A 133613-nucleotide genomic window follows, 5' to 3' on the forward strand; every position below is an offset into this window, starting at 1 on the left:
TTCCACCATTAGTGAGCATCACAAGTGAAATCATCACTCAAAGGTGAAGTAGAAATGGAAGTGCTACAAGAAGGGTTAGTGGGAGCAATAATAATGGGATTATAAAATGATTCATCAAGAATATCACATGTTAGTCTCACATCACAAGAAATAACCACTTGCTCCTTCTTGGCTTCCTCCTTCTTGACTTGCTCAAGGAGAGAGGAGTGAGCCTTTTCAAGGTTAGAGTGAGCTTTGCCAAGCTTCTCATGGTCTTCCCTTAGACTCTCATGAGAAACATTAAGCTCATCAAAGGATTGCTCAAGAGATTTGATCTTCTTGCGAAATTCTTTGCACCCCTTTCTCTTCATCTCAAAGCAAGTCTGCACTTGCTCACACATGTCCAAGAGCTCCTCCTTGGTGTACTCCTCCTCCTCCTCATCACTCCTCACTCATATCATATTTTACCTTGGTGGGCTTTGCCATGAGGCATGTCGATGGAGTGTCAAAGATGGAAGGCTTGTTGTTGATGGCGATGCTTGCTAGTGCTTTCTTTAGAGATTTCTTGCCATCATCACTAGAACCTTCACTATCTAAAGAGCCATCACTATCCCAAGTGACCACATAGCCTCCACCCTTCTTCTTTTGGAAGGTCATCTTCTTCTCCTTCTTCTCCTTCTTTTTCTTCTTCTCCTTCTTATGCTTCTTCTTTTCATCCTCATCATTATTGATGGTCCCTAACATCAATTATAAACTATCAACATAACTTGTATTTATACTTAATTTCATTACCAAACATATGTATAGGGGTTTAAACTAATAAATTCCATGAGTTTTGGTGAATCTTTGTTTTCAGCAGGGTTTATCCGGAAAATCGTCAAGGGGGACCTATTCGTCAAAGGAAATTATGGAAGCAGACCCCGAGGGGTTACCATGTGGGGCCAACTAGCCCCACCTATAGGTCGCCTGGCCCATGGGCCCACCTATTAGCCTCCATGTCGTAATGTCGATTCTCCATCGCCTCCTAGGTTGCATCTACGTCGTCCTTTATGTCAGTTTGATCCAAGGACACATGTTGGATGCTAAAAGGTCCTTGTGTGGTTTTGGTAATTGAGTGACAACCCTAGGTGGACTAATTGTATTTATGTGAGATACATAGGTGATTAGTCCACAAGTACATGTGTGTGAACAATATATGCCATGAAGGTGAAAATGGTTTGGAGATGTTGCAAAGCTCACACATGTGATGATGAAGGAGCTTATTGCACATGAGACATGACATTGAATCATGTGATCAAGGTGGAGAAGATCAAGACAAGACTTGGCTTGATGGACTGGTTGCAAGCGTGAAGGGCAAGTCAGAGGCTTTGGAGTGATGGACCGCGTGGCGGTGAAGCTTAAGCAAGACTTGGCGCCAATGGACAAAGGCAACGGTGAAAAGCAAGTGAAGTCAAGATCGATGAACCAATATGATCACATGATGATATGAAGTGGATCATATCATTGTTGATCATGTTAGTGCATATGTTGCATCGACATTGGAGGAGATGGAATGGAATGCGCAAGGCAAAGGTATAACCTAGGGTATTTTATTTCACTGGTCATAGGTGTGTAGAGAAGTTGATGACCGGGTTTAGGATAGATGTTCATACTATCAAGAGGGGCAAACTTATTTGCATATTGGACATCTAGTGCCACTCGGGTGATCTAACCTTGCATCATCGCTAGGATCGAGTGGCGTGACAAGTTGAGTGACTAATCCTTTGAAAAATGTTTGTGAAAAGCTAACACACATACACATGGTGGTGCACACTTGGTGGTGTTGGCACATTTGCAAAGGAGAAGAAGTTAGAGTTGTTGTGAATCAACTTAGAGAAGAGAAAAATGTTTTCGGTGTACTCCGAACTATAGGATGGCCCTTGGATTGGAATACTACTTTGATCCATTGTGATTTGGATCAAGTATGCATCTGGGATGTGTAGCCCTCTGAGTAAGCTTTCCAAAATATCCAAGACCATTAAAATCAGAGTTCAGAGCTAAGAGTTATAGTTGTTTTAGTGTTGAAAGGTCTGTGACCGGACGCTGGCACGAAAAACGACCGGACGCTCAGGGTCTACGTCCGGTCAGCACCTGCAAGTCCGGTCACAGCGTCCGGTCAATGTTTTTAGCATGTCCAGAAGCAACTGAACACTGGGAGAGTCAGACGTGTCTGATCGCTGAAAACGTCTCTAGAACCTCTCTGTAAGTGACCGGGCGCTGGGTTCCAGCGTCTGGTTGTTATGACCTGCGTGTCCGGTCAGCATGCGCTTTGTCCAGTGAAGGGGTAACAGCTATTTTAGCCCTTGGGGCTATAAAAGGAGTGTGTGGCCGGCCTTGGGCTGGTTGCAGAGCACCCTCACACCTATGTGGCTTGTGTAGGAGTGCTTGGATGCCCTCTAACTCACTTGTGCTTGCAAGAGTGCGAATCAATTGCGAGTGAGTGTGATTCTAGTTGTTGCATTGTGAGATTGCATCGAGTGGCACTAGGTGATCGAGTTGCAAGCCGGTGGTGCTTGTTACTCTTGGAGGTTGCCACCTCCTAGACGGCTTGGTGCTGGTCTTCGTTGAAGCCCGCAGGAAGCTTGTGCGGTGCTCCGAAGAACAGCTTAGTGAGGGCATTGTGCTCGCCCCATGGGAGCCGCGAAGAGCAACTCTAGTTGAGCGTGGCATTAAGCTACCCTCACTTTCGGGGTAGGTTCTTGCGGTGCCTGATGTGTGGGCTTGGCGGGTGATGCCAATTAGCCGTCGAACCACCAAGTGAGCGGTCGACACAACAGGGACGTAGCGTGTTGGCAAGCACATGAACCTCAGGAGAAAATCATCATGTCAACCTTATTCTTCTTGTTGGTTTGCAATCCCCTTACACAAGCTTGTGATTACTTTTATATACATTGTGCTTGTGTAGTTGCTCTTGTAATTAGTTAGCTTGTGTAGCTCACTGGTTATCTTCTTGCTTGTGTAGCATAGAAGTAGCTCCCTTGCGTGGCTAATTTGGTTTGTGTAACCTTGTTAGTCACTTTGCTTAGTTTGTGTAGCTAAGTATTTGCGCTCTCTAATTTAGCATTGGTTGCCTTGTTATTGAGCATTGCTAGTGAGCTTAGTTGGCTTTGTGCCTTTGCTTATTAGCATGTGTAGGAGCTCCCTCATTGCTTGAAATACTAGTGGCATAGGTTTGTGTGACCTTGCTCCTAGAATTGGTTAGGTGAGCTCTAGGTAGCCCAGCACCTTTGTTGCTTAATTAGGATCTTTGCAAGGTGCTAGAAAATATAGATAGAGGGGTGTAGTCTTGGCTAGACCGATAGTTTTAATTCCGCACTTATTTTGATTAGCCGACGCAATTAAGTTTTAGAAATGACTATTCACCCCCCCTCTGCCAGTGTTAGGAAAGCATCCTCTGCTGGTGTCTTTCTCTAGTAATGTCCCCAGTTGAATAGTAGAAGACATAGCTTACTAAAGTTAGAACTAGAGAACCTTAGTTTTCCTCTCTACTCTCCTATTTATCTCAACCTTATTGCTACCCTTAGATCGTAGTTAGTCTCACACGTTTCCTATGGATACGATACTTGGAATACTTCCGGGTGAAAGCTACAGCGATATCCGTGCGCTTACAGATTTATTTGTGTGCGTTAAATATACCAACAAGCTTTCTAACGCCGTTGCTAGTGAAACAATTGCTGAATTAACTTCGAGCCTAGCTTAATATTTTATCTTTTATTCTTTCTTTTATTTTACTTTTCCTTTTAGCATGGATTCCATTCCTATCTATTAATATGCTAAACCTATGAGCGCAAGTCTAGAGCCACCAAAATCTTCAGAGCCTATCCTAACACTGGCTATGAGTTGCGCCCGTGTTTTATAAAACTAATTCGGGATCAATCCTTCTCAAGAGAAGGCAACGAAAATCCATACTCACACCTATAAGAGTTTGAACAGACTTGTGCATGCTTGTGTATTGCTGGCATGTCTGACAAAACCGTAAGATGGAAGTTGTTTCTATTCTCTTTGACAGAAAGAGCTAAATATTGGTATTGTCAAACAATAGAAAATATGTAAGGAGATTGAGAAACTTTATGCTCTAAATTTTATTTATGTTTCTTTCACATCTCTAAAGTGGTTAAGCTTCGAAAAGAGGTTCTAAATTTTAGACAACTAGAAGAAGAATTTCTTGGTACATCGTGGAATCATTTTATGAACTCATCATTACTGGCCCAGACCTTGCCATTCAAGACCCTGTACTTCTTCAACATTTTTATATGGGTCTTAGCAAGGATTCCATAGAATCCCTTAATGTAGCCTCTAGAGGAGCTTTCCTTCATTTGTCTACTAGTGGAGCAAGGGCTATACTTGATAGAATTAGTGAAAAGACTCTCTGCACTAGCATTCATAATGAACTCCCCGAGAAAGAGAAGAAATCACCTCCCGATCAAGAAGAGGAAGTTTTGATAGCCAAATCACAACCACTCTAATTACAAGATTTAGCTATCATTCCCAAACTATCAACTCCCCAAAATCCTATAAAGGAAGAAGAATGTCGGGTACCATAAAATGGGGTACCCCGAGCGTACACCAAAAGAGGCACTAAAATTCCATCAACGACAAAGTTAGAGGGTAAGCCATGGGCTCATAACCAGCCCTGTCCGAGCCCACCTGGCTCTTCGCATCGCCTCAGGCCTCTCACGGGAGGTCTCGGCGTCATGACGCAATTTCCGCCTCGCGCGAGGCCTCTCACGGAAGGCCTCGGCAAGGAGCCCAATCTCTGTCTCATGCGAGGCCTCATTCTTCGTATCGCTCGAGGCCGGCTTGTCCATAGCCTGTCGCCCCCACCTCGATCGATCTTCCCGACAGCACGTCATGTCCTATTAATGCGTCAACCACTCCCGCAATCTTAGCTGGATGATGGCTCGACACTGTGGAATGGCCAACGGGACATGAGGTCGCATCAGCATCATACCAGCTGAGATAGGGCATGGCGGGGATTACCGGCCACTGTATTCTGACGCTGTGCCCACGATCAGCGCCCGCACTACCCTGTGCCCCGCGATCCCCGCCTCGAAAACAATACGACATGGGTAGCCTGGCCTGGACCATCACCGCCTCTGAACCAGCATGCCAGATCAACCGCTCTCTCCGGGCCTCGGCACTATGCACCAGGGTCTTAACTATCTTGGGATTCGTGTCTACCGAGACCCCCCCACTACGGTGCAGCCTCGGCACCGACTGAGCCTCGGCCTTGCGCATAGTCAGTCCACAACGACTCGCACGCTGACCGCCACACCCGCTCTGAGGTAGCCTTGGAGCTCCCATGACGCACAGGATCGGATGTGACCAGCACGCCGCCCTAGTGCTCCAAGGACGGACCACTCCGATGACTATGCCGCCACAGGAACAGGACATAGGGCTTGGACACGCCGCCTCTATTCACACGACACTATATAGTAAGGCATATGTACTACCCTTGTCCTCCCTTCAAACTATAAAAGGAAAGGACTTGGGCTATTTCTAGGGGGGACTCACAAAGAACAACGCCCAGTAACACACACTTCCCAGCCGCCTGAGAGCAACGTCTCAAGCAACCCACACCACACCTCGTCGAGACCTAGGACTAACTCCCTCTCTCACCTAGCTTGTAACCCCCTGCAACAAGCATTTCGGTGCAAGGAATACAAGATCGATCTCCCAGACTGGATGTAGGGCTCGAATTGCCCGAACCAGTATAAACCTTGTGTCTCTTTGCATCACCATCTAGAATCAGGAACACGTAGGATAAATTCACTAGTTGGTTGAGGACCCCTCGGTCCGAAACACCGATAGTTGGCGCGCCAGGTAGGGGAATCTGCGTGTCAGCTTCATCATCCCAATAGGTTTCGGATGGCAGACCCTGTACGACCGCTGCATCTCGGCACGGTGGTGTGGTTTGGGAGCCTAGAGTTCATGTCTCTAGGGCACGAGTACGGCATGGTACTTCTCACACCCTAAACCCTGCCTGCCGATGACGACGTCACGCATCGGCAGCCTAGGCGTAGGTGGCGCCCGGGCGGCCGTTCTTGATGCGCTCGCTAGGCACGACGTGAGTAAGATCATCCCAATGCCATGCAAACCTAGGGCGACTTGCTGCTCTCTACCGGCACCCCACGACCAGTTGTTGGCGTAGGGTCCCTAGTGGGGGATCTGTCTAGCTTGAGCATGGACAAGGGAAAAACGCCAGTGGCACCTAGCGATGCCCCGACATCAAGCTTCGCTCCACCAATCCTTGAGGGGCTAACTCTGGCAGAACAGAGCCCGGCGACGGCACTATCTCCATACCCCTTTGGGTTGAGAAATGCCGCCGCATCTTATGCTTACACCTATGCTTTCGCTCACGTGGATCTCTCGGAGCGCCGCCAGCGCTTCGCTCTCAACTTCGATACCACCACATCGACCCACACCCACGCTGACTCCTCAGAGGAGGATGAGGCATGGGCTAGAGTGGATTTCTCTGACCTCCATGACCATGAGACCATGTGCTGCTTCCTGGCCGCTAGCGACTATTGCTTTGGCTACTCCGATTCCGATGGTGAAAGTACTTACGATCCCACTCATGAGTGCTTCCACGTCAGGCTTGGGATGCCAAGCACGAGCGATGAGGACGAGGGGGCAGATAATCGCACTCCACTTCATCAGGGAATGGGCAATGCTATGCCTTCACGTATTGTCCCACCGGCGGCACGGAACGAGAGCCTTGCCCTCAAACAATTTCAGCACCTGGACCTAGAACAACTCTGCGAGCTTCAAGCTAAGGTCGAGCAAGATCGACTCCTTCTGCAACAGCTCCAAAGCACTCTCGAGCAGGAGCAGCAAGGCCATGGTGACGGCGGAGGAGCCTGGCGACGGGCTCATGACGTGCACCATCGCATCAACGACGACGAAGGGGACGATCGTCCCCCAATCTTTAATCATGCTAGCCAGAATGTCATGGCTGTGGCAATGCTAGTGCGTGCAATGCCTGAGCCCTCCACCATGGAAGGACAGTGGGTTCGCGGTGAGCTCCGGGACCTCCTTGAGACCGCCATGGTGCAGCAGGCCGAGAGTTCCGCCTCCTGGTGGCACGATGCCATCTCGGACCTCCCCTCAGCACCGCATCAGCAAGATATGGAGGCCTCAGTTCGTCCTAAACCTGTTCAGGTGCCGGCAATCAGTAGGGTCCCCTCGGTCCACGAACGCCTTGATAATCGACATGAGGCATAGGGTGACCATGAGGTGGTCGACCGACGACGATGCCATGACAATGAGGGGCCCGCCCAAGGCTACCATCCACATCGGGGTGGCCGCTACGATAGTGGAGAGGACCACAGTCCTTCTCCTGAACCACCTGGCCCGCGAGTCTTCGGTGGAGCCATCCGCAATGCTTAGTTTCTAGCTAGTTTCACCAGCCGGCCAACCTCACCAAGTATAGCGGTGAGACCAACCCCGAGATCTGGCTCGCTGATTATCGTCTGGCTTGTCAGCTAGGCGGCGCCGATAATGACTGGCTCATCATCTGCAACCTTCCATTGCTCTTATCAGACTTAGCGCGAGCCTAGCTCGAGCACCTTCCTCCCTCTCAGATCCACGATTGGTGCGACTTGGTTTGGATCTTCGTCGGGAATTTCTAGGGCACATACGTGTGCCCTGGAAACTCCTAGGACCTTAAGAGTTGTCGCTAGAAACTAGATGAGTCTCTCCGAGACTTCATCCAGCGCTTCTCGAAACAATGCACCGAGTTCCCTAGCGTTGGTGACTCAGAGATTGTCCAGGCTTTTCTCTCTGGCACCACCTGCCGAGACTTGGTCTGAGAATTAGGCCAGAACATGCCGCGTTCGGCCGCCGCACTCCTCGACATCGCCACCAACTTTGCCTCAGGCGAGGAGGCTGTAGGGGCCATCTTCCCCACGGATGACGCCAAGGGGAAGCGGAGGGATGAGGCCCCCGAGGCCTCAGTTCCCCGCCTCCCCAAAAGGAAGAAGAAGGATCGCCAGGGGAAGCGGGCCGTCCTCGAGACCGATATGGTTGTGGCTGCAGAACGCAAGAATCTCCAAGGCCCTAGGGGCCCCAGACCCTCCAATGACATGCTTAAGAAACCCTGCCCTTACCACCAAGGCCCAGTCAAGCACGCCCTCGAGGATTGCTCCATGCTGTGGTGTTACTACGCCAGGCTCGGGCTCCCCGATGACGACGCCAAGCAGAAGGGCACCGGCAACCAGGACGATGACAAGGGGTTCCCCAAGGTACACAATGCCTTCATGATCTTTGGCGGACCCTCGACGTGCCTTACGGTGTGGTAGCAAAAGAGGGAATGCTGAGAGGTCTTCTCGATCAAGGTGGCCACTCCCCGGTACCTCGACTGGTCTCGGGAGGTGATCACCTTTGATTGAGACGACCACCCCAACCATGTTCTGAATCCCGGGCAGTACCCACTTGTTGTCGAACCGATCAACGGCAACACCCGACTCTCCAAGGTGTTGATGGACAGAGGCAGCGGCCTCAATATCCTATACGCCAACACCCTGGAGCTCTTGGAGATCGATCGATCGAGGCTCTGAGGCGACGCCGCACCCTTCCACGGCATCGTGCCAGGGAAACGCACGCGACCCCTTGGGTGCATCGATCTTCCCGTCTGCTTCGGCACCCCCTCCAACTACTGCAAGGAAGTCCTTACCTTCGAGGTGGTCGGGTTCGAAGGAACCTACCATGCCACCCTAGGGTGGCCGTGCTATGCCAAGTTCATGGTAGTTCCCAACTATACCTACCTCAAGCTCAAGATGCCAGGCCCCAGCGGTATCATCATGATTGAGTCCACGTACGAACATGCATACGACTATGACGTCGAGTGCATCGAGTACGCCGAGGCTCTCGCCGAGGCCAAGACCCTCATCGCCAACCTCGACCAATTCAATGGTGAGGCGCCTGACTCCAAGCATCATGCAGGGACATTCGAGCCCACGAAGGCCATCAAGCTCATCCCGGTCGACCCCGCCTGCCCCGACGACCGGGCGCTGAGGATCAGCACCACCCTCGACATCAAATAGGAAGGCGTGCTCGTCGACTTCCTTCGTGCGAATGCTGACATATTCACATGGAGTCCCTCGGACATGCTGGGCATACCGAGGGAGGTCGCCGAGCATGCCTTAGACATCCGAGCTGGCGCTAAACCGGTGAAGCAACGCCTGTGCTGCTTCGACAAGGAAAAGCATAGGGTCATCGGTGAGGAGGTGCAGAAACTCTTGGTGGCCAGGTTCATCAAGGAAGTGTCCCACCCAAAGTGGTTGGCTAACCCCATGTTAGTTAGGAAGAAAAATGGGAAATGGAGGATGTGTGTAGACTACACCAGTTTGAACAAAGCCTATCCAAAAGTCCCCTTCCCATTACCCTGAATCGATCAGATTATTGACTCCACTACGGGGTGCGAGACCCTGTCTTTCCTTGATGCATATTCTAGTTACCATCAAATCAAGATGAAAGAGTCCGACCAGCTTGCGACTTCTTTCATCACCCCATTTGACATGTACTGCTACGTGACTATGCCTTTCGGCCTCAGAAACGCAGGGGCCGCATACCAGCGGTGCATGACCCAGGTCTTTGGCGACCACATTGGGCAGACCATCGAGGCCTATGTGGATGACATCATGGTCAAGACCAGAAAGGCCGAGGATCTCGTCGACGACTTAAGGATAGCCTTCAAATGCCTTAGAGGGAAGGGCATCAAGCTCAATCCCGAGAAGAGTGTGTTCGGGGTCCCCCATGGCATGCTCTTGGGATTCATAGTCTTAGAACACGGCATCGAAGCCAACCCAGAGAAGGTCTTAGCCATAACTAGCATAGGACCAATCAAAGACCTCAAGGGAGTACAGAGGGTCATGGGATGCCTTGCGGCCCTGAGCCGCTTCATCTCACGCCTCGGCGAAAAAGGCTTGCCTCTGTACCAACTCTTGAGAAAATCCAAGCGTTTTTCTTGGACCCCCGAGGCTGAAGAAGCCCTCGACAGACTCAAAGCGCTGCTCACCAATCCTCCCATCCTAGTACCCCCAGCCTGGGACGAGGCCCTCTTACTCTACATCACCGCAACGACCCAAGTGATCAGCGCTGCCGTAGTAGTAGAAAGGCAGGAAGAGGGGCATGCTCTACCCACCCAACAACCTATTTACTTCATCAGTGAAGTGCTCTCCAAGACCAAAACATGTTACCCCCACATCCAGAAGCTGGTCTACGCCATAGTCCTAGCCCGGCGCAAGCTGCGTCACTACTTCGAGTCTCACCCAGTGACCATGGTATCGTCTTTCCCCTTGGGAGAGATAGTCCATAACCAGGAGGCCTCAAGCAGGATAGCCAAGTGGGTCATCGAGCTTATGGGGGAAACCTTGACTTTTTCGCCTCAAAAAGCGATTAAGTCTTAGGTCTTGGCCAATTTTGTGGCTAAGTGGACCGACACCCAATTACCACCTGCCCAAGTCCAGACAGAATGCTGGACCATGTACTTCGACGGGTCTCTGATGAAGATCGGGGCAGGCATGGGACTCCTCTTCGTCTCACCCCTCGGAGTACACATGCGCTACATGGTGCGGCTCCACTTCACCGCCTCCAACAACATGGCCAAGTACGAGGCCCTCATCAATGGCTTGCAAGTTGCCATTGAACTTGGGGTAGAGTGTCTCGACGTCCAGGGCGACTCACAGCTCATCGTCGATCAAGTCATGAAGGAGTCTAATTGCCTCAACCCCAAAATGGAGGCTTACTGCAAGTTGGTACGTCGCCTAGAAGACAAGTTCGATGGTCTCAAACTAAACCACATCGTGCGGAAGTACAACGAGGCCACCGACAAACTAGCAAAGATGGCATCGACATGGGCTCCGGCCCCCCCGAACGTATTTGCCAGGGACCTTCACAAACCTTCCATTAACTACACCTTGGTAACGGAGGAGGGCCCACCTGTGGAAACCACGGCGGGGCTCGACGCCCCCTCTACTGCCGAGACCCCCTCGACCAAGCCTGAGGTCATGGAAGTCAACACCGAGCCTTCGTAGACCGACTAGGACGTGGATTGGTGAATCCCATTCCTCGATTGGCTTGATCGGGGGGCGCTTCCTAGCGACAGGACCAAAGCCCGATGGCTTGCATGCCGAGCCAAGACTTACATCCTCTGCAATGATGAATTATACAGGCAAAGTCCCTCCGGTGTCCTCCAACGATGTATCACTGCCGAGGCGGGCTGAGCCCTACTTTGGGACTTGCACGTAGGTGCCTGCGGGCACCATGCGGCGCCTCGGACGCTCGTAGGAAATGCTTTCCGCCAAGGGTTTTACTGGCCAATGGTGGTCGCCGATAACACCAAGATAGTACGCTCCTACGAAGGATGTCAGTACTATGCTCAACAAACACATCTCCTGGCCCTGGCCCTCCAAACCATCCCCATCATGTGGCTGTTTGCTGTATGGGGGCTCGACATGGTCGGGCCTCTACAAAAGGCCCCCGGAGGCTACACCCATCTACTGGTATCAATCAACAAGTTCTCCAAATGGATCGAGGCTTGTCCGATCAATCGAATCAAATCTAAGCAGGCAGTGTTGTTCTTCACTGACATTATCCATAGGTTTGGGGCTCCTAACACCATCATCACCGACAACGGGACACAGTTCACCGGCAAAAAGTTCCTAACATTTTGCAACGACCACCACATCCGTGTGGCCTGGTCGGTAGTAGGACACCCAAGGACCAACGACCAAGTAGAACGTGCCAACGGCATGATCCTACAAGGCCTCAAGCCAAGAATTTACAACCGGTTGAAAAAGTTTGGCAAGAAATGGCTCGCCGAACTTCCATCGGTCATCTGGAGCCTGAGGAACACTCCAAGCTGAGCCACAAGGTTCACGCCTTTCTTCCTAGTCTATGGGGCCGAGGCCATCCTCCCCACTGACTTGGAATATGGTTCCCCAAGGCTACAAGCCTATAACGAACAAAGTAACCACACCACCCGAGAGGACGCCCTCGATCAACTAGAGGAAGCCCGAGACGTCGTGCTACTACACTCGGCTAAATACCAGCAGACCCTATGGCGCTATCAGGCCTGGCGCGTCCGAGGCCAAGACTTGAAGGTAGGTGACCTGGTGTTGAGGCTAGCACAGAGCAACAAGGGCCGCCACAAGCTGACCCCGCCATGGGAAGGACCGTACATCATCGCCCAAGTACTGAAGCCTGGGACCTACAAGCTAGCCAACGAGAAGAGCAAAATCTTCACCAATGCTTGGAACATAAAATAGCTACGTCGCTTTTATCCTTAAATTTCCAAGCATTGTATATATTGTTTCTCGGAATACAATTAAAAAGCGTTCTTTAGTTGGTCCAATTTTTTCGGCAATACAATAACACGATAAGGGAGACTCGGCTCTGCCTCTATAGAACCAAGCCTCCCTCAGGGGCTAGATGGGGGACTCCCCCTAAAGTCCCACACACCATTCTTTAGTCGTTTTTCGAAAAAATTCCTACGCCAAGTCTCTAGCACGCTCTGACGAATCGGTTGTAAAAAGCCCTCGGACCAAAGTTTGTGTCCTAAGCAAGAGGCCGGTAGAGTCGTGAGACGGCCCACGCCTCCGGGCTACGGCACTCCCTCATTGCCTCTCACCCAAGGGACGGCTTAAGCTCCAAGGAGGTATTTTGCAAAAGAAATCTGATCAGAAGCAACAGAGGGCATAGGCTCAAAAACACGAGAAAAACAACTAAGAAACACAAATACTTCAAAAAGAAAGGCCTCGATGGCCACAAGCGTCATGATACAAAGATAATCCCTACTCTATTTTTACATGGCCCCTTGGGCCCAGGTTAAGGCTCAGGGCCTCCAGCATTGGCAGACGGTAGGGGAGGGACCACCTCCTCTTTGAAGAGCATTGCCAGCGCCGTGCCAGGGCCTTCCGCCACCTCCATCAGCTTCGTGACTGCCACGTCGGCCTCCTCGTCATCATCAGGCAGGACATAGCCATCACTGATGATCGGGAGGTCGACGCTAATGTAGTGAGAGGAGATGACGGCCAACGTGCGCTTGACACCCGTGTGCAGCGCTCCTCGGAGCCGCTCGCGCATCTGGCTGCTCAGCGCGATCAAACGGCTCCCAAGGGAGCTGCTTGACTGAACCCCTTCGACCTCCAAGGCCTCGCATGTGGAAAGGGCGGTACGTTTCAGCGCCTTGTGCTCCTCGATCTCGGTCTCGAGCACTGTCTGCACCGCGCTGGAAGCCTCGGCTGCCCGAGTAACCTCCGCCTCTGACTCTGCACCATGGAAAATGGAATGAGGTTGAGCGAGGGAAAAAACAACCTAAATTAGGGGCAGAAGCCCACGGAACTCACCCTTGGCCTTCTGCTCCCAGCGTCGGGTCTCGACCTGATAGGCCTCGGCTTTCTCCTTCCAGCTTAGGGCCTCAGCCTGGGAAGCCTCGGCCTTCTCCTTCAAGCACTGGGCCTCGACCCAAGAAGCCTCAGCCGCCCTAGAAGCTTCACTCCCCAGCTCTGAGTCACACAAGGAAGTTAGGGGGCGAACATAAGGAAAATAAAACAAAATGAGGGGACTAGGACTTACCCTCGACCGTCCCCCTCCAAACCACAGCCTTGGTTTGCGAGGCCTCAGCTGCAGCAAGGGCCTCATCCAAGGCACCTTTCGTCAGCTAGTGCACATTTTGTTCCACCCCTAGCTGCCCTATAAGAGCGGTGGCCGAGGTCGTAGCTTCAACGGCTTGAGCCCTGAAGGCATCCCGATCACTGGCCGTGCGGGCGAGCTCCTCCTCCAACTCCTTAACCCGTGCCGCCAGAGGGGCGAGCTGCTATTGGGCCGTGGCCGCCTCGACCTTCGCGTCGGCACAACGAAGGCGGAGGTCCTCCACCTCCGCGCTCCACGCCGCCAGAAGCTCGTTGGCACCCGCACGCAGGCCCTTTTGCCGCTGGAGCTAGTCCCAGACGTCCCTCTCCCACCGGAGAAAGTCCGACTTCCCAAGGGACCGGTTCTCAAGCTCCTGGGGAAGCCGAACAGGGGTCATTGATTGCAACAAAACTCAGAAAAAGACAACATCACGCGAGAAAAGAAAACGCGAACCTGGGTGACTCTGGGCAGTTCGTCGGCCACCACGGACAGCGCCGTCCGTAGCGACTGCTCCGCTAGCTGGCGGTATAGCTCGAAGGTGCCCCAGCGCCCGCCCTCAGCTTCGTCCTCGAGGGCGAACAGAGGCTCCCCTTCAAGGTCGTCCCGGCTCCGCCACAATACCCGTGGGTGATCCCACCCACGAGGCTCGGGTCACACCCGCATGAGGGCCGAGCTTCCCTCGCCCAAGATCGGAGCCGGCTATTCCACGGTGCCGGTCTCCTCATCGTCGACCACCTCCCGCGCCCGGGAAGTATCGTCGGAGGAGATCGGATAGACCTCCGCCTCCTTGGCGCTCTCTAGTAACAACGGTAGGCCCTGAACCAGGGGTGCCACCAAGGCCTCCGCCGCCTTCATCTCCGCCTCCTAGGCAGACGGCCTCGCCGCCATCACATTAGCCTTGGTGATCTCGGGGGCTCCGACCTCCGCAATTATGGCCTTGATGGTCTTGGGGGCTCCGGCCTCCGCCATCATGGCCTCGGTGGTCGCAGAAACACCGACCGCCGCCGCTGCGGCCTCAGCGGTCATGGGCGCCTCAGCCTCCATTGCCTCAGCCTCGGAGACCCTGGGGGCCTCGGCAGCCAAGGGCACCCTGGCCCCAGCCAACTCACGAGCCTCACCCTCATGGGGCAGAAGCACTCCCTCGCCCGTCTATGTCGGGGTTGCCTCAGCAACCCCTCCTTGAGTGGCCGGCTCCTTCAAGTCGGCCCTCGCTGATGCCACACCGCATTGAATAGCGGCTTGCGCCTCCGTCACCTAGTGGGCAAAGGAGTCGGGGATCACCTTGAGCGCCTTAAGGGGCGCCAAGGGAAGCTCGTCTGCAGGTCGCTTCTGACTAAGGAAAAATCACCTATAGGGTCAGCACGAGACCAAAGAGCGAACAGAAAGCACTGCAACCCCACCAAAAATACACCTACCTCAAGCGGGGCGGCAACCGCTTTGCCATGGCAACCCTCGTCCACAAAGGCGGCGGCGGCGGCAGAGGCGTCGCCTCCATGTCCATCGGTGCCGGTTGGTCCTCAACGGACCCCGGTGCCCCCTCGGTCCTCTACGGGGGCGGTGGCATCGCCTCCACCACCACTTGTTCCACCACAGCCGCCGAGCCCACTAGGATGACGACACGTTTGCCCAATGCCCGCACCTTGGGCATGTTAGCCTCAGCCCCGGAGTGGGAAATTGCTGGTCCCGGGTGAGCTCCTCCTCCTCCTAGGAGTGCCGAGCTGCTTGCCAACGCCCCGGGCACCACCTCCACTACGTCAGGGAGATGGTCCAGGGGTCCTCGCCCCACCTCGCCCTCGTCATCCCCGTCCGAGGCCTCCATCGACACCGACGGCGATGGGGATTCCTCCAATGGGAGACCATCCTTCCTTTGTTGACGGCGGTGCTTATCCAGCTCCTCGCGTGTGAGGATTTTCTTTGTGCGCTTCGCCACCTTGGCGTCTTTCTGTTTTTTCTGTGCGTCGGTGTGCACCCAGTTGATTGCCCGCCGCCTCGCGTCCTTAGGAATGGGCGGTGGAGAGGCGCGCACGTCCCTCATCCCCTGCAGGAACGATGAACACGCATAAGGGAACGAGGGGTAAGGGGAAACTGAGGAGGCTCGGGGGCTATAGCGGCACACGACTTACTAGCGAGAGGAACCCCCGCGATGGTCACATCGCGATGGGGGTCAAGTTGCCACCCCTCAGCTTCACCTCTACCGTCTCCCCCACCCGACGAACAATTTCCTCATCAGAAAGGGCGGAGGAGGACATCCGGATGCCCTCAATGGGCTCACCCGGCTTCATCTCGAACAGCCACCACTGCTGAGCCATCAGCGGCAGCACCCTCCAGTGGTGGAAGGCAGCCACGACCATAGCCATGGTAAGGCCATGGCCCCGTAGCCTCTCCAGCCCCTCCAGAAGTGGTTGCAGCTTAGGCTGGTCGTCCTTCGGGACGCCGTACTTCCATCTCTCCGGGCAGCTCCCCACAATCCACCCAGTGTAGGGGGGAAGTCCTCCGTCGTCATTACAAAGGTAGAACCAGCTCGTGTACCACCGACGATTGGATGACGCGAGCTGGGTCGGGATCTAGAGGTGCTGGCGGTCCTAGCGCACTTGGAGAGTGCAGCCGCCGGCCCTCATCGCTTTCCTTATGCCTGATGTGCCCGTCAGCTTAGTGGTGTGCCCCGCCCGGAAGAGATGGAGCCAAACTCCCAATGGGGAGCAATCCCCAAGTACCCCTCGCAGACAACAACGAAGATGGCCACCTATGCGATGGAGTTGAGGTTGAAGTTGTGGAGCTCCACGCCGTAGTAGTGCAGGAGCGCCCGCATGAACCAATCCACCGGGATGCTGAGGCCACGCTCGTGAAAGGAGACAAAGCTCACGACGTAGCCATCATGCGGCCTCAGCTCTAGCTCGCCGTACGGAGCGATCCACTCTGGCCGATTGGGGTCCGTCACTGGACGAAGGAGCCCGCCGTCGATGAGCGACTGGAGTGTCTCCACGGTAACATCAGAAGGATCCTAGGGGTCTGCCTCGACAACAACGATGTCGCCGGCCATGAGTTCGGTGGAGGGATCGGGTGCGGCGGTGAGTTTTTCTCTCTCTCTCTCTCTCACTCTCTCACTTTTTCTCGCTTTCTCCCTGGCTCGCTCTTCTCCTTCTTCTTCCTAGCACCCGCTGCTCTAGCGATGGCTCGATGAGGGCAGAGCTAACGCAGGCAAGCTAAGGTGAGGAGGGGCGAGACACTTTGAGTATTTATGTAGGGGGAAGGCGAAATGAATGGGCGATGAAATTGGGGAAGTTTCCCCCCGATCCGACGTAGTTAACCACGAGCCGATATTGCCACCCATGCGCCCACTTCTTTCTCATTAATTGCGGGAACAGTTACGTCCCATCCACCACGTCATGCTAGCCACTATGGCAGCAGGCGCCATTTTGCCTCCCTAGGAAACCGCCTCAAAAGGCACGCCACCCGTTGCCGAGCCAATGGGGAAGATATTCCCCCTGGCCTATTCCTTTCAGATGAAGGAACCAGGCACTGAGCCTATTATGGTCTAGGGGTTTGAAGGCTGGGCCTCAAGGGGTTTCGACAGTCGCCCCAGGACAATAGAGTCAGGGACGACCATGGGCAAGCCTATACGGGGCTAAGGCCCAAGCAAGCGAAACGCTTGGGATGCCCTAAGTCATGTCTGAGACCGGTAGGAAGGTCTCTTAATGGGATCCCACCATAGGGAGGCACCGAGCCACCGAGGCCTAGCAAACAGCCTTGGCACCCACTAGAGAAACCCTCTAGTATTCTTGGAGTGTGTCTTTGGACCGCTAGCCATCCCCTAGCGAATGGGGCACGGGCCTCCACTCGGACTTACCCGATAATAGCTCACCGGAAGTGCCAACGCTCGTGCCCACCGAGGGTAGCCTGGCACATTCCACCCCTCCTTCCGAGCGAAAAGGAAGCATGAGGGTCATACAAAAAAGTCAAGGGAACCCCCGACGGACCTCTCGCCCCGTGCAGAGGCTAGGGGGCTCTTCCTGCAATCTTGCCGAGACCTAGCGACCCCGGTTCACACTCGAGGGGGCTCGGCAAAACAACCCCTCCTTCCGAGCGAAAAGGAAGCGCGAGGGTCGTACAAAAAGCCAGGGGAGCTCCTGATGGCCCTCTGCTCCATGCGGAGGCTAGGGAGCCCTTCCTACAACCTCGCTGAGACCCTACGACCAAGGCTCGCGCCCAAAGGGGCCTCGGCAAACAAACCCTCAAGCGCGAGGGGCGTATAAAAAGCTAGGGGAGCTCCCGATGGCCCTCTCTCCCCGTGCAGAGGCTAGGAGGCTCTTCCTACAACCCTGTCGAGACCCAGTGGCTCCGGCTTGCACTCGAATGGGCTCGGCAAACAAACCCTCCGTCTAAATGAAAATGATATGGGAGAGTCAAATAAAAAAGCCAGGGGACCCCTGACCGCCCTCTTGCTCTAGACGGAGGCACGGGGGCTCCTCCTGCACCCTAGACAAAGACAAATGATCTAAGTCCACGCTAGAAGTTTCGTTACAAATACGATAAAGGGCACCGAGCCCGTTATGGTCCAGGGGTTCGAAGGCTAGGCCCCCAAAGGTTTCGACAGCCGCCCCAGGGCAACAGAGTCAGGGATGACTTTGGGGCAAGCCTATGAATGGCCAAGGCCTAAGCAAACAATCACTCGGGGCGTCCTAAGTCATGTCCAAGACCGGCAGGGAAGTCTTCGAATGGGATCCCACCGTAGGGAGGCACCGAGCCACCGAGGCCCAGCGAACGGCCTTGGCACCCACTAGAGAAACCCTCTGGTACTCTTGGAGTGTGTCTCTAGACTGCTAGCCATCCCCTAGCGAACGGGGCACGGGCCTCCACTTGGACTCACCCGATAACAGCTCACCGGAAGTGCCAACGCTCGTGTCCATCGAGGGTAGCCTGGCACATTCCACCCCTCCTTCCGAGCAAAAAGGAAGCGTGAGGGTCATACCAAAAGCCAGGGGAACCCCTGATGGACCTCTTGCTCTGTGCGGAGGCTAGAGGGCTCTTCCTGCAACCTCACCGAGACCCCCGTGACCCGAACTCGCACTTATGGGCTTGGCAAATACGATAAAAACTCCTCACTCAAACACAAAAACGAAAAAAGCCCCTGGAGGAGTAACTCCACTCCTCTAGGGCCTTGGGGGCTACACCCAGTGGGTGCGCTCACGCGCACCCACCGAAACCTCAAGAAACAAAACACGATCCCTCTAATTACAAGATTTAGCTATCATTCCCAAACTATCAACTCCCCAAAATCCTATAAAGGAAGAAGAATGTCGGGTACCATAAAATGGGGTTCCCCGAGCGTACACCAAAAGAGGCACTAAAATCCCATCAACGGCAAAGTTAGAGGGTAAGCCATGGGCTCATAACCAGCCCCATCTGAGCCCACCCGGCTCTCCGCATCACCTCAGGCCTCTCACGGGAGGTCTCGGCGTCCTGACGCAATTTCTGCCTCGCGCGAGGCCTCTCACGGAAGGCCTCGGCAAGGAACCCAATCTCTGTCTCGCATGAGGCCTCATTCTCCGTATCGCTCGAGGCCGGCTTGTCCATAGCCTATTGCCCCCGCCTCGACCGATCTTCCCAACAGCATGTCATGTCCCATTAATGCGTCAACCACTCCCGCAATCTCTGCTGGACGACGGCTCGACACCGAGGAATGGCCAATGGGATGTGAGGTCGCATCAGCGCCATACCAGCTGAGACAGGGCACGGCGGGGATTATCGGCCACTATATTCTGACGCTGTGCCCATGATCAGCGCCTGTACTGCACTGTGCCTCGCGATCCCCGCCTCAAAAACAACACGACATGGGCAGCCTGGCCTGGGCCATCACCGCCTCTGAACCAGCACACCAAATCAACTGCTCTCTCTGGTCCTCGGCACTATGCACTAGGGTCTCGGCTATCTTGGGATTCGTGTCTGCCGAGACCCCCACTATGGTGCAGCCTCGGCACTGACCGAGCCTCGGCCACACGCATAGTCAATCCACAACGACTTGCACGCTGACCACCACACCCACTCCAAGGTAGCCCTAGAGCTCCCATGACGCATAGAATCAGATGTGACCAGCACGCCGCCCCAGTGCTCCAAGGACGGACCACTCCGACAACTACGTCGCCACAGGAACAGGCCATAGGGCTCAGACACGTCGCCTTTGTTCGCACAACACCGTATAGTAAGGCATATGTACTACCCTTGTCCTCCCTTCAAACTATAAAAGGAAAGGACTTGAGCTATTTCTAGGGGGGACTCACGAAGAACAACGCCCGGTAACACACACTTCCCAGCCGCCTGAGAGCAATGTCTCAAGCAGCCCACACCACACCTCGCTGAGACCTAGGACTAACTCCCTCTCTCACCTAGCTTGTAACCCCCTGCAACAAGCATTTCGGTGCAAGGAATACAAGATCGATCTCCTAGACTGGACGTAGGGCTTGAATTGCCCGAACCAGTATAAACCTTGTGTCTCTTTGCATCACCATCTGGAATCGGGAACACGTAGAATAAATTCACTAGTTGGTTGAGGACCCCCCCGGTCCGAAACACCGACAAAGAAATTCAACCTTTGGAAATCCCATTTAAGGATGATCTTTTTTATGCTGATTTTGAAAAAAAAACTTATTGCTACATAAGAGGCCTTTGAGCGAATATAATTCAAATCCTCTCAAGAAAAGATCGCTTAGGAAGTGTCCTTATTCCCATGTAGGATATTAGAAAGAACTCAAGGGTGAGAAGTGTCCTTATTCCCATGTAGGATATTAGAAAGAACTCAAGGGTGACATGTCAAGTGATGCTATAGAAGGAGAGATGAGTCATTTAGCCAATCCTATCTTCTCTCCTTCTATGCCCACATTAGATGTCTCATCTGAACCCATCTTTAAACCTATCCTTGATCCCGATGAGTCCCCTTATGATCTTTCTCCTATGTCTTATGATGATCCTAGAAATCCATTAAGATAACTAAAGTATAGGAGTCATGAAGACCACAAGGATGATCAAGAAGAGCAACGACAATGGCTGGAATATATTAAGAACTCATATGCCGTTGTTGAAGAATGGATGGACAAGAACAAAGCCTTATGGGTAAAATCCAAACTTGGCTTAGATCCACACAGTGAGCTTAAATCAATCTTTTTAATAAACATGACTCATCCAAGTTTGGAGGAGGCCTTAGACGAGATCAACCCAAGAGCCACCAATCCATGGGAAATCTTAGACAATAAAACATCCAATGAATGTCATAGGCATGGAATGATGGAGACAATGTTTTTGCCTATAGACATTCATGAAGAAACACCCTTAGAGCTTGAAAAGGAAGATAACATCAAAGAGCATGGAAGTTATTTCATGAACACATCATCAAATCTATGCTCGCATGAGAAATCTTCTGAATTAATTGGTCTCTCCAATATTGCCACACACGAGATCTTCAACCCCCTCATTCTCCTTGTTTATAAAGACTTTGAAAGGGTGGTTGTAGATGCATGTGTTTATCATAAATATTGCAGATCTCGTTGTGTGAATCTTGAGATAGGTACACAAATATTGATATTGGAGGGGAAACCACTTCACCAACTTGAGTGCAATTAGAAGGTTTCCTAAGGATGAGCTTTTTCCCTAAAACAAGCACTTTCAAGAGATAACATGAGCCTTCACCTTTTGCTATAATGCCCTTGTGAAATGAGCATAGAAATATAATCATGAAAATATTCCTTCGGGTATTTTTATACCTAACCATTCCAGGTTTGAAGCAAAAGGGATGAAGGATGACGACGCAAGGTATGCCCAACCAATTATCATGCAACATTGAATCACATTCACACATGAGAGTTCTATCATCCAAACTTGATTTTGCTACAAAATTCAAGTGCGGGGGATGAACTAAAAAATCTTATGCCATGTTGTAATTTTTTGTTGTCTCTACCTTTAAGTCATGCTCAATTTGCTAAATAACAATCATGCTCTTTCATCTCCAATTGAATAAACCTCTATAATGCTTTCATGCTACCTTTTATTTACTATAATATGTTCAAGGTTTGGAGTTTGTTCATACATCTCATAAATCAAGCATGGTGCTTAGTTTAGTAGTGTTGATCTTACTTTCAAAGGCTTTTTAAATTAAGCGTGGTGCTTATGTTAAAATGTTTTCCTAGATTAAATTAGACATGGTGTCTAGTTTGATCTTTGAACCAAGAATATGCTATAGTAGATACTGATCATTTTGTTAGACTAACCCCATGTAGGAAACTCTTAATTCAATATTGATAAGTCACGAGATGAATTCAAATCAGAGATGAAGTCAGGCACATAACGAACTCTAATAACATTGCGCAAAGAATACACAACTCATTCATCATGATGGAAGAACTATAAGTATCAAAGTTCATTCACTTTGTCTTCTACTAGAAGTTACCTTGGCCTTAAGCCATGCTTGTATAAAACATGATAAACAAAATCTATGCTAAAGCAATCCTAAAATCATCTTTTCATTAGCAAAGATGTAATTCATAAAATTTATGGACAACAATCCATAGTTCAAATTTGTTGTATTCCCTCGGGTATGTCTCCACTAACATTTTGTAGGGATGAATGAATACAAGCTATGCTTGTCCATGGTTTGGCATGAATTTGCAAACCCAACCACCACTACAGCTATGAAACAAAGAGGATGAGTGCCATAAAACACGATTAGTAATCAAAGCACTCACTCATAGGAAGTGGACGAGCAAATCAATAGATCTGAGGCATACAACAATGAATAAGTGGAGCAAAAGGTCCAACAAGATGTCAAGATCAAAGAGCAGAAAGATAGCATGACAAAAGGATGAGAAAGAAAAGGTGTGAACTAGGAAACAAGAAGCTCATGAATAGCTCAAGCTACGAGACTAGCCGAATAAGAAAAACTTCAAGCAAAAGGGAAGGACCATCACGAGTCATCTACCCTTCATCATATAGTGACATTACGCTCCAATGACAAAGGTAACATCCTAAGATAAATGGTCATTATTTAAAAAGCTTTTCCTTGATTCTAGTAGGCATATAAATAAGAAACAAAATATCTTTGAGTTACAATTTACCTGATCAAACCTGATTAGCTCAACAAGCTTGTTCCTAGCACCACTTTCTTGATCCCATAGTCTTAACCAAATAAGCTAAATAGTGTACATCCTAATTCTGAAAGATGATAGCCATAATCATGTAAAGATTAATACCTTATGGACAATCCTTCCATAGGTTAAGCAGCTAAATCTTTTGATCTTATCACCCATGACATAAGTGAACAAAACACACAACATCAACTTCATCTTGTTCAATGTGCCTAAGGTTAGAACAGAGCCTATGCACTTTCTCTACCTTGTCTTATGAGCAGGACACACTTCAAGTAAAGTGTGGGGGAAGATAGTTGACTCCCAAATTTCTACAAGTAAAGGTTCTGAACCTGTTAAACCAAAATAAAAAATCAAAACTAAGACGAGTTTGGTAGAAAAAGGTGACATCACCATTAGAGGCACCACCACAAGAATCCTCATCTTCAGAGCGAACCGAGTTACTTGATCAATGGACTTCATATGGAGGAGCCTAGTTCGAAGGACTTAAAATACCAAACCCTCACCAAAAGAGCTAGCTTAGGGGAGAAGCACTCCCATGTATCCAGGTAAGTATGCTTTCCCTTTGTTCTATCTTTAGTTTCTTTTAAATAGTTAAGAAAATGGTGAATTGAAAAAAATAGGTGTGTCTAGTTTTCTTTAATTTATTTTTAAAAGTTGAATAAAATAAAGAGGACTCAAAATATTCTCTTAAATAAAAATGATGAATTATTTCTCTGTTGTAATTCCTTTCAAGTACCTAGTTTTTAGCCTCGAATTCTCCCAAGTTTTGGATACGACTGATTTGATATAAAGATTTACTCTGAACTTGAAACTCGTGGGTAGCGAATGCTTGATCTAAGTCTAGGTAATTTATGGATATGATATGAGAAGGTCTGAGCTGTTGTTTATCTTATTCCAAGTAACGCTAAAGTTCTGGAGATCTATCTTTTAAAAAACACAAAAATGTTACATGATGAGTTCCTATATGACAAAGCTTAAATTCTCACTAGAGCCATACATGTTATTTAGGCTAGAAAAACCTCCACATATATGTTGCTTGCTTTTACATTGAGTTTTGTCAAGCTTTGTTGATCCTTATGAGAGGTTTGTCATGCTCTTAAAATTAGGATCATGTACACACCACCCACATATGCACTACTCCTACACTGGAGGTAGGTGCAAAAATATGCCTTCCATCTAGATCCATCCAAAAATATTTTACTCCTACACTGGGAGTGAACACAAAACATGCTTGATAGGTTTTTCATCCACCAAATAAATACTCTAAGTTCTTGTTGCTATCTCTCAAAGTTTTGTTGCAGAAAAGAGACATGGGGCTATGCAAAAGCTATACATAAAAAAAAGGAGATGAGAAAAAATAGACAAGTGTCTGAGATATTTAAAACAATGGGTACTTAGATGCCCGCCTGAAAAAAAAGAGAAGAGAAAGAGAGATGAATAAGATAGCCCCTGCTCTCTAGCAAATGTTTCCAAGTTTCAAAGGAGAGAGATGTTTTCAAGGAGCATAGTAGAATTAGGTTATCCACCATATATATCCACACACATGCTCATCTTGATTTGATTGTATAATTGAAAGGTCCTAATGGCTAGAGAGGGGGTGAATAGCCTAATAAAAATTTCTACAATAACACTTAACAAAATGGTTAGACAATTATGAGACGAAGCAAATGTTGCACTAGCCTACTTAAAATGCAAGCCACCTACCACAATTCTAGTTTAGATAGTGTCTATTCACACAATAGCTATGACACTACCCTATGTTAGTGTGCTCTCAAAGGCTAACTAAAGAGCCACACCAACCAAGCAAGCAAGCTCTCACAACTAGCTACACTAAAGAGCTTGTCAACTAGTTTGCAGTAAAGTAATGAGAGTGATCAAGAGAGTTATACCGCCGTGTAGATGAAGAAACCAATCAATCACAAGAATGAATAACAATGAAGACCAATCACCTCGGGATCAATGATGAACACAATGATTTTTTACCGAGGTTCACTTGCTTGCCGGCAAGCTACTCCTCGTTGTGGCGATTCACTCACTTGGAGGTTCATGCGCTAATTGACTCCACATGCCAAACCCTCAATAGGGTGCCACACAATCAACACAAGATGAGGATCACACAAGCCATGAGCAATCCACTAGAGTACCTTTTGGCTCTCCACCGGGGAAAGGTCAAGAGCCCCTCACAATCACCACGATCGAAGCCAGAGACAATCACCACCTCCACTCAACGATCCTCGCTGCTCCAAGCCGTCTAGGTGGCAGTAACCACCAAGAGTAATAAGCGAAATCCACAGTGAAACACAAACACCAAGTGCCTCTAGATGCAATCACTCAAGCAATGCACTTGGATCACTCCCAATCTCACTATGATGATGAATCAATGATGGAGATGAGTGGGAGGACTTTGGCTAAGCTCACAAGGTTGCTATGTCAATGAAAATGGCCAAAGATATGAGCCATAGCCGGCCATGGGGCTTAAATAGAAGCCCCATAAAATAGAGCCGTTGTACCCCTTCACTGGGCACACTGCGCTCTGACCGAACGCTCCAGTCCAACTGATCGGACGCTAGCCCTTAGCGTCCGGTCACCCGATGGATGCCACGCGTCACCAGCTTCAAACGCTGTTCGTCAGATTTCAATGGCTATGAAGCTGACCGGACGATCTGGCAAAACTGTCCGAACGTTGAAGCCCCAGCGTCCAGTCGAGTACAGTAAGGGTCCAAATCTGTTTTTCCTCGACCGGACACGTCTGGTCCACCTCGACCGGACACAGCCCAGCGTCTAGTGGTAAACCCTAGCCACTGTACCGCCAAGTCAGCGCGATCGGAAGCAGGCAGTCAGCGTTCGGTGCATTCAGATTCAGCGTCTGATCACTTGACCGACGCTGGCATCTCCTCTATCTTCTTCACCCTTGCTCAAATGTGCCAACCACCAAGTGTATCACCTTGTGCACATGTGTTAGCATATTTTCACAAACATTTTCAAGGGTGTTAGCACTCCACTAGATCCTAAATGCATATGCAATGAGTTAGAGCATCTAGTGGCACTTTGATAACCGCATTCCGATACGAGTTTCACCCCTCTTAATAGTACGGCTATCAAACCTAAATGTGATCACACTCTCTAAGTGTCTTGATCACCAAAACAAAATAGCTCCTACAAATTATACCTTTGCCTTGAGCTTTTTGTTTTTCTCTTTCTTCTTTTCAAGTTTAAGCCCTTGATCATCGCCATGCCATCACCATTGTCATGTTATGATTTTTATTAGCTTCTCCACTTGAAGTGTGCTACCTATCTCATGATCACTTGATAAACTAGGTTAGCACTTAGGGTTTCATCAATTCACCAAAACCAAACTAGAGCTTTCAATCTCCCCCTTTTTGGTAATTGATGACAACCCTTATACAAAGATATGAATTGAAATTCAATTGAATCCATGTTGCTTGCCCAAGCATATTTACCATGTAAAAGGATATGGATAAGTTTCATGAACCCTAAATGGTAGCAATTGCTCCCCCTACATTTGTGCTAAGAGTTTGGATTGAAGCTTGCACATATGCTTAGATAGGAAATATAGGAGTCAATGTCTACCAAATGATACTAAGGTATAAGAGATGGACATTTGAAGCGTGATACCAATTGGAGTGCACCAATATACCATCCTTAGCACCATGGTTAGTTCTATATCACTTGAAAACATACTTTGAAAAGATATCACTTGTAAAGACTTTCTTGAAAATGAAAGTTATCTAGTGATTTCATTTTATCATTCAATCTTACAACTAACATACATCACACAAGCATGGATATTTTGAATTTAAAACTTATGCCATGCAAGCAAACATATGAAATGCACATACAAATGCACCATACAAGTTCATGAGCTTGCTCCCCCTACTTGTGTGCTCAAAATTTTAATTGATCCCTTTCCTTTGTCATATCTCTCCCCCTATGTCGTATATCAAGATAGCATATGTTTCTTTCCCTTTATGATATTTCTTCCCCATTTTCACTATATTTGCTACTATCTTTGTTTCTCTCCCCCTTTGTCATCAATGACCACAAAGGTTCTAAATATAGATAGTATTACTTGTAGGGTTGAGATTATCAATGTCAATCAATGGGGTGAGGATTATTTTCCCAAATTTGGTCTAGTCTAGATCATTTACCAAAGATATTTAACTCGGTTTGATCCAAGGACAAGCTTATTCACACCTCCAAATAAGGGTTATCTTGTACCATGTTGAGTTAAACACTTATAGTTTATCTTCTAGATTAAACACTAGGTTTACAAGCCCATAAACATGTCATATGCTATCACTAGATCAAGTTAAGCATAGAAGCAATAGTGATACCATATAGGCATCAAGATTATTTGATTTTCATGAATGAGCCTAATAAAATAGAACCATTTGAAAGGTCCTAATAAGATTGAAAATATGACTAGATGCACTAAACATGTCCTTAGCAAGGATGTATGTCATGCCAATCAACTTTTACATTGGATTGCTCGAAGGAGAGGCATGTTATGTAAGTGTGGGGTTGCATCAACACATATTTGAGAAATCCAATATGTTTAACTCATTCCTTAGCTTGCAAAACCTTTTCTCATCCAATGACTTGGTGAATATATCGGCAAGTTGATCCTCGGTGTCTACACTCTCAATGCAAATGTCCCTTTTTTATTGGTGATCTCTTATGAAATGGTGGTGGACATCTATGTGCTTTGTTTTTGCATGTTGAATCAGATTGTTGGTCAACTTGATTGCACTCTCATTGTTACATAGCAATGGCACTTTCTTGAACTTGATTCCAAAGTCACTCAAAGTGGCCTTCATCCAAAGTATTTGTGCACAACAACTACCGGTGGATATGTATTCGGCTTCGGCGGTTGATAATGCAATACTATTTTGCTTCTTTGATGACCATGAAACAAGTGATCTTCCCAACAATTGACATGTGCCTGATGTGCTCTTTCTTTCAACCTTGCATCCCGCATAATCCAAGTCAGAGTAACCAACTAGCTCAAACTTTGCTCCTTTGGGATACCACAAACCAACATTTGGTGTATGCTTCAAGTACCTCAATATCCTCTTTATAGCCTTTAAATGACTTTCTCTTGGTGAGGCCTAAAATCTTGCACACATGCATACACTAAACATGACATCCGACCTTGATGCGGTCACATAGAGTAGGCTTCCAATCATAGACCGATATAATTTTTGATCCACCATATTTCCACTTGCATCACTATCCAAGTTGCCATTGGTTCCCATTGGTGTGCTAATGACTTTGCTATCAATCATGCCAAACTTCTTGATCATGTCCTTGATGTACTTGCCTTGACTCACAAATGTACCATTCTTTAATTGCTTGATTTGAAGACCAAGGAAGTAACTTAATTCTCCAATCATGGACATTTCAAACTCATTAGCCATCATCTTTCCAAACTCATCACAAAATTCTTGATTTGTTGATCCAAATATGATATCATCAACATAGATTTGCAATACAAATAGATCTTTTCCAATCTTCTTGATAAAAAGAGTGGTGTCAACCTTACCCATTGTGAACCCTTTAGAGAGGAGGAAGTCCCTCAATCTCTCATACCATGCTCTAGGTGCTTGCTTCAAGCCATACAATGCCTTCTTCAACTTGTATACATGGTTGGGCTTCTTATCATCTTCAAAACCGGGAGATTGTTCTATATATACTTCTTCATTGATGTAGCCATTGAGAAATGCACTCTTAACATCCATTTGATAGAGCTTGATGTTGTGGGCACAAGCATAGGCTAGCAAGATTCTAATTGCTTCCAATCTAGCAACCAGGGCATATGTTTCTCCAAAGTCAAGACCTTCAATTTGTGTATAGCCTTGTGCTACTAATCTTGCTTTGTTCCTTACTACTATCCCATCTTGATCTTGCTTGTTTCTAAAGACCCATTTGGTTCCAATCACATTGTGTCCCTTTGGTCTCTCTACTAATTTACATACTTGATTTCTTGTGAAGTTGTTCAATTCTTCATGCATAGCATTCACCCAATCAACATCCTTCAAAGCTTCATCTATCTTCTTTGGTTCAATGGATGACATAAATGAGAAGTGTTCACAAAATGATGCCAATCTTGATCTTATTTGTACACCTCTTAAAATATCACCAATGATTGTATCCAAAGGATGATCTCTTGCAATACTTGTTGGTTGGAGTAATGGAACTTGATTGCTTGCACTTGCTAGATCATTGGGTTAAGATGATGTACTAGCCACTTGATCTTGATCAATGTCATGAGAGTCACTTGCACTAGCTTGATTTGTATCATCTTGCACATTTGAGTTGGAGAGCACTTGCACTTGATCATCTTCATCATCATTCACTTGCCTAGGCCTCAATTCACCAATATCCATGTTCTTCATGGCATTTAAAAGTTGAATGCCTCTAACATCTTCTAAGTTCTCATTCTCTACTTGTGAACCCTTGGTTTCATCAAATTCAACATCATGAACCTCCTCAAGAGTACCACTATCCAAATTTTAAACTCTATGCTTTGCTTGTAGTGGAGTAACCAAGTAGGAATACTTCATCACATTTCTTGTCAAACTTGCCTAATCTTGTGCCTTTCTTCAAGATATAGCATTTGCAACCAAAGACCCAAAAATATACAATGTTGAGCTTTATACCATTCAAGAGCTCATAGGGTGTCTTCTCTTTCAATCAGTGACAATAGAGGCGGTTGCTACAATAGCAAGCCGTGTTGATAGCTTCGACCCAAAAAGATTGACTCACATTGTACTCACTAAGCATAGACCTTGCCATATCAATAAGTGTTCTATTCTTTCTCTCAATAAGGCCATTTGATTGTGGAGTGTATTTGGTCGAGAATTGATGTCTAATTCCAAATTCATCACATAACTCATCAATTCTAGTATTCTTGATCTCACTACCATTATCACTTCTAACTCTCTAGATGGTTGTTTCAAACTCATTGTGAATGCCCTTGATAAATGATTTGAATGTTGCAAACACATCCTTTTGTCCACTAGAAAGAATACCCATGTGTATCTAGTGTAGTCATCCACTATCACAAATCCATATTTGTTTCCACCGATACTAGTGTATTGTGTTGGCCCAAACAAATCTATGTGCAATATCTCAAATGCTTTACTAGTGTTCATCATGCTTTTCTTAGGATGGGTGTTTCCAACTTGTTTGCCGACTTGACAAGAGCTACAAAGCTTATCCTTTTCAAACACAACATCTTTCAAGCCTTTAACTAAGTCAAGCTTAACTAATCTAGTCAATTATTTCATTTCAACATGACCAAGCCTTCTATGCCATAACCAACCCATGCTAGATTTAGTGAACAAGCATGTAGATAATCTAGCTTCATTAGCATTGAAATCAACCAAATATAGATTCTCATATCTAAAGCCTTTGAAGATCAAGTTAGAGCCATCTACACTTATGATTTCTACATCATCTACCCCAAATATGCATTTGAATCCAAGATCACACAATTGAGCCATGGATAGCAAATTGAAGTTCAAGCTTTCTACTAGCAACACATTAGAAATGCTCATGTCATTGGATATTGCAATCTTACCAAGCCCCTTGACCTTGCATTTGCCATTGTCACCAAATGTGATACTATCATAGCCATCATTGCCATTGGTGTTGATTGAGTTGAACATTCTTGCATCACTGGTCATGTGTTGAGTGCACCCACTATCAAGAACCCAATGCCTTCCTCCGGCTTTGTAATTCACCTACAAAAGAAGATTAATTCTTTTTAGGTACCCAAACTTGCTTGGGTCCTTGAAGATTAGTCACTAAGCTCTTTGGTACCCAAATGGCTTTCTTCTTTGATCCCATCCATGGTTTACCAATGAACTTAGCATTCACACCATTTGTACCCTTAGTAAGCATATAGCATGAATCAAGCTTAATGGAGGATACATTAGCATTTTTGCTCTTGTTTTTGCATTCTTGCTCTTTGTGACCAACTTGCTTGCAACTAGTGCAAAACCGACCATTGTTCTTCACAAAACTAGTCTTGTGAGGAGCAAAGGCCGCCTTGCCTTTCTTGGGGTATAGCCCAATCCCTCTTTGTAGAGATAAGCTCTTTGGCTACCCAAGCACATAAGCAAGCGGTCCTCACCATCATAAGCCTTAGCTAAGGTGTGAGTGAGCTTAGTGACCTCCTTCTTGAGGTTCTCATTCTCAACCACTAGTGAGGTATCACAAGTGAGACCATCACTACTAGATGAGGTAGAAGTGGAAGTGCTACAAGAAGGGTTAGTAGTAGCAACAATGAAAGGCATAGATAGTGATGTATCAATTAAATCACAAGTTACACCCACATCATAAGTTTCAACATACTTCTTTTTATCTTGTTCATTAAGCAAAGTGAAATGAGCTTTTTCAAGCTTTTTGTGAGCCTTGCCAAGCTTCTCATGGGCTTCCTCTAGCTTCTCATGAGTTGCTTTGAGCTCATCAAGGGCTTGCTTAAGGGCTTTTACCTCCTTATTCAAGCTCTTGCATTCCCTTCTCTTAATGTCAAAGTATTCTTTAGCATCTTCTAGCATGTCAAATAATTCATCCTTAGTAGGTTCATTATCATCACTATCACTATCATTTTCATTTTCATGTTCATTATCATTAACATGTTCTTCATCACTTTTATCATCACAAGATTGTACCTTAGTGGCCTTAGCCATGAAGCATGATGAAGATTCGAAGAGAGAAGGCTTCTCATTGATAGCAATGCTTGCAAGAACCTTCTTCTTGGTGGTCTTGTTATCATCACTATCATCATCATCATCACTTGAGGAAGCATCGCTATCCCAAGTGACCACATATGATCCACCCTTCTTCTTGAAGGCCATCTTGTACTTCTTCTCTTTCTTTTCCTTCTTGTCCTTCTTCTTATTCTTCTTGTTGTCATCATCATTGTCACTATTGTATGGGCATTGAGCAATAAGATGATCTTTGCTTCCACACTTGAAGCACCTTCTTGACTCTTCTTTGTTCTTGGATGAAGACTTCTTTCTTCTAGCACGGTAGCCCTTCTTCACCATGAACTTGCCAAATCTCTTGACAAATAGAGCCATCTTCTCATCATCATCATCATCCCATGAATCATCATCCTCACTTGATGTTTCTTGCTTTGCTTTGCCCTTGGATGTTGTGGCTTTGAATGCCACACTCTTCTTCTTCTCATCCTTCTTCTTATCTTTCTTCTCCTTTTCTTCCTTCTCATCATCATCTCTATATGTATCATCGATCATGATGTCTCCCAACACTTGGTTTGGTGTCATGGTGTCCAAACCACTCCTTACTAGAATAGTGACCAATGTACCAAATCTTGAAGGCAAGCATCTCAAGAACTTGTGGGAGAAGTCCTTGTCCTTCACCTCTTCTCCAAGTGCTTTGAGATCATTGACAAGCACTTGAAGTCTATGAAACATCTCCGGCACACTCTTATCCTCCTTCGTCTTGAAGCTTACAAACTTCTCTTTGAGAATGTATGCCTTTGCACTCTTCACGGCTTGAGTGCCCTCAAATGATTCTTCCAACTTTTTCCAAGCCTCATGAGCCATCTTAATATTCTTGATTTTCTCAAATGTTCTCTCATCAATTGCATCATGAATAGTACTTAGAGCAATGTCATTGTTTTGGAGAAGCACTTCTTCGGCCACGGTGAGATTCTCCGGATCACCAATCTCAATTTTGGTTTCTACCACCTTCCACACATTTCTATTGATTGACTTGATGTGTGTGGTCATCTTTGACTTCCAATAAGGATAATTTGAGCCATCAAATTAGGGTGGCTTCTTGGTGTTGTTGATTTGAGCCATTTTAACACTGAAGGTTGTTAAGCCTCAATTAACGGTGATCTCGGCTCCGATACCACTTGAAAGGTCCTAATGGCTAGAGAGGGGTGAATAGCCTAATAAAAATTCCTACAACAATACTTAACAAAATGGTTAGATAATTATGAGGTGAAGCAAATATTGCGCTAGCCTACTTAAAATGCAAGCCACCTACCACAATTCTAGTTTAGATAGTGTCTATTCACACAATAGCTATGACACTACCCTATGTTAGTGTGCTCTTAAAGGCTAACTAAAGAGCCACACCAACCAAGCAAGCAAGCTCTCACAACTAGCTACACTAAAGAGCTTGTCAACTAGTTTGCAGTAAAGTAATGAGAGTGATCAAGAGGGTTATACCGGCGTGTAGATGAAGAAACCAATCAATCACAAGAATGAATAACAATGAAGACCAATCACCTCAGGATCAATGATGAACACAATGATTTTTTACCAAGGTTCACTTGCTTGCTGGCAAGCTACTCCTCATTGTGGTGATTCACTCACTTGGAGGTTCACGCGCTAATTGGCTTCACACGCCAAACCCTCAATAGGGTGCCACACAACCAACACAAGATGAGGATCACACAAGCCACAAGCAATCCACTAGAGTACCTTTTGGCTCTCCACCAGGGAAAGGTCAAGAACACCTCACAATCACCACGATTGGAGCTGGAGATAATCACCACCTCCGCTCAATGATCCTCGCTGCTCCAAGCCATCTAGGTGGCGGCAACCACCAAGAGTAACAAGCAAAATCCACAGCGAAACACGAACACCAAATGCCTCTAGATGCAATCACTCAAGAAATGCACTTGGATCACTCCCAATCTCACTATGATGATGAATCAATGATGGGGATGAGTGGGAGGACTTTGGCTAAGCTCACAAAGTTGCTATGTCAATGAAAATGGCCAAAGATATGAGCCATAGCCGGCCATGGGGCTTAAATAGAAGCCCCACAAAATAGAGCCATTGTACTCTTTCACTGGGCCCACTGCGCTCTGACCGGACGCTCCGGTCCAACTGACCGAATGCTAGCCCTCAGCGTCCGGTCCCCCGATGGACGCCACGCGTCACTAGCTTCAAATGTTGTTCGTCAGATTTCAATGGCTACAAAGCTAACCGAATGATCCGACAAAATTGTCTGGATGCTGAAGTCCTAGCGTCCGGTCGAGTACAGTAAGGGTCCAAATCCATTTGTCCTCGATCAGACGCATCTGGTCCACCTCGACCGGACACAGCCCAGCGTCCGGTGGTAAACCCTAGCCACTGTACTGCCAAGTCAGCGCGACCGGACGCAGGTAGTTAGCGTCCGGTGCATTCAGATCCAGCGTCCGGTCACTTGACCGATGCTGGCATCTCCTCTGTCTTCTTCACCCTTGCTCAAATGTGCCAACCACCAAGTGTATCACCATTTTCACAAACATTTTCAAGGGTATTAACACTCCACTAGATCCTAAATGCATATGCAATAAGTTAGAGCATCTAGTGGCACTTTGATAACCGCATTCTGATACAAGTTTCACCCCTCTTAATAGTATGGCTATCAAACCTAAATGTGATCACACTCTCTAAGTGTCTTGATCACCAAAACAAAATAGCTCCTATAAATTATACCTTTGCCTTGAGCTTTTTGTTTTTCTCTTTCTTCTTTTCAAGTTTAAGCCCTTGATCATCGCCATGCCATCACCATTATCATGTTATGATCTTTATTAGCTTCTCCACTTGGATTGTGCTACCTATCTCATGATCACTTGATAAACTAGGTTAGCACTTATGGTTTCATCAATTCACCAAAACCAAACTAGAGCTTTCAATAATTCAACTCTCTTTGAATCAATTGTTTGACTTTACAATGTATGCATTGCAAGTATGCTCTAGCTTTCTCCCTACCTATGAACTTCACATAAGCTTTAGTTGTAGGAAGAGAAAGAAAAGGGGCATAACATCTTTACTGCCTTTGGTGAGGATCCACAAATACCATATATATTAAGAGACTTAAGAGTGTCACACAAAAGAATCTAAATTTTATTTTCAAAACTTATAAAAACTCCAAAACAATGGTGGAACAAAGAACTTGAGACATAGCGCTTGACTTGATCTACGTCATCCTTTAAGTTGGTTTGATCCAAGGACTCACATTGCACACTCTAGCCTATATATACCAGCCCCTGCCACCCTCCCTAGAGCCATCCTGAAACCCTAATTCATATCATGAGGATCAGAGCCGGTTATCAAAAGAAGATTAGTCCTCTATAGGATCTAGTCTTATAAATAATAGTGAGATAGAGAGTAGGGAAGAGTTTGGAGGAGGTGTCGGCCTATTGGTGCTCTCTCTATGGCTTGTACCTTGGCGGATCCAAGTTCTACTTAAGCTTGCCTTCGAGATTTCTCTGGTAATCAACTTCTGATTCAAGTAAGTAATTGTTTATATTGTTCATCAGGATCATGACTCTCTTTTGAGTGCTTTAATCTATATACGCTCTAGGTTAAAGTATTAATTGTAAGTGTAAGCATGGTGCTTAGACTTAGGTTAATCATGGATGCACCCTGTATTTCAAATGGTGGTAGATCACGTGTGTGACATCAGTTCTATATAGCCTGTACTATATAGCTTCGTTGATCCTTTATAGTCCACCTCCTGTCTGTAGGCGCAAGTAGGATGTGGTTATAAAGGAAAGCATTCTCTACTGGTGTCTTTCTCTAGTAATGCCCCCAGTTAAATAGTAGAAGACATAGCTTACTCAAGTCAGAACTAGAGAACCTTAGTTTTCCTCTCTACGCTCCTATTTATCTCAACTTTCTTGCTACCCCTAGTTAAGTTAGATTGTAGTTAGTCTCACATGTTTCCCTATGGATATGATACTTGGAATACTTCTGGGTGAAAGCTACAACGGTATCCATGCGCTTACAAATTTATCTGTGTGCGTTAAATATACCAGCAATCATTGTCACTATTGTAGAGACAATCAGCTACAACGTGATCTAGGCTCTTGCACTTGTAGCATCTCCTCACATACTCCTTGTTGTGATCTCTTCTCTTTCTTGCACCATAGCCTTTTTTCTTTATGAATTTCCACATCTTGCGCACAAAGAGAGCCATAGCCTCATAATCAATGTCACTAGTATCTTCATCATCACTTGATTCTTTCTTGGATTTGCCCTTATTCTTGGATGATGAGCTAGCCTTGAATGCTACACTCTTCTTCTTGTCTTCATCTTCCTTCTTGTCATCCTTGTCGACCCCCTCCCTTTCCACATGGTATGTCTCTTGTGTCATGACATGGCCTAGTACTTGGTTAGGGGTAATCTCCTTCAATCCTCCTCTTATGATAAGCAATCTCAACATCTTAAATCTTGGAGGTGAGCACATCAAGAACCGATGAGATACATCATCATCATTGATCTCCTCTCTCAATGCCTTCAAGTCATTGACAATCACTTGCAATCAATAGAACATCTACAGAATGCTCTCATCATATTTCATCTTGAAACTTGTCAACTTGTCCTTGATAATGTACAACTTGACACTCTTCACCGCTGGTGTACCCTCATAGGTCTCCTCCAATCTCTTCCATACTTCACTAGCTTTCTCACAATCCTTGATTTGCTCTAACACCTTGGAATCAATGGCATTATAGATGGTGTTAAGAGCTATTATATTGCATTGCTTGTAAGCCTTGTCGGTGTTGGTGAGATTGTCCGGATCAAGAATCATATAGTCACTCTCAGTCACATCACACACTTGGTCATTGATTGAACCAAGATACATCTTCACATTTCTCTTTCAATAATCATAGCATGTGCCATCAAAGAATGATGGTTTGCCCCCCCCCCCCACATGGTTGAACACAACTTGAGCCATCTTTTGACACCGAGGTTGTTAAGACTTCAATCAAATGGTGACCATGGCTTTGATACCACTTGAAAAGTCCTAATATGGCTAGAGGGGGTGAATAGCCTATTTAAAAATTTACAAGATTACTAGAGCAATTTGATTAGTATGACAAACGGCAAAATGCAAACTTGCTCTAGCTCTACAAGGGTTGCAAGCCACCTACCCAATAATTCTAGTTGCTATGATCACTAGGCACACAAGAGGCTAAGTTGCTACTCACTAAGAGCTCTCAAACTTGCTACACTAAAGAGCTCCACTAGGTGGACTTAACTAGCAAGCAAAACAAGCTCTCAAAACTAATTATACTAAAGAGCTTGTTACAACTAGTTTGCAAGTAAGTAAAGGAGTGAGTGAAAAGCTTATACCGCCATGTAGAGGGATGAACCAATCACAATATGAATGCCAATACAATCATCGGGAGAATACCAATAGGCAAGAGACAAACAATTTTTCTCCTGAGGTTCACGTGCTTGCCGGCATGCAAGTCCCTGTTGTGTCGACCAACACTTGGTGGTTCGGTGGCTAAGAGGTGTTGCACAAACCTCGTCCATATATTTGGACACCGCAAGAACCTATCCACAAGTGAGGTAACTCAATGACATGAGCAATTTACTAGAGCTACCTTGCGGCTCTTCACCGGGGAAGGTGAAAGACCCCTCACAATCAATGGAGCCGGCCATGAACTATCACCAACACATGCTGAAGCTCCTCCGCTGCTCCAAGCAATCTAGGTGGCGACAACCACCAAGAGCAACAAAAAATCCACAGCCATAATGATCCCCAAGTGCCACTAGATGCAATCACTCAAGCAAATGCACTTAGAATCACTCCTAATCTCACTATAATGATGAATCAATGATGGAGATGAGTAGAAGGTGTTTGCTTAAGCTCACAAGGATGTTAGGAATGTCAAAGTACCAAGAGAATGAGCCCAAGTCGGTACCTTCCTATTTGTAGAGCCCTAAGACTCAAAGAGCCGTTGGGCACTCTCGGGCTGACCAGACTCGCCTGACCGGACACACCCTAGCGTCCGGTCACCTGTGTTCGGTCACCCACAGCCATCCACGTGGTCGAGCTTTAAACCTCGAGTGTTGGATCTCAACGGTCAAGTCTCGATCGCTCTCGTGTTAATGATCGACCGGACACGCCGCTTGCACCACCTGACGTAGAAGCCCTCGGCGTCTGATCGTTTCTAGAGACATTCCAGAGCGCGAAAACACTGACCGTACATGTTAGGTCAACGTCGACCTGACGCGTATCGGTGTCTGGTCAGCACTTAGCTACTACATGCGCGCCTACTGAGCTAACGTCACCATACATCACGGCCCACCTGACGCTACCCCTACGCGTCCGATCGTGTGAACTCGCCACCTTTCAACAAGTGACCGGACGCGCCAATCGAGCCAGGGCCAGCATCCGGTCATTCTTCTCCACTCTCGGCCAGTCAGCGCTTACTCACTATAAATGACCGGACTCAGCTGCCAGCGTCCTGTTAGGACGTGGCCAGTGTTCGGTCACTACAGTCTCCTCCTTTTTCTTCTTCTAAGTCCGCAACCACTTCGTCCTTACTTTCAACTTGCTAACCACAAAGTGTAGAACTTGTGTGCACATGTGTTAGCATTTTTCAAAGCATTTTACAAGGGTCAAAGTTAGCACACTAGGTTTCTAAATGCATATGTAAAAATAATGTCACCTAGTGGCACTCGATAACCGATTAGCCAAAGATTTCCCCTCTTTATAGTACGGCTATTGATCCTAAACATGATTACAGTCTCTATAGTGTCTTGATCACCAAGAACAAAACATATCTTATACCTTTGCCTTTATCTCTTTGGTTTTGTTTTTCTCTTTCTTCTTTTCTAGGTTGAGCTTGATCACCATCATCTCATGTCCATCTTCAACTCCATGGACCTCATCTTGCTCAAACACTTGGATTGGACCATCTTGTCTAATTCACACACTTAGAACAAAGATTAGTCCTAGATTTCATCAATTATCCAAAACCAAACTAGGGCTTTCAGTTGGGCCGGTCGATTCCGGTCGTCGGGGTCGGAGACGGCAACGAGTGGTTGTGCGCGAGCACCACCGCCACTAGCGCCACCAGTACTGGGCTTGGCTCAACGACGAAGGTGGGGGATGAGGGGCAAGGAGTGCTATGGGCGCTAGGATGGGGGAGCTTGGTCGTCGGGTGAGAGAGGGCGTCACCGGGGGTGGGGAGGGCGCTGCGCTGGGGTGGGAGAGAGCCGCCCACTCCCCTGCAACTATCGCCGCACCACCTCCATGGATCTCGCTCGTGCTCCTTGGATCTCACCGGGGTGGGGGAGAGGGGCATCGGATTTACGACATTGGGGGCTCCCATGGGTGGGAACGCTAGGGTGGGGGGCGCCGGGGTGGTGGATGGAGCCGTGGGGGCAGGGGAGGAGGACGCCGAGGTGGGAGAGGGCGCGCGCCGGGGTGGGCAAGCGAGACAGAGAGCGGAGCAGGAGGGAAGCACAAGAGAGAGGAGCTCGTTGGGCAGGCGGCGCGTGCGAAGCGTGGCTAGGCGGCCACTAGTTGATTTTGTTTATTTATTTATTATAGGTGAGCAACGCATGTGGCAATGAGTAGAGCGAGGCATCCGACATCTTAACTGCGCATTAGATTAGCTGTTTGCACTATTGGTACGGGTCACCTTGTTAGTTGTTTTTAGTTCGCAGTATCTGCCCAATTCCTGACAACACGTTAAAAAAAAGCCCAATTCCTGACAAAAAAAAATCTCCAAAAACAATGGGCTGAAAGAGAGCTGACGATGCGGCGCAATATTTTGTGTACATTCGGTCCAGTATCAGCCCATCCATGGTGGTCTGGTGGACGAAGCGCCTGGAATTGGAGAAGGGGGGCCAGAACAGAAAAGAGCTGGAGGCCGGAACCGGAAAGAACCACTGAAGCTGGGAGAGACAGCGCCGGCAAGGAGCCATGGAGCCAGAGAATGCCGAGGCAGCGAAGCAGCTGATGGAAGAGGAGGCTGGAGACTCCGTGGATCCCCGCGAACTAGGTGACTGCAATCCCCTTGACTCCCTCTCTCTCTCTCTCTCTCTCTCTCTCTCTCTCTCTCTCTCTCTCTCTCCAAGAAACAGCGGATTTCCTGCTCTGTTCTAGTGTGACTGAACCATTGTCTCTGATTCGCCTTCTCTTTGTGTTATTTCCGTCTCTGATTTGCAGTGTCCAGCGACGACGAGATCGACTACTCCGTCGAGCCCGAGTTCTACGACCCCGACCTAGATGACGTCGATGAGCGGTGGGTGAACAGGCAGAGGAAAGGCCGCACATCTGACGCCGTGCTCAACTGCCCCGCCTGTTTCACTACCCTGTGCTTGGATTGTCAGAGGTAATCTATTTACTGGTTGATATATGCCGACTCAAGGAAGGGAATCGTAGATTGTAATCCTATCGATTATTTAACAATGTCTGCCCTCTGCAGTTTCAGATTTTTCTTATGGTAGATAATCTACCGTACATCAGGACCCTGTTACTGCCTTTGTGAAATAGGAGTGCTTATAATGTAATCAATTAATAAATCCACTGATAAATGTATTGGAAATTTCACATTTAGTCATGTTTAGAAGACCTTTTTCCTATTAGACTATATTACTGCATATTTCTGAAAGATACTTATCTTATAATATGGAATAAAAACCACTGGAAGTGAAATCACCATGCTGTCAACTTACTAGGAGCATCTAAGCGCTTATTATCATGATAATAATAATAAAACTTGTGGACTGTTGGCTGCAGGGATGCATCAATAATTCTAGCATTCATGGCACCTTCTCATGTATTCCTTGATATGGAATCATAGGGCTTGTTCATGCTATAAATTTGCTTGGACAAGAATGAGAATCCCAGCAGGCATGACATGAATCTTTTTTTTTTTGATAGGGCAGGTATGACATGAATCAGTAGATATAGTTTAGGTCTTTTTGTCTGTGTTTATTTGAACAATGTCCTTTGTGTTTGTTAGAAGCAGGATTTTGCCGTTATGCTATTTTCATGTTTCGCTTAAGTATTGTTCTGAAAAACCTTTGTTTTAACTTTGATGTTTTGCATTGCTACTATGTTTTCTCTGATTATCAAACACTATACTATACTGGTACTGCTAATTTGTAGAATAAATATCCATTGGTCAGTTGTGGGTAGCTTTGTTGATGCTTGGACATAAGATCTAGCATAGTTCAGAGTAAGGCAACATGAAGATATGACTTATAACTATGAACATGTGCTTGAACAGGAACGGGAAAGTCATATATGAAAAGAATCAGGGCATCTTGTTAGTACAGTTTGTTTGCGAGATCAATGTGGAAGCACTAATATATCTTGCATCACTATACTGTTGTTTTTCGCACTGCTCAGAGATAACTTACTTTGTAGTTTGTAATCTACTTGCACAGTTCTACTGTTTGGCTCTCTGCTATTGATCCTTGAGCATTAAGCATTTACGATGATATGGTTGATTTTTAAAACCTCAAATGGTTAATTGTACACGGATTTTGTTAATGTTCAGGCATGCGAAGTATGTAAACCAGTACCACGCAATGTTTGTTCGCAACTGCAAGGTCAAGACTGATCAGATCCTGCGAGAGGGCAAGAGCAAAAGGAAGAACCGCAAAGGGCGGGCTGCTGATCCAACTACTGCATCAGAAGGTGAAAGCAAGGGGCAATCCTACCACCCTGTTTGCTGCGAGGTCTGCTCAACTGAGGTCGGGGTGTTTGACGAGGATGAAGTCTACCACTTCTTTAACGTGATCCCTAGCAACTCCTGAATATCGTGATGTTCCGTGACCTGTTACTGTAGAATAGTTCGTAGACCCATATACGCTTCTGCAGTACGCTGTTGTACCGTATCACAAGTAAATCAGGTTGTGTGGATAATTTGCATCTGTAGGGTTTTGAAAGGGGATCTCCACTCTAACTGTGATGGCTCTTTCGTGACACGCCTCTTTGTTCTGATTGAATGTGTTCATGCTTGTTATAGCAGCAATTGATGACTAGTTCGTACAAGTTGATGAGGTGTCAGGTCACTCAAGTGTGTATGTCTATGATGCTAGGATGATCCCACATGGGAACAAAGCTAGCCTGGCCCTGGCCATGCCTCCAGATCCGTGGACGAGACAATGGCGCGTGCCCTCTGATTATGTGGATTGATTTGCCTGCCAATACCTTGGCGTGTGCCGTGTGGTTGTCTGAATGAACGCAAGTCATGGAGGCGGCCGGCTTGCAGTATGGAATTGTACATGCATCTGCGAGGAATTTGGAGCATCTACTTGGAAGGCTGAAATTGAACTGAAATGTAGCAGCAAATTAATTGGGAATCAGTTGAATCCCACCGTTATCAGAGAAAATTTGTCTGTGTTTGAAATGGGGCCGGGCCTCAGAATCCCACATCTGCGTCTGCTAGTCTGCGACCTGCTTATTCACCGTCGTCCATTGATGTGGAGTGCGGTAAACATGTTTGGAGCATGGCGTGGATCGCTGACATGCCCTTGATGGCCACCGAGGCCATGCAGGCGTTGCCGGGTGGCGGGTGGGGTTCCCTGCAACTGCAATGCAATGCAATTATAGGCGGGCGAGGCGCGCGGAGACATGAGAGACATGCAGATCATATCCAAAACTAGGAAGGCTGGTGGTCCGTCCATTCGCCTTCGCTTTCAGTACAGGTCATCGTCATCATCATGTTACCGGACTTGGGGCTTGCATGCTCCTCCTCAACCCTACGTATACGTCGTCGACGATCTCGATCCATCTGCCCCAGTCCCAACCAGTCACGCTTTGCCGCGGAAAAACGCTCCCGCGGCCCTAGCACAAGTCAACCAATCAATTGCAGAGAACCTCTCACAAAGTCGTGCCAGGCGCCACATTGCCACCACCTCCATATCCGGTTTTGGCATCCTCGCTTGCCAAAGCTAGCTGCCTCCATACTGGTTTTGGTGCCTTCGCCATATATGTATACATCACCTCCATACTGGTTTTGGTACCTTCGCTATATACAATCACGTACAGTGGCTGCCCGGGCAGCATGCACTTGGTCCGGCGGCTGAAGCCGCGAACATGCCTGCACGGTTCAGGTAAGAGCATCTCCAACAGTTTGGTAAAAATCACTTGCCAAATGTTGTGTTTTGGCAAGTTGCTATAATAATATACCAAGTGAAAAATAAGCTTTCTCCAACAATTCCCTATTTTTAACTTGCCAAAACAAAAAAAGGAGGGCCCACCAGTTGAGGTTGTTGACTGGTACACCCGACGGCTTCCCTTCGTTGCATCGGTATTCCTCGTACGCGCCCGTCGCAGGATCGCCGTGCCCCTTGTACTCCTCCCGTCGCAGGATCGCCGTGCCCCTTGTACTCGTCCCGTCGCAGGTCAGGAACTCCACCAAGGCTCCCATCTCCTTGTCCCATCAGGTCCGGTAGACCTCCTATAGGACTCCAAGTGATCTAGGTTTTGTTCTTGATCCTCTCTGCTCGTGGTCAGGAATCATGCCTAGGAAGAGATCCCGAGCGAGAAGACAATTGGAAGATTCATCATCCGATGATGATGACTCTCTGATATTATTAGCAGCTCAAATTGTGCAAACCTATTCCAATGCCAAAGGAAGGCACGGTGGCTCTGTCGAAGGTCATAAAGTTCTTAACCGTGATAGAGAAGGCGGCCATGACAGGATGTTTCAAGATTATTTGGCGGACAATCCAACATACGGCCCCGAAATATTCCGTCGCAGGTTCTTGTTCTTTAACTTCGGATTAATTTGTTTCATGTGCTCAAATATTATTAGAGTTGTGAAACTTTAGTTTTGTTTTCTTCAGGTACAGGATGTCTAGAGAACTTTTCTTACGCATAATGAATGCTGTTGAAGCACACGATGAGTACTTTGTGCAGAAAAGGAATGCGGCCAACGTTCTTGGATTGACTTGCTTCCAAAAAGTCACTGCCGCAATGCGTATGCTCACTTATGGGGTTCCAGCTGATGTGACAGATGAGTACGTACGCATTGGCGAAAGTACTGCACTTGAGAGCCTACGTAGGTTTGTTGCTGCAGTTGTTGAAATTTTTGGCGATGAATACCTCAGATATCCCAATGAGGCGGACACAGCACGCTTACTTGCAATGGGTGAGCAACAAGGATTTCCAGGAATGTTAGGGTCCATCGATTGTATGCATTGGGCGTGGAAGAACTGTCCATATGATAAACAGGGTCAGTACAAGGGGCATGTGAACAAGCCCACTATAATTTTGGAGGTTGTTGCTTCGAACGACCTTTGGATATGGCATGCCTTCTTTGGAATGCCCAGGTCTCATAATGACATCAATGTTCTTCATAGATCTCCTTTGTTTGATAACCTGGCAGTAGAGCTCCAGAAGTGAACTATTCTGTTAATGACCATGACTATAATATGGGTTATTATCTTGCAGATGGTATATATCCGTCATGGGCTACTTTAGTCAAGTCCATTACTCTTCCTATGGGGAACAAGAGGCAATATTTTGCTAAAGCGCAAGAAGCAGCAAGGAAGATGGTCGAGAGAGCTTTTGGGGGTTCTTCAATCTAGGTTTGCCATTGTTCGAGGACCAGCTCGCTTTTGGGACATTGAGACTGTAGCATTGATCATGAGGGCTTGTGTGATCATGCACAACATGATTGTGGAAGACGAAGGATTCGTGGTCGACCCTAACGAGCGTTTTGATTATGGTGGTGAGAATGTCGAACTTGCTCATGGCCAGCCTACTCGTACACTTGATGGATATATTGAGGCGCAAAGAATGATCAGGAACAAGGAAACACACGTGCAATTGAAAGAAGACCTCATCGAACACCTATAGAACCATCATCCAGATTTATATTAGCTACATAATAATTTTATGTGATTTATATTTTATAGTGATAGACAAAACAATATTACCTAATGATTTATATTTTATATTACCTATCTCGTGAGAAACATATATTAATATATATCTCGGTTTGTCGGCGTAGTAGTATACCATTCAGCACAACTAGGAATCAGTAGCACAGGATGGACAGCAGTACCTGAGCAACAACAGAACAGAACACATGTGTTTCCTCAGCCTGCCAACCTGAATGTTTCCGGTCACTTTCAGGAACAGTGCCATGCACACAGTAGCATGCACACCATGAGCAGCAGTAGCATTCACGTAGACATTTTAAACTCAAATGAAGAAAGTACTGATGCATACAATAACTTGTAATTCAAAGCAAATTAATCCGATACATGGCATTGTACTTCGACAATGGTTCTGAAGATGAATGAAACATAGGTTCAAATAAAAACAAACTAAAGGCTTGATAATTCCACAACTCAAATGAGAATATCTAAAACTAATTTGGTGAAAGCCTTGACATGATCTTCTTCTGCATCATCTCACACCACTGCAGTTGAAGTGGGTCGAGAGACCTCTTGTCCACTAGCATTATTTCTTTCTCTTCTTTCATCAACTCTGCTTCGGCCCTTTTTTCATCATTTGCCACACGCTTCTTCTCAAGTTCTAGCGTTGCCTTGTCTAGCTCAAGAGAAGCAAGAAACCTCTCCTCCTTTGCCTTCTCTTTTTCCATGTCGAAAGCTTCCTTCTTTGCCCACATCTTGTCCAAAGCCTCCATGCAAGCTTCGCCACCACCTCGCCTAAGGGCTTCTTTTGCTTTCTTTACCCCATCTGGCCTTTTCCTTGCTTCTTTTGCTTGGGTTTCTTGATCAGCACCCACCATAGCTTCATCATTGTTGGTAGCTTCTTCTTCTTCCCTTGGCCTGGACGCCTTCTTGGTGTTCTTGTTTATTTTCTGCTTCGCTAGTTTCTCCAACTCAGCAAGCTCTATTCTCTTTGCTGCCCACTTGTCTTCCCCCTTGAGTATCTTCCAGCAAGGCATAAGCGTAAATCCTTTTTTGTCCTCTATTTCCGTATACATCTTCAATGCATCTGAAACCTGCATAGGAAATTTAATTGTTCAACCAATATACATATATATATTTGAAAACCAAATAATTGAAGTAAAATAGAAAGGAAATACATGCAACCAATATACAACATACCATGTCTTGGACATTGCATCCACTTTGATTCCTACGCTCAATGGCGTCATAGCAAGCATGAAACTTGTTTACTTGATATTGAATTGTCAGCCACCTGTGCATGATGGAGCTCTCTGTCCTAACAGAGCCAGTTTTGTTGTTCTTCTCAAAGAACAAATGAACTCTACCCCAAAAAGTGGATCGAGTTTGGTTAGCACCATGAATTGGATCTTTGCTAACATTTAACCAACCTGAGCATACTACTTCATCTTCCTTCCAGTGAAAATTCTTTTGCCTCTTTGTTCCCTTTGTACTGCGACTAGCATGTACATCCACATCAATTGGTGGTTCAAGTTCAGAAGGAATACCATGAGTACTCTGGGAGTTCTGTGTCATCGGAAAGGTGATGTCATCTAGACCAGCAACATGCCCATAATGTCCATTGAGAAGAATGTTCGACAAGAATGCTTCTCCTGCCATCTTGTTGAGTCTACACACAAAATTTATAAAACAAAAAGAGATAATATCAGGGAGCAATATAATTGTCCAATGGACCATGCTGCAATGACAAACTATACCAACAAGGCAAGGAATTCATGGTGGCGCGGCTCCTACTGTTGAGTGTACACATCATAAAAAAATATGACTACACATGATGCGGTAAAGAAATAAAGGGGAACAGTACCATCGTAGACCACATGACATATATATCTACTTGGGCATGAAAACAGAAACCATGGACATTGTCACCACATCAGATCAACGGCAGCAAACCATGAGAACCATCAGATCAACTACAAGTACTGACTACCTACACAACATACACGCAAGAACATGAAGGAGCGATCTAGTGGATGACATTCAACAATCCATACACAACCCTATACAGAGAGCAGCAACAGACAACCCTAAACGACGGCTACAGCTGAACAAGAGGTGGAACTCGGGCTACGAGATCGAGCAGACATGGAGATCGATGGGGAAAAGATGAAGCAGGATACCTGATTGCGGAGGCGGCCGGGACCTGATCGGGGTTCTTGGCGACGACGGGTGCTGGGGGATCTCCAAGGACCGATCGGGGTTCTTGGCGGCGGCCGATATCTCCACGCGCGGCGACGACGGGGTGCTGGGCGCGGCGGCGGCCCGGTTCTTTGGCGCCGTCGCAAGCCACCGATCGCGACGAGGAAGTGGATGCGGTCAACACGGATGGATCGAAATATATGGACACCGGCCGGCCTTGCGGCGCGCGGGAAGAGGCCGCGGAATTGTCCGCGCGCGGGGGGAAGGAAGTCGGAGATGCGCGGGATCAAGATGGCAACACCGATGCGCACGCGTAAATATACACGCGCGGCGACGACAGATAGCAAGTTGGGAAAATTGGCAAGCAACTTTGGCAAACTGTTGGAGAACGATTTTTGCATGTTTTGCCAAATTTTGAAGGATGGCAAGTGATTTACCAAACCGTTGGAGATGCTCTAAGCATCCATCCCTATTCCCTGACGCGATCGCCAATTTCCTCCAGGCCGGACGCCGGCGCACATCACACGGGACCGGCGGCCTCCGGAGTGCCGAGGGCGAGACGAAGAATCCTCATGAGTTGGCGTTGGGTCGGCAAAGTCGCGCGTCGAGCCGTCCCGTCCCGCTCTCGCGGTGCCGGTTCCGGCCCGTCCTCCTCTCTCGCCCCGTCTCCCGCGCGCCCCCAGCCCCCTAACCCCAAGCCGGGGGCGGAGCACAGGCACCGGCATCGGAACCGGCACTAGCACCAGCATCGCACCGCGCGCGCAGGCACAGTGCCACTATGGGATACAGTAGTTTTGCCGGCACTTGGCAACTGCTTTGCCGAGTATAACACTCGGCATAGAACACATGACAAAAAACTTGATTGTCGAATGTCCGAGAGAAAATACTTAATAAACATAAAAACACTCGATAAATTTAACGTTTCCGGTAGTGTGCCGCCCGTCGACGTCGCGCTTGCCCATTCAAGCGCAACTTGGGGGTGCATGTACGCACGCACGGCCATGATAACGATTTTTTAGTAGGGCGACTTGGGCGATTTGTCCACAGACCACAGTCGCCCAGCAGTGTGCCCCATCGTCCCATGTCCACGAGTCAATCGCTCGCTGCCGATGAGCTTTTCGCGTGAAAACGATCGATCTTGAGCCCCAGTCTCTACTCTCGAGTCTTTGCTTCCTGCATGAGCTAGCCTTCTTTGTTGCCGCTTGCCAAACCAGAGAGCACGGATGAAAACGGTACGGATATTTTCTGATCGTATTTGAAACTGAATTTGTTTAGAGGTGTTTAGATCTGTCCATATCTGAGTCTAGGTATTCAATATCCGATACCGTATTCGTATCTAAATACTCAAATTATATATTTATGATGTCGATATCAATATTCTGTCCGACATGGTTTACACTATCCGTATTCGAATCTAAATCTGAACAAAAATATAAAAACAATTGTAATATCATTTCATCCCTACCCGTGAGCGCTGGAAAGAGAGAGAGAGGAGGATCTCATCTCGCCCAGCTCAAGGCTTCTGTGCGTGCACAGTTGATTTGTTTCACCACACATTACTGTACAAGATAAGCTTTGTTATATGAGCGCCCGCGGCTCATGCCGATGTGATACGATGGTAGCCTAGGACCAGCTAGGCTTGCCGCTGCTACACTATTTCTAAAAGACCTGCAGATTCCAGCAAAGTGAGAGCCGCTGGACCCAGATTCCCACGTGGCCTGCCCCCTCCCCCTCCCCCCCCCCCCCCCCCCCCCTACGGGTACTGTGCCTACTGCACCCCGGTCCTCTTCCTCCCCTCTGCCTTGCACTTTCCTGCCATCCATTCCATGCTCACCTTTTTTCTCGCTCTAGCTTAGAGCTTGTTTACACCATCTAGATTACTAGCTATTAGTTCAACTCAAATTTAGGTGACAAAAATGTAGTTCTGTTTTGAGAGGCACGAACAACTAGATGGTTTACCGTTCGCGTGCCCTTAAATCTGGCTTGATCCGCTTATTTTTTTCATCTGGAACAGTGCTTTTCTCTCACAAATTCCTCCAGCATTCCTCCAAACCATCCAGATTCCTTCAGAATTCAAACAAGCGAACAGGCCCTTGGTTGGTCCAAAATTAACACAGATGGCTAAAATTTAGTGCGGTGATCTAAATAGACCTTACTAGCATTTTTTTACATCACTGGTAAACTAGTAATGAATGATACACGTAGACAAGCAATACATACATATACCCTGATGAACACAGAGTGTGTGTTTGTAGCTAATGAAACTCAAATGCTACATGTTTGATCTGAAAAGACAGGCTACAAAGTATCGTTGACTGATTTGTTATAAGAAAAAAACACTATACCATGACTGGTAAGCCAGGTTAACAAGTTCAAGCGAACAGGGGCAATTGTTCACCGGACTGGTGTGTTTTTGGTGCACGCATGAAACATGTGAACCGGCTACAAAATTACTGTACTAGCAAATTCAGCTGAACGTATGCGTAGGCAGTGAAATTCCACTGCAAATGGTAAAACACGCGGAATAAAACTTTCCAAATCTACCGGGTGCGTCCCTCTCCCCCATCACCTCAAAAACCTCTCCAACCCCACCGGTCCACCACCGCCAGCCACCTCTCTCTCTCTCCCTCAGTCTCCAGTCCCGCAACACGACGAGGCAGAAGGAAGGCGCCATGGCCACCACCCGCGACGTCTCCACCGCCGCCGCCGCCATGTTCCACGTCTACCAGCCGATGCCGATGCCATCCACGGCGGCGGCGGGCGACGCCGGCGCCATGCTGGCGGCCCCCGCGACGAAGCCGGTCAAGAAGGACGGTGGCGGCGGCAGCGGCAAGGACCGGCACAGCAAGGTGAACGGGCGCGGGCGGCGCGTGCGCATGCCGATCGTGTGCGCGGCGCGCGTGTTCCAGCTCACCCGCGAGCTGGGGCTCAAGTCGGACGGCCAGACCATCGAGTGGCTGCTCCGCCAGGCCGAGCCCTCCATCATGGCCGCCACGGGCTCCGGCACCACTCCGGCCGTCTTCGTCTCCTCCTCCGCGCCGTCCACCTCCTCTTCCTCCTCCCACTACCACCAGCAGCAGCAGCAGGCCACCACCGTCCTAGGCAAGCGCCCGCGCGAGGAAGGCGACGCCGCCATAGGCACCGCGTCCGCGTTCTGGGCGGCGCTGCCGGCGGCCGCTCCGCGGACGACGGCGGAGGCCTGGGGCTTCTCGCCGCTGGAGGCGCAGGCGGCGGCGGCCGCGGCGGCGGCGGCGTACGTCCCCATGGCGCAGGCGCAGCAGCACCACCACCTCAACCTGCTAGCCGCGCTCTCCGGCGCCGCGAGGCGCGCCGAGGAGGAGACCCGGTGACTCCGCCACGGCTTCTGACACGTACTACCACATCCGTCGCTCGCGCATTGATCGTTTGTCCGTCCGTGTGTTCTTGGCAGGCGTTACGTTCTTCTTGCTTTTGTGTGTGCTCTTGTGCTTCCCTCTACCAGTCCTCTTGTGGCCGAGATTTGATGAAAGATTGCTGTGGTGCTTAGTGCTGAATGTAAATACGAGTCCTCTTGCTTAGATCTTAATCTTACTGCATTTGGGTTAAATCGAGTAGCCCGCGTTGGGGGGGTTTGCCGTCTGTGTTAGGTTTTGTGCGCCTTTTGGATTCCATGCAACTTGTTTCAGTTAGCATCTTGTCTGTATCAGCCTGAGAAGTCATTTAGTAGTACAAGCATATATAATCATAAAGCTCATATTCTTTTGCGGTCAGGTCATTTCTTATTGTCATAGTCAGCTAGCGATGAAATTCTCTATTCGACAGCAAGCAATGATAATCATAAGACTCCGACCAAAAAGCTCATTAGAGTGAGTAATTTAGACTTCTTTTGACACGCTGATGATACTGCACGAGAATCGATGGCATCTGAAAAACGTTCAGATGTCCAATGCCCATCAATCCAGGAGGACAGGCTAGGCTAGCCGCAGATGAGCAGATTACAGCAATGATAACCGGCCTGCGGAGAGGTGAGAAAGAAAGAATCAAAGAATTCCCTTTCGCCGGGCGGCCCGTCGGTCGCTTTTCGTCGTGAGACCTCGGTCGCTTTCTTTCCCTCTGCGTCTCTGCGTCTGCGGAGAGGGGGAAAGCGATGGGCCGGCAAAAGGCTGCGGGCGCCTGCGCGACGCACAGTCGCGCTGCTGCGCTCTGAAAGGTTGAGGCCGTTGTGTGCCTGCCTGTGCTGCTCTGCACTTTCGTTTCCCCGAACCGATGTCCCGATGCGTGTCAAAGCTCAAAGCTGGACGCGACTTCTCTCGGGGCTCCAAACTGTAAACATGCCCTGCCCTTGTCGACCCCTCATCTCGTGCAGCGTAGCACGCATGTGTACACGTACCAGATGTGAGATGCCATGCCGTGCCGTGCTCGCGGCAGAAGTCTGGTTGACTTGGCGTGGCCTAGAGTGTGTAAACCGTACCTAGGGTAACATGCCTCGGCGTCGTCATGTGAACCGACTGGACTGGTCGCTACTACTCCTTGCTTCGCAGGAAGACGACGAGCAACGGAACCAAGGAAGGTCTCGAAGCGAAAAATGGGTCAAATGGCGAGAGGATGGACGACGCCAATAAGTGCGAAGCGTGCTACATGGCTGTTGCTGGCCATACCTGCCAGGCCAGTCGCCGACGTACATGACACGCAGCAGCTAGTCACGCACACCTGCCGGCCCGTACACAGCTAGCTACGGTGGCGCTGGCCACGCCTGGCTCCGGCTTTGTGTGCACTCCCATCTACTCGGCGCTTCGGTCATCGGCGCAGGCTAGGCTACTAGTAGCTTTGAGTGGGAGTGCACGCGCGGTTTTACAGGTCCGGACGCTAGGATACGAGCAATCATATGGCGCGGTTTTACAGTGCAGCTCCTGTTCACCGGTCGCCTGCCTGCTCCATGCCCAGGCGGAGCCAGCCAGCCGACGGATTTTTTTTAATTATTTTTAATCTCTTTTTATTCAATATTTTAATAATAATCGCTCAAAAAAAATTATGGGTCTAACCATTTTGGTCGCGCCAGCCCCGCATGCAATGGCACGGCAACATAGATGGCGTTTTCGATGTGGGAAACGATGTCACGCCACTCCCGCTGGCGTGATAGTATTGTTCGGTCCGCCACCGGGAGTGGTGTAACAAGACAAAATATTAAAAAATTATAACTCTTTGATACGACGTTGGATGAAAATAAAATTTATATAAAAATTGTAGCTCTCAATGAGATCTACAACTTTATAGTTTTGAGTTTTTTTATTGGAGGACGTTAAAATGCTCAAAAAAATAATATAAAATTTCATAGGCATAACAACTGTGTACTAGTACTTGTCGCATTTTTGGTATGTTGTCAAATGAAGATACTTTTTACATGAAAGTTGTACCTCTCAGTGAGATCTACAACTTTGTAGTTTTGAGTTTTAACATTTAGAGTCGTTAAGATTCTTCAAAAAATAATATAAAATTTCAGGAGCATAATTACCACGTACTAGTACTTGTCATATTAGAAAAATAATATCTTTTTTTGTATGTTGTTAAAATGAAGATACTTTTACATAAAAGTTGTATTTCTCAATGATATCTATAACTTTGTAGTTTTGTGTTTTAACATTTAGAATCGATAAGATGCTCAAAAAATAATATAAAATTTTAGTAGCACAATAATCGCGTACTAGCGCTTGTCAAAAACAATATCGTTTTTATATCGTGTTAAATGAAGGTACTTTTATATTAAAATTGGAGCTTTCAATGAGATCTATATCTTTCATTTAAAAAGTATTTTTATGTGATATCAAATAAGAAATATACGATTTTTCTAAAAAATAAGCTTTGATACACGATTAATACGCTGGTAAAACTTTATATTAGTTATTAGAGTATGTTAACGACCTCAAATATTAAAACTCAAAACTATAAACTTGTAGATCTCACTAAGGGCTACAACTTTGATATAAAATATATCTTCATTTGAGACCATATAAAAAAGATATTATTTTTAAATGCAGCAAGCGCTGGTACGCGATTATTATGGTGCTGAAATTTTATATTATTTTTTTGATCATCTTAACGTCCTTAAATGAAAAACCTCAAAACTTGAAAGTTCTGAATCTTGTCGAGATCTACAATTTTCATATAAAAATCATCTTCATCCGACGTCGTATTGAAGAATTATGATTTTTTTCCAAAATTCAGCCTGGTCACGTCACTTCCTGTGACGCAACAAAACAATACTGTCACGTCACCTAAAGTGGCACGACACGACAAGCTTTTCCACTTGGAAAACGCGGTCCAACATGACAGATGTTGCCGCGCCATGCGTTGGCGCGACAGCGTTGTTTGGTCTCGCCAGCGGGACTGGCGCGAGGCGACAAAAAGGGTCCGATGTGATTTTTTTTTTGAAGCGGCTATTATTAAAATATTGAATAAAAATAATTAAAAAAATAAAAATTCTCCCCGGGCGACGCGGTGGTGCCGGTGCGCAGCATGAGCATGTAACCAAGCGAAAGCGTAGGAGCGCCGAGCGCGCGTGACTCGAGTCTGAGCCCCCGGCCGGCCAGTGCGGTCCTTGACATGCCAGAGACCCAGAGCACGATGCCAAGTCTCGTCGGGTTCGCGCTGGCGCGCGCGCGGGCGCGGCGGGCCACACCTGCTGCCGCTCTGCGTTATTGTCCTTTTGCCAATTGGGATGCACGATGCCCTCTGGCGAAAAGCGTGGCCACTAGGCCAGTACGCTCCGTCCTTTGCCACACCCTCGATCGGGTTATACTCCTGACTCCTGAACCCATTGAGTGTCTTGTGTTTGTGCATTGATCGGTGCGGCGGGGCGGGGGCGGGTCGCGCGGTTCGTTTCGTTCGACGAGCTGGAGCTGCCCGCGCGGTTTCCTGCCTTCCTGGGCGCATGCAATTGCTGTTGGAGACTTGGAGCGCCGTGCCCCTGCGTCTCAGCGTCTGTGCTGTGCCGTGCCTTTACGAACTGCACCTGTGCCTGCGCGCGGCAGTGGTGAGTGGATAAGCAACTGGCTCGTGCTGATCTTGGTCAGCTAGATAACAGTTAAAAGTTCGACTAGGCTAGGTTCGGTTGTGAAAACCATCAAGCGGGGATAGCTCAGTTGGGAGAGCGTCAGACTGAAGATCTGAAGGTCGCGTGTTCGATCCACGCTCACCGCAAAAGGTTATTTTATTTATATTTATTTTTTTGCCCGGTCCCAGCGTTCAGAATTCAGATTCCTTTTTCTATCCAGGGTTTCTGCAGCCCAGCCGCCGCCGCCGCCGTTACGGAGCTCAGATCGCCGCAACACACCACGGTTTCGGGTTTCAACGTAAGCCCTAACTATTCCCTCTTATGATTCGTTCTGTTCCACCCTGATTCAATATTATTACAATATATGGATGGATTTGATATGTTCTTCATTAGCAAGGATGAGGAACAATTAGGATTCTTGGTCAGGAACGTCGAAGCACTGTTTCTATTCGGAACTTTGGATCCCGTTCGTTTGATTTTGCAAGTGAGGGTTTAATTTAGCTGCTAGCTCGATAAAAACTGTCTGATTCGGAAGACTAGATTCTTTTCCTGCTTATGAAGAAGGGGTAATAACCGAATTGAACCTTCCAGTAGAACAGGCCCACCGAGTTGGACGTTTCAGGAACGAACTCAGGCTGTTCACAGATCTGCACTGGAATATGGGTGGGTAGTGGGTACTGTATAGGCCAGGACAAGATGCAGTGTTTGTTTTCTTTGATTTAGCTCATCAATGAATCTATCTTTGTTGCTTGGGGATCATAAGGCCATGTACAATGAAGTAGAAACATTTTTTTTCTTGAATACGCGGGAGAGCAGTGTATCATTAATTCATTATATTAACTATTAAGAACGTGGGTTCAAACATACATACGGTAGGGAACAGTGCTTAGCTTAATTATTTAAATATCATTATATTGATGCAGAACTGTTTAGTTCGCACTGGAGGATGAGGCTCCTTATATGAATTTTCCATGATTCTCCGTGTCTAAGGGACTCTCTAAGAGCCTTTGCATTTCACGTGCCCCAATATGTGGAATTTGCATCACGCTTATTAACGGCTTATGAATAAATGAGGCAACAGGCATTTGAAATTAGTTTAGGCTGAAAGCGTTGTTCTCGTTTAGATGATTATTATTATGGCCTTGATGCTTTCTTTTGATCCACAACTTCGTTTAGGGTGAATTCTGAGATAAGTTTAGCACTTATTTCTCTCTTCACTTTATACTGATTATGTCTACCTTCTTGTTATTGTCATTATCTTGCATGACCTGTAAATGCTACTACCAGGTATAGTGTTTGGGCTGCGAGACTGACTATACGGATGATGGCTTCACGAGGTACCAGCGCCGTGCTTTCAAGAGCTGCTCGGATGAGGCAAAAACTGCAGTCTGCCTTGGAGGCCAGTGCCCTAGATGTTGAAGATGTTTCTTACCAGCATGCCGGGCATGCAGCTGTCAAGGACAATGCAAACGAGACGCACTTCAACATCAAGGTAGTTTCACCAAAATTTGAGGGGCAGAACCTTGTGAAGCGTCACAGGATGGTGTATGATCTTCTGAGTGATGAGCTTAGCTCAGGTCTCCATGCTGTCTCCATTGTTGCAAAAACCCCGAAAGAGTTAGGATCTTGATTGTATAATAATGTCGAATAAGCACTGTCCTATGTTTCGAAATAAGTCTGTTGTATAGCAGTATCATGTAACCATGAACTGATCGCCAAAACAATGACATTGGCATGCTGCTCTTATGAAGATCTGGTATTCGGAATAGACTGGAGTTGAGAATTTATTTCAACTTTTTTTTGATGACTAATGGGCATGTCAATCATGTCAGATGCGAGGCTTATTTTTTTTTCTTTGTGGTTATGGGAATTCGTTGTTTCTTTATTGGTCATGTGATCATCTGAAAAGATTTGTGTGTTTCTGGCAGCATTTGTCGAGCTAGCTGAATATTTTGTGGTGGTGAAGCCCTGTTTAGTTCCTTCCTCTAAAGTTTACTTCTTATTCCATCGAATGTTTGAACATATTCATGGAGTATTAAATATAGATTAAAAAAATAACTAATTGCATAGTTTGTGGCTAATTTGCGAGACGAATCTTTTAAGTCTAATTAGTTCATGATTTAACAATGTTGTGCTAGTGCTAGTTGATGAAAGTCAAACAGGAGTGAATCAGAAACTGGAGTTATGACGGGAGACTTTGGAATCCAAAGGTTTTAGACTTAGTAGAACTAAAACTGAGTATATGAGATATGACTTCGGCACTACTATTCGGGAGGAGAAAGATATTAGTTTGGAAGGTCAAGTAGTGCATAGGAAGGATACCTTTCGATATTTAGGATCAATGCTACAGAGAGACGGGGATATTGATGAAGATGTTAGCCATAGAATCAAAGCAGGGTGGATGAAGTTGCGTCAAGCATCTGGTGTCCTATGTGACAAAAGGGTACCACAGAAGCTAAAAGGCAAGTTTTATAGGACGGTGATTAGACCTGCTATGTTGTATGGTGCAGAATGTTGGCCTACGAAAAGACGACATATTCAACAGATAAGTGTCGCGGAAATGCGTATGCTGCGTTGGATTTGCGGTCATACAAGAAGGGATCGAGTTCGGAACGATGATATACGTGATAGATTAGGGGTAGCACCAATTGAAGAGAAGCTTATCCAACACCGGTTGAGATGGTTTGGACATGTCCAACGGAGACCTCCAGAGGCACCGGTGCGTAGTGGAATCCTAGGCCAGGATAGTAACGTGAAGAGAGGCAGAGGAAGACCGAAGTTGACTTGGGTAGAGACAATAAAAGGAGACTTGAAAGGATGGAATATACTCAAAGACTTAGCCTTAGATAGGAGTGCTTGGAAGACAGCTATTCACGTGCCTGAACCTTGATTGCTTCTGCTGGGTTTCAACTCTAGCCTACCCCCAACTTGTTTGGGACTCAAAGGCTTTGTTGTTGTTGTTGTTGTGCTATAGTAACACATGTGCTAATGACGGATTAATTAGACTTAATAAATTTGTCTCGCGGATTACTGACGGATTATGTAATTTATTTTTTTATTAGTATCGAAACACCTCATGCGACACCCAAAATTTTACCCTGGATTTAAACAAGGATCCTGTTCATGATTAGATGTATACCCATCCCCCGGCATTTTGATTCTGACAATCAATAAGGATCCTGTTTCGGATAGTTTTTATCACATCTTAGTCTACAGTGGAAAACCAGTACAGCTGAACCCCAAAAAAAAAAGAAAGGAAAGGAAAAACATATTGTTGATAAAACAATTTAAGCATGGATTATTGGTGGATGGAAAGGATTTAAGTTCAACTGTACTTTCTCTGCAGAAACTGCGAATATACTAGTACGGATTCTTCTCATGGAATCTCCTAATGTTGATAACGGTGTTTCTGCATCACCAATCCTGTCACCATGCTCATGATTTCCAGATGACAACTGCTGTTGTTTGGTCCACTGGGGCGCCTTTTTCTCAGCGGAAATGCATCACTTGAGAGCGCATGAGTGCAGGCTTTTCTCAAGGCTGCAAGACTGATGGAAACAGTGCTTTCGATTGCTACTGCTGCTAGAGAAACCATGAGCATGAGCAGGATTGCAGATTTGCAGTATGATGATGCAGCCACAGCTGCCCTTGGGTACGAACAGCTATCGCCTTATCGAGCAAGCCTTTCAGTCTGTCTAAGCTCTGATTTTTTTTTCCCGAAGAAAAAAATGGCTTGAACTCTGCCTTTGCAAGATGTTTTCAGTTTGGCACCGGGAAACCTCTCCTCCTTTATTCTAAATCAGTTTGGAAGCTACTGGGAGCACAAGGATTAATGATAAATTCTTTGGCTGGACCTGGATTTGCTGGATTACAAGTTGAGACCGGGTTCCTGACGTCTTGCGCAAAGAGGCAGTGCAGGGCTGCTGCAGGCAAAAAAAAGTCGCAAAGATGCAGCCTGTTCGGGAGGCCGTATCATATCGTGGATTATTTACTGCTGGCTGGTTTGGTGTGAGAGAAAAACACTGTTCCCGGCTGAAAATTTACGATCGTTTACGAGCAAGCGAACAGGATCATGGAGGCCGGTCACCAAGGTCCATTGCACGATTTGCGTTTCGACCGGTCATTGGCACGTTCGTTTAGGTTTGTTTGGCTTATAAGTCATGGCTGAAAATACTATTTGGCTGGTTTGAGTTCGTTGACTTATAAGTTATGGCTTATAAGCCAAATACGACCAACAGCATGTTCGTTTCGGCCGAAACGATCGTGGATTATAAGTTAAAAGTACTGCTGGCTGATTTGGTGTGGAAAAAAAAATACTGTTACAGCTTATAATCTACGATCATATAAGCCGAAACGAACAAGCTGCATGCCGCTTGTCACGTAACGGTGGCTACTGTTGCACACTTGCACTAAAATAGGGTTTCATCCGGCGTTGGCACGGAGAGGGCCAATTCCAAACATGTATTTTTTTTAAAAAAAAAACTTACCAGGCGGCTACTGTTGCACACTTGCACTAAAATCGGGATTCATCAGGCGTTGGCATGCAGAGGGCCAATTCCAAACATGTATTTAAAAAAAAAAACTTACCAAAACATTTGAAATTTCGAAAAAAAGAAAAAACTTTGCCCCCATGCAGGATCGAACTACAGGCCTTCAGTTTACAAGACTGACGCTCTACCACTGAGCTATAGGGGCATCCCTTGGTTTAAGTTAACAGAGGTTTAATTCGACATGTAAAGGTTGGAAGATCACAAACAACACAGTAACGAAATATTGAAGTCTACATGCCATAATCAAATGAAATGCTTTGGGAATACATAACGACAACAATTTCATGATGCGGGAATTAACAAGACATGACCAGCAGTTCCAGGAGCTGGTCAACTGATGATAGTTTTCAGTAGATATAAACTCAGAGACCTGAAATTGTACGGTCGGTTCAAATCTTCAAAATAGAAACCAGTAAACCACAAGACATGTGTTGCCACGAATCCCTCGGAAAGGGTGAGCCTAGGACTTGGTTGCACCTGGTGTTTCAAATACTTTAACCCAGGCAATGTGAAAACTCAGCAGGACAAGCAAAGCATTTTAAAGTGCGATACTATTACAAAACACTACAGGTAAACAGAAGTAGTCATGTGCACTATGAGGATTTTATTCCACATCTTCCTCCTTGTGAACAACAAGCTCGCCTTCAGTGAACTCGCATGGCTTGATGGCCACAGCTAACTGCTTGCGCATTTTTCTTACAACAAATCCCTCGTTTTCTTCGCATATTGTAACCACAATCCCTTTCCTCCCAAGACGTCCAGTTCTCCCAGCTCTGTGGGCATAATGTGTGGAGTCAGTTGGAAGGTCCAGATTAACCACAAGGTCACATTCTGGCACGTCCAGTCCTCTGGCAGACAGCTCATTTGTAACGAGAACTCTGAATTCACCATCCTTGAACTTTTTCAAAACTGTAGACCTTGCAAGCTTTCCAAGATCTCCATGTAGCTCAGTGGCTTTGATACCGCGGGCCTCCAACTTAAATACAACATCCTTCAGTGGCTTGGTGTTGTTCATAAATGCAATCACTGTCTGCGCTTCCAAGGCATGGATGCATCTCCGTAATGTGTCAACCTTGTGTTGCGCCTTGGCCGTACAATAGTAGTGTTCCAAAGATGGTGGCAAACTGCCAACAGCAGCTTGGTTCACTGACTGTGATGGAGAGGTGGGGTTAACATCACTTTGGGATAACGCAGGTCTTGGGACAGTGATTGAATCAAGTGGAACTACACTCTTAGCTCTAATGAGAACTGGATCATGACCCCAACTCCTTGCTGCTCGTATAACTGAAAATGGTATTGTTGCAGAAACCAAGATAGTCTGACGCTCAGATCGCCTAGCAAGTGGGCCAAGAACATCCCTAGATGTGGCACCAGATCTCCTTCCAACGTGCTCCAAAATTCTATGCATATCTTCACGGTAATTAAAAGACAAAAGCTGGTCGACTTCATCCAGTACAAGAAAACGGCAGCCATGGGTGTGTAGCTTACCTGCTGCTGAAATTTCAGAAATACGACCAGGTGTTCCAACAACAATGATTGGCTTGTTCTTCTTCAATGCTTCTTCTTGCCTGGAACGATTAGCTCCGCCAACAAGTTGCTGGACCAGTCTTTTATCACTAGGACCCAAAATCTTCTCCACTTCTCGCACAATCTGCATTCCTAATTCTCTGGAAGGAGCAACAATAACTGCTTCTACACCTGATCTTTTCTCAGAATTATCTTGTTCCATAGTCCTCTTCAGGGGGCCTATCTCAGAAAGAATTGGAAAAAGATAAGCAAGAGTTTTCCCTGAGCCAGTATATGATTGGATCACCACATCATGCTTTTGTGCTATTATAGGAATAGCAGCGGATTGGACCTCAGTTGGGGCAGTCAGACCTTCCTTGTTCAACTGGTCAACAAGCAAAGGTGGCAAACCAAGCTCTTCAAATGACTTGGCCGAAAACAGAGCCTCATCTACCTTCAGTGTCTTCTTTATCCCAGCTGACTTCATCAAGGCACTCTTTGCTGGTTTGACATTCGAAGAAACCTTTGGTTTCACATTGAGGGAAGAAGCTCTTGAACTTGGCTTTGGACCTCCAGTTCGTGCCATTTTTTCCTTCTTCCCATATCCAACCCTGCTTTGCACTTCTAGGCTAGCAAGAGTTAATGGTCCTCCCCTGTTATCTTCTAAAATTTGACTACCACGCCAAGCAGTCTGATGAAATCCAGCTACCCGTGGTTGTGACAACATCCTGAACGAAAGACGGTCTCCCAGAACAAAACATGACCGGGAAGATGCCAGCGCAAGAACATTTCGATGGACTTGCCCAATACTTAGCCTCATTTCACTCCTCACAGTGAAATCAATCACAGCACCAAAATTATTCTTTCCTTCAGACCTGTTATAAGTTTACAGCAAAGGTGCTCTTGTGCCTGCTAAAATAATAACATAAACATATTGGCTAAGTTGGGATCGAAAGAAGACTTAGAAGTTAGACAAAACAGAGTGAATACCTAGACGGAAAATATTATACATGTACCACTGCTGGTTTAATGGTCTTGATATCCATGACTAGTAGATATCAAGATGTTAATAATGTGAATTTGACAAATATGGTATATTTGGAATTAGATAACATAATTACAGTACAAAATTTAAGCTCAGTATCGCTAAATAGCACAGAGTAACACTGAACATCGTATTAACCAAATAATCTGAATCTGTGGAAGATAAGATTATGCAAGAGCTAAGCAAACTCTAAACAAAAGGAAGAAATAAGTATACAATTGCATTTCTTTCTTAATCTAAAAAAATAACTGCATTTCCTTGGTAACATCTTTCTATCATTACATAAGAAATATATGCAGAATTCAAGCTAATGCAGACTTCACTACCAGCTCTTTCTGCTTATCACTTATCAGGCTCTATTTGCTTCCAGGAACTGAAAGACATTTTGTTCTTCCCACACAAAATCATAGTAGAGAGAAAAAAAAAATCAGAAATAGACAGCATTTTGGTACACTTACTAAAATTAAAACAGAAGGGCGGGCCTGGTGCAAGCGGTAGAGTCTTACCGCCTGTGACCGGAAGGTCCCGGGTTCGATTCACGGTCTCCTCGGATTGCACAAACGAGGGTAAGGCTTGCCACTGGCACCCTTCCCCAGACACCGCATAGAGCGGGAGCTCTGAGTACGCCCTTTATTACTAAAACTAAATCAAATTACAGATTTCCTCGATTGCGCCCAAATTAAACAAGAATGATCGACCCGAGTCCAATGGCCTACCGAAGGTAAACAACTAAAGGAATATAACACCCGCCGGTAGCTATTAGACGGGCAACCAAAGTTCTGACTGTCCGACGCGGTACCTGTGTAGTGTGTACTTGCATGGAGACGGCATAGACACTTGTCATACCGAAATCGACAACACAATAATTCCTTTTTGAAAAAAAATACAACACAACAATTTCATGTTGGAAACCCCGAATCTCTAACACAGAATATCACCTAGGAACCTGAGCAGAGAAGGCATACCGTGTGCAGACCTTGGAGAGGCCGGCGGCCGTGGGGGTAGAGGGAAGGCGGCGGCGTCGCGGTGGCGGCCGCGGGATGCAGAGCGAGGCTGGCCGCGTCCAATGGAGAGGGAGGAGCTTCCGCGGTTGTGAAGAGGAGGCGCTCGGCGGAGGGGGGCGCGAGGCCGCGACTCGCGAGGGGGGAGAGGTCCGGAGGTGTGATTGGAAGGGGAAAACCTTGGGGATGGGGATGAGGTTACCGGGACAGTGTTGACAGTTGAGGCTCGAGGGTTTTGGACTCGGGCCTACGTACATGTCAGCAAGAAGAAGCCCATAATAAAAAGGGTTAATTGAATTAGTGCCATTATAACTTTGCTGTTTTGGAGGCACACCATTACAACTCGCGAAACTGGGCAGGTGCCATTACGATTCTGGTGGAAGCTGAAATACACCACTATCTACGTCTGAGAGCTACTTAGGCCCACATGCAGATGATAGTATTTTCGTATAGACCAAAATGCCCCCACTACTCTCCCTCCTCTGCACTGACTGACATATGGACCCCGCTTGTCATCTTCTCCCTCCATCCTGGTGGCGCGTCCAGCTGAGGGGCGGGCCTCCCTGGCGGTGCAGCTATCCAGCGGCGCGGCCCCCGACGTCATGGACAGACAAGGGCACGGCTCCTAGGAGGCGCGGTGGGCCCAAGGGCACGGCTCCCCGACGCAGCTGTCCAGGGCGGCCCAGGGGCGTGGCTCCGCCGTGAGACGAGGGCGCTGCCGCCAGCCCCATATGCGTCCCTTGTGCTGTTGCCGGTGGAGGAGAAGAGTGCGCTCGCTGATGTAGGCACAGCAGCCCCAGCGCGGCACAGTGCGGCTAGACTCGGTTGTCGGTCGCCTGCTCCCCCGCCGGCGGCGTGGTGCGGCGCGGCAGCTCGCCCGATGGCAGCCGGAGCGGCGGTAGCGAAGGGAGCACGTCAGGACCTTGGAGTCGTGGAGCTGCGCGAGCGCGTCCGGGCGGAGGAAGTGGTGCTGACTGGCGCTGGCCACGGTGCGCCAGCGAGCGTGGCCAGCGGCGTCCGCGAGCAGTGGGAGGCATGGCCGCATGGGTGCTGCGGCGTTGGAGCTCGGCCTCGGTTGCCATGCTAGCCCCGACCACCTGCGAATCTGGCCACCACCGTCCATGCTCGCCGCAGATGGAGAGATGGCGAGAGGAAGCTGAGTTGGAAGGAAGAGATGACGACGGTGAGTGCAGGCGTGCTGACCCAGGTGGCTCACTGGCTTGGACACAGAGCGCTCCGGAATGGGAGATTTAGGGTGGGAGGCAGGAGCTCGCGTGGACCTGTGTGGGCGGCGCGCGAGGCCGAGTTTCCTGCCCCCGGCCACCACATCCGCCGCCGTCCTCAGCTCCGGCCACCCTGTTAGCCCTCGGTGGGGCCGAGCTCGCTTGCCCGCGCACCGGGGCGGAGGTCCTGTGGCTGCAGCTGGGCCGAGATTGCCCGTCTGCACGCCGGGGTAGAGCTCGCCCGCCCGCGTGCAACCCGTCCGTTGGCCTGTGGAGGTAAGCTGCAGGAGATGGAGGAAGGAGATGACGTGTGGACCCCGCATATCATTGTGCTGGAGACAGGGGCAGCAGCGGGGCCTTTTGGGCCACACGAAAATACATATGCTTGTGTGTGGACCCAATGGTGATCAGAGTGTATAAAGTGGCGTATTTTTAATGAACTATGAATAGTAATGGCATCGTTCCAATATGACGAATAGTAATGGTGTCTTTTCAATCCGTGAAAGTTATAATGGTATGGTTCCAATTAACCCTAATAAAAATGAGGCGAAGAGGCCGCTGGCCTCGTTCGGCTGACAGATTTTTAGCTGAAATTGGCTGAAAAATACTGTTCTAACTACATTATTGTGAGAGAAAAACAATGTTCTTGATATGAGGTAAGCTGAACGGGACCTATCGCTTCTTCTTTGATCGATAAGAATGGAAAAACACTGAAACAATATTGATATGGTTAATTAGGACAACTAAAATGTAAGAATCCTATCGCTTCTTCTTTGATCGATAAGCACCGGACTTTCAGCCTTGATCTTTGATGGTAGTAGTATGCTCAACTACTCAAGATAAATGCACTGTTTAGCTATGGTTAGATTTTGGTAGACTAACTTGGACATGGGATTATAAAATTTTACCCTTTTCCACTGGCTCCGGGACAAGGGGGTATGTACAAGTATCAATGACCCTGCATGAGAATAGAAACAATAGTTCTGCTTATTTTAATTCTTCCATTATCTATCAAAGTAGGAAATCAAAATAGATACACGAAGTTACAGACAAAATCCATACAGACAAATCCATAGAAACAATAGTTCTGCTTATTTTAATTCTTCCATTATCTCTTGCTTCTGAACTCAAATCCATACAGACAAAACTTTTTTATTATAAATATAAAGTTGTTGAGTATATAAGCAAGAGATGTAATTATTGCATTGGACCTGATCAAATCTAGGAAAGCTAACGAAAGAATCCAATAAAAAGGCTAACAGAATATTATATCGAATTATAGAAGGATTAGATGGCCAAACAAATAGGACGATGTGAAATGACTTGCGTGTTGATAGAATGAGAATAGCAATCCCACTTAGTAATGTGCATAACTTTTGTACTTAGTTGGGATGGTATTGTCAATTTTAGCATTTAATGGAGGAGCGACATAGATAACTTGCATGGAGAGATTGAAAGTTATTGGAGTTTGCTTTTATAAGATACTAGAAGGATGTTACGTGCATTGTCGCGAGGCAGATAATTTGGAATGAAAATCAGACGACCTAAAATTATTGGCTCGTGGTCCATTGATATGGATACAAGGGTTTAAAATCTTGAGAAAATTAAGAAAAATAAGAAAATCTTTCATATTATCTCTTATCACTTGCACATCGAACAAATCCAATCCAATAGAATAATATTTTTTTGAAATTCGTAAATCATAAATTAAATAATAAAACATAGAGAAATAATTAAAGAATACAATCCTTATCCACATTATTGGCTCGTGGTCCATTGATATGGATACCTTGTATGAAAGGTTAGTGAATAATGTGGACACTAAATGCATGTTAGTCGCTAATGATACAGCTCGCTAATACAGATAACCTGCGTGAAGAGATAGCTATCATGACTGCATGCTAATGCGCTAAAGCGGATAGCTTGCATATCTATGATAGGGGTATTGCTTTTATAAAATATATGGTGTATATCAGACATGTTTTTTTAAGTATTATACATGTTTATTTCTTGAATTACAAATGAGAGAGGGGCTTAAGACTGTAAAATATGCCGCTTACATCCCACCAATTCTTCTAGGTGGGAGCAGTGTTTGAGCACACAAGACAACAGACCGAACACTATTTCCCTGTTTGGCATAGCGCCAAAACAAAGATCTATACAAGCGATGCAGATAAAAACAGAACTACGTACAATCCACTGAAACCAGTCTATTAAATGTACATTTTGAATACACCCGCTGTATTGGCACAATACATAATGCATATACGTTCTTTGATCAGACAACTTATTTCATGGTCTTTGGCGCTACTTTCTACAGATTAAATCACATGAATATTGAATTGGGTACTGAATATGATCATGGTTTGCATCCGTTGTGGTCTCCATTTCTTGCATAGGTTTTGACGTTGAAAGATAAACAGCAATGTCAACCACTCACCTACATGACCGAGCTCTTCAAATCTTAATTTTGCAGTTCACATTAAGTTTGATTTCAACCGAGATCAGAGTTTATTCTAGAAGAACCTCTCAGCAGATGGATCAGATTCCAGCAAATTGCCATCGAAATTCACCTTACAGCCAGCAGGAAACTGCACTCCAGCTTGCTCGCAGCTGTCCTTTGTAACCTGCGGACATGACCGAACATCCAAGTACTCGAGAGCCTTGAAGGATTCAATCACTCTGCTGACCCCTGCAACTGTGAGCCGAACACAGCTGCTGATCTTCAAAACTCTCAGTTCAGACTGAAACCCATATCCTTCTCCGTCCAGGAATGCATCGTCGGTTATCTGGTCACAACATCCGACATCAATAGCCACAAGAAGTTTACAGTTAGACAGCAGGCTCTGCAATGATGTGTCTGTTATTTTCAAGCACCAATCCATTCTCAGGCTCCGTAAGCTGCTGGAGCAGGCAAGAGCAAGTGCTTGTATGGAAGCATCGCTAATGTTCCGACATCCACCAATGACAAGAGTCTCTAGGCTACGGCAGAACTTAGCTAACGAATAGATGGACTTATCTCCCACATTGCTGCAGTCCAATAGCTTTATTGACACCAAGCATGATGAAGAAACCACAGCGATCTTACAGACTCCAGGATCACTAACTTTATTGCATTTGCTTATGTCTAGTGATTTTATGTGATGACAGCCATCAGCTAGAGCAGATATACCAGCATCTGTTATTCTGTTACATCCCGCAGCTCCAAGTTCTATCAATTGTAGGCAGCTCTTTGATAGAGCAGTCAATAAATTATCTGTTATTAATCTGCAACCCGTGATTTGCAGCTGACTCAATTTTTTGCACCCTAGTGCAACCGCCTTCAAACCTTTGTCACTCAGCTTTATGCAGCGAGAAACATCAAGGGACTGCAGAGATGGCAGTCCATTTCCCAATCTGGCAACTCCGACATCAGAGATACCTGCGAGACACGTGAACCAGGGCAAGTCTAATAATCGACAGAATTTATTCAAGGACATTATCACCAAAATCAGTGCATTAAAACAAAGACCCACAATGTCCCCAACAATAATAACTCTAAAGGATAGCAAATTAGTAATATCAGCCACCGTAAGAAAAAACCCATGACCCCCACGAAAGATCTGTTTACAGGAATTGTTCAGGAGACCATATCACCATAACTTGGGTAACTAAAACTGCTACACAAATAATATCAAAGCTGTAAAAAATAGGGTATCTGAAATAAATTGAAAGATGAGGCAAATATCTTTGAAAACGGTACATATGGAATACGGAACTGTTCCAGATGCAAAAAAAAAAAAAGGTTTGCACATAACTTTTTTTCCATTTTTCTTATAATTATCTTTATTTTAACAGTAATGAGAAAACTCACACTCTAATTTCAGAAAATGAACACAGCTTCACATTATCCGAAGGATGAAATAAACCGTCACAGGCCAGTGCAAATTCATCATCAAAGATGTGTGGTTCATTTTTTTTCTCGAAAAAAGCTTGATAAACTGGTTTATAACATATAAGGTTATAAACTTACCCCTAAGCTTTAAAAGTAGTACAAACAGGATTCACCTTCACAAAGACAAGAAAGTTCACTCACAAACTGAAGGACCTCACAAAGAAACTCCAACATCTCCCAGATTAGAATATGGACTTGAAATAGATATAATCAAGACTGCAAAATAGAGTACAAGTATTTATCCAATGGTACGTGAGGCTAACATTCTTAGAGTAGGATTGAATCAGTCTCTGACGGAATACTAAAAAATGCAGTACAATTGTCATGTCCACCAGGAAGATAAAGATAGTAATGCCATCCACCAAATTGACAAGCAGCACATGTGGGTAGCGCGAGAAGAAGAGACGGCCCTACCTTTGCAATTCTGCAGCGCGAGGACGCGCAGGTTGCGGAAGCTGCCGGCGATGACGCTGAGGTCGTCGTCGATGACCCCGGGGTAGAAGGAGCGGGAGGGCGACTGGGAGAGGTCGAGCTCCAGGGCCCCAGGGAACCGCGCGGCGAGGCGGCGCAGCATGTCCGGGCCGGCGCGCGCGCGCAGGCGCCGGCGCTCAGAGCTCTGGATCCGGAGCCAGCGGCGGCACACGAGCCCGAACGCGTCCCGCTCCGCCTCGGGGCCCAGCCGCGTGAGCACCGCGCGCAGCTCGTCGTCGGTGAGGACCTCGTTGATGAGGGCGCCGCCGCCGCCGGCCGGCGGTGGCGCTGACATCACTGGAGGTAGGAGGAGCACTTTTTGTTCCCCTTTTGTCTCGTCAAGCTGAACTGTCACGAACCCGGAGAGTGGAGGATGGGGAAACCTTCCTATCATATCTCGTACGGATGAGTACATATTTGTTTGGGTCTTATTTGACGGGCTTAACCGCTTAAGCCCATTTGGCAATTTGTATGGGCCGAGTTAGAGAAATCTCAGGGCTCGTCCGTAACTCTAGTGAAACACTCCACAATGAGTTGACGTAAAGCATTCATGAGATCTTATTGTTGAGTTTGAGTCTTGAGTCTCTTGACAGTATTTTTTTTTTAAGGATGACTCTAGGGTCTGCTTGAATTCTTCGGTCTAAAATTTAGTCGGTTAAAATTGAGGACTAAAACTTGACCACTTTGGCCCCGTTCGGCTGGCTAAAACTTGGCTGGAAAACACTGTTCCGGCTGGTTTGTTGTGAGAGAAAAACATTGTTTGGCTGGTTTGATGAACAGTAAATTAAGATGGGGGATCAGCCAGCTGGCTGGTCTGATAAGACCAGCGAACGCAGCCTTTAGCTTACTTGTGTTGTCTAAAGTTTTTGTGAGTAAAACTTTAGACTATCTGTTTGGAGCCTCGAGAGTTAAAGTGGTATATGCCTCTTTTTTTGGTTCATAGGAAAAATAGAGGATCGGAAATTGTATAGGAATTGCTACTGTTCATGCCTTTGGTACATAGGAATGAGTATAGGAATAGTGCATGAAATTTTCCTTTGACCGTTGTTTTAGAGGAAAACTAATAACATCCACTCAAACCTCTTGGTAAAAATCCTACAATTTTCCTACGGCCTGTCCAAATAACCACTCCTTCAAAATTCCTATATTTTCTAATCCTCTATTTTGCAACTGCATTTTATGATATTCCTATGTTTTTTCTATTCCTACGATTTTGCTTTTCTATATTACAAAGGAGGCACTATAGTTTAGTGGCTAAAGTTCAGATCACAGGATCGAAACAGAGCCTTGGCATTATTATAAGTGCGTATACACGCGCTTATGTGCCATAAGCTCACTGCCTGTCATAAGTAAGTTTGCATGAAGAACATGACCGAAGAGTTGGGTATGTGTTCGTGAACCATCAGTCATCGGTTTTTGCAAGAATAGCTCCGAGACGTTGCCGCGAATCATCAGTTTTTACCCGTCAGCCCGAGTATCGGATAAATTACAAACATGTTGCTAACGAAACACATGCAACGTCCAACACATACCATGTCCATGTGATAGGCTACGAGAGCAAAGAAGCGTTGCCAGACACCATCCACTCATTCAGTTCTGGTATGTACAGTACAAAGCATTCACGCATCATGCGCCTCAAAACATATTTCAATTTGTAGAGCAGAATTAAGCAAGTAGCTTGTACACTGATAATTCACGAACAACGATCAGAAACTTACAGATCCAATACTAGCACTAATACAGATTTAGTGTGTAACACACTAACACAGTAACAAACATATTAATAATAAGAACTCTAGCATCTGCCATTTCATCTTATTGCTCACTACCAGGTTCCCAGCAGGCCGACGACACTATTTTCTCACTTGGTCTTGATCAGTTTCTTCACAATGCTCTGAAGAGCTGGAGCACTGGCACTACATCTCTGATCAGCAAAGCATGACCTCCCTTCCTCGGCCGCCTTGCACAGCTTACCAAGGAAAGGAACCCCCATTTCATGGCACATCTTCTCGGCTCCTCCCTTGCTGCTATCAAACACCTCACTGCATGCCATGACTGACAGAAGCTCAGGGGCTTTCTCCTTGATATAGTTTAGGGCCCACTCTGTCACATCTGTCTCGCCTGCCTCACCTGGCTTGACGAATCTGAGATCTGAAAGCGGCTGCCTCAGGCCACTCATGTTCTCCACAACACCTAGGACAGGGACACCAACCTTCTTGCAGAAGTTTATCTCCTTCCTCACATCAATCAGAGAGACCTGTTGTGGAGTCGTGACAATTATCGTACCATTGATTCCTGTGGCTTGCAGGTATTGCACGATCGAGATGTGCTCATCAGATGTTCCTGGAGGAGCATCCACTCCGAGATAGTCAATCCCACCCCCCCCCCCCCCCCCCCCCCCCCCCCCACCCCCCACCCCCACACCCAGTCGACATCCTTTAAGAACTGCTTGATCAGTCCATTCTTGCGAGGACCCCTCCATATGACAGCATCATCTGGATTACGCAGCATGAAACCAATCGACATCACACCAAGGTTGGACTCAACATACACAGGCAACCAACCAAGGTTGCTTTGATGAATATCTTGTCCCTCAAGGCCTAACATTTTTGGGATGCTAGGGCCACATATATCTATGTCCAGAAGGCCAACCTGATGGTCCATTTCAGCCAGGGCAAACGAGAGTTGGGCTGAGAATGTGCTCTTTCCAACACCTCCCTTTCCAGACAAAACTAATAATTTGTGTTTCACAGTAGCCAACCTCTCAACAATAGCAACCACATCTGCAAAATACAGTCAGTCAATAATCAGCTCATTTTCACCTATACAAGCAGCATGTAAATAGTGTCCATGCATATATAAAATTGATCCATTCACCTATGGTTAACGTAATCACACCGAACTGCATGAAAAAAAAACACTAGCCCAAGATAAATGGCCACCAACTAAAAAAAAAAAAAAACTGGACCTGCGAGGGTATGACCACCCCCAGGCATTGCATTAAGACCTTCTCACGCAGGCCCAGAAAACCCCCGAACCCCTGCCCCACTCTTACATAGCGGCACCGTCGCCTTGTGAGACCGGACCGGTCCTTAGACCTGTGCTTTGGCGTGGGACAGACGAGGGAATATTTTTAACCCCAGCCTAAAATTCGCTCCCATGGGGAGTCGAACCTAGGACCTGAGGAGTGCCGCCGGGACGCTCTAACCAGTTGGACTAGAGGCCCTTTGGCCCACCAACTACAAAAGGTAAGGCAATCACACATTTGGCACTTCAAACATGATGCTTTGCTCCAGTGAAATGCATCAAAAATAATTTACCATGATTATCATATTTAGAGTTAACTCCGCCTATGTTGTCTCAACATAGCATATCCTAAACCCTGGTAAAGGAGGAGGGTTGTGATAGGCGTGGTGAGCCAACGTTAAATCTAGCCATTCTAACGGAGATGGAACCCGAAAGAAAATTGTTGAGGCGTAACCCTCTTAGCGACGCGCCATATCGGAACCCGGGTATGGTGTTAAATGGGCAAGGGCTGGGTCGTCACCCCCGTGGTGATGCGCCGTGTCATGATTTGGGCATGGTGTCAAGCGAGTAAGGATCGGGTCGTCGCTTCCTTAGTGGCGCGCTACATCGGCGCCCGGGTGTAGTGAAAAATGAGCAAGGATCTTCACATTTGAGTCGACAGGTGCGAAGGGTAAGAAAACTAGTCGAACCAATTAGGATTCGTTTAGATAGTTGAAATGTAGGGTCACTTACAGGTAAGTTAAGAGAATTAGTTGATACCGCGACTAGGAGACGTGTAAATATGTTATGCGTTCAAGAGACTAAATGGAAGGGTCAGAAGACGAAGGAGGTGGACAATATAGGTTTCAAACTTTGGTACACAGGGACAGTCATGAATAGAAATGGAGTAGGAGTTTTGATTGATAAGAGCCTCAAGAATGGTGTGGTGGGAGTGAGAAGGCAAGGAGATAGGATTATCTTAGTCAAGCTTGTCGTTGGTGATATGGTCTTAAACGTAATTAGTGCGTATGCCCCCCAAGTAGGCCTCGACGAGAGTGCGAAGAGATAGTTCTGGGAAGACTTAGATGGCCTGATTAGAGCTGTACCTAGTAGTGAGAAGCTTTTTATAGAAGGAGATCTTAATGGGCATGTAGATACTACAAGCGCATGTTTCAACACAGTTCATGGAGGTTTTGGGTATGGTAGTAAGGATCAGGAGGGGGAGGAAGTTTTGAACTTCGCAGTAGCTTTTGACCTAATGATAGCCAACACTTTCTTTAGAAAGAATCTCATCTAGTGACCATCATTAGCGGACAACATTCTAGCCAGATTGACTTTGTCCTCGCAAGAAGAAAGGACAAACGAGCATGCTTGGGTTGCAAGGAGATACCAGGGGAGTGTGTTGCTTCTCAACATAAGTTTTTTGTGGCAGACTTTCGTTTCCAGGTGCGTGCCCGTAGTGATAAACAAGCTAAAATTGAAAGAACAAAGTGGTAGAAACTGAAAAGGGAGACGTCAGAGGTATTCAAGGAAAGGGTTATCAAAGAAGGCTCTTAGAAGGAAGAAGTGGACATAAACAACATGTGAGAGAAGATGGCAACCAACATTCGAAAGGTGGCCTCAGAGGTGTGTGGAGTAACCAAAGGAAGTGGAGGCGAGGCTAAAGATACTTGGTGGTGGAACGAGGAAGTCCAAAGGGCTATTAAGGAGAAGAAAGAATGCTATAGACGCTTGTACCATAACAGGAGTGTGGACAACATAGAGAAGTATAAAGTGACAAAGAAGACTGCAAAGCGAGCTGTAAGTGTGACAAAGAGTAGAGCGTACGAGGATCTTTACCAACATTTGAGTACGAAGGAAGGAGAGAAGGACATTTATAGGATGGCTAGGGTTCGTAAGAGAAAGACAAGGGATTTCAACCAAATTAAGTGCATTAAGGATAAAAGAGAGCATCTCTTGGTGAAGGAGGATGAGATCCGACATCGATGGCAAGAGTATTTTGATAAATTGTTCAATGATGAAAATACGAACACAACCTTTCAGTTGGATGACTCTTTTGATGACACCAATAGGCGCTTTGTGCAGAGAATCCAAGAATCTAAGGTCAGAGAGGCGTTGAAAATGATAAAAGGAGGTAAGGCGATGAGACCAGATGATATTCCAATCGAGGTATGGAGATGCCTCGGGGACATAGCTATAATATGGCTAACCAAGCTGTTCAACCATATTTTTCGATCGAACAAGATGCCAGACGAGTGAAGGAGAAGTATATTGGTACCGATCTATAAGAATAAAGGGGATATTCAAAGTTGTACTAATTACCGGAGAATTAAGTTGATGAGCCATACAATGAACCTATGGGAGAGAGTTATCGAGCATCGCTTGAGAGCAATAACGCGGGTCTCTATGGACCAATTTGGTTTCATGCCCGGAAGGTCAACCATGGAAGCCATTTTCTTAATGAGACAAGTTATGGAGTGGTATAGGGAGAAGAAAAAGGACCTACACATGGTTTTTATTGACTTGGAAAAGGCTTATGATAAAATACCAAGGAATATTATGTGGTGGGCTCTGAACAAACATAAAGTCCCAACGAAGTACGTCGGGCTCATTAAGGACATATACAACAATGCTGTGACTAGTGTTCAAACAAGTGATGGAGACACGGATGACTTTCCGATTAGGATAGGACTACATCAAGGGTCAGCTTTGAGCCCTTATCTGTTTGCCTTAGTGATGGATGAGGTCACAAGGGGCATACAAGGAGACATTCCTTGGTGTATGCTTTTTGCGGACGATGTAGTGCTAGTTGATGAAAGCCGAACATGAGTGAATCAGAAACTGGAGTAATGGCGGGAGACTTTGAAGTCCAAAGGTTTTAGACTCGGTAGAACTAAAACTGAGTATATGAGATATGACTTCGGCACTACTACTCGGGAGGAGGAAGGTATTAGTTTGGAAGGTCAAGTAGTGCCTAGAAAGGATACCTTTCGATATTTAGGATCAATGTTACAGAGAGACCGGGATATTGATGAAGATGTTAGCCATAGAATCAAAGCAGGGAGAATGAAGTGGCGTCAAGCATCTGGTGTCCTATGTGACAAAAGGGTACCACAGAAGCTAAAAGGCAAGTTTTATAGGACGACGATTAGACCTGCTATGTTGTATGGTGAAGAATGTTGGTCTACGAAAAGACGACATGTTCTACAGATAAGTGTCGCGGAAATGCGTATGTTGCGTTAGATTTGCGGTCATACAAGAAGGGATCGAATTCGGAACGATGATATACGTGATAGATTAGGGGTAGCACCAATTGAAGAAAAGCTTGTTCAACACCGGTTGAGATGGTTTGGACATGTCCAACGGAGACCTCCAGAGGCACCGGTGCGTAGTGGAATCCTAAGCCAGGATAGTAACGTGAAGAGAGGCAGAGGAAGACTGAAGTGGACTTGTGTAGAGACAATAAAAGGAGACTTGAAAGGATGGAATATACCCAAAGACTTAGCCTTAGATAGGAGTGCTTGGAAAACAACTATTCACGTGCCTGAACCTTGATTGCTTCTGCTGAGTTTCAACTCTAGCCTACCCCAACTTGTTTGGGACTTAAAGGCTTTGTTGTTGTTGTTGATTATCATATTTAGAGTTGTTGATGATTGCATTTAGGCCAAACATTTATTTATAGCACTGAACTGATTGATGGAAGTCACTGAAAACTTGATGGTGTAGTCTTTAACATTCAGTAAGTATAGTGCAGGAATAGAGGATAATCACATTGAGTGTCTTTCCTGCTCAATCTAAAATTCTTCAAGCCTCAACACTTACTACAAGCAGATGGATTGTGTACAATGTTCGTAAAGCTGCTCATTACTGAAAATGGAGGCAATTCATTGAAGCAGCTTTAGCAAATAGCTCAATGTACTAACACTCTAGTACCACAAATTGTAAAATCTTGCATATTCATACTCCATAGACAACCTCTCAAAGATCATGGAGATCCCAAGGTAGCTAAGAAGTTATCAGAAGTAACAGAAAATGACTGTTGATATTTTTTCAAAGAATATTCTTTTTCTGCGGTATGATCTGCAATCCTTGTAGGGCAAGGAAAAGGCAGGTTTGAATCAACAGAGCCTACAACCTAGCATAACCCCCCCCCCCCCCCCCCCTCAAACGCTTGGAACAAGATCCAAATATAAAAAACATGCACTCTTTTAATCTCACCAAATTCAAGATTCATCAAAGTTAGAACCTTCAATAGCATTAGTTGCAGTGGACTCTTCCTATCCTTTTGGAATTTGGATTAAAGGGATGTGGCATCTGGATACCACAATAGGTCATAATGAATTCTTTATTTCTTTTACAGGAATGAACATGTCGTAATGAATTGCTTATAAGGAATTCAACGGGTAATAGGTGAATTGCTTTACAGGAATCGCAATTTCCCAAGTCCCCACCACTTCGGTCACAATGTTTTTACACTAATCAGACAAAACTTTGAAGAAGTCACAAATTTAATTGCTTCATCAATATTTAACTAATCAATTGGATTATACTAGACGCAGGATGGGCACTGGTCTGGTGAAAATTTTTATTAGGCAGCTGAAAACTTCAGATTCAACCCCCTTAGTTTTTGGACCTTCACTGCTCAAAAGGATATGATTAACAGTACGAATTGACAATAAAGAGCATGCTAAAAAGCCTAATCACTAGCAAGAGTTCACCAACTAACGGTTACCACAATCACACATTATAACCATTTATTCATGAGGCTTTCCTTGTGATGTGTCACTCCCTATAGCACATGGGTGCACACAGGTTTGAAGCAACAGAACCTACTATCTAGCAAACCAGCCAAATACTTGGAGCAAGATTCATATATGAAATCTGGACACTAAAGATCCATCCATGATTGAACCTTCTTTAGCAGCACAGATAACAGGATGTGGCATCAGGATATCAGGTGACCCCTGGATACTACTACACGTTTGCATCACCATGAATTGCTTTACAGGAGCCACATTGTTTCAATACTATACTCAGACAAAGTTAACTTACTTTGAACAATTCTTAAATTTGATTGCTTCAACATTCAATCATATAATTGGATCAAGCAAGTACATGTCTAGTGCAAATTTGGACTCTTTTAGTGGTGCTACAATTTCTGATTGAATCTATATAAGAACTTTAAATTTGAGGCCTTTCACATCATCGTGCACGGCTGGTTTCACAGACGCATAATCCTGTAGATCAACAGTACCGGGGCGTTACTGTTCATCCAGTGTTTTCAACAATACCATGCATCGGATGAACAGTAGCGGTGTCAACTCGATAAAAAAAAATTCCATTTTTTTTCCCCACCTCTTCCCAGGCGAAGCGTGGGCACCCACGCTAGTTCCCTTTGTTTTTGGACCTCAGCTGCTCAAAACTACAGGCTAGTCCCTACCAGCACTTGGCCTTTACTTATAAGCACTTGCAGCTGTTGTAAATCCTTAAATCTAAAATGCTTCAGGGGAGATTCTGTACTAAATAAAAACAGAAAAAGTACCAAATCTACGGGCACTGTAATAAAATGTAAATAAACTAAGCGCTAAGCTTACTGATCAAATAAAATGATATGACGATTGATGGAGATAACAGTAAACCAGTCCCAGAGCAAGTCACAGAATCGAATAGAATTCAACAATAAGAAAATGCATGATCCAATTACCGGGATCGGGGCCCTTGGGGGCGGTGGAGCAAATCTGCTGGTTGGGGCATCCGGCGCAGGCATCCGCCTTCCCCGCCGTCTCCGACTGAGTTCCAGGGCAATCTGAGCAACACCAAACAAAGCATATCTATCAGAAACACAAATACCCTTGAACCAAGCTTGGGTAAAGCAACCCAGCGATGGAAATAACTGCACGATGCCCTGAAATTTTTCATCTATATCAGATGAAACAATGAAAATTTCGCCTCTTGTGGGATGAGGCGATCAAACTCCAGAAAACATGGCTGCAGAAAGCCGGCCCTAATCGCAAAGAAGAGACGACGAAGAAGGAGGCCACCGGAGGGCACAGGGGAATGGTTCCTTACACTCATTCGCGTCGTCGGGGACGTCACCCTTGCCTTTGCCGCCGCCGCCGTTCTCCATCTCTCTCTTCTCCTGCTGTTCCGGCACTGGGGTTTGAGTCGTCTCGCGGTCTCGGCTTATGGCTGCGTACGAGGAGCCGCCTCGGCTCGAGCTCGTTAACCTAAAGACCCAGCTCGCCTCGGCTCGTTAGCCAGTAAAACTTTAGATCGGCTCGGCTCGGCTCAACTCATTAGCACCTTGATGAGACAGTTCGTTGACTAGCGAGCCTGCGTCTAACTGATAAAAAGAGGCTGGAGAAACTTTGCACGTAGACGATAGATCCAAACCATCAGCAAAAGGCATTTGGTTCAATTTCTCGTAGTAATCTTTGACCAATAAGGTTTTATAAAACCACAATTGATGACCCATACAAAGTTTTACCACATACTCCCTCCATTCCAAATTATAAATCATTTTAACTTTTTAAAAAGTCAAATCATCTCAAGTTTAACCAAATTTATACAATAAGCTAATAACATTTATGATATCAAATAAGTATTATTAGATTTTCATTAATCTTTATAATTTTCTCTATAATTTGGGTCGAAGTTGAGATGCTTTGACTCTCCAATAAAGTTAGAATGACTTATAATTTAGAACGGATGGAATATATTCCAATATTAACAACTACTTCATCCATATTGATAATTCAAGTCGTTTTGGACAGCGACATGCTCTCCTAAGCATAATTTTGACTTTCTTATTTTTATAAAAATATTTATTAAAAAGTGATATATGTATATTTTCATGAAAATACTTTTTAAGACAAAACTATTCATATTTTTTTCACATTTCTAAAAACTTAACAACTTAAAAGTTATTCATAATTTATATTTTCAATATTTGACCCAAGCCTTGTCCAAAACAACTTGAATTACTAGTACGGAGGGAGTACACGGGCAATTCTAGTAAAGTAAAACAAGGCAATAAGATGTAAGAAGATGATACGAAATGTAAAGAGTATGGTAGAGAACACAAATTCCTGTGTGGTGACGTTTTATCGAGGTATAAAAAAGTTGCACTTTCCACTGGTCTTGGTTGGGGTCTCTTGCAAGGCCCAAGCTGTCAAAGCATCTAACTGGATAACTCTATGGAAAGCCGATAAGCCTTCCCTATATACAAATGGGTCTTTGTCTTACCTCTTTCCAAAAACAGTCCCACTCCTTGCCATTTTCACTAGAACTTATTTTATCAAACTGCTAAGAGTCTCTCCTCCCTGGCATAACACATGCACACATTTGCCTAATGACATAGTGTTGGTGTGTTCTCTGACAGCTGAAATATAAGTGCCTTTGTAGGGGGGAGAGGGCAATGTCTGTTCTCTCCTCAACTGGAACCAACACATCATATCTGAGGTTGAATCTATAGGCCTTTCATATTCACTTTAGTAAATGTTGTAATACATATTTGAGATCCTAAATGAAATTAAATGCAAAAAATTTGAACTAAAAACTTCTAGATCTCTTTGAGCACTACAATTTGGTTTAGGTCATTTCCCATCAAGGTCTCAAAAAATCATAAAATATTAATTTCAAATTGTTAATCTTAAAACCGAATTTCCAGACCCCAAATGATTTCAAATGAAAAAAGTAGTGAATATGAAGTTGGAGATCTTTTCAAGTACTACAACCCTTGTTTAGATTATTTCTCCATTCAATATCATTTTAAAATTATATAAAAAAGTAATGTTAAATTATTTGTATTCGCGGCGGGTTAAGAAAACCGCCAAGTATAAACATATCTATAGTGAAGGTTTTATTAGCGTTACCTCCAATAGAAATCCTAGATTATATAGGCGGTAAATGTAAGACAACCACCAATATAAATTCAATTTACAATGACGGCTCTCTTAAGCCTACCGCTAGTGTAAATAAATGATTTGTACTAGGGTAACCTTATTAAGAATTTCATCAGTAGAGATGTGTCTCTACTAGCGGTTTATAGTCATGGGCTCATAGTTCTATTTCCACTAGCCTTTGTTTTTTATAAACCGTTGATGGGAAAAATCTCTAATGTTGAAAAAAAACTGTTTCTGTACTAGGCAGGGTGTCACTGCAAATTTCGTCCACCATCCTTGTCAACCTCTCGTCGAATATATGGAACGGGATGAATGCTAAGACCTTCATGAAAGCAGTTTTATTTTGCTCCTAAGGGCATGTGCCCCCTCATGTGCACCACTAGAAGTGCATCAAGAGGCGTGCAAGCTACCTGACTTTGAACATCAGGCTTCTCACGATGGGCTTCAGGCTTCTCAGGGTGAGCTTCGGTTGTTCGCAACATGAAGCTCTGACCATCTTCTAGCAGCATCGTCCCATCGTGGAATGTTTCGTTGAATCTTTGAAAATGCTGGTCCGAGTTCACCAAAAGCAGATCTGTGATCATCTAAACATTTGACGTTGGCCCTGTAATAACTTAAAACAGGCTAATTAAGTTCGTTGATGAAAATTTTGATGTTGTGATGTATGGTGTGTGTGTTGGGCGTGAGCATAACGATCTCCCCTTGCCACTGTGCTTTAGCTGTTTTTCGGTATACACGGTCCTTTTAGAATCGTGTGGGTGCGTATGTTCAGTATTCAATGTTACGGGAATATCTCTACTGATGTGCACGCATCGATGCACATTAGGATGGCACATGCCCTTAGGGGCAAAGTTTGCTTTCCCAAACCATCAACGATCAGGAAATGTCCACCCAAATCCTACGAAATGCGGCATCTGACTGACCTATGTCTATGGGCATGCTAAACTAGCGATCCAAACAATCTCTTCTCCATCTCTATCTATATCTAGCTATATCTATATATCTATATACAACTAAAAAAGCGTCAAATGATTCTATCCACCCACTTCGTGCCCTCAGGGTGATAGTCTGCCTGGAGCCGTAAAAACTTATCTCCAAATACCACTCTTCGTAGGGCCCATAAACAATTATTCATCAATGCCACCCCCAACTAAAAAATGCCCGGTTGAAATCCCTAACGTTGCACATCCATCCGCTAACCAAACCAGTCATCCCACCAAACCACGTTTGAGGAAAATGGGGAGCTTTCCATTTACCTTCCAAACTATTAACCCTTCCTTCTACATTATATCCATCGCCTCCTTTCATTTTGTTATTTGTTTCCTAAACTAAATAAACTGCTAAGAGTGTTTTTAAAACTCACTCTCTCAATCAACATTTAGAGGCATAAAAATCTCTTTCTATATCTTTTCATTTTACAATAGTTTTTCTATATCTTGTTTGCACCCTAGAGAGCCATTCTTGTTTTTTAGTTTTGGCTAGTCAAAATTTGGAATAGAAGATGGCTATATTTGGATAATCAGATAAAGAAGTCGTTGGATGGTATTTTCACTAAAATCTCTATTCCTAATAATTAGAAAGGATATAGAGAGTCTCTTAGAGTTGCTCATGACTTCTCTCCCTATGTTGTAGCAAAGCAGATCGATTGGGTCCTTAGGGGTGAATCCAGCGCTACCGCTACCAGACACTTGGAGTCCCCATGAATTTTTAGGCATAGTTGTATGGTGTTGGAGGGGTTGCGGTCGAACTAGAGGTAGGAGACAACCTCCCTCGCGAGTTGGGCCAGCAATTCATCTGGCCCAAAGAGAAACCCTATCCATCCGTTGCCAATTCCCCATCGTGACTCCTGCCTCTTGGCCCCGGCAGCGGGGAAAGAAGCTCGACTCGCGAGCAGCACAGCGGGCGGACGCGACTCATGACTACACGACAGCCGCGACCGACTAGCACATGGGACCGGCGAGATGGCGAGTGGTAAGCGGCCAAGTGCGGCCACGCGTCCGTGTAAGCAGGTCGTAGGCAGGCAGCGGCCAGGGCGCCGGGGCGGCCAGGGGTCGAGTGGGGTCAGGCGCCGAGAAGGGCCGCGGGAGGCACCGGCGCGACCGCACAGGGCGGGGCAGCAAGCCACCATCCACCGAGCACGGGAGCAGGAGTAGGAAGCCGAGCAACAAGTAGAGCAGGGTGATTGGGTGAACGAAACTTAAATACTTATTTGTCTGTGATTGAATGTTTGGATTGAATATGTGATTGAAATGTCAGATTTCAAAATGTCAAAAAGGACTCTGCACAGTTGCTTTTCAAGTTCTAGTTGTAGTGGTTCAACTTCACATGCTAATGGGAGTACAAGTCAACCAAAGAAACTTAGAGCAGAGTTTAGTCAATCGAACGTGATTGGGGACCCTGGAAAACGCAAACCAATTGATGATTATGAACTTAAAATTAGAGACCAAGTAAAGAGAGCATATGCTTTGAGTGGTCCAACACAACCTCGTTATTTTCTATTTCCTGGTAAATGGATTGTTGGTGAATGGAGATCATTTCAAAAGACTTGGTTTGATGAATTTGATTGGCTAGAGTATAGTGAGTCCACTTATTGCTTATATTGCTATCTCTTCTTTAATTCGGCAAAGCCTAAAAAATTTTGGAGTCCTATCTTTGCATATCAAGGTTATGTGAATTGGAGGAAAGCTAAGGATATTTTTAATAATCATGGTGTTTGCAAGACTCATATAGAGGCTAGGCTAAAGTGTGATGACTTTATGAACCAAAGGACAAATGTGGGTAGAAAATTAGTTGAAGTAAGCAAGGAGGAAGAAAAAGTATACGCGATTCGTTTTACATCTTATTTAGATGTTGCAAAATTTCTCATATCGCAAGGGGATACTTTCCATAGACATGATGAGACTTCTTATTCCCATAACAAGGGTACATACAAAGAGAAGGTTGAATGGTATAAAGATAAGGTTGAGATAGTGAAGAAGGCATATGAAAAAGGTTTTAAAAATTACCAGATGTTATCCCATCATATACAAAAGGACCTTACAAAAGCTTTTGCGGAGGAAGTCACGACTGCCATTATGGATGAGATTCGAGGTAGAAAATTCTCGGTGTTTATTGATGAGTCTCGAGATGTATCAATAAAGGAGCAAATGGCGGTGATTCTAAGGTTAGTAGTTGATTCTAAGGATAGACGTAATGAACTAGGTTCTTATGGTATGAACTTGATTGTTTTAGTTTCGTATCAAAATTTGAGTTATATTTAATTGTCTATCCTTTATAATGACATAAAGTTCTAAACATCATCATGCTCGCAATATCGTTTTTAATAACAATACAACACACGTTCATACTATGTTACCCTGACATTATTTTTTCCCTGTTGCGACGCACGTGCATTTTACCTAGGCCCCGTTTGATAGAGCTTCTCCACCGGCTTTAGGAGCCGTTTGGAGCCGTTTTCTACCAAACGGGGTAAAGTAAAATAGCTTCACTTGTGAAGCCCCTAAAAACATGCTCTCACAGTGATTTGGGGTGGGATGGAGCCAAAAAAGTGGCTTCTCCCGGCTCCTCCTCCAGGCCCCTAAAAACATGCTCTCACAGGGAAGCCATTTTGCCAAACGGTTTACCAAAACCGCTTCAGCTCCACCAGTGGAACTGTTCGTGGAGCTGAAGCCAAAAAAAAAAATGACTTCACTAGTGAAGTGAAACCCTGCCAAACGGGGCCCTAGTAAGCTATCATTTGTAATAGGGCTCAAAGATGTTTGAGGATGTAAACCTATACGTGGACTTTCCCTTCTATCCCTCGTTCACAAATCTTGTATGCATTCTACATTGCATCTTTATGAAAAGTTTTGGCCGACAATTCGCTTCCTCTAAAAAAATCCAAAAAAAGTATGGTTGGAACGGGAAGGATTCGGATTTAAGATTCATTCGTAATTTGGAAATGGTCGACATGGTTGTGATTGTGAGTGAGGGATAACAGGGATCATATTTACCTTTGTCTATGAGTCCCATCCCAAAAGTCCTCTCCAACAAAAGAAAATACCGAGGGTGAGAACGAACTTGATCCTCCTCGTCCTGAGAACAATTGTAATATTTTCATTTAGCAAAACCAAGTTCCTTGGTCCATCCATCAATCCTACTAACAACATAATTAGCAGAACTTGGAAGACCATACAATTGTCAGCCAATCCAAATGGTACGTGGAAGGAACGTGCGCCCCCATGGAAACACGGTGGAGCATGCAGTTGGTGACTACAAACGACGTTCCAGCGAGACATTGCTGCGCACAGTAGCCCACAAACTTCACTTCGACCGCCACCGCCAGACATCAGATGGGACGCTGACGCACGCTCGTCCACGCCGGTAATGGAGCCATGATCGAGCTACGACAGCTCGGAGATCACCTGCTGCATGTACTTGCAGCACCGCTGGTAGCTGACGAACCCCATGAAACAGAACTCGAAGCCGTCGACGGTGGCCACCTGAATGTACTTCTGCTCCGGTTTGTCGGCGTTCTCGCTCGGCCTCACCCTCTTGATCCGCCTCAGGGGCACCGCTACCTTGTACGGCACCCGCGCGACGACGGGGTCGCCTCCCGCCGGGGAGGTGACGGCGAGGGAGCGGTCGCTGCGGAAGGCCATCCGGTGGGTGGAGACGAAGAGCATCCCGGCTATGGGCCCGCCCGTGGTGTAGAGGTAGCACTGCAGGGCCTTCACCAGCCGCTCGCCTTTCTCGGCTGAGGAGGAGAAGGCGTGCCGGAACGCGCGCTCCACGCCGCCGGCCTGCAGGATCCACGCGCCCAGGCTCAGCTTCCCCTTCACCGTCTCCGACAGCTTCGGACCCAGTGTCACTGCACCGAGAAGGGGACAATATATCAGTTCAAGTGCACGTATCTCTCCCATCATTCACTGCCACTGAGCTGGTGAAGCTACATGCATGTATAAATATATATAAAAGCTGTTGACTGGTGCTCACCATGGTCCCTGAAGCTCTGAGCTCGTCTTCCCAGCTTGCTCACCCAGTGGATCACCTGACCCTTGCTGCCTGGAAAACATAACGTGTGAGCTTCTTATTAGCATCAATCAAGTGCAAAATGTTTATCAGCAAAGCGACAACAAGCTTGAGGGCCGGTCAGCCGGGTGCAGGACGTACTGTGCTTGTAGCCGAAGGAAGTGTAGGGGCTCGGGTGCGTCAACGAGACCGCGAGGCGATCGTCTCCGTCCTGGTTAGCCGCCGGCCGGTCCCTCGTCGTCGTCGTGTCCTCGATGGCGTACGCCGTGGAGGTGACGGGAACTCCGATCACATGGCTGCTGCCGCTCGACTTCTTCATGGCCCTCGATCGATCTCCTTCTCGCGCTACCCAAGTGCCGTGCGGGAGACGGGAGAGAGAGGAGCGTGCGATTGTTGTGCAAGGTTAGGTGGCTCGGGACGGCAGAGCAGGGGAGCCGGTTTTATAAGCCGCGGCCGGCGGGCCGCAGGGGTGATGAAATCTTGGGCTGGAAGGGAGTGGATTCGCGCAGAGTCAGCAACTCCTCATCGGCGCAAGGAAAAGGAGCGGGTTTACGTGGGGCTGTGTCATCCGCCCGCCGCTCTAGTGAGCTTTCGATCGTGCGCGCGGCCGGCCGGAGTCATCAGTTAGTCAGGCAAGAGGCTATGGCGATCGAGCGGCCCGGCCAACCGTAGGATATTATTGCTTCTTTCCGCCGCGCGAGGGCGTGGAGGGCTTGCCCCATTTGTCCACGGCCGCTGCGTCGCGGGGACAGGTGGCTCGGCGCGGCGGATGGTTGGCCGCTTTCGAAGAAGCAGCCCATGTGCTCGCACAATCGTTCGTGCGCCGGGTTACGGGAAAAAGCGAGGCTGGGGACGTGGGGGGTGCCCTGCCATCATGCCCAGGGGGACTCGGGGAGAGGGAGGCCTGAGGATCTAGTTCTAATATATGGATTTTCTTTGTGCGTGTTTAGCGTCCGGACGTATGCGCAGCCTATCCCGTTTGCCTCACGATGCCCCGCACGTGCACCCCGCCCTTGTCGCTGTGTCCCGGCTCCCTCCCAGCGACACCGCTCCCCTCTCTCCACGCGGGCGGGACCTAGGAGCCGGAATGAGGATGGGCACGTCGCCGTCCGCAGGACCCCAAGCCTGTCACCTGCCTCGACCGCTGGCCCCAGCACGCCCTATCCGTGGGCACTCGGCTCACCGCGTCCCATCCCCCGACGCCCGGACAGTGCCCCCACTTGCATCAAGAAACACTTGAATGCAACACACGTCTGAAGCGGATGAAACATTTGAAACATACACTTGAAACATATGTGTGAAATATATGTAATATTCAGATAAAACACTTGCAACATGAAAACACTTACTGCAACATAAGACTAAAACAACTGAAATCATTGGAACATACTCTTGTAACATGTGTGAAACATATACAACATCCAAATAAAAAACACTTGCAAACATACGTCTGAAAAACAGATAAAACATTTTCAACAAAGGCTTGTAATATGCCTCTGAAAACACTTGCAACATCTACAACATCCTGATCTACTTTTGCAACATCCACATGAAACACTTGCAACATGCCTATAAAACATCTGAAAACTTAAAACATATGCTTGCAACATGCGTGTTTCACCCTTCTTCCGTACGACACAGCGCAGAGAGGGAGGGGCCAGCTCTGGCCAACCGGTGGTCAGAATGGTGGCGCGGCTTGGCAGCGGCCAACAATGGAGGCATCTCGGGGGATGGGTACGCCGTGGGGTATGGCGGCGGCACGGCAGAGTGGGGCGGGTGGCCATGCCGTGCGGCACGGAGTGGGGAGGGGAGCATGGAGCAGCGCAGGATGGGAGCCGATGCGGCGCCGCCGCGCTACAGAAGGCCACGACGATCGGCCTCGCGCTGCCTGTGGCGAGGAGCCTCGCGCTGTAGAAGGGAGCAACGCTGCCTCTTTTTTTTAGAAGTGGATTGATGAAAGTGCAATCAAGCCCTAATTGTGGGTTTTGGTGATAATGACCACACAATTAGAGAACTAATGAGATTTATCGATATGACAAGCAGGGAATTCATGTTCGAGGATGCAACACGAAACGGCGGAGCCTCCAATTACAAATGTAGATGGCTTCAAACTCAAAGGAGGTTTAAATTATTTTATATTTTAAATTTGGGTATAGGAAAATCCATACTATAAAGGGGGACACAATGCTTAAGCTAATATCTGCTACCAAGTGCTCAAACATACACAAGCATGATCAGATTCACAGCCAAGACAGTCTACACTTCACTCTTACCCTTGCTGTCTCGCGTGGTGCGGCACTACCGCACTTGAAGAGAGGCACTGCCGCAGTGTGGCACTGCCGCGACTTAAGTAACCGTTGGGGCTGAGGGGGTATTTATACCCATCATCTTCCTCCCCAACGTCTCTTCTTCCTCCTCCTGCTGATTCCAGCACGCTCAAACAGAAAATAAGCTCTCTCTCTCTCCCCCTCTATTGTTGACCTCAAGCCCCCAAGCAAATCCATTAATTTTCCCATCAATACTTGAGGAAAAAGGGTCCAAACTCGATTAGAGAGCAGCTCCATTGATTCTCCAACTCGAAAGAGCACTTGGTTCATGTTTTGGCCTGCGGTTGTGTTTGTTACTCTTAGAGCTTGGCTCCTATCTGGCTAGAGCATCGTCCGTGGAGCTTGCCAACTTATGTGACAGCCCCAGAAGGTTTGTAACCATCTCTTGAAGCTAGTATACTCACCCCTCATCTCAAGAGTTAAGTCTCTTGACTTGAGAACGAGGAAGGGTTGGAAAGCCCTAAGCCTTAGTGGCTAACCTCAATAACATGGAGGTAGGCAAGCCTTGGTGGCGAGCTGAACCACGGGATAAACCAATGTGTCACTTGTGCTTGATTTACATTACTTGCATTTCATATTGTTGGTTGAGGTGATTTCTAGGATTTCTAGTCGATCTACTTGTGTGTGGTATTCCTACTCATTCTAGCTCTTGATCTGTGACTATAATACCTGTAGTAAACTGAGAAATTTCTCTAATCTAAGTTTTCATTCACTGATTTTGAACTGTGACTCGAAGTTGTCTGCAGGTGCGGCAGTGCCACTGTTCTGGTCTAGTAGTGCCGCAGTCCGGCAGTGCCGCCCACAAGAGCGGCAGTGTCATATGGTGAATTTGATAAAAGTTTAAGTGTTTATTTTGACAGGCCTATTCACCCCCCTCTAGGTCAACCAGAGATCCTAAAGTGGTATCGGAGCAGGTTACCTCATATACGCTTTACCGCATGAGGTATGGAGACCGGAGGAGGAACTAGTAGCGTGAAGCGGGTGGATGTCAACACGGACAACAATGAGCTGAGCGTGTCAACAGCGAGCAACACCACACTACCACATCTTGAGGCTACCGATGCCGAAAGAGCTCTCAATGATAATGAGTGAAGAAGAAGGAAGGAGGCAAGAAAGCTAAAAAGAGAAGCAAGAGAGAAGAAGGTGGAGGAGGAGCGGTTAGAGGAGAAGAAGAAAAGGAAAGAAGAAAGAAGGCTTAAGAGAGAAGCAAGAAGAAAAAGAAGAGAAGTTAGGAAGAAGATGGAAGAAGAAGAGAAGGCAACAAGTGCATCATCAAGCATATCAAGTAGTTCCGAAGATGGAGATGATGATGAGTCATGCCAAGTATTGAAGGGGAACAAGAAGGAGAAGAAAGAAAAGAGCAAGGCCGACAACAACAAATATGTCGCCGTATCTTTTAACTATTCTTCTATTCCTATGACTAACCATGATCGGAGGTCTTTCATCAATGTGCCCGCGGGCAAGTTACCTTATTTCAATGGGACTAACTTTGCCAAGTGGAAGTACTTGATGAGAGCTTATCTTATAGGTCTTCACCCCGGCATTTGGGAGATTGTTTACAATGGATTTAAGCCACCGGTTGATCCCAAGAACCCAACACTAGAAGAGATGAGAATCATTCACCTTAATGGTCAAGCCACAAGTGTGTTGCTTAGTGCCTTGGATGGTGATGAGTACAATAGAGTGACGGAAGTTGATGTTGCTAAGCAAATATGGGACACTTTACACCTAGCACATGAAGGGGTTGACAAAGTGAGAAAGATAAGAATTGACTTGTTGATGTCAAAGCTCAACCGGTTTGTAATCTTGGATGGAGAGGGGCCACAAGAAATGTTTGATAGGTTGATGACGACGGTGGGCAAGAATAGAGGCTATGGTTGTGATGAGCTAGATGATCACAAAGTTGTCAAGATTATGTTGGAAGCTTATTCACCTAAAAATGAGACCGTAGTCACTCTAATTAGAGACAAGAAAAAATTTGAGTACTTCACACCAAATGATGTACTTGGGAGGATCTTGACCTTTGACATGCAAAGAGAAGAAGCAAATGAGAGAAAGAAACTTGGAGAATTGCAAGCAAAGTTAGATGGCATCAAGATCAAAGATGTAGCTCTCAAGGCCAACAAATCAAGCAAGCAAGGCTCTACAAGCAAGTCCAAGATCAACCAACAAGCTTCAACTAGCAAGCCCAAAGCAAGCAAACAAGTTCAAGAAAGAGTAGAGACCATATCATCTTCAAGTGAAAGTGAAAATGATGATGATCAATATGAGAAAGTTGATGATATTGCTCTCTTTATGAAGAGGTATCACAAGGGGCTAAAGAAGCAAGGCTACAAGGCAGTGAAGAGAAGCTTTCCAAACAAGAAAAAGAGGACATGCTACAATTGTGAAAGCACCGATCACTTCATTGCCAAGTGTCCATATGAGATCAAGGACAACAAATACAAGAAGGACAAGAAAGAGGAGAAGGCTGACCATAAAAAGAGTAAGAAGTACATTGGAGAGGCTCACATTAACCATGAATGAGACTCAACTAAAGAGAGCACAAGTGAAGAGGATGATAAGGTTGCAACTATTGCTATTCACAAGTCATCCCCTACACCAAGGCTCTTCAACGACATGTCCGATGATGACTACTACTCCCCTCACATTTGTCTCATGGCAAAGGGTGAGAAGGTAAAATCCAAACGAAGGCCAAATCTCCTCCACCTCCTAGTGATATCTCTAGTAGTGATATTAGTGATAGCTTTAGTGATGATGAATCTAGTGATGAAGAAATAAACATGATAACTAAAAATTTGGATGGAAAGACCAAATTATTCATCACTAAGCTAATGGAGGATTTAGAGAATGTCCAAGCCAAGCTAGAATCTAGATAAGAGACTCTTATCCAATAAGAGAATCTCTACATTGCTAGCAAAGAAGCTCTTGCATTAGAGTGAAGTGAGATAGAATCCTTGCGCAAAGCTTTGGCCAAAGAGCAAGAGGACCATGCTTTTACAAAGAAAGCAAATAAAGCTCTCAAGAAAAAGTATCGTGACTTGCATGAAAAGCACAAAGAACTTGAGATGCAATATGGCATTATTTGAGATAGCAACTCACGTCTCCCTAAGACAAATGAAACCTCTACTCCCTCCACTAGTCAAGGTTGTGGAAAATGTTTTAATCTTGATTTTAATGCCCATTCCACTAACCTTGCAAACATGGAGGCTATGAGAAAGGAAATTGCTAGGCTCAATGAAGTCATTGGAAAAGGGTGGATAGGTAAGACTCAATCCAATGATAAGAAGAATGATGAATCAAAAGGGACATAATTCAAGCAAGAAAGGCATCCTTCAATCAAGCATGGGCTTGGACACACAAAAGGAGCCAAAACAAATGAAAGAAGGATAGTGAATGGCTATGAGTGTATGCAGTTTGAAAGGAAGGGCAATATTAGTACAGATCAACCTGCTGAAAGGTCCTAATGGCTAGAGGGGGGGTGAATAGCCTAATAAAAATTTCTACAACAACACTTAACAAACCGGTTAGATAATTATGAGGCGAAGCAAGTGTTGCGCTAGCCTACTAAAAATGCAAGCCACCTACCACAATTCTAGTTTATATAGTTTCTATCCACACAAAAGTTATGTCACTACACTAAGTTAGTGTGCTCTCAAAAGCTAACTAAAGAGTCACACTAACCAAACTAACTAGCTACACTAAAGAGCTTGACAACTAGTTTGCGGTAATGTAAAGAGAGAGAGCAAGATGGTTATACCACCGTGTCAAGGTGTGAACCAATCAATCACAAGAATCAATATTAATGAAGACCAATCACCTCGGAATCAAATGATGAACACAATGATTTTTACCGAGGTTCACTTGTTTGCCGGCAAACTACTCCTCATTGTGGCGATTCACTCACTTGGAGGTTCACGCGCTAATTAGCATCACACGCCAGACCCTCAATAGGGTGCCGCACAGCCAACACAAGATGAGGATCACACAAGCCACAAGCAATTCACTAAAGTACATTTTGGCTCCCGCCGGGGTAAGGTCAAGAACCCCTAACAATCACCACGATCGGAGCCAAAGACAATCACCAACCTCCACTCGATGATCCTCGCTGCTCCAAGCCATCTAGGTGGTTGCAACCACCAAGAGTAACAAGCGAACCCCGCAGTGAAATATGAACACCAAGTGCCTCTAAATGCAAACACTCAAGCAATGCACTTGGATTCTCTCCCAATCTCACAAAGATGATGAATCAATGATGGAGATGAGTGGGAGGGCTTTGGCTAAGCTCACAAGGTTGCTATGTCAATGCAAAATGGTCAAGAGAGTGAGCTTCAGCCATCCATGGGGCTTAAATAGAAGCCCCCATAAAATAGAGCCATTGTACCACTTCACTGGGCACAACACGGGGTGACCGGACGCTCCGGTCATATTGACCAGACGTTGGACCTTAGTCTCTGGTCACGCGATGCGTGCCACGTGTCCCCTCTCTTCAAATGTTGATCACCCGATCTCAATGGTCAAGTGAAGACCAGACGCAGCAGCTCAAAGTGACCGGACGCTGAACCCCAGCGTCCGGTCGTTTCCAGTAAGCATCCAGAGACGACTTTTCACGACCGGACGTGTCCAGTCATGCTTGACCGGACACACCTAGCGTCCAATCACTCGGCATTCCTCTGTCCACTACCACATCAGCAGGACCAGACGCACCCTGTCAACGTCCGGTCACTGAGTGACCCAGCATCCGGTTAGAGACCGACGCTGCGCGCCCTCTGCTGCCACTAACCGGACGTGCCGGTCCAACCAAGACCAACATCTGGTCACTTACAGTGACCTCCGTCTTTTCTGTCTAGGGCGCCGGTGGCACCATTGGACTGTCCACACTCTACGGGTGAATACTTCGCTGGTGAAGTTCCTAACCCTTGCTTAAATGTGCCAACCACCAAGTGTATCACCTTGTGCACATGTGTTAGCATATGTTCACAAACATTTTTAAGGGTGTTAGCACTCCACTATATCCTAAATGCATATGCAATGAGTTAGAGCATCTAGTGGCACTTTGATAACCATATTTCGATACGAGTTTCACCCCTCTTAATAGTATGGCTATCGAACCTAAATGTGATCACACTCTCTAAGTGTCTTGATTACCAAAACAAAATAGCTCCTACCATTTATACCTCAGCCTTGAGCCTTTTGTTTTTCTCTTTCTTCTTTTCAAGTACAAGCACTTGATCATCACCATAGCATCAACATCATCATGTCATGATCTTCATTTGCTTCACTACTTGGAATGTGCTACCTATCTTATGATCACTTGATAAACTAGGTTAGCACTTAGGGTTTCATCAATTCACCAAAACTAAACTAGAGCTTTCACCTGCACAGACCATGGCAGTGCAGCGTCCCCGAGCAACAGTGCCGCGGTGAAGGGCGGCAGTGCCGTGCCTCGCAAAAATGGAAAGGCTACCAATTCTGCTCCTAATCAAACTAAGCCCAAGATGAAGGTGTACTAGGAGAAACAAGTTTTCCAAAAGCCTAAGGAATCAGTATGGGCCACCAAAAATAAGTATGTCTATCAACAGAAGACTTATGCACCTCGACAAAGCTTGGCATCATGCTTTATTTTGAGGAACAACAGCAGTGGGAAAGTGGTTGCAAAATATATTGGAAAGGAAACCAACATATATAGGAATACTTCTATTTGGGTTCCTAAGATTATTGTGACTAACATGCAAGGCCCCAAGTTAAATTGGGAACCTAAATCTAGCAACTAAACTTGTTTTGTAGGCATACTCCTTCGGTGGATCAAGTTGGGTGCTTGATAGTGGATGTACAAATCATATGACCGGAGAAAGAAGTAAGTTCTCATCATATTCCCCGATGACGCACTCAAATGAAAATACTATCTTTGAAGACACTTCAAAAGGGGATGCGATTGGTCTCGGTAAAGTTGCTATAACCCTTGAGCATTCAATTACAAATATATTACATGTTGATTCGTTGAGTTACAATTTGTTGTCTATTTCTCAATTGTGTGAGATGGGCTACAGTTGTCTTTTTTTAGATAAGGGTGTGAAAGTCTTTATAAGGGAGGATTCCTCTATTGTCTTTACGGGTCAATTAAAGAACACACTTTATTTAGTTGATTTCAACAAAAGTAAAGTTAAGCTTGAGACTTGTTTAGTGACAAAATCTAGCTTGGGTTGGCTTTGGCATCGCCAACTAGCCTATGTTAGGATGAGGAACTTGGCTAAACTTCTAAAAGATGAACACATTCTTGGACTAACAAATGTTAACTTTGAGAAAGATAGGATTTGTAGCGCTTGTCAAGCCAGAAAGCAAGTTGGAGCACCTCACTCACCAAAGAGCATCATGACCACCAAGCAACCATTGGAGCTAATACATATGGATCTCTTTGGACCGGTCGCCTACCAAAGTATCGATGGTAAAAAAATATGGTCTTGTTATTATTGATGACTATTCCTATTTTACTTGGGTATTTTTCTTGCATTATAAGTGCCAAGTTCAAGAGAAGGTGAAGATATTTGTTAGAAGAGCTCAAAAGGAGTTCGGTCTTCCCATCAAGAAAGTGAGAAGCGACAATAGAACCGAATTCAAGAATACTCTAGTTGAGGAATTTCTTGATGAAGAGGGCATGAAGCATGAGTTTTCAACTCCATACACCCCTCAACAAAATGGTGTAGTAGAGAGGAAGAACCATACACTCATTGACATGGCTATGAAAGGAGCAGGACAATTTGCTCTGGGCCATAGAGGAGCTCTGCACAGGGATTGACCTGGCTCGACAGGAGCGCGTCGACGCTCAGTAGCGGATCGACCAGCTTAAGGATGAGCTTCAAGAGGAGAGGGACTTGAAGGTTGGAGCCAAGGGCATGGCCACCGGGCTCTCCATGGAGGTCGGTCAGGGCCAAGAAGAGGTCCAACGCCTGGAGGCCGAGGTGACTCGACAGCGCAATGAGGTGCACAGGCTTCAGGTGGACGTGGACATTAAGTCTCTAGTTTCCCTTGTTGTCTTTCTCCCTAGAATCCATGGTAAGCCTTTTTCATGGTCCGTACGTGACTTGGGCAGGCCTCAATGAGAAGCACAGGGCAGAGGTGGTGAAGAGTCGTGGCCTGGAGAAGGAGCTCAGCGAGGTGAAGGACACCCTCTAGAAGAAGAGCGACAAACATGACAACCTAGGTGTCGCCATCTAGCTGGTTTGCGATGAGCTCAAGCTGGCCCCAGAGCAGGAATCAGTGTGGGCCACCAAAAATAAGTATGCCTATCAACCGAAGACTTATGCACCTCGACAAAGCTTGACATCATGCTTTATTTTGAGGAACAACAGCAGTGGGAAAGTGGTTGTAAAATATATTGGAAAAGAAAACCAACATATATAGGAATACTTCTATTTGGGTTCCTAAGATTCTTGTGACTAACATGCAAGGCCCCAAGTCAAATTGGGAACCTAAATCTAGCAACTAAACTTGTTTTGTAGGCATACTCCTCCGGTGGATCAAGTTGGGTGCTTGATAGTGGATGTACAAATCATATGACCGGAGAAAGGAGTAAGTTCTCATCATATTCCCCGATGACGCACTCAAATGAAAATATTGTCTTTGAAGACAATTCAAAAGGGGATGCGATTGGTCTCGGTAAAGTTGCTATAACCCTTGAGTATTCAATTACAAATGTATTACATGTTGATTCGTTGAGTTACAATTTGTTGTCTATTTCTCAATTGTGTGAGATGGGCTACAATTGTCTTTTTTTAGATAAGGGTGTGAAAGTCTTTATAAGAGAGGATTCCTCTATTGTCTTTATGGGTCAATTAAAGAACAAACTTTACTTAGTTGATTTCAACAAAAGTAAAGTTAAGCTTGAGACTTGTTTAGTGGCAAAATCTAGCTTGGGTTGGCTTTGGCATCGCCGACTAGCTCATGTTAGGATGAGGAACTTGGCTAAACTTCTAAAAGATGAACATATTCTTGGACTAACAAATGTTAACTTTGAGAAAGATAGGATTTGTAGCACTTGTCAAGCCGAAAAGCAAGTTGGAGCACCTCACTCACCAAAGAGCATCATGACCACCAAGCAACCATTGGAGCTAATACATATGGATCTCTTTGGACCGGTCGCCTACCAAAGTATCGGGGGTAACAAATATGGTCTTGTTATTGTTGATGACTATTCCTGTTTTACTTGGGTATTTTTCTTGCATGACAAGTGCCAAGTTCAAGAGAAGGTTAAGATATTTGTTAAAAGAGCTCAAAAGGAGTTCGGTCTTCCCATCAAGAAAGTGAGAAGCGACAATGGGACCAAATTCAAGAATACTCTAGTTGAGGAATTTCTTGATGAAGAGGGCATCAAGCATGAGTTTTCAACTCCATACACCCTCAACAAAATGGTGTCGTAGAGAGGAAGAACCGTACACTCATTGACATGGCAAGGATAATGCTAGATGAGTACAAGACGCCAGACATCTTTTGATGTGACGTCGTCAACACCGCTTGTCATGCCATCAACCGCCTCTACCTACACAAGAAGTTGAAGAAAGCATCACATGAGATTCTAACTTGTAAAAAACCTAAGGTGTCTTACTTTAGAGTGTTTGGGTGCAAGTGTTTCATACTTAACAAGAAACCCAAAATCTCTAAGTTTGCACCTAAAGTTGATGAAGGTTTTCTTCGTAGTTATGGATCAAATGAGTATGTCTACCGTGTCTTCAACAAAACCTTTGGGAGAGTTGAGATTGTGGTAGATGTGACATTTGATGAATCTAATGGCTCTCAAGTGAAGCAAGTTGATTCAAGTGTTGTAGGAAAGGAGGATCCACCGTGTGAAGCAATCAAGCAATTGGTTATTGGTGATATTAGACCACAAGAAGAAGAAGTCACTAAAGTGGAGGTTCCTCAAGTTGCTGTTGCACCTATTTTCGCTGACGTACCTGATGCTACACTACAACAAGCATCTGTTGCAACTCCAGAGTGCGGCAATGCCGCACTTGAGGGTGGCAATGCCGCACCCACACAGTCATCAGTAGCTGATTCGACTCCAGCTCAAGGACAAAACCTACAAGCCATATTTGAGCAAGATGGTGATGAAGATCCAGAAGATGAACAAGAGGCCACTGAGCATCTAAGGCTAAGGCAAACAATTCAACGGGATCATCCCGTCAACAATATCATTGGGAGTCTTCGAAAGGAGGTAACAAATCGTTCATATTTAGCAAACTTTTGCTAATTTTACTTGTTTGTGGAGCCTCTTAAGGTAGAACAAGCACTTGGAGACCCAGATTGGGTGATGGCCATGTAAGAAGAGCTAAACAACTTCAAAAGAAACTAAGTGTGGACTTTGGTGGAACGACCCAATACCAATGTCATTGGCACCAAGTGGGTCTTCCGCAACAAGTAAGATGAGAATAGAGTTGTGACAAGAAACAAGGCAAGGTTGGTTGCTCAAGGTTTCACTCAAGTAGAGGGCTTGGACTTTGAAGAAACATATGCATTGGTGGCAAGACTTGAAGCAATTCGAATGCTTCTAGCCTATGCCGCTCATCACAACTTCAAGCTATATCAAATGGATATGAAGAGTGCATTTCTTAATGGCTCTATTCAAGATCTTGTCTATCTTGAGCAACCACCGGGCTTTAAAGATTATAAGTTTCCCAACCATGTCTACAAACTCCAAAAGTCACTCTATGGGCTTAAGCAAGCACCAAGAGCATGGTATAAATGCCTTAAGGAATTCTTGCTTAAACAAGGCTTTGAAATAGGCAAAGCCGATCCTACCCTTTTCACTCACAAAGTTGGCAAAGATATATTTGTGTGCTAAATATATATCGATGACATAATATTTGATAGTACTAATCATTCTTTTTATGAGAAATTTAGTAGGATCATGACCAAAAGATTTGAGATGTCCATGATGGGTGAATTGAAGTTCTTCCTTGGATTTCAAATCAAGCAAGTGAAGGATGGAACTTTTATTAGCCAAACGAAGTACACCCATGATATGATCAAGAAGTTTGACATGGTGAATACCAAGCCTATTAAAACTCCAATGCCAACCAATGGACATCTAGATCTCAATGATGAAGGGAAAGCCGTGGATACTAAGGTATATCGCTCTATGATCGGCTCTCTACTTTATTTATGGGTATCTAGGCCCGATATTATGCTTAGTGTGTGCATGTGTGCTAGATTTCAAGCTAACTTGAAAGAGTGTCGCTTAGTGGTTGTTAAGAGAATCTTGAGATATTTAGTACACACTCCTAACCTTGGCTTGTGGTATCCTAAGGGCTCTAGGTTTGATCTACTTGGGTATTCGGATTCCGATTACATCGGTTGCAAAGTAGATCAAAAAAGCACTTTGGGGACATGTCAATTCCTTGGATGGTCCCTAGTGTCTTGGAGTTCTAAAAAGCCAAATTGTTTAGCTCTTTTCACCGCCGAGGCCGAGTATGTTGCAGCCGGTGCATGTTGTGCTCAACTACTTTGGATGAGGCAAACCCTTCAAGATTTTGGATGTCACTTCACAAAAATTCCACTCTTGTGTGACAACAAAAGTGCCATAAAGTTAGCCAACAATCCCGTAAGCCACTCAAGAACTAAGCACATAGACATCTGACATCATTTCTTGAGAGACCACGAAGCCAAAAGAGATATCAAAATTCACCATGTGAGCACCAAAAAGCAACTACCTGATATCTTCACTAAGTCTCTTGATGAGTCAAGGTTTTATGCTTTGCGTAGTGAGCTAAATATTCTTGATTCTTGTAACATGGTTTGAACTATAGCACACCTTGATTGATGAAATAGCATGGATAGGAGAAATGAATTGCAAAAGTATAAATATTGTGCTTAAAAATGTTTTATCATTAGAAACAAGTGCCTTGTGATCATTGTTTGTATTGATTATTTGTTGCTGATCATAATGTGCTTGAGATATGTGTCCATATCCTATATATAGAGAGGTATTTAGCTAGTAGCTAAATCTGCTAAACTAGGAAGTGCGGTAGTGCCGCGCCTGCCCTGCTGCAGTGTCGCACTGCTGCAGTGCTGCGTGCGACAAGTGGCAGTGCCACACTTTGAATTTCAATTAGAAATTTGGCCCATATCAGCTATTACCGTGGGGGCCCATCTTACCTCTTATTTCTACTAGCCCCTAGGGTAACTCTCCCTCATTCACCATAGCTGCCGTCGCCCGCCTCTCTTCACCGCACGCATAGGCAGCCACCGTCACCGCCCGTCCTGCCGCGCCGCCGCCTGCGGCACTGCCGAGCCCTCTGCTGCTCTTCCCCCTCGCTGCTAGCAGCTGGAGTAACTCATGGACGGAGCCGATTTATCTCTTTTCTCCTCAATCCCCGAAAACCAAGGTGAAACCCTAACCTAACCTCAATCTATGCCATGGAGTTCTATATTTATAGGAAGATGGTTTCTAGTGACTACATGATTAGAGTAGAAACTAGTTTGATGGATGAATTGAATCAAAACAACGATTCGTTGTTTGAGCCTCATCTATACTCGCGACAGTGCCGCATGTTGGGTGCGGCCTTAACAGATTGAACTTGTAAATACAGATGTTGTTCCATTGATGACTCTCTATTTTGGTTGGATTTATGCACCAGATTTGTTTCTATCTTAAACATGTAGCCACTTTACCTACATTGTAGACAACTCCATGTATTTGTTTAGGTCTACTCATTCTAAGATTGTCTAGTGGTTTAGGAGAAAGTTTGAAAAATAGTCTGAATAGTTGAGAAGAATTGAATCATGGGAGAGGGAAGCACTAATTACGGCAGTGCCGCTCCTAGGGTGCGGTAGTGCCGCACCTCTGACCTAATTAGTTCAGAGTGCTTTCTTAACTCAAGATTTGAATCATCTCATCTATCCAGAGTGTTTTTCAAGTGCTCTTTTATACCCCTTATGTATAGTTTCTTATTTGGACCTATATTTATTTGCATAGATGTCCTCTAGAGGTGATGATGACCGGAGGGGGAAGAGGAAGATGACTGAACCTCAGGATAAGCAGATGCCTCATCGTGGTTGTGGTAGGTCCACAGGTGGCAGCAGAAGTGTAGCAGGCAGAGATATTGCCAGAGATAGGGGGAGGAGAGATCAGATGAACTAGGAGGATGAGAACCTAGAGAGGGCTGGCCGCACCATTCCTCTAGGTGCTTGCCCAGATACTCGACCTCATCTTCAGGAGTTTGATAGGAGCTACATCAGAGAGTATTATGAGGATGTAGTCATGAGGCGTCCTATTGACACACATGCTCATCTCGTGCTCAACTATGCGGGAAAGCTAAAGATGGTGGAGGAAGCATGTGAGAATAATCCCTATGAGCAGCCAAAGGATTTGAAGATTGACTACAGGTTTTGGAATGAGTTTCATTCCAACTTCTATGCATCTGTGAACTTCAACTCCAAGAAATCCAAGGTTGTGAAGATGTAGTATGTTGATTGGGAGGAGATAAAGGCAAAGAATGAGCTAGAATTCAATAAGGTGATCAAGGCTTGCGAGTTGTTTGGCCTCACTGATATTATGTGCTTCAGATATGATTGGAATAAGGAAGTGCTAGCCTAGTTCCATGCCACTCTCTTCTATAGTATCTACACTAATGAGATTCACTGGATGACTGAGGGACGACATTATAGAGTTGACTTTGTGACTTTCAGCAGGATCCTTGGTTTTGGAGAGGAGGAGCGGAGATTCACTTACATTCATGATGAGGCTAGAGCTGAGATCCATGACATTGCATATATGTGGATTGACAGGAGAAGTGCAGATGGGAAGGTCAGTGGCCTAAAGAACTATTATTATATTCTAAACAATTTGATCAGGCACACTATCAATCCCAAGGATGGTGCAACTTATGATCTTAATGGATATGTGAGGAATGTGCTTGCTAGATTTGCTTCTGGAGGTGACATGTTTAATGTCCCTCGCTTCATGTTGCGTGAGCTGAGGAATGCCATGGAGGATGGGAGAAAGGGGATACCCTATGCCCCCTATCTCATATTTATGATTGAGAGGGTCACTGGCTACAGATTTGAGAAAGATGGTCTTCACACCGTCTACAAAATTGAGAAGACCCAAGGAGCAAGTGCTAGCAGGGCAGTGAGAAGCTCTCCATCAGTTGAGGATGTGCCTGAGTTGTCCTGATCTAGGCCTCGCAGAGAAAAGAAGATGGAGAAGTTTGGGAGATGGATTAAGGCCATTTTCACAACTTGCATTTATGCAGTGAGGACCGCATATCAAGACCGGTTGGAGAACCATGAAGCCAACCGAGAGGCTAGAGAGCATACAGGGCTGTCACCTCTTTCTCTAGTTCAGTCACCGCCGAGGTTTGATGACCTCCCTACTCTTTCTGAGACAGATTCAGAGGATAAGGAGGAGGAGGAGCAGCCAGAGCTTGATCCTTACATGAGTTTGAGATCCACCTTGAAGTCCATGAGGAGAAGCACCAGGCGTGAGTGCCACACTTCGACCACTCATCGCTAAGGGAGGGCGGTGGTGTCTTCTTCTTCCTCCTCCTCCTCCTCTGACGACAATGATGATGGTGGAGAGGAGGATGTTGCAGGTGCTAGTGGAGCTGCTGGTGGGGATGATGTCGATTGGGACACTATCCAAGAGGATGAGTGAGTGTTGTTTTTTATTCTTTTCTTTTCTTTTTGGTGCTTTATGCCAAAGGGGGAGAAAATTAGAGGGGTCAACAACTTTTTCGATGCCATAGAGGCTGCTGCAGCTAGAAATCATGTTCGTATCCATTTAGAGTAGTCTTCGTTAGGTGAGAGTTTGAGAGTCCCTTAGGAATTCTATTTATGTAATAATGCTACTTAAGTACTTTTTATATGTGTAGGATATGGATATATATTAATCTATGCTGTCGCTTGTGATACAATTATGCTAGAATGTATATCTTTATATGTATCACATGTTGTGAGGTGTTTGTTCTCATCTGTGCTATTACAGCAAGTGCGGCAGTGCCGCACCCAGCTACAACAGCAAACCATGTTGTGCATAAACTATCATTTACATCATGTTTTGCATACCTGACATAGTATGCAGCACCCCACAGGGGCATGGATATAGGGGGAGCCCCATCATTTTCACTAAAATATGAATCTTGACTTCTTATGCTAATTTGAGAATTCAATTCTCTATTCACATACTTAGGGGAGACCCTACACCCATGGCTCAAAAATTTTAGTATTTATTTTATAACTTTTGTAAGCTCCAATTAGGTTGTCATCAATCACCAAAAAGGGAGAGATTGAAAGTGCAATCAAGCCCTAATTGTGGATTTTGGTGATAATGACCATATAATTAGAGAACTAATGAGATTTATCAAGATGACAAGCAGGGAATTCATGTTCGAGGATGCTACACGAAATGGAGGAGCCCCAATTACAAATGTAGTTGGCTTTAAACTCAAAGGAGGTTTAAATTCTTTTATATTTTGAATCTGGGTATAGGAAAAGCCATACTATAAAGGGGGACACAGTGCTTAAGCTAATATGTGCTACCAAGTGCTCAAACATACACATGCATCCTCAGATTCATAGCCAAGATAGTCCACACTTCACTCTTACCATTGCTGTCTTGCGTGGTGCGGCACTGCCGCACTTGAAGAGAGGCACTGCCGCACTTAAGCTGTGGCACTGCCGCAACTTAAGTGACCGTTGGGGCTGAGGGAGTATTTATACCCATCCTATTGCTCCCCAACGTCTCTTCTTCCTCCTCATGCTGATTCCAGCGCGCCCAAACAGAAAAGGAGCTCTCTCTTCCTCCATTGTTGACCTCAAGCCCTCAAGCAAATCTATTGATTTCCCCATCAATCCTTGAGGGAAAAGGGTCCAAAACTCAATTAGAGAGCAGCTCTATTGATTCGCCAACTTGAAAGAGCACTTCATTCACGTTTTGGCCGGTGGTTGTGTTTGTTACTCTTGGAGTTTGGCTCCTAGCCGGCTAGAGCGTCGCCTGTGGAGCTTGTCAACTTGTGTGGCAGCCTCGAGAGGTTTGTAACCATCTCTTGAAGCTAGTATACTCACCCCTCATCTCAAAAGTTAAGTCTTTTGACTTGAGAATGAGGAAGGGTTGGAAAGCCCTAAGCCTTAGTGGCTAACCTCAACAACGTGGAGGTAGGCAAGCCTCGGTGGCGAGCCAAATCACGGGATTAATCATTGTGTCACTTGTGCTTGATTTACATTACTTGCATTTCATATTGTTGGTTGATGTGATTTCTAAGGTTTTTAGTCGATCTACTTGTGTCTGGTGTTCCTACTCATTCTAGCTCTTGATCTGTGACTATAATACCTACAGTAAACTAAGAAATTTCTCCGATCTAAGTTTCCATTCACTGATTTTGAATTGTGACTCGAAGTTGCCTGAAGGTGTGGCAGTGCCGCTGTTCTGGTCTGATAGTGTCGCAGTCCGGTAGTGCCGCCCTCCAGAGCGGCAATGCCGCAGAGTGAATTTGATAAAAGTTTAAGTGTTTGTTTTAATAGGCCTATTCACCCCTCCTCTAGGCCAACCAGAGATCCTACAACTGACGAGCGGCACTAGATAAGGCGGAGTGGGGAAGCACGGCGTCCGTACGGATGGACGCCCACATCGTATCATTGTCGATTTTCTTTCATTAGAGGGTTTAAGTTTTTTAAGTACCCACACGTAAGAGCATCTGCAAGAGTATCCTATTTTTTTCTCCAAAAAACATGTAGTTTTGTAACTCCTAAAAATGTGTTGAGAGGAAAAAAGAAAGCCATCTCAAAGAGTTTTCAATAATCCACTCCTAAGATATAGAATGCAACTTTACATCAGGAATCTTATACTATTACTAAATTATCGTAACCACTTTTATATATTCCTTATCTCTCGTATATTTGCATCAGAAATCCTTTTCTACTTCTTATTCTTTTCCACACCCTTCCACCAGATTGACCAACAAATACGCAGCGTATCCGCGCAACCACGACTACGCGCAAAGTTACGCGTGATGGGGGAGGATTACCCAAGTGCGTAAATTTTAAGAGCATGAATTAGGAGTTATTGAAGGGGGTTTTTTCTTATCTTACTAAAAAACAAGGATGAGAAAGATAAAGAAGGTAGTTTGGAGATGCCCAATACCTAGGTCATGTTTAGTTCCCTCCCAAAATGTCAAAATTTTCAAGATTCTCTGTCACATCGAATCTTTGAACGCATGCATGAAGCATTAAATATAAATAAAAAATAAAACTAATTACACAGTTTAGACGAAATTCACGAGATAAATCTTTTAAGCCTAATTAGACTATGATTGGACACTAATTACCAAATAACAACAAAACACTACAGTGTCATTTTGCTAAAAATTTCGGCAACCAAACTGGCCCCTACCGGTATTGCAAAAAGGGAAAAATGAGGGGGAAAACTCAACTACTGGGCTGCAGCAGCCTGCAGAGAGGAGAAGATCCACAGCAAGGCCCCACGTCCCGTGGCCTATGGGCTATGGATGATGCAGATCCATGGCGATCCAACGTGTAAAACAACGCCCCTTTTGTTTCCAGCGAAAAACCTCTGTCCTCTGGTTTTGGTCACTTTGGGATCGGAAGCGCCTAAACAGCCCGACCGCCGCTCCCTTTTCTCGCCTCTCATCCGGTTTCCCTCCCGTCCGAAGTCTCCGCTCGCCACTCGCGTCTCCGGCCAGCGAGTCCGTTTCTGTCGGAAATACATCCACCGTGCAACGTTTTCGGTCCAACAACAATGCTGTCCTGTCTTGTCAAAGAAAAGAAGATGTGAAGACTGCTACGCGCGAAATCCATCAGCGGAGGCCGTATCGTATCGTGGATTATTTACTGCTGGCTGGTTTGGTGTGAGAGAAAAACACTGTTACCGGCTGGAAATTTACGATCATTTACGAGCAAGCGAACAGGCTGCATATCCAATCCAGACTGTCCAGGGCTGTTCCTGCAGCTGCGGCTTTGTACCTGACCCAAGTTGCAAATCAGATCACTTTGCAGGGACTATGGTTATCGGATCGGCTTGAATGAAGCAAAATGCAAGGCGACCTTTTTTTTTTTTTTTCTGAAGTGGTGCTCCTGCGCCTCTTGTAGGCGATAGCTTCATGGCCAAGACAAACCGTGTTGCATGGCCTTTTTGCTTCGGTCATCAAGTGCGTAAAAGGCCATCTCATCTGATCTGATCGGATAACTGTGAGAAGATTCTGAAAGAGGGTTTTGCCTGATCCTGGTGGGGGGTCCAAAGCGGCGGGACAGAGCACTTTGTTCGTCCAGATATGGAACGCAAATGACTGAAAGGGAGGACGAAGGACGACCAACCAAAGGAAGCTGTCATAAAAGTCGAAGCGCGTATCGTTGATTCGTTTCGTTCGTTCCCTTGGCCTCCAAACAAAAACTCGCCATTGGGCGCTTCAGTGCTAAGGTTTGAATGCTGTCCAGGATACGATTCGGCATTGCTGATTTGGACAGAGTCCGTCTGGCACGCATGCTTCCAAGTTCCAACTTGACTAGTTCAAGTCTGCGTTGTTGTTTCCTCCAAAAAAAAAAAAGTCTGCGTAGTTAATCATTTTTTTCCTGGAACCTGTATATATATAATTTCAGTTGCCGCGACTACACCAAAGACTTGATGATCCACCATTTCCCTGGAACCTGTATGATTCGTATCCACATGTTTTTTTAATAAGGTATCGGTCTGTAGTAATCGATAATATATTAGCTAACGCCTAATTGTTAAAGTAGTACTTGAAAGACTTTATTAAATCCTAATATGGAGTTTCTAAGACCGTCTCCAATGGATAACCCATATGGAGACCTAAACTCAAAATAAGTCACGAAACCCATTTTAGGTTACGGCAGTGGCACAACCCAAATATAAGTATCCTCTCTCCTAGAGACTCGTTTGCAGAAAGGATTCTCTTTTAGGTTCTGGTGCTGGAGAAGACCAAAAATAGGTATTAAACCTGTCGGGTTCATAAACCCGGGGTCTCTCAGGGACCGGCTTCCACGCCAGGGCTCGGCCCAGAAGAACGGCATTTTCTTCTTCTAGACCGGCCCAAGAATCTAAAGTCAACATACCAGAGCCCTCGCTTCAGGCCCAAGCCACCTTTGGCCCATCTCTCCGACCGGAGCACTAGCTCAGGCTCAGGCCAGCTCCGAACGGCCTCTCCGATCGGAGCGCTAGCGTCAGACCCCGGCCGCCTCCACACGGCCTCCACTCGGAAAGCCTGATCCGAGGACCGCCTCCGACTCCAACCGCGTGTCTCCGACCGGGATTCATAGAAAACCATGCTCATCGCTATTCTCCGACTGGGGACCATCCGACCGGGGACGCCCGCTCGGAAAGAACCAGAAGGCGTGCGAAGAAAGGCAAGGCACTCACAAGTCAAAACCACTGTAACAGGGACCATACCCAGCACGAAGCAGTGCTCTGCAGCCACCCTGACACAAAGTATTGTAGGGGCCGATAGAAACTCCCATATGGTAAGCCCCCTTCGCATGTCTCTGGACACCGATTGCGGTATGGGCTCCAGGATCTACCATACCAAGTGAACATAGCGCGGCTCCTCACATGCCATCAGGCATCCAGAACTGTTTGCAAGTACCAGCGTCCATCCTTCCTGAAGAAGATATCTCGACCCCCCGTGCACATCTGACATCCTACAGCGACATCGACAGTATTGGGAGGCTTCAACCATTATCCAGTTTTCATCACCGTAGGCAGCAAGGCTTAGAAATATCTGTACTTTCTCCCTCTCACATGTAAAAGCCATCCCCTTCATCTATAAAAGGGGATGCGCTCCCTCCAACCAGGGGAGATCGACTTCTTCAAGCTCAGACTCACTAGATCGACATCAACACTCCCAACCGCAGTACCACCCAGTTCCGACCGCGACCCTTCCGATCGGAGCCGACCGAACCTCTTGTACACCCCCTCCTTTCTCCTTCTCGTTTGTACCTCCACTATAGACTTTGCGCACCTGGGCTCAGGAATAAAGTTACCGACCGACCCTGGCTGGACGTAGGGCACGTTGCCTGAACCAGTATAAATCCTGTGTCATTGAGTGCTAGGCCACTGAAAGGTCCTTGTTTGGTTTTGGTAATTGAGTGACAACCTAGGTGGACTAATTATGTTTATGTGAGATACATAGGTGATTAGTCCACAGGTACATGTGTGTGAGCAACATATGCCATGAAGGTGAAAATGGCTTGGAGATGTTGCAAAGCTCACACATGTGATGATGAAGGAGCATAAATGCACATGAGACATGACATTGAGTCATGTGATCAAGGTGGAGAAGATCAAGACAAGACTTGGCTTGATGGACCAGTTGCAAGCGTGAAGGGCAAGTCGAAGGCTTTGGAGTGATGGACCGTGTGGCGGTGAAGCTTGAGCAAGACTTGGCGCCGATGGACGATGGCAACGGTGAAGAGCAAGTAAAGTCAAGATCGATGAACCAATATGATCATGTGATGATATGAAGTGGATCATATCATTGTTGATCGTGTTGGTGCATGTGTTGCATCAACATTGGAGGAGATGGAATGAAATGCGTAAGGCAAAGGTATAACCTAGGGCATTTCATTTCACCGGTCATAGGTGTGTAGAGAAGTTTATGACCAAGTTTAGGATAGATGGCCGTACTATCAAGAGGGGCAAACTTGTTTGCATATCGGTCATCTAGTGCCACTCGAGTGATCTAACTTTGCATTATCGCTAGGATCGAGTGGCGTGGCAAGTTGAGTGGCTAACATCCTTTGGGAAATGATTGTGAAAATGCTAACATACTTACACATGGTGGTGTACACTTGGTGGTGTTGGCACATTTACAAAGGAGGTGGTGTTTACAAGGGTGAGATGGGTTTGGGTCCCTCTCTCCCTCCCGCCGAACTTGCTCGGCGGGATTCGGCGCTTTCGGGAAAATAGAATGCCTATTTTCTATTGCGCCGGGTGCAAATTCTTGGTGGTTAGCTCATTGGAGCAAGGGTGAAGAAGTTTGAACTGAGAACGAGTTGGTCGCGAAAATGCTGGCGTCGGTCAACTGACCGGACGCTGGATCTGAATGCACCGGACGCTGGCTGGCTGCGTCCGGTCATGCTGACATACGATGACGCAGAAGCTGGTGTGTGACCGGACGGTAGCTGTGTCCGATCGCGTTCGACCGGACGCGTCCGGTCATGCTCGGGAGCTTACTGGAAACGACCGGACGCTGATGGTCCAACGTCCGATTAGTCGAATGCTGCTGCGTCCGGTCAGGTCAAGTGACCGTTGGAATCGAGACACGTGGTCGTCTGCGAGCGACCGGACGCTGAGGTCCAGCGTTCGGTCAATATGACCGGAGCGTCCGGTCGGCCCGACCGTTGCCCAGTGAAGGGGTAACGGCTAGTTTAGCCCTTGGGGCTATAAATAGAAGTGGCCTTCAGCCATGGCTGGTGTGGAGCACCTCAAGGGACTTAGTGTCCATGCTTGTGAGTGCTTGGGAGCCCTCCATCACACATATACTTGATAGTGATCATTCGATTGTGTGAGTGAGCGATTCTAGTGCGATTGCATCATGAGGTTGCATCGAGTGGCACTAGGTGATTGAGTTGCAAGCCGGTGGTGCTTGTTACTCTTGGAGGTTGCCACCTCCTAGACGGCTTGGTGGTGGTCTCCGTCGAAGCGCGCAAGAAGCTTGTGCGGCGCTCCGAAGAAGTGCTTGTGAGGGGCATTGTGCTCGCCCCGCGGGAGCCGCGAAGAGCAACTCTAGTAAAGCGTGTCATTGAGCTACCCTCACTCAAGGGGTAGGTTCTTGCGGCGCCCGACGTGCGGGCTTAGCGGGTGATGCTAATTAGCCGCCGAACCACCAAGTGAGCGGTCGACACAACGGGGACTAGCGTGTTGGCAAACACGTGAACCTCGGGAGAAAAATCATCGTGTCAACCTTGTTCTTCCCGTTGGTTTGCATCCCCATTACACAAGCTTGCAATTACTTTTATACATATTAAGCTTGTGTAGTTGCTCTTGTAATTAGATAGCTTGTGTAGCTTGCTAATTACCTTCTTGCTTGTGTAGCATAGAAGTAGCTCCCTTGCGTGGCTAATTTAGTTTTTGTAACCTTGTTAGTCACATTGCTTAGTTTGTGTAGCTAAGTATTTGTGCTCTCTAATTAGGCATTGGTTGCCTTGTTATTGAGCATTGCTAGTGAGCTTAGTTAGCTTTGTGCTTTTGCTTACTAGCATGTGTAGGAGCTCCCTTGTCGCTTAAAGTACTAGTGGCATAGGTTTGTGTAACCTTACTCCTAGAATTGTTTAGGAGAGCTCTAGCTAGCCCGACACCTTTGTTGCATAATTAGTATCTTTGCAAGGTGCTAGTGAACATATATAGTGGGGTGTAGTCTTGGCTAGACCGTTAGTTTAAATTCCGCATTTGTATCGGTTAGCCGACGCGATTAAGTTTTAGAAAAGACTATTCACCCCCCTCTAGTCGCCATCTCGACCCTTCAGCCACCTCCGATCACAACGTACAGCAAAACTACAAATATTTACTAGTTGGTCACTTTCTGCACCGACAGTTGGCGCCGTCCGTGGGGCAGACGTTGTACGTTCAACACCTTTTGGTCATCGGATGGCCCATTTTTCCGCCACTCCCGCCGTGGCGGGCTCCGACGATACGATTCGTTTTGGCTCGCTGGAGTTCCCTGCAGTCTCGCCCGCCGAGATGCGGGTTCCACCCGTCTTTGAGCCATTCTAGGCCTTTCGCTTCGGGAGCCTAGACTTCATCACCGACCGGCTCGGCGTACTCCACCTCCACGAGGAGGCTCGCGACCCGACACCCGTCGGAGGAACGTCCTCCATCGACTCCGGGACGCGCGACTTCAATGGCGCGACATCTGCGCTTCATTCCGAGCAAACTCTCTGCTCAAACCACACTGTAAGTAATATGCGTGCTACTCGCTCTTTATTTGCTATCTCTCACCAGTCACCCGGAGGAAATGTACCGCCCACGCCACAAACGCCATACGATCGGTTCCCCTACGGCCTTGCGTCCTCCGCAGACACCTACGCTTGGGGGCTCCGAAGGATGCTGGCACCGTCCCCCCTCACGTCCGAGTTCATGGGAGTAGTGGGCTTCGTTCCTTCCATTCCTCACAAACTTTCGGATGATGATGGCAAGAGCGACGGTTCAAGCATCGGCGACGTGGCACCCCACCACTGTCCGTCCTAGGAGTGCGCTATGGTGGACGCTCCGCGACAACCGCCGGTGGTTGTGGAGTCTGAGCAAACTCACACCCCTCCGGACCCGCGTGCAGGGGCCCTCGCGTCTGCGTAAGCACACGCCGAGGAATTATGACACCGATGACAGAACCGGTCGCCGCACGTGCCTGCGCCGTCGGTACAGCCTGTTGCGCCCCATGCGCATGGCCCGGCGGGCAGCGCCCGGGGTCGTGCTCGTCAGGTCCAACACGACATCATGAATGAGGGGAACGATCTCCCTCAATTTGCCCGGGCTAGCTAGAACATTGCTACTGCGGAAGTGCTTCTGCGCGGCATTCCCGAGCCCGCCAACCCCCAAGAGCGGGCAGTCTATCGGAACCTCCGGGTTCTAGTAGAAGCCACCGCCATCCAACAGGCGGAAAGCTCCGCATCGCGACTCCGACCCGTGCCCTCTCTCTCCACCAGGGAACGAGGATGCGCCAGACGGATCCCTCCATTCGCTCACCGCCACAGCCGTCAGGCCTGGCTCGCGGTGCGGCAGTCACGCCATGGTCGGACCTGGCGCCTGCTTCATGCCAATCGCTCGTACATGAGCAGCCCGATCCGCACCAGGACGCTCGTAGCATCATCGGCAACCAACATTGGGCCCGACACGATAACAATGTCCACCATACGACAACAGGCGACACGCACCCCGGCCAAACCATCGAGGGAAGCGGTGAAACGCGCCCCAGGCGCAGTCGCAGGCCGAACGATCGGAGCCCTAGCCCTGAGAGCCTAGGGCCACGGGCCTTCAGCCGGCGCATCCGGAGAGCACCGTTCCCGCAACGGTTCCGGCCGCCCACCAACATCACCAAATACACCAGGGAGACAAACCCAGGCATTTGGCTTGAAGACTTCCGGCTCGCCTATTGAGCCGGAGGAGCGGATGATGACTTTTTCATCATCCAATATCTTCCCATTTGTGTAGGGGAGCATGTTCGAGCATGGCTCGAATTCCTTCCACACGACAGTATCTGCGACTAGATTGACCTCAAGAGGGTCTTTGTCGGGAATTTCTAGGGGACGTACGTCCGCCTGGGAAACTCCTGGGACCTCAAGAGCTGCCAGCAGGAGCCCAGCGAATCCCTGCGGGATTACATCCGTAGGTTTTCCCAACGTTGCAACTCCCTCCCTGATGTCATCGACGCAGACATCATCAGCGCTTTCCTCTCCAGGACAAACTGTGAGTCCCTGATCCACAAGCTTGGCTGCCTAAAACCCCGCACCACCCGCGATCTACTCGACATCGCCACCAACCATGCCTCTAGCGTGGAGGCAGTCAGAGCAGTCTTTGGCGGAGGCTGGGACAAAGGCAAGCCCAAGCGTGCAGATCCAGATGAAGGCCCCTCCACTTAGAGGGGCAAAAAGAACAGGAAGGATCGACGCCGGACGGACGACTCCGTGTTGATCGCTGCAGCTGATCGCGCACCTAGGCAGCCCCAATAGGGACTGCCTAACCACTTCAACAAACTCATGGATGGTTCGTGCCCCAATCATGCCTATCCTGTCAAACACCTCTACAAGGAGTGCGAGCTCCTAAAATGTTTCCTCCGATAGGCCGGCGCGCCAAAGGAGGGGGACGGCAAGGAGCCAGCAGTCAGGAGGGGCGGCGCGGTAGGCAAGGACGGGGATGGTTTCCCTGAACCTGAGGAGTGCATCATGATCTTCGGTGGATCCAATGCCATATGGTCCAAATGCCAGCATAAGGTACGCTACAGGGAGGCATGCACCGCCGAAACGGCCGTCCCCTCTTTTCTTAGCTGGTCGGAATCCCCAATCACCTTTGATAAGAGGGACCATCCCTCCTACGTCGTGAGACCAGGACGCTACCCGCTCGTCGTTGACCCCATTGTCCGCAAGAAGCGCCTCACCAAGGTGCTAATGGACGGGGGCAGCAGTCTCAACATCCTATACGTCAACACCCTCGATGACATGCGCATCCCCCGATCAGAGCTCCGCCTGGCAGGCTCCCCCTTCCATGGGGTAATCCTAGGAGCACACGCATACCCGCTCGGACAGATCGATCTACCCGTCATGTTTGGCAGCCGAGCCAACTTCCGCTCGGAGGTCCTCACCTTTGAAGTGATAGACTTTCCAGGGTCCTACCATGCCATTTTGGGGCGGCCATGCTACGCAAGATTCATGGCGATCCCCAACTACACCTACCTCAAGCTGAAGATGTCAGGACCAAATGGTATCATCACAGTGAGTAGCACCTTTTCACACGCCTTCGAGTGTGACCGCGAGCACTACGAGCTCGCCACCGTGGTCGTCAACTCGTCCGAGCTCCTGCAGCTCAGGGAGTTGTCAACCCCTAAAGTCCCAGACTGCAACAAACCAACCTCCTCGACAGCCTTCTGCCCGCTCGAGGAAACCAAGGTGGTGGGCATCAACCCCACCAACCCAACCAAGATAGTTCGGGTTGGGACCTAGCTTCCAGCCAAATAGGAAAGCGAGCTCGTCGACTTTCTACGCGACAACCACGATGTTTTCGCATGGCAACTGTCTGACATGCCAGGGATACCCTGAGAGGTTGCCAAGCATACACAATGCCTTACCCTAGGCTCTAAACCTGCCAAACAACGCCTGTGTCGCTTCGACGACTAAAGGCGCAGGGCCATAGGCGAGGAAATTGCCAAACTCCTGGCAGCCGGTTCATCAGGGAGGTCTTCCATTCCGACTGGCTTGCCAATCCCGTCCTGGTCAGAAAAAAGACTAGGAAGTGGAGAATGTACGTCGATTATACTGGACTTAACAAAGCGTGCCCAAAGGATCATTTCCCATTACCGTGCATAGACAAGATAATTGACTCCACCTCGGGTTTTGAAATCCTCTCCTTTCTGGATGCCTACTCAGGCTATCACCAGATCACGATGAAAGAGTCCGATCAGCTCGCAACCTCATTCATCACCCCATACGATTCGTACTGTTACATAACCATGCCTTTCGGCCTGTAGAACGCTAGCGCCACCTACCAAAGGTGCATGCAGCAATGCTTCGCCGACCAAATTGACTCGCTCGACCAGCCTGATCAGGCCAAGCGGCCAAAACCAACGATCGCCGTCTATATTGATGACATAGTGGTCAAAACAACTCAAGCTTGCGACCTGATCATAAACTTGGCCGCGATGTTTGCGAACCTCCGAAGGTTCAACATCAAGCTGAATCCCGAAAAGTGTGTTTTCGGGGTTCCAAAGGGGAAACTGTTGGGATACATTGTATCCGAGCGCGGCATCAAAGCCAACCCTAAAAAGATCATGGCCATCTCCAACATGGGCCCCATACACAACGTCAAGGGCGTGCAGAGACTCACCGGTTGCTTGGCTGCCTTAAGCCGCTTCATCTCCCGGCTCGGTGAATGGGGGATGCCGCTCTACAAACTCCTCAAAAAGATGGGCGCCTTCATCTGGACTGAGGAAGCCTAGCAGGCTCTCAAAAGCCTCAAAACATTCCTAACGTTGGCCCCAATCCTCGTCGCTCCCAAGCAGGGAGAACCCCTCCTCCTCTACGTCGCGGCAAGTAACCATGTGGTGAGCGCCGCCCTGGCCGTAGAGAGGGAGGAACTGGGACACTAGCTCAAAGTGCAGTGACCCGTATACCTCATCGGAGAAGTGCTTACCGACCCCAAGGTCCGGTACCCCTAGGTGTAGAAACTCCTATACATCGTGTTAATGGCAGCCAGAAAGCTCCTACACTACTTCACCGACCATGAAGTCACAGTCGCCACTTCATACCCACTCGGAGACATCATCCGCAATCATGACGCCATGGGACGAATCTCTAAGTGGGCCCTTGAACTCATGGGCCATGACATTAGGTATACCCCCCCCCCCCCCCCCGCACCGTGATTAAGTCTCAGGCTCTTATGGACTTTGTCGCCAAATGGACGGAGGTCCAGCTACCGGTCTAGGACATCTCCTACGAGTACTGGACAATGTACTTTGACAGGTCTGTAATGACGCCCGGCTCGGGGGCTGGAGTGGTTCTGATCTCCCCATATGGGAGTAGGCTCCGCTATGCCATCCGCCTCCACTTTTCGGCTTCAAATAACGCCGCAGAATACGATGCCCTTATCAACAGACTATGCATTGCCATCGAGCTCGGCGCTACGCGACTCTACGTCCGCGGCGACTCAGAACTAGTCATTGATCAGGTCATGAAGGAATCCTCCTACAAAAGTCCCCTCATGGCAGCATACTGCCAAGAGGTACGTAAGCTCGAGGACAAATTCCAGGGAATCGAACTGCATCACGTCCCTCGAAGGGACAACGCCGCCGCCAATTTCCTCGCAAAACTGGCCGCCAGGCGAGATCCGCCTCCGAGCGGAGTCTTCATCAATGATGCCCACGAGCCGTTCACCTGCATCCTGGAAGGTCCGACCCAGACACACCCCGACAGCCAGCCGGTGCTCGGGAGCTCTGACCCCAGTACCTCTATAATGACGTCACCCATGGACATCGTTGTATTGGCACTCGATCAAACCGATTGGCGAGCACCGCTACTCGCCTACCTCCTCGAGGAGGTTCTCCCACCTAAAAGAACCGAAGCCCGATGAATCGCTCGACGTGCCAAGACCTTCATCATGCTTGGTAACGAACTCTACAAACGGAGTCCGTTAGGAGTACTCATGAAGTGCGTCCTCGCCAGCTAGGGAAAACAGATCCTCCTCAAGGTCCATTCTGGGATCTGTGGGCATCATGTGGCCCCAAGGTCCCTGGTCGAAAAAACCTTTCGCCAAGGTTTTTACTGGTCCACCACACTACGAGACGTAGAGGAGGTCGTCCGTAGGTGCGAAGGATGCCAGTTCTATGCTCGGCAAACCCATTTGCCAGCACAAGAGCTCCAAACCATCCCAATCACCTGGCCATTCGTGGTCTAGGGCCTCGACATGGTAGGACCTCTCAAGAAAGGTCCAGGTAGTTTTACTCACCTACTCGTAGTAGTCAACAAGTTTACCAAATGGATAGAGGCCAAGCCCATCACCAATCTCCGCTCGGAAGAGGCGGTCAAATTCTTCCTTGACATCATCTACCGATTTGGCGTTCCTAACTGTATTATCACTGACCACGGGACTAACTTCACCGGGAAGAAGTTCGAAGACTTCAGCAATGGATACGGCATCAAAATCGATTGGGCTTTGGTCGGACATCCACGAACTAACGGTCAGGTCGAACGCGCCAATGGCATGGTCCTCCAAGGACTCAAAACACGCATCTTCGACCGACTCAACAAACACACCGGGCAATGGGTTGCAGAGGTCCCAGTGATCCTCTGGAGCCTAAGAACAACCCCAAACCGATCCATGGGATTCACACCTTTTTTCCTAGCCTACGGAGCGGAAGCTGTGTTGCCCTCTGACCTCGACCACGGCGCACCGAGAGTAAAAGCTTTCGACCACGATCGAGCCTTGGTAGCTCAACAAGACGCAGTCGACTTGTTCAAAGAGGCCCACGAGACAACCGTCATCTGCTCCGCTCGCTATCAATAGACCCTCTGCAGGTACCACGAAAGGAAGATCAGAGGAAGGATTCTCGAAGTCGGTGATCTCGTGCTACGAAGGACCCAATCAACAAAGGAAAAACACAAGCTCTCTCCACCCTGGGAAGGACCCTATACGGTAACCGAAGTAATCTGACTGGGCACCTACCGACTGGAGGACAACAACGGCAATGTTCTCAACAACACTTGGAACATTGAACAGCTACGTCGTTTTTCCCTTAGAAACTAGTCTAAAAAAGCACATGCTCCTGTAAGAGCACCCCCGCCTGAACGCTTTCAACCCGGGTCGCTCGGGGGCTCCATAAATATACAAATATTGAGTACTACCTCTCTGTTTTGTTTACTGTTGTATGGAAAATTCCTTCCTACCCTAAAGAGGGGGTAGTTCATTCCTATGTTTTACCTTACGTAACTTTGCTTTAGAACATTCCGATTGATTGCACCCCACCTTTTCCTACAGCTACAACCAATCGAGACTCACGGGCCACGCCCCGAGCTCGCAAAGTTGCGACCTACAGAACAAACGGGCAGGTACGAAATAGAAAGAAATTTAAAACAAAATTATGCTAAGAGAGAACTAAGGAACAAAAGGGAACAAGCTTCCCCGAACGGAGCAACTCCATCACAGAAAACAAAATACCATTATAAACTATTAAGCACACGAACGTTTTATACGGGGGCTTCCCCCACAAATTTAAAACTATCCGCTTCCACTAAACTACTATTATTTTTACATGCTACTGGGGCGGCCTGGCGACATCCGATGATGGTGCAACCGATGAAGGCTCAAGCTGCTCACTTCCCAACGACGCGGCATCTGGCTCGGCCAAGACCGGGGCGACATTCACCTCCAGTCCGACATCACGCTCTGGGTTTGCAAAAGGATCCGTAAGTCCTCCCCCTCGCTCACTCTTCCTCACACTTAGGAACCACCACAGCGTACAGGCACTCTCGGTGAGAAAGAAGAAGGAAGAGCGAGGAATCTTCGCTAGAAGAGACCACCAGACCTCCCTGAGTCGATCGAGTCACCCAGGAGAGATCAACCAGCCTCCTGAGACGATCGATTCACTCAGGATAAGCACCTGAGATATAGGTAGGAAGCGAAGGGGCGCCCCATGCGGGCCATGATGACTCCATCTCGAATGACGAGCATGGGTCCTAGTCAGACATTTCTGACTGAAGCTCTCTAAACCTCGTCTCTCAGGTCATCAAGGTAAGCATGTGTTCATTAAATACAAAACTATTCACGCGAGGGCTAACCCATGATTGACAAGCGCAGGTCCCAGATGGACGTTTCCGACTGGAGCCTGATGAACCCCATCACTCCAGTCTTCAAGGTAAAACACCATCAAAGCCCCTCTATTTCATTACAAATCATTCATACATCCATACACGCATTCATCTCATACGCCTGAACCCCCCTGGATGGTTAGGGCATGAACCGCCCGGGGGCTCGGGAACTAAGCATCGCACGTGTAGCAAAATGCACCAAAACGCTCCATGTTGCGCCACGAAGCGGTGGCTTGCCTCATTCGACATGAGCAACCAAATAGAGCCAGGGGAGAAAACCATAGATGAGCACCGTGCGGCCTTCGCCCGGTCTGGCAAACCGGGTCATCTCAACCTTCTCATTCGATCCTAAACCTCTCGCTAAGCCCATAGAATCTCCATCGAGGGAGAGGTCGTTAGGCCACCCGGGTCGGTCTATGGAATGACCTAGGCATCTGCCAGGCTACAGGTAAAGGAGTAGGTGAATGCCACAAGAGGGCTATGCCGAGCCCATCACGAACGACGGACCCGAATTCCACTCGATCACACCCGTTAGCGAGCTCACTAAGCTAGTCTTCGAGCCCGAGCGATCGGGACATGTGATGAAACTTAGCCCCTCCAGTTGTGAGGAACCCGATGGGGTAGCGCAAAAATGACTCACAGCCCCCATGAAGGCCCGACAAGGCTTGGGGGTTTAAACGCCATGGGACCGCGACTCTGAATTCGCGTCGATGGGATAGGCGACATCTGGCTACGGCTTGGGACCACGACTCCTTAACTCACATCGATGGGATAGGCGACATCCGGCTACGGCTTGGGTCCACGACTCCTTAATTCGCGTCGACGGGATAGGCGACATCCGGCTACGGCTTGGGACCGCGACTCCTTAACTCACGTAACGGCTTCAGACGGCTTCACAAACTAAAACTAACTCTTTCCGTTCACGGTGCACACCAACGCCAGGGCTTGTTTCAAAAACTAAAAACTTCCTCGTCCGATCCCCGGCGCGCACCGATGCCGGGATCATTAAGTTTTGTCTCAATCCAATCCCCGCGCTTAAAAACACCTCAGCTGCACAACGACGCCATGGTTAAACAAAATTCCATCTCAAACTAAAAAACATGCATACACACCTGCTAAGACAACACCCCCAACCGTTTCAGCCCGAACCACCTAGGGCTCGGGGGCTACACTCGCGGGTGCGCTCACGCGCACCCACCGGCAAGACAAAAATCCCCCAGACAATTCTGTCTGAATCGCCCGGGGGCTCGAGGGCTCCTGTCGGGTTCATAAACCCGGGGTCCCTCGGGGACCGGCTTCCACGCCAGGGCTCGGCCTAGAAGAATGGCCTTTTCTTCTTCTAGACCGGCCCAAGAATCTGAAGTCAATAGACTAGAGCACTTGCTTCAGGCCCAGGCCGCCCTCAGCCCATCTCTCCGAACGGAGCACTAGCTCAGGCTCAGGCCAGCTCCGAACGGCCTCTCCGATCGGAGCGCTAGCGTTAGACCCCGGCCACCTCCACACAGCCTCCACTCAGAAAGCCTGATCTGAGGACCGCCTCCGACTCCGACCCCATGTCTCTTGTAAGGAAAATGGACCCTAGGCCCATTTATTTTGGATTTTGGTGTTTGATGACCAACACAACCAAATTGGACTAATGAATTAGCAAGTGTTTGTTTTGTAGTCCAACATGGTGCAAGACGTGACTTGGATGAAGGCGACGTGATGATCCGATGATCAATACCTTAAGCAAGACCTTAGGAGCACAAGAAAAGACTCAAGATATCAAGCAAGGTCCAAGCATGAAGATAGGAACCAAGCCGTACATGAGATCGTGAAGAAACAAGCTCGTAGAGGCGACTGGACGCTGGACCGGTGGCTCGGCAGACAGGCGACCAGACGCAAGGACCGGACGCTGGCGGCAACCGACCGGACGCAGGAACGCAGCGTCTGATCGAGTATAGAAAGGTTCTAGAGCAGCATATCTGCGACCGGACGCGTCCGGTGGTAGGCGACCGGACACAGGCCAGCGTCCGATTAGTGTTTTGCTGGCTCAACGGTCGGGACGACCGGACGTGTCCAGTCAGGACGATTCAGCGTCCGGTCAGTAGCAGAATTGCGGGAGTTCAACCCCAACGGCTACTTTCTCAGTGGGGCTTATAAATACAACCCCTAAACGGCCATTTGAGGATGTGGAGCTGAGGAAACATACCAAGGGTGTTGGTACACCATTTTAGTGATCTCCACATGCATAGTGCTTAGTGTTTCATTAGGTGATTAGCATAAGTGCTTTGCGAAGTGCTTAGGTTGATTAGACCACCGCTTATGCGCTTGCTCTAGGTGTATGCCTAGTATTTAGTGAGGTTTGCATACCTCTTGCCACCCCGTGCTTGTGAGCGCAAGTGTTGTACATCGGAGGGGCTTGAAGTCTTGCGAGATCACACCAACCGCGTTTATGGTGTGGCCGCCACCGTGTACCGAAGGGAACAAGGCCCGCGGCGTTTCGGCCGGAAGCTTGATAGTGAAGACGGCGGGAAGCATCCGGGAGAGGCTTGCCGAGAGGCACATCGGAGACCCACTTGCACGTGGGGAAGGCCCGAGGCTATCCACGGAGTTACCCGACCGGGAGCTTGGCCTTTGCGAGGGATTCCTTGCGAGGGGCTCCAACGAGGACTAGGGGGAAGCTTGCGCGCTTGTCGATATATCGGTAAAAATACCGGAGTCATCGACAGGAGTTTGCATATCTCTACCTTGCTCTTTAGCTTCCGCATTTACGTTGATTACTTTACTATGTTTGCAGTAGAGATAGCAATACACTAGCAAAACCATAGTTGCACATCTAGATAGTTTATCTATTGCATAGGTTTTGCTAGGGTAAGAAAAAGAGGCCATAGTTTAGAGTTAGAATTTTAAGTTGCCTAATTCACCTCCCTCTTAGGCGTCACAGTCCCTTCAATTGGTATCAGAGCCGGTTGGCTCATATTTGGACCTTTGGCTTAACCGCCATTGAGCCGACGCTATTGTAGAGTGATTGGGATGGATACCGCTAGGCCTCCACAATTTGATGGCACTAACTTCCTCTACTATAAAGCTAGAATGGCTTGCCACCTTGAGGCGGTTGAGTTGGGTGTATGGAGAGTCACTTGTGACGGGATGAAACCCATTAAGAATCCCGAAAAGCCCACAAAGAGTGACGAAAAAGAAATGCATTTTAATGCTAGAGCTAAGAATTGCTTGTTTGAATCATTTAGCATGGATGTGTTTAACCAAGTGTTCACCTTAAATACGGCACATGAAATTTGGTTAAAACTCCAAGAGCTCCAGATGGCACAAGTAATGTCCGTGAGCAAAAACATTGTCTAGCTAAGCAAAATTATGATTCCTTTGCTATGAATGATGATGAGCTTGTTCGTGATATGTATTCTCGATTGAATCTAATTATCAATGAGCTCCATTCAATAGGATTATTAAAGCTAGATGATGCAGACATCGTGAGGAAGATCATCTCTGTTCTACCACAAAAGAAATATGCAAGCATCATCACCATCCTTCACAACATGGAGAACTTGAGCACCATGACCCCAGGGATTGTCATTGGCAAGCTAGTGGCATTTGAAATGTCATGTAAGATGGGTCAAGGAGAAGCATCTTCATCAAGCAAAGGCAAGCTCTCGCTTGTAGTGAGAAGAAAAAGATGAAGGGCAAGAAAGTTGAGTCAAGCTCAAGCTCAAGTTCCTCAAGTGAAGATGAAGAAGAAGATGAGGATGATGATGATGATGATGAAGATTCAAGTGATGATCAATCTTCCTCCTCCACCTCCGATCTTGATGAAGAATTAATCAAAGTGATCAACAAAGTGGAGAAGATGATCCAAAGGCTCAATGTCAAGGGTGTGCCCATCCAAATTTAAGATTTCATTTTCACAAATCAAAGAAAAGAGCAAAGAAAGAGAGGATGCTATGGATGCGGCGAGTTTGGGCACTTTGTGGAAGTTTGTCCAAACAAGCCCACACCCAAGACAAAGAAGAAGGCATGCAAGAATCAAGCCCTCACATCAATAAGATCATGGGATGATTCTTCAAGTGAAGAAGAAACCCATCACAAGAGGCGAGGCCGCAAGCAATCATCATCAAGCTCTTCTCATGTGTGCCTTATGGCACGAGGTAACGAAAGCTCTTCCTCTAGTGAGAGTGATAGTGATGATGATATGCCCTCTTATCATGAACTTGTGCAAGAAAATCTTAAATTTGCTAAAGCTTGCACTAGTCAACAAAAGAAGCTCAAAAGCGTAAAAGAAAAGCTACATAGTTCACAAAAAGCATACAAAACCTTGCTTGAACAATATGAGAACTTTGCTAATCTCAATATTGAACTATCTACTAAAATTGAGAAACTTGAGGCTAGTGCAACAACAAATGCATGCACAATCAATGATAAGCAACTTGAAAAGAAAAATGAAAAATGAAAAGAAAAGTTAGTTAGCTCACAAGAAGCATATAATAGTTTGCTTGCTAAAATGGAAACCATGTGCAAACATTGTGATGAGCTAACTAATAAAGTTGCTAATCTTGAAGCCATTAGCACAACCCCCACCAAGGCATCTAAAAGGAAAAGTTCTATCTTTAATATGTCTAAAAAGGATGCCTCTACTTCTTGCAATAATTTATGTTTAGACTCACCTTTATGCAACCAAGTTTGTGTTGAGAAAGTTGTTGTAGATACATGCACACAAGAGGTTGCAAAGGAGAATGAGCAACTCAAGCAAGAAGTAGCTCGCCTCACCAAGGACTTGACTCAAGTGAAAGGCAAGGCGAAGCAAACCCAACTTTATCAAGATAACACCGTCAAGGGAGTGAAGAAGCTTGATGAAGGACAAACCGTGGTTTGTTACGTGTGCCACAAGGAAGGTCACAAGTCCTATGAGTGCAAGGTGAAGAATGGGGGAGGAGCAAAGAAGAAGGAGAAAAAGCAAACAAGCAAGCTCTCCAACACCTACACCAACCAGGTGGACAAGAAGGCCTCCACACCTTATCTCTTGAAGAAGAAGAAAAATGACAAGGTGGTGGCCATCAAGGTGAACAAGCAAACCAACAATGGGGTCAAACGCTTTTGGGTGCCAAAGGAAATCATTTCAAACATGAAGAGCACCAAGAAGGTTTGGATCCCGAAAGGGAAGTGAGAAGTCTATCGGACCTCGGGGAATTTGGAGACTTGGCAAAGTATGGGTGCATTTCATGGGGTGCATCATGATGGACAAAACCATTACCAAGTGGGCTAGTGAATACTATGGACCCAAATTCTCCTTCCCATGTTAGGTAACTAGATTCAATTTAATTCATTTGGTATTAGATTTTCATACAATTAGTATCCTTAAGCATCTAGTTACTCTTCATGCCTAGGTTTGCATGTGCATACTTATATCTTTTGTCATGCATACACTAGGTATATCTTATGGTAGGCTTGCTCGGTTCCATTCTTAACCCTTGGAGCAAACCTACATGGTTTAAAATTGTTTAGGAGCACGACACATAGCTTGTCTTTCAAATTGTTCATCCAATATATGCCAAAGTCCAAATTGTTCATCCAATAGGCTTGCTCGGTTCCAATATGCGCTTGCTCTAGGTGTATGCCTAGTGTTTAGTGAGGTTTGCATACCTCTTGCCACCCCATGCTTGCGAGCACAAGTGTTGTACATCGGAGGGGCTTGAAGTCTTGCGAGATCACACCAACCGCGTTTATGGTGTGGCCGCCACCGTGTACCGAAGGGAACAAGGCCCATGGCGTTTCGGCCGGAAGCTTTATAGTGAAGACGGCGGGAAGCATCCGGGAGAGGCTTGCCGAGAGGCACATCGGAGACCCACTTGCGCGTGGGGAAGGCCCGAGGCTATCCACGGAGTTACCCGATCAGGAGCTTGGCCTTTGCGAGGGATTCCTTACGAGGGATTCCTTGCGAGGGGCTCCAACGAGGACTAGGGGGAAGCTTGTGCGCTTCTCGATACCTCGGTAAAAATACCGGAGTCGTTGATGGGAGTTTGCATATCTCTACCTTGCTCTTTAGCTTCCGCATTTACATTGATTACTTTACTACGTTTGCGGTAGAGATAGTAATACACTAGCAAAACTATAGTTGCACATCTAGATAGTTTATCTATTGCATAGGTTTTGCTAGGGTAAGAAAAAGAGGCCATAGTTTAGAGTTAGAATTTTAAGTTGCCTAATTCACCCCCCTCTTAGGCGTCACGGTCCCTTCATCTCTGACCAAGATTCATAGAAAACCATGCTCATCGCTATTCTCCGACTGGGGACCATCCGACCGGGGACGCCCGCTCGGAAATAACCAGAAGGCGTGCGAAGAAAGGCAAGGCATGGTTCACAAGTCAAAACCACTGTACCAGGGACCATACCATGCACGAAGCAGTGCTCTACAGCCACCCTGGCACAAAGTATTGTAGGGGCCGATAGAAACTCCCATATGGTAAGCCCCCTCCGCGTGTCTCTGGACACCGATTGCGGTATGGGCTCCAGGATCTACCATACCGAGTGAGCATAGCGCGACTCCTCACATGCCACCAGGCATCCAGAAGTGTTTGCAGGTACCGGCGTCCATCCTTCCTGAAGAAGATATCTCGACCCCCCGTGCACATCTGACATCCTACAGCGACATCGACAGTATTGGGAGGCTTCAACCATTATCCAGTTTTCATCACCGTAGGCAGCAAGGCTTAGAAATATATATACTCTCTCCCTCTCACCTGTAAAAGCCACCCCCTTCATCTATAAAAGGGGATGCGTTCCCTTCAACCAGGGGAGATCGACTTCTTCAAGCTCAGACTCACTAGATCGACATCAACACTCCCAACCGCAGTACCACCCAGTTTCGACCGCGATCCTTCCGGTCGGAGCCGACCGAACCTCTTGTACACCCCCTCCTTTCTCCTTCTCGTTTGTACCCCCACTACAGACTTTGAGCACCTGGGCTCCGGAATAAAGTCAGCGACCGACCCTAGCTGGACGTAGGGCACGTTGCCTGAACCAGTATAAATCCTGTGTCATTGAGTGCTAGGCCACCTCCGATCATAACGTACAACAAAACTACAAATATTTACTAGTTGGTCACTTTCTGCACCGACAAAATCCTTTGCCTGTAGCGCTACCCAAATATAGAATGGATCTTGTATTTTAGATAATGCTGTTGGAGATAGTCTAATACGTTCATTTGGCGAAAGAAAGACCCTGTAGCCTAGCCTAGTGGTTGTAACTTGTAAGTGATTTTAGTGGCACCTCTAGGTCGTGGGTTTGAGGCCTTCTGCCTTAATAGTAATGTCCTTCGGTGAGGTCATACCCTAGCCCTAGCAGGTTGAGTTGGAGCAGCTCTCTCTCTCTCTCTCTCTCTCTCTCTCTCTCTCTCTCTCTCTTAATATGTACATTTGCAGATCAGAATTTTTGGTGCCGAGGACAGTCGGAAATCTTAGTTCTCAAGGTATTCGGTGAGGCAGGTCGGAGGAATATGGTTCTTCTGATTTGTGGTCGTCCACTCGTCCCATGTGATGGTATTTATCCTCTTTAGGCTTTAGCTAATAACCAAGCTGGACATTGCTACTCCATCAATGCTGCCGCACCTGACTGAATAAGACATGAAATTGTGAGAACCACTAAATTCAATTGAATTTCTTTCAGTCTGGTTTTGTGTAGTTTCTGTAGTCTTTACGAAAACAGCGAACTGAATTCCAGTCTCTTTCAGTCAGATACATGCTCCCTTTCAGTCAGAAAATTATGCTGGTTCTGATTTTCTGTGTGGCTGATACTATTCTATGGTCTTTGACCGATCTCGACAGTTTGCTTACTACATCAGTGCAGTTATGCCGGGGTCTGATTGAATCAGACTGGAGAACCAGAGAATTGAATTCAGTTATTTGAGTCTTGATTTGTGCAAAAGCAGTTAACTGGACTCAATCATTCAGTCAGATGTAGCGTCCGAGTGCTAGTACTTGTTGGACAGTAAGAAATGTTGTGAACACCCTTAATGTCGGAATTCTTCAGACATCATCTCAAAGCAATAAGAATACGTAGCTACACATCGATCTCGTATCATCGTGCACATCAATTTACAATTACGAAATCGACATCAACCTCGTATCATCCTGCACATCAATTTACACTTACGAAATCGCTGCGTTCACACTATGCAGAGCTACACCCTGAAAAGAAGAAGAAATTTGGACAGGCCCTGCGGTGTGAATACTGAATACCCTTTCGGCACATCTTTTTCCTTTATTAGAAAAGAATGGATATTGATGGCAGTTTTGCCATTTCCACGCAGCCATTTTCTGTTCCAAATCCATGAATTTTCCTCTTCCTCAACCCCAAAAAGACCACATGCCCTGATCGATCGCCTCTAACCAACCTGGTAACCAGCCGATTAGTCTAATCCACAAGGCAACCGATACCCCAAGATGTACAACGGCATGTTGCAGCCTACACATACACAGCCAGAACCAACTATCCCACCTACACGTACAAACCAAGACGACACGCACGGCGCTCACATGAAGAAACTACTACCCCCATCAGCGACCAGTGCGCCGGCCGGCGCCTGCCGTCATTGCGCCTGCTGCGCGTACGCGACGGCGCGCTCCAGGTGGTGCAGCGACTTGTAGTAGCTGACGAAGCCCATGAACCAGAACTCGAAGCCGTCGTTGGTGGCGAGCTGCACGTACTTCTGCTCCGGCCGGTGCTTGTTCTCGCTGGGCCGCACGCACTTCACCTTCCGCAGCGGGATGGTCACCTTGTACGGCACGCGCCCGGCCCTGTCGCCGCGCGGGGTGGACACCGCCAGCGACCGGTCGCTGCGGAACGCCACCCGCGCCGTGGAGACGAACAGCATCCCCGCGATGGGGCCCGCCGTCGTCGACAGGTAGCACTGCGACGCCCGCAGCAGCTTCTCGTTCTTGTCCACGGAGAAGCACTGCCGGAACATCTTCTCCACGCCGCCCGCCTGCAGGATCTTGGTGGCCAGCGACAGCTTCCCCTTCACCGTGTCCGACAGCTTTGGCCCCAGGGTCACTGCGTCAGAGCAAGCAACTTCAGTCTACTTTATTCCGTGGCCAAGAAGAAGAAGGCATCGGCTTCTTCCTTCCACACAGCCTTGATTAGCTAGAATTGTTCCATTCTTCCAGCATGGAAAAGTAATTACCGTGCTCTTTGATGCCCTGAGCGATCTTGTCTGCCTTCCTGCTGGCTTGTTGTTGATTGCTCGTCGGCCGATCAGTGGTCGTCGGTGTCGTTGAGCTGGTAGCATCTGAATGAAAAGGTGGAAAACAGCTTGATCAGCAACACGCTTCGATTTTCTTGGTTCCTTCCACACGCTTCTTGCAGCAGTGAACTTAACTCGAGCAGACAAATCATCAAGAACAGGGGTAGGTTGAGGCTCTCACCATGGCTATGGCTGCTGTACTGGAAGGAGCTCGGGAATTCTCCACGGTCGGGCGTCTGCGTCTCCTCCGCCGGGAAGTCGGGCTCCTCGATGCCATAAGCCCTGGTGCTCACCGGGATCCCAACCACATGGCCCTCAGTCGCCGTCGTCGTCGACCCCTCCATCGCCGAGTCTTTAGTCTTTACACAGCGCGCGAAGACGAAGACCAAGACCAAGACTTGGCAGGCAGAGGCAGCCGCCCTGATTTGCTCGGTTCTTGCCTGCCTCTCGGAGTCTCGGTACCTAAACGTGCGGTGCGGTGGTTGCGGGTTGCTCAGGCCCCAAATGGGAAGGGGGGAAGCTTCTTTTATAGCGTTTGTGCCTATCTTCCCCAGAAAGATCCAAACAGCCTCACTTTGGAATTGGGAATAGATGCAACAGTCCTCATCTCTTCATCATGATAAAAAGCCCCGGCGGCACCACAAAAAGCTCGGTGCGTCGTGGCTACCGAATTTGCGAGACCACTGACGAGGGGCCTCATAGGGTTTTTTTTTTTGGTGGTAGTAGTATTTTTGTATTGGGTAAAGTATATTTTTCAACCTCCAACTCATATTGAAGTTCGATTTTCAACCTTCAACTATGAAACCGGGTAGCAGACACCCTCCAACTGTTAAAACCAAACAAATTTGGTCCTCTGCTGGTTTTAAAAGCGGTTTTCTATTTTCTAATAATAATAAAATCTGGTAGACCTCTGGAATTTCGTAATTAATTTATTTTACATTATAAAAATATGAAACTAGTTCATGTTTTCTTCTAATAATGTTATATATATGTTGATGCTATAATTAAAATTGTTTTAAATTTTGCACAGAATTAAATTTCGCACAAAATTAAGGTGGTGTTTGCTATCCCCCACCGACATTTATTTTAGATGAAACTAGTACTTTTTTTCTAAAAATGTTCTCTATTTGTTTATTGTCTATATAGGTATTTGGAATTGGTTTATTTATGTACCTATTGCTTAATTGCTCCATGTCACGCTTATTATTTATTTTTAAAAAAGTAAGATCTAAACAATTTTAAATATAGCATCAGCATATATATAATATTTTAAAAAGAAAACATAAACTAGTTTTATATTTTTATGATTTAAATAAAATAAATTAGTTACAAACTTCTAGAGATCAAACTAGATTTTTATTATTATTAGAAAATAGAAACTATTTTTGAAACCAACAGAGGACCAAATTTGTCCGGTTTTAATGGTTGGAGGGTGGTTGTTACCTGATTTTATAGTTGAAGGTTGAAAATCGAACTTCAATATAAGTTGGAGGTTGAAAAACGAATCTTACCCTTTTTTATTCAGGGCGCCTTTCTGAAAGTCACGTATTTGTCGAACTCGTTTAGAGTAAGAGCATATGGAATTTATGCCCTTCGATGCGTCCGCATGCGGGAATGCGTTGGAGTTCATGAGATGGCACCAAATGGTTGGATCCGGCTGCTCGGTGCGGCTGTGGCTTTTACTGCCGGCGAGTGTTTGGAGCTTGGTAGTTTGGCAGTGTCCACTTTTATTTAGGCCTTGTTACCGTGAGAAGCATCGAAATGGATCAAGCGTTTGACTCGCGTTGCGTTGCGTACAAAGAGATAACGCTCGGGTTTTAGCATGGTTTTTTTAATAGGGAACGTGTCCGTCAAATGACTGCCTTTTCTGCTTGGATTCTCATCAGAAGCACTTGGATCCTACGAAGCAAGATAACTATTGAGTGCAACTCTCCGTTGAGTAAGATTTGGGCAATCATTTTGACTCTCCGTTCAGTAAGATTTGGGCAATCATTTTGACTGTTAAGGGCTATTTGTCGGTGTTTTCGGACCACCGACGAGTAAATTTTTATTTGCGCGTCTAACTCGAATGGTGTGCTCGGAGGACACAATGATTTATAATGGTTCGGACGGAACCTCCCTACGTCCAGTTCGCTGATGCTCGTGTTACCGGCATTTGGTTTGTAGTAGGGGTTATAAACAGACAAGAGAGGGAGAGAATCCTAAATATCTGGTGGAAGGAGTGAACAGGTGCTGAGAGCTCGCTTGCCGCTTAGCCGTATGCTCGTGTCATGCTCTTGTGTTCCGATCTCCCGTGTTCGGATCTCGATCCCTCTTCATGGGGCGTCGTACTTTTTCTTTTATAGGTGAAGGGAAAGCACGTGTTACAGAGGAGGAAAAGGAGAAGAACGAGAGAGAAGAAGACTTCCAGAGCTGTCGGATCCTTCTTCTCCTTCATGCGGGTCCCACTGATCCTATAGATGTCAACAGGGACGGCTCCACGTCGCGGCCCTGTTTGTCACTGGCACCATGCACAGGCGTCATCTGCTGGTCATGGTGTTCCACTCCGTCCCGGCGGACATCGTGGTGAACTGACGCGCTTATCTGTGTCCGTACGAGTATTAGGTAGAACAGCACCGGCACGTCCGACACTGTTCTTTATGTGAATCCCCTGGTATGGCCCGTCATGACCACGGGTTACATCAAGGCGTGCCAGCCTCTTTTCCGGCGTCAGAGTTTTGATTCAGGCCCATACGCTTGTACCTGGAGTGGTTGGCGGCGGTATGGGTACCCGTCAGACGAGACGGAACCCGCGTCCTCGAGGTCGGGTGGGGCGGAGCCCGCGACCTTGGGCGAGGTGAAAACCGCGTCCTTGAGGTCGGGTGAGACGGAGCCCGTGGCATCGAGGTCGGGCAAGACGGAGCCCGTGGCCTCGAGGTCGGCCAAGACGGAGCCCGCACCCAAGGGGTCGGGCGAGACGGAGCCTGTGGCCTCGAGGTCAGGGAGATGGTGCACATGGCCTTGGGGTCGGGTGGGATAGAGCCCGCACCCAAGGGATCAGGCGAGACGGAGCCCGTGGCCTTGGGGTCGGACGAGACGGAGCTCGTACCCAAAGGGTTGGGCGAGACGGAGCCCGCGGCCTTGAGGTCAGGCGAGATGGAGCCCACGGCTTTGGGGTCGCACAACACCTTTTAATTCGTCTAGAGCCATCCGGGAAAATCAGCGTGGGCGCTAACTTCCTTATTTTGGGTATCCCTAATATTGATACTCGATAGTAGCCCCTGAGCCTGCGGAGGAGTAGGATACTCCTTTAGAGGTTTTACCAGACGGGTGGACTCTGAGGGCATTGGCCTTCTTTTTGTAGCCCGCGGCATGTCCTGGTAGGACGGCGATTCTCTTTTGTCACAATCGGTCTTCTTGGGGGCATGTAACCGTAGGATTCGGGAGGCCGGAAAGATTTTTCTTGATTCTGGTCCATTAGGATCCGATCGGTCAACCATCGTACTGCGACCACGCGTTCGGTCTCCTTGCGAGTCCAACTTTCCTCGAACCCCCACGCGTAGCAGGGGTCCGGTCGAGGGTCGGCTCGTCTTTGTGATCGTCATCCCTCAAGCATTTTTTCGATAAAATGGAGGGGCTGAGCCGTGCCACGTTTCCCCTCGATGGATGAAACATGGTGCTTGGTGAGCTGTTAACAAGCTAGTCCGAGTGGGGCCCGGCTTCCTATTTGCGGGGGTCTGGCATGTGTCAGCTGGTGACCGACTCCAAACTCTTGGCAGCCAATCCATATAGTTCTTGGGTCCATTCGGCCGGACCCAAGGGCTCGTTGCCTTTCTTCGAGGAAAAACCATGGACTGGGAACCAACCAAGACTCGAACGTGGGTCGAGATGCCTACGGCGCTCGTGCGCCCGGGTATTGGCCGCTAGTGGGCCCATCCCTTTTCATCCCTTGCTCTAAGGGTGCCTCGGAGCTGCTATGAACCTGTCAGTGGGTCAGCCTTCGAACTCTTGGTCTTGAATGGGCTGTAGGAGCGTTTTCAGCTCTGTATCTCTCCTTACCTACGATGGTTCTTGGCCCATCGAACGGGCAAACCGTCATCCAGCGTGTCCTTTGAGGGTGCGGCCAGAGATAGCGTGCGCACGATCTTCGGAGGAAGGTGATGTGACGCGGCGCAACAGGAGCGTGAATCTAGGCGGACTGTTCGCCTTCTTGCCCCACTCTGTCCTATAAATAGTGGCCTCCCCCTTTATGTTTCTGCACACCAAAACCATAGCCTTACCTTCTTCGTTTCTCCACTGCCGCCGTTCAGATCTGCCCTGCTTGCTAATCCACCGTCGGGGCCCTAGATCTATAGCTTCCGCTTCTCCGCCGCCGCCTTTGCTTCTCCGTAGCCACCTCCATCCTCCATGGATTCATGGTACCGCTCCGATATTACCCATGCATGCATGGAGGGCCTCATCAAGCGTGGTCTTCTCCGTGGGAGGACCGATGTGGCAGAGTGGCTCATGTCCGGCCATGAGGATGCGTCGGCGTCGCTCGATGGCTACGTCGTCTCCTTCGTGCCCTTCCATGAGCGCAGACTCATGGTTCCTGTCCACCCATTCTTTTGGGGTCTGCTGCATCGCTATCAGATCAAGCTACAACACTTGAACCCCAATAGGATCCAGCACATCACAGCCTTCATCGTGATGTGCGAGGGGTACTTCGGGATCGAGCCCCACTTCGAGCCGTGGAGATATTTCTTCTCTATCTCCTTGATCAAGAATAAGGAGAGAGCCCGAGAGACCCTAGTGCCATTGGGATGCGTGGGCATCCACCTTTGGGGGCAGCGGGCAGCCGAGTACATGCCCTGCCAGCTCTCCAGATCCAACAAGGGGTGGCACTCGCATTGGTTCTACCTAAAGAACGACCCTGCCACTCCCTAGCCGATCTTCTTTGAGTGCCTGGTTGAAGAGGTACCGCCGTCATGGCCATGAGGGCCGCCCGTCAAGGAGAAGAAGAGGATGCACAACCTCCTTGAGGCCATCATGTTCCTGAAGACCCATGGCCTCCGTGGGGCTGGCATCATCAGGGGGTATCATGCGAGGAGGGTGGCATCGCTGATGTTGTGCATCCTCTCGCTGTACGGGATGACGCCCTGCGCATAGCTCATCAGGACTATGCTCACCTAGGGGCTACTCCACAATAGTGGAGTTGCACAATGCATCAAGGAGGCCATGGGGGAGGCCAACACTATGTTCTCGATCCTGGGGCATCCCATGATGCGGCCGAATACGGGCTTCATTGAGTTGCTGGTGGGGTCAGACTTCTAGGACTCTGTCACACCGCTGCCAGAGCACGCGGCCATGAGGGCGATGAACCATGCCATAGATGAACAAAGGGAGAAGAAGAAGGACAACGAGGAGAAGAAATGGTGGTCGAAGCAGCGAGCGAAGCTGCAGCGAGGGAAGTGGCGTCAAGGTTCATCGTAAGAAGAGGAGGAAGAAGAAGAAGAGGAGGAGGAGGAAGAAGATGATGGCTCCATATTGCCCATCCCGTGGGATGATCTGGCTACTAGGGATGAGGACCCACCTTCATCGTAGGCCCCTTCTTGCAGCATGCCATGGGGTAGGAGGGGGAGGACGTGCCCCTAGAGCCAACGAAATCAAAACGCTCGCCCCATCCAGACCTTCAATGGTGGCCTCGGAACCAGCGGAGTCAAGCTACCTCGCCTCATCTGGGCCTTCGACGGTGACCCCAGAGCCGACAGAAATAGGTCGCCCTGCTCCGTTTGAGACCTCGGCAATGCCTCCAAAGTTAGCGGGAGGCGACCATTCTGATTCACTTGAGCCTTTCGAGCTGAGTGAGGGCTCGAAGCAGGAACATGCCAACAAGGAGCAGCTGGGGTTGAGCAAGCCGGCCCCAAAACGTCCTCACATAATGGCATCAGGGTGAGTCAAGAGTTTTTTCGTCCTTTTGTCTTAACGAATTTTTGCATGAACTGACCGCCATGTCCCTTGCAGCGTCGAAGGACATGGGACTCTCCTATGGCTTGCTCCAAAAAAGATCCTCCTCCAGCAAACACGTTAGGAACCGGCTGGCACCGTGCCGGTGGTGAGCGTGAGTGGCATTGGGGCGGCCACGATGTCGACCAGGGAGGCATAGCCGATGGTTGCGTCCATGGGAGAGTAGGTAGAGGAGGGCGCATCTGGGCCGCCCGTGGTGGGCGCGGCGTGGCCGATCGTGTCCTCGACATCGTAGTTGGAGGTAGCATGGCCGAAGCCATCGTCCATGCAGGTGGGCGTGTCTGTGGTGGGGTAGACGAATGAGGGCACATTCGAGGCATCCTTCACAGATATGGCGACAGGGCAGGCCTCCGTGTTTGTGTCACCCACCGCCTCTATTGCTAGAGGGGCCGCTCTAGAGGAGCTACCGCCGCAAGAGAGGTCGGCACTGCTTGAGGTCTTCGTGGGGACGTCCCAGTCTCCTCAATGAAGCAGCAGAGGAGAGGGAATAGGGGAGCATCCACATGGAGGTTGGGGATGCGGTTCACACCCTGACCACCACACTAAGCTCGATGCGTGACATTGTCGCCCCGGTTGGCCAAGTATGATATGACCGTGCTTCTGACCCTCATGTTCTCTTTGTACACCTCTAAGTCTTGTCTTCTTCGTAGATCCTTATGGCCCATAGCCAGGAGAAGTCCTAGTTCCTTGCTAAGGAGACACGACGGAGTGTGGGGCTGGCTGCACAGCTCGATGCCGCCTATTAGGAGGTGGCTGAATTTGCCCCTGCCGCCTAGGAGGTGGCCAACCTCCAAGTTAGGGAGAAGGATGCTCGCAATAATGCCCGCAAGGCCGAGGAGAAGCTTGTGGCCCTGATCAAGAGGGTGTGCACGGACACCATGGAGGCCGAGCAGCTACGAAAGTAGCAGGACCATTTGCTTTGGACCATAGAGGAGCTCCACATGGGGATTGACCTAGCTCGACAGTAGCACGCCGATGCTTAGTAGCGGATCGACCAGCTCGAGGATGAGCTTTAGGAGGAGAGGGACCTAGAGGTTGCAGCTGAGGGCGTGGCCACCGGGCTCTCCGTACAGGTCGGTCAGCGCCAAGAAGAGGTTCGACGCCTAGAGGCCAAGGTGACCCGGCAGTGCAATGAGGTGCGTAGGCTTCAGGTGGATGTGAACATTAAGTCTTTGGTTTCCCTTGTCGTCTTTCTCCCTAGAATCCATGGTAAGCCTTTTGCAAGGTCCGTATGTGACTTGGGCAGGCCTTGACGAGAAGCTCAGGGTGGAGGTGGTGAAGAGCCGTGGCCTGGAGAAGGAGCTCAGCGAGGTGAAGGACACCCTTTAGAAGAAGAGCAATGAACATGACAACCTACGTGTCGCTGTCTAGCTGGTCTACGATGAGCTCGAGCTGGCCCCAAAGCAGGAGACAAGCTCGCTCGTGGTTCACGCCAAACGGATTACGGACCGGGCACATGATATGGCAAGGGGTGCACTTTGCTTGGGTGTTCACTGATCATTCACGATCACCCATTCTCATTACGAGAACATCGATCTGGCGAAGATGAGCCAAGGCTTCACGCCCGTCTATACCGACGCCGAGCTAGACGACATCGAGAAGGAGGTGGCCCCCTGGCGCATGACCTTTCTGCCAAGATAGAAGATGAAATCATCCCCCAAGGGGTTAGTTTAGTCAGATATGTCAGGCGGCGCATTTGTAATAAGCGGACAAGTTCCAACCCTTCTGTTTCGTTTAAACAAGCTTGTTCTTTTGTTTCGGTTGAACAAATTTGTTCTTTTTCTCTTTTTATGTGTAAAAAGGGTTAATGTGTTCCAACCCTTCCTGTTGTTAAGACCGTAGATCTCGAGGCATGGGTGAGAAACTCTGATCATGCTGGTAAGCAAGAGTACCGTAGCTGTCGGGGTGTAGGCTTCTTGCAGTCCGACCAGTTTTACTCAGTGTTCGTTTCCGTAAACCTTGCCTCTATGTTTTTAACGTGAGAAAGGGTGGCGCACGACGACTATTTCGGAAAGGATATATATATACCGTTATTAGCCCCCAAGTGAGGCCCGACCCCTTGCCATTGCCAGGGTCAGGTTTCACTAAAGATTGTGGAGACGATAGCGAAATTGGTAAGAGAAAGCATTTTTTGTTTTAGAAACGTTATTCTTAGTTTTTGTACATACCCCTCTGTAGGATCCGAGCCATCGTCCTACGATCGCGCATTTGGTCTCCTTGTAAGTCCAACTTCCCTCGAGCCCTCGCATGTTGTAGGGGTCCGGTCGAGGGGTTGGCTCATCTTTGTGATCGTCATCCCTCAAGTGTTTTTTTTCAATAAACAGAGGGGCTGAGCCATGCCACATTTTTCCTCGATGAACAAAACATGGTGCTCGGTGAGCTATTAACAGGCTAGTCTGAGTGGGGCCCCGGCTTTCCATTTGCGGGGGTCTGGCATGGGTCAGCTAGTGACTGACTCCAGATTCTCAGTGGTCAATCCATATAGTTATCGAGTCGGTTCGACCGGTCCCAAGGGCTCGTTGCCTTTCTTCGAGGGAAAACCATGGACTGGGAACCAACTAGGATTCAAATGTGGGTCGAGATGCCCAAGATGCTCGTATGCCTGGGTATTGGCTGCTAGTTGGCCCATCCCTTTCCACCCCTCACTCTAAGGGCGCCCTAGAGCGTCTGTGAACCCGTCGAAGGGCCAGCCTTCGAACTCCTAGGCCTGAATGGGCCATAGGAGCGTTTTTTGCTCTACATCCAACCTTACCTGTGATGGTTCTCGTGCCTATCTACACCGACGCCGAGCTAGATGACATCGAGAAGGAGGTGGCCCCTCTAGCATAGGACTTACTTGCCGAAATGGAGGATGAGATTATCCCCTAAGAAATTAGTTAGGTAGATAAGCCAGACGGTGAACTTGTAATATGTGGACAAGCTCTTAAATTTTGTTATGGCCAAACAAATTTTTAGATGTTCTCCTTTTTGTATAAAAAGGTTAATATGTTCTGACCCTTCCATCATTAAGGCTATAAAGCTCGGGGTGCGGGTGAAAAAACTCTGATCACGCTGGTGAGCAAAAATGTCATAGCCACTGGGACGTAGGTTTCTTGTAGTTTGACCAATTTTACTTAGCGTTCGTTTCTGCAACCCTTGCTTCTAGATCTTAACATGAGAAAGGGCCGGGCATAAAGAATCTCTACTGGATAGATATACTCTTTAATGCGTTCTGACTCTTTCCATAGTTAAGGCTAAAAAGCTTGAGGTGCGGGCAAAAAACTCTGATCACACTGGTGAGCAAAAATGTCGTAGCCGCTAGGGCGTAGGTTTCTTGCGGTCCGACCAGTTTTTCTCAGCATTTGTTTCCGCAACCTTTGCTTCTAGATCTTAACATGAGAAAGGGTCGGGCATAGAGAATGTCTATCAGATGATATGCTCTTATCAGCCCCCGAGTGGGGCCTGACCCCTTGCAGTTGCTGGGGTTGGGTGTCACTAAAGATCGAGGAGTCGATAGTGAAACTGATAAGAGAAAACATGCGTAAATTAAGGGTAAAAGCGATGTAGCTATTCGATATTCCAGGTGTTGATGAAGACTTCGCCATCGATGGTCCTGAGCCCCTTGCTATTGTTGGGGTCGGGTGTCAATAAAGATTGAGGAGTCGATAGTGAAACCGACAAGAGAAAACATGCGTAGATTTAAGGGTAAAAGCGACGTAGCTGTTCGATGTTCTAGGCGTTGACGAAGA

General features: G+C 47.1%; 9 protein-coding genes, 2 non-coding genes and 1 pseudogene across 13 annotated transcripts; 5 read left to right on the forward strand and 7 right to left on the reverse strand.

Annotated features, from left to right (window-relative positions):
* Positions 1–39455: 39455 nt before the first annotated feature.
* LOC136463899 (uncharacterized) lies at positions 39456–41563 on the forward strand. The gene is made up of 3 exons (XM_066462868.1): positions 39456–39594; positions 39762–39927; positions 41101–41563. Exons 1-3 carry the CDS (start codon positions 39516–39518, stop codon positions 41357–41359), a joined length of 504 nt encoding a protein of 167 aa, XP_066318965.1. The 5' UTR covers positions 39456–39515; the 3' UTR covers positions 41360–41563.
* Positions 41564–43069: 1506 nt separating this feature from the next.
* LOC136465926 (uncharacterized) lies at positions 43070–44411 on the forward strand (annotated as a pseudogene).
* Positions 44412–44828: 417 nt separating this feature from the next.
* Positions 44829–46812, reverse strand: LOC136463901 (glutathione S-transferase T3-like). Its single transcript, XM_066462870.1, has 3 exons — positions 46615–46812; positions 45635–46103; positions 44829–45528 (listed from the first exon to the last, which is right to left on the reverse strand). Exons 2-3 carry the CDS (start codon positions 46091–46093, stop codon positions 44929–44931), a joined length of 1059 nt encoding a protein of 352 aa, XP_066318967.1. The 5' UTR covers positions 46094–46103; positions 46615–46812; the 3' UTR covers positions 44829–44928.
* Positions 46813–49238: 2426 nt separating this feature from the next.
* LOC136463900 (transcription factor TCP7-like) lies at positions 49239–50366 on the forward strand. Its single transcript, XM_066462869.1, has one exon. The coding sequence runs from the start codon at positions 49306–49308 to the stop codon at positions 49981–49983; it is 678 nt and encodes a 225-aa protein (XP_066318966.1). The 5' UTR covers positions 49239–49305; the 3' UTR covers positions 49984–50366.
* Positions 50367–53486: 3120 nt separating this feature from the next.
* Positions 53487–55429, forward strand: LOC136463902 (protein BOLA4, chloroplastic/mitochondrial). The gene is made up of 4 exons (XM_066462871.1): positions 53487–53642; positions 53710–53813; positions 53884–53961; positions 54951–55429. The coding sequence occupies exons 1-4, from the start codon at positions 53541–53543 to the stop codon at positions 55291–55293; spliced, it is 627 nt and encodes a 208-aa protein (XP_066318968.1). The 5' UTR covers positions 53487–53540; the 3' UTR covers positions 55294–55429.
* Positions 53737–53809, forward strand: TRNAF-GAA (transfer RNA phenylalanine (anticodon GAA)). Its single transcript has one exon. It is a non-coding gene; the product is annotated as a tRNA-Phe (tRNA).
* Positions 55430–58286: 2857 nt separating the features above from the next.
* Positions 58287–58358, reverse strand: TRNAT-UGU (transfer RNA threonine (anticodon UGU)). The gene has a single exon. It is a non-coding gene; the product is annotated as a tRNA-Thr (tRNA).
* A 322-nt stretch (positions 58359–58680) lies between these two features.
* LOC136463904 (DEAD-box ATP-dependent RNA helicase 47A-like) lies at positions 58681–61976 on the reverse strand. Of its 3 annotated transcripts, none has more exons than XM_066462875.1 (2): positions 61741–61976; positions 58681–60631 (listed from the first exon to the last, which is right to left on the reverse strand). In XM_066462875.1, exon 2 carries the CDS (start codon positions 60537–60539, stop codon positions 58818–58820), a length of 1722 nt encoding a protein of 573 aa, XP_066318972.1. In that variant the 5' UTR covers positions 60540–60631; positions 61741–61976; the 3' UTR covers positions 58681–58817. The 3 variants fall into 3 exon arrangements, with proteins under 3 accessions (XP_066318972.1, XP_066318971.1, XP_066318970.1); XM_066462874.1 differs by having other exon boundaries at positions 58681–60628; positions 61730–61976; XM_066462873.1 differs by having other exon boundaries at positions 61730–61976.
* A 2999-nt stretch (positions 61977–64975) lies between these two features.
* On the reverse strand, positions 64976–67757 carry LOC136463905 (uncharacterized). Its single transcript, XM_066462876.1, has 2 exons — positions 67337–67757; positions 64976–66409 (listed from the first exon to the last, which is right to left on the reverse strand). The coding sequence occupies exons 1-2, from the start codon at positions 67686–67688 to the stop codon at positions 65505–65507; spliced, it is 1257 nt and encodes a 418-aa protein (XP_066318973.1). The 5' UTR covers positions 67689–67757; the 3' UTR covers positions 64976–65504.
* A 1262-nt stretch (positions 67758–69019) lies between these two features.
* LOC136463906 (cytosolic Fe-S cluster assembly factor NBP35-like) lies at positions 69020–76564 on the reverse strand. The gene is made up of 4 exons (XM_066462877.1): positions 76469–76564; positions 76104–76205; positions 69820–70176; positions 69020–69775 (listed from the first exon to the last, which is right to left on the reverse strand). Exons 1-4 carry the CDS (start codon positions 76524–76526, stop codon positions 69255–69257), a joined length of 1038 nt encoding a protein of 345 aa, XP_066318974.1. The 5' UTR covers positions 76527–76564; the 3' UTR covers positions 69020–69254.
* Positions 76565–82220: 5656 nt separating this feature from the next.
* On the reverse strand, positions 82221–83645 carry LOC136463907 (GEM-like protein 4). The gene is made up of 3 exons (XM_066462878.1): positions 83455–83645; positions 83278–83346; positions 82221–83152 (listed from the first exon to the last, which is right to left on the reverse strand). The coding sequence occupies exons 1-3, from the start codon at positions 83630–83632 to the stop codon at positions 82686–82688; spliced, it is 714 nt and encodes a 237-aa protein (XP_066318975.1). The 5' UTR covers positions 83633–83645; the 3' UTR covers positions 82221–82685.
* Positions 83646–122882: 39237 nt separating this feature from the next.
* Positions 122883–124386, reverse strand: LOC136463908 (GEM-like protein 6). The gene is made up of 3 exons (XM_066462879.1): positions 124082–124386; positions 123841–123945; positions 122883–123710 (listed from the first exon to the last, which is right to left on the reverse strand). The coding sequence occupies exons 1-3, from the start codon at positions 124242–124244 to the stop codon at positions 123247–123249; spliced, it is 732 nt and encodes a 243-aa protein (XP_066318976.1). The 5' UTR covers positions 124245–124386; the 3' UTR covers positions 122883–123246.
* Positions 124387–133613: the final 9227 nt, after the last annotated feature.

Source organism: Miscanthus floridulus, chromosome 7, assembly GCF_019320115.1.
Source record: "Miscanthus floridulus cultivar M001 chromosome 7, ASM1932011v1, whole genome shotgun sequence".
Classification (NCBI taxonomy): domain Eukaryota; kingdom Viridiplantae; phylum Streptophyta; class Magnoliopsida; order Poales; family Poaceae; genus Miscanthus; species Miscanthus floridulus.

What these genes read in the sequence shown, in the direction of transcription:
- LOC136463899 (XM_066462868.1), top strand. Translation starts at nt 39,516, where the DNA reads ATGGAGCCAGAGAATGCCGAGGCAGCGAAGCAGCTGATGGAAGAGGAG. An exon ending in CGTGGATCCCCGCGAACTAG is followed by an intron (nt 39,595 to 39,761) that starts GTGACTGCAATC and finishes TCTGATTTGCAG; the next exon opens with TGTCCAGCGACGACGAGATC. An exon ending in CTGTGCTTGGATTGTCAGAG is followed by an intron (nt 39,928 to 41,100) that starts GTAATCTATTTA and finishes GTTAATGTTCAG; the next exon opens with GCATGCGAAGTATGTAAACC.
- LOC136463901 (XM_066462870.1), bottom strand. Translation starts at nt 46,093, where the DNA reads ATGGCAGGAGAAGCATTCTTGTCGAACATTCTTCTCAATGGACATTAT. An exon ending in GATGCAATGTCCAAGACATG is followed by an intron (nt 45,529 to 45,634) that starts GTATGTTGTATA and finishes TTTCCTATGCAG; the next exon opens with GTTTCAGATGCATTGAAGAT.
- LOC136463900 (XM_066462869.1), top strand. Translation starts at nt 49,306, where the DNA reads ATGGCCACCACCCGCGACGTCTCCACCGCCGCCGCCGCCATGTTCCAC.
- LOC136463902 (XM_066462871.1), top strand. Translation starts at nt 53,541, where the DNA reads ATGCAATTGCTGTTGGAGACTTGGAGCGCCGTGCCCCTGCGTCTCAGC. An exon ending in TGTGCCTGCGCGCGGCAGTG is followed by an intron (nt 53,643 to 53,709) that starts GTGAGTGGATAA and finishes AAGTTCGACTAG; the next exon opens with GCTAGGTTCGGTTGTGAAAA. An exon ending in CCACGGTTTCGGGTTTCAAC is followed by an intron (nt 53,962 to 54,950) that starts GTAAGCCCTAAC and finishes TGCTACTACCAG; the next exon opens with GTATAGTGTTTGGGCTGCGA.
- LOC136463904 (XM_066462875.1), bottom strand. Translation starts at nt 60,539, where the DNA reads ATGAGGCTAAGTATTGGGCAAGTCCATCGAAATGTTCTTGCGCTGGCA.
- LOC136463905 (XM_066462876.1), bottom strand. Translation starts at nt 67,688, where the DNA reads ATGTCAGCGCCACCGCCGGCCGGCGGCGGCGGCGCCCTCATCAACGAG. An exon ending in CGCGCTGCAGAATTGCAAAG is followed by an intron (nt 66,410 to 67,336) that starts GTAGGGCCGTCT and finishes CGTGTCTCGCAG; the next exon opens with GTATCTCTGATGTCGGAGTT.
- LOC136463906 (XM_066462877.1), bottom strand. Translation starts at nt 76,526, where the DNA reads ATGGAGAACGGCGGCGGCGGCAAAGGCAAGGGTGACGTCCCCGACGAC. An exon ending in CCCCGACGACGCGAATGAGT is followed by an intron (nt 76,206 to 76,468) that starts GTAAGGAACCAT and finishes GGTGTTGCTCAG; the next exon opens with ATTGCCCTGGAACTCAGTCG. An exon ending in GTTCTTAAAGGATGTCGACT is followed by an intron (nt 69,776 to 69,819) that starts GGGTGTGGGGGT and finishes GGGGGGGGGGGG; the next exon opens with GGGGTGGGATTGACTATCTC.
- LOC136463907 (XM_066462878.1), bottom strand. Translation starts at nt 83,632, where the DNA reads ATGAAGAAGTCGAGCGGCAGCAGCCATGTGATCGGAGTTCCCGTCACC. An exon ending in TTCCTTCGGCTACAAGCACA is followed by an intron (nt 83,347 to 83,454) that starts GTACGTCCTGCA and finishes TATGTTTTCCAG; the next exon opens with GCAGCAAGGGTCAGGTGATC. An exon ending in TCAGAGCTTCAGGGACCATG is followed by an intron (nt 83,153 to 83,277) that starts GTGAGCACCAGT and finishes TTCTCGGTGCAG; the next exon opens with TGACACTGGGTCCGAAGCTG.
- LOC136463908 (XM_066462879.1), bottom strand. Translation starts at nt 124,244, where the DNA reads ATGGAGGGGTCGACGACGACGGCGACTGAGGGCCATGTGGTTGGGATC. An exon ending in GTACAGCAGCCATAGCCATG is followed by an intron (nt 123,946 to 124,081) that starts GTGAGAGCCTCA and finishes CTTTTCATTCAG; the next exon opens with ATGCTACCAGCTCAACGACA. An exon ending in TCAGGGCATCAAAGAGCACG is followed by an intron (nt 123,711 to 123,840) that starts GTAATTACTTTT and finishes GCTCTGACGCAG; the next exon opens with TGACCCTGGGGCCAAAGCTG.